General features: G+C 41.7%; 1 protein-coding gene across 3 annotated transcripts; it reads left to right on the forward strand.

Moving 5' to 3' along the window:
* The first annotated feature begins 4,939 nt into the window (after positions 1-4,939).
* LOC111140235 (dishevelled associated activator of morphogenesis 1) lies at positions 4,940-101,681 on the forward strand. 3 transcript variants are annotated; one of them, XM_022492561.1, is made up of 25 exons: positions 4,940-5,137; positions 23,806-23,895; positions 48,173-48,244; positions 53,663-53,757; positions 56,033-56,366; positions 56,955-57,065; positions 57,183-57,286; positions 58,691-58,757; positions 58,956-59,073; positions 59,533-59,671; positions 59,977-60,035; positions 63,029-63,216; positions 63,737-64,036; positions 64,350-64,457; positions 70,828-70,857; positions 71,973-72,079; positions 79,578-79,662; positions 84,459-84,565; positions 86,349-86,437; positions 87,306-87,474; positions 91,229-91,336; positions 92,870-92,930; positions 95,794-95,925; positions 99,823-99,993; positions 101,092-101,681. In XM_022492561.1, exons 1-25 carry the CDS (start codon positions 4,955-4,957, stop codon positions 101,299-101,301), a joined length of 3,237 nt encoding a protein of 1,078 aa, XP_022348269.1. In that variant the 5' UTR covers positions 4,940-4,954; the 3' UTR covers positions 101,302-101,681. The 3 variants fall into 3 exon arrangements, with proteins under 3 accessions (XP_022348269.1, XP_022348272.1, XP_022348276.1); XM_022492564.1 differs by lacking the exon at positions 70,828-70,857 and having other exon boundaries at positions 63,029-63,220; positions 63,762-64,036; XM_022492568.1 differs by lacking the exon at positions 70,828-70,857 and having other exon boundaries at positions 63,029-63,220; positions 63,762-64,036; positions 95,797-95,925.
* The last annotated feature ends 42,498 nt before the right edge of the window (positions 101,682-144,179 follow it).

Genomic DNA, 144,179 nt, shown 5'->3' on the forward strand with positions numbered 1-144,179 from the left:
TTTAGTAATCGCTATCACCCATTGTAGGACCTGAATTTATGACCTTGAGATCAAGAGTCTCATGCTCTTTGACTGAGCCAACCAGGTACCCTAGGACTCAACACACTTTTGACTTAGTGAATTAAATGATTAATATGATGAACTAGGGCATCTACTGGTGACTTTCAGCCCATGGACCTTCATGGGCACACCACCTATTTTTGTATGTATGGTCCATGAGCTAAGAATGGTTTTCACATTTTTAAATAATAAAACAAATTTTAAAAAATATTTTATGATGTGAGAAAGTCCTATGAAATTCAGATTTCAGTGTCCACAGTAAAAGTCTTACTGGCACGTGGACATGCCCATTTTTTACAGATGCCTGTCGCTGCTTTCATAATAAAATGGCAGGTTTAACTAGTTGTGATAGAAGCTTAAGGGCCCACAAAGCCTAAAATATTTACTATTTGACCCTTTACAGAAAAGGTTTGTCAACCCCTATACTGGGGAACCATGGGCCAAGGAGGAGAATTGAAAACTGTTGTAGTCATTTTGATGAGAGATAAGGGGAGGCTGAACAAAGGTCATGGCCTTGAGGTTGGAGAGGGTGGGGATTGGATTCCAGTTGGATTAAGCATGCAGGTTCCCTGACTTCTGCCAGGCTTCCCTGCCCACACCTAACCACTTGGTCTTCTCTAATCAACGTCTCCTTATGTTTCCCAGCAAAGTAAGTTGCTAATTTCTTTCTTTCTAACTGCCCCACAATCTCCCAAGTCACTCCTTAGGTCCAATATGTGAAAAGAGGATGATGGAATGAAGTGATGGGTATGAATGTGTTTAGTAAAAATCACAAACACACAGAGGCAGCTGTTGGGGTTACTTGCTCATTAGTGACATGTTAGAGAGTTAAGGAGGGCTGGCCAGAAGTGTCTACTGCCAATGATGGGTCATGGAATGATTATTTTGCTTCCATTTTGGTCTATATCTGGGAGACTATGCTCTGAACAGTAGAATTCCAAATATGTAATAAAATTGGCAGCCTGTTGGAAATCTCAAAGCTTTGCCATCATTTACAGTTTAAAGATGGGTTTAATGGAGAACCTTATATTTGGGGTTACACAGAAGAGCCAGCATAGAAACTTGGCCTTTGGGCTTTACTGAGGCTTTTAAACACAAATCACCTGTCAAAGGCAATATTTTGGTCCTCATTAAAAATGATTTCAATTACGTTCTTAAACGTAATAGGCTCTATATCTTATTACCCATCTTAGAAACTAGCCAAGACCCTCATATTTTTTTGTTTATAGAACTGCTGGCTTTAAAAAAAAAAAAAAGATTTAAGAAATGCTTTGGACTGATTTTTAGATCTCAGTATTTCCTGTGCTCCCCACCTCAGTATAGCCAGAATATAATAAAACTTGGGTTTAAGGGAAACAACCTATAAAGTACAAAAGTAAAGTTGCTCTCTATTTGTTTCCCAAACACTTTGGTCATACTCCTCTGTGTGCAAGGCACTGATACAGGACGTGAGCACTTTTCCTTATGGAGTTGACTCTTCAATAGGGGAAGTAAGACCCAGACCACAAATTACTATAACTGTTGGGTCTGCCTCATAGGGGTCACAAAACGCTAAGAGGGTCCAAACCACATTCAGCAGGGTGGGTTAGCAAGACTGCCTGGAAATGAACTGGAAAGCTGAGCGAGGACCATGTGACCCTCCATGGGCTAGCTTTTGCCTACTTTGGGTTTTTGTTTTTTTTTTTTCCCTCATCTTCCAGTAGACTGAACATTGTCTCCTTCCCCTCATATGGAGGCACTTAATCTTGCAGACCTTAACAGTAGTCCCTGAACAGCCTCTCCTCAGTTTGTTGATTGACAGGGTGTGCGGGACTCTGGCCTGGCTACCAAGGGGGATATGGCTCCTGCCCTGAGGAAATACATTGGAGACCAAGGTTAACAGTTATATTTTAATGAGCTAAGTCTTAACTCCCATCTCCTGGTATATATCAGTTCTATTGCTGCATACCCCATGCTGGTTAACAAAGAATACAAGAATTGCACATGTAGAGAAATTCTTCAAGCAATTTGACATTGCCGAGATATTTGTACTATAGTGTACAAAAATATGTTTCTAACAGATTGGAGGGAAAGCAAGTAGTCCTTCGCCTCAGATAGTTTGAGAAGCTGGTGTATAGATCACCATAACTTGGATATTTTTGAAAAGAACATTTTTGCATACACATTCTCCTCCTTCCATCTGTCATATAAACAATCTAGAGTGTTTTTTTTTTTTTAATCTCCATTTTACTGTGAAAGTAGTGGGTCTTCATTGTGACAACAACTTGGAAAGTATAGAAAAGTTTTTTGTTTTTTATAAAAGTAAGTCATGCATTTGACACAGGCTAACTTGGCTCATATTTTGGTGCATTTCTCTTGTCCTTTTTTTCCTGCTCATACGTGTATACTTTTTCTTACATAAATGGGACATTGTATATCTATTCTTTAGTTTATATTTCCTAAAAATTAATTTGCATATCATTAAATATTCTTTTACAGAGAACTGCTTGGTGGTCTGGCATCTAGTTGTACTATGATTACCCTTTCTGTATAGTCCTCTATTATCAGCACCTATTTTATCCCCTCATTTATTTGTCATAATAGCTAACACTTTAAAAATTTTTGTGACATCTTTGATAGTATCTCTGAATATTTCGGTGGGATATGTTTCTAGAAGTTCAACAGTATGACTATTTCAAGGCTTTGATAAATTGCCCATCAGAAATGTTGAACCACATTTCCATTATCACCAGTGATGGATGGGCTCACAGTACCAAGGGCTGTTGGGATTGGTACTGTCAGGGTGGGAGCATGTTGACAAAGATAAAGGCAGAAGCAGTGAGCAGAATACTGGGGAGGATGTCTATGGGGCATGGAAAATGGTCTGTTGGCTAAAGTGGAGGATACTTTTCAGGAAATAGAGAAGACAGAGAAATTGAATTGGATCCGATTTGGTGGAGCACTGAATGCTAATTATATTGGTATTGGGGAGATTTTGGTGGGTTTGGATCAGGAAAATGAGAGCCCCAGGGCTTTACAATGGGAAGATGGGCTTCTGCAGCACAACCTGTGCCGTGGCACCACTCATTCCCCGTACACGCTGTGCCCCTTCCCACTTCGTGTCTTTGCTTGCACTGTTCCCTCTGCCGAAATGCTCTGCTTTCCATTATCTATCAAAGCTCCACTCGTCCATCGGGGACCATTCTCAGATTCTTCCCTGTGGACTTTCTGCTTGATTACATAACACTTACTGGTATGATATGCGATAGGACTTTAGTTACAACTATTTGGTGTACTACTCTCTCCCACCAGATTATAAGCTCCTAGTGAGTTTATAATTTCATTTCATTTATGTATCTTTAGGTGCTTATAGTGCCTGTTATAGAATAGGTAGTACGCACATTTGCCAGAGGAATCCCAGGTACTGCATATTGCCTCCCATGACCTCGCACAAGTACTCTGTAGGCCAGGAGATGTGTGCTTCAACAGATTGGGGTATTGGATGTCTGAGCTAAGTCTTTATGTCAGAGCCATTTGGATCATCACATAGGGCTACACGAGGGACATGCTGCTCTGAACATTTCCCTCCCTTCCCATCCCAAAGACTTCTAAATGCCACCCTCCGGAGACCACTATCCTTTAAGTAAGCAGAGATCTTGACTCTAGAAGTGTTTGTAAATCATAGTTATTTATGAAAACTTTTACCAGAGTTTATATCATTGTATGAGATTATTTTTAAAAAGCCATATGGCATCATGTTGTACATATCATTCTTTGATTTGCTTTTTTCACTTAACAGTCAGTATAACTTGGGAATTTTCCCCAGGCAATATGTATAATCATAATCTTAAACTATATAATCATTAAAAATGTAATTTTGTAGTAGAAATTCAAATTCAAAAGGGTACAAAATGAAAAAGAACAGTTCTCCAGTCCCCTATTTTTATTTTAGAGGTTGCAGCTACTATTAGCCCTTTCTTATATATATTCATAAGTATGTATATGAATTCTTTAAAATGTAATCTTGTAGTATATATAGCATATGGCATCTTCAACATGTTTCCATATCTACATATACATATGCCTTGTTTTTAAATGAGGGCACAGTATTCTATTATGTGAATATACTGTAACCATCTCCTTATTGGTGAACTCATTTGATCTTTTCTGTTTGAATATCTATGACTCTTCTAGCTCATGTGAGGTTACTCTTCCTTTGTTATGAATTTAAATTATTCAACAAGATAAACAGTAACTGAGTGCCTCCTTCCTCTCTGGCACTGTGCAGGGCATGAGTGCCGACAAGTTGCTTGATGTACACAGTTCCTTCCCTTGACTTGGAGCTCATCGTGGTCTAACAGGAACGTATTCTCTTAAGGAACTTAGAATGTGATATGAGCTGGAATGAATAGGTAGGCCTTAGCATACGTATCACTGATTCTACTTTGGGAAGGTAGAAAAGAAGAAACTGATATCAAGCTTTAAAGGGTAAGAGATCCTTTAGGGGTGTGAGGAAGAGAAGGTCATTCTTGCAGGAGAGTTAAAGAACAAGATGGGTTGGCAAGAAAGAGCATGTGATAGGCAAAGAATGGCCAGTAGCCCAATGCGATTGGGGCATGTGCTGCGGCACGCACAGTAGGGTTGTACTGTTTACTCAGCAGTTGGTCATAGGAAACATTCAACAAGTGAATAGAAGACTGTGCTCTTTGCCCAGCTAGACTCCAGATCCTCCTGGGGTTGTCCTCTCTGTGCCCTATAGGGGCATATCAGCTGTCTCCAGTGCAGAGGTCTCTTTCTTGAATTGGTCTGACTTAAAACAAAAAACAACGTTTTACCCATTTTTTCACCCTTAACCATGTCCTGTCTTCTTTTTTGCAGAGTTTAGTCCCTTCAAGAAATAGAACAGAATTCAGTCATGGCCCCAAGGAAGAGAGGTGGACGGGGGATCTCGTTCATCTTTTGCTGTTTCCGAAATAATGATCACCCAGAAATCACCTATCGGCTGCGAAATGATAGCAACTTTGCGCTTCAGACTATGGAGCCAGCATTGCCCATGCCCCCTGTGGAGGAGCTGGACGTCATGTTTAGTGAACTTGTGGTGAGTCCCCAGCTTCCTTCCTGGCGGTGGTTGGGAGCCAGGAGGGAGAGGAGAGAGATGTTCATGGTTGGTTTGGTTAACCATGGGCTTGCCCTTCTTCAGTGAAATGACCCCTTTATATTGGCACCTCAGCTGTGAGCACGGAGCCTCTAGAGGAAGAGAAAGAAGAGGGTAGCATTGCTACATCAAAGGGCTTTGCTTTAAGTCGAGAGATTTAGACCTTAGGTCTTCAAAATATGTGGCAGAACTGCATCCTAAGTGGCTCTTTCTATTCTTCCCCATTCCAGTCTGAGTCTATATTGTGTGGATAAAGAATTCCCTCGTCTGCTTCACAGCTTCCACAATTCCTTCCTGCTTTCTCTACCCCTACTCTCAGTGTATAGTATTAATGTCTTTTTAAAAATTAGTCATACTCCTCCTCCTGTCCTGGATCCTTTGATGAAAGACATTATTACTTAAGTACAGTGTAATTATTTAGCCTAATGATAGGATTGCAGTAATAACTATTGTGGGAAACTTTTTATAGATCCTGTCATATTTTAGAATCCACTATACTGAAGTGAGAGATGTATCTAGTGTAGGACCCATTCACCAAAAGATATAAGTGCTCTCTTGAGCTTGGCTTTTCAGGCACTTCTGAAGTAGTGTTTCTTTCCATTCTATGTTTTAGGGGATATTATGGCATAGTTTAAAGGGTAGTGGCATGGGGATTAGGAAGACGTTGGTTCAAATTACTGTTCTGACTTTACTATCTGTTTAAGTATGGAAAAAGCATATAAGCCTGTTTTCTGGAATGTGAGAAAAGAAATAATGCCTCCTCCCAGTTTGATGTAGTATCTAAGAAGGATTTACATAGTGGGAGTGGCCCAATGCCTGGTCCTCATTAGGTGCTCAATAAATGTTACATGAGTACTCTATCCTCCCTTCATCACCACTGGCATTTTGTAATGGAGTTAGTTCTCATCAGACCATTTATATCATTCAACAGATATTAGAGAGTGCTACCATATGGCATGATTCTTAGGTCAAGAAAGTAATGTAGGCTTTCTTGCTGCCTTCCAAGGGTGATATCTGAACTGATCAGGTCAAGTTCAGCTCTTCTAGACCAGAATTTACCTGTAAGTTTATCGTATGAGTCAGGCCAATATGAGAGGGTACTGTGAAGCTGATGTTTGAGTTCTTGTCTCCTGAGTGGATTAACAGGCCTATTACCAACCAGAATTGGTTGGGAGAGAGAAGAGCTGGCTCTTGACAGCATGTTTGTATGTTATGATGTTGATGAATATTTTCAGTGTTTAAGGAATCTCTCTCCTCTCCTGACTCTCATGCAGAGACTCTGTTCTGGGTGTTACTCGGGAGGTTCAAAATGGAAAACATTTAGAACCTGCTCCTAAACAGCTGATAGTTCAGTAGCAAAAGGGGACTGATGCAGGCATAAAAGAAGTACAACCCACCTCTACGTAGATTGTGTATAGATGTGTTGTGAGGACACGGTGATGAGGAGGGAATCACAGAAGGCTTTCTGGAGGAGGTGAGCTGTGAGGAGCAGTTGAAGGTGAGAAGTGGGGAGGGTCAGTGTTAATGGCTGTCTCAGTCATCTTAAGCTAGTTCATCCTGTGATAGCAAACCCTAAGTGGTTACAAACGGCAGTGGCTTATCACTTGCTAATGCCGCATGTCTCTTGTGGGTCAGCTGTGATTCTGTTCCTCACCATCTTCCAGCCAAGACCCAAGCCTGGTGGAAGAGGAAGGAGAGATGTGGTAAACTATTAGCAGGCTCTAAGGTCAGGCTTAGAAATGGTACATGTCCCTTCTGCCCACTTTTCTTTGGCCAGTGAAAATCACATGACCACTCCTGAGGCCACTGGGCGGAGGGCGTGGCGGGGGGGGGGGTTTGAGGACACATAATCCTCTTCCAGAGAGAGGCAGTGAGTCATCTACCATGAGGGCTGCAAAGAAGGGCAGTTAACATGTATTCACAGGCTTGGTTTTATTTCCCACTTAAAGTATTTTAAAACCAAAAGTCAGCCTAAGGAGATAGATGTCGCTGATAGATGAAGGCCTTCTTGGTGGTAGTGGAGCTGGAGGGCAGAGCTAGTACCCTTGAAGCACCGACATCCACCGTCTTTTCAGTTGTATTCCATCAGACTCTCCAAACGAGCCTGAAGCCAGAGCCCGGGTGGTGGCAGCTCCACGTACATCTTGAAGACAGCTCATTGTTCTGTATTCATAAGGGAGAAAATTCCACTCTCTGCCTTATTGATGTCTTTATTCTGTGTGAAAATTGCCTGCAGCTGTTAGTTGTTAAAAAGCCAATGCCAAACCAGAACTTTAAGCTGAAACCATTGCAAAACAAATTATGTTGAGGTTTGTATCTGTCCTGGTGAGTGACGGATGGATTTCTATCTATTCCTGACTTCAGGAATTTAGACCACAAATCCATCCAATGGCCAGGGGTGTCCTGGGGCAAGAGAGGTGGGTTCAAAGCCACTGGAAACTTCTGCCCTGGGTTCTCTTGAGTGTTCACAGAAGCACTTCTGCCTCTGCCCATGCACAGGAAAGGAGGGCCACATGGGGAAGGGGGGGAGCGCCTGGCATGTGGGGTCGGACCACCCTGCAACCTGTGGTTACTTCCTATAAGATGGTTTCTTTTTTTTTTTTTTAATATTTTATTTATTTATTGGACAGACAGAGATCACAAGTAGACAGAGAGGCAGGCAGAGAGAGAGGGAAGCAGGCTCCCTGCTGAGCAGAGAGCCCGATGCGGGACTCCATCCCAGGACCCCGAGAACATGACCCGAGCTGAAGGCAGCGGCTTAACCCACTGAGCCACCCAGGCGCCACTATAAGATGGTTTCTGTTGGAGTTTAAGTTTATTGCCTTGCCTAGGAAATGAGGATAGTACTGTATCTCAGAGAGGTTTGGTGTAAAGAAGATAACTTCTTTAAAAAGGCTGCTTCCTGTTAGGTGCTTTACACTCCATATTCTAGTGCAGTGAGAGGGATGGGAAGTCATTCAGGTATTTCCTGGGCACAACACCCTAAGCAGATATGCCAGGTTTTCCTCTTCTTGAAAGCTAATCTGCCTGCTGTGAGTGAGCCAGTGTGGGTCCTAAGTTGCAGGGGAAGCTTCTCATCACAGTTGGTTGTTACAAGCTGGTTTCCTTGGCCTCTTCTGATGACGCAGTCAATTAATGTTTTTAAACGTGGTGCTGAACAGGTAGGTTGCAGAATTGCTTACTGCAACCTTATCATCTCATAAGTAAAGCAGAGCTGAATGGGAGGTCAGCCATGGGAATCTGTAAAGAACGTGGGGTGTGAGGAGCACCGGCTGCCGGCCGTGGAGTCAGACTTGCTCCAATTTCAGGATGTAGTGGTTCCTGGAGGCCCCAGTCCAAAAGCCTGCGTATCTTTTTTTTTTTTTTTTAATAACAGCTTTATTGAGATCTGGTTTACAGACTATATTATTCACCTATTGACAGTGTAGAACTCAGTGGCTGTTAGTATATTCACAGTTGTGTGACAATTACCACAAGACATTTTAGAATGTTTTCATGACATCAAAAAGCAGCTCCCTTCCCTATTAACTGTCAACTTCTCATTTCTCCCCAGCTCAGCCAGGCTACGTCTAATGCACTTCCATTTCTGTGAATTTGCCTCTTCTGGGCATTTCATAGAAATGGAATCACATGATATGTGGTCCTTCAGGACTGGCTTCTTTCGCATAGCATGATCTTTTCCGTTTATCCATGTGGTAGTGTGTATCAGTACTTCATGGCCTTTTGTGGCTGGATAATACTCCACTGTATGGATGTACCACATTTTGTTTATCCATTCATCGTTGATAGACGTTTGGTTGTTGCCAGTCTTTAGCTATTACAAATATTGCTGCTGTAAACTTCATTCATATACAAGTTTTTGCATGGAAATAGATTTTCAGTTCTCATGGGTGTAGACCTAAGTGTGGAATTTCTGGGCCATATGGTAACATAATGTTTAACTTCTGAGGAATTGCCAGGCTGTTTTCCAAACTGGTTACACCATTTCACATTCCTACCTGCAGTGTGTGAGGGTTCCAGTTTGACCCCATCTGTGCCAACACTTGTTATTACTTCCTACAGATTGACCTGCTGATTTTAAAGCTATTTTATAGCTCCTGGAGAACTGAGGGCATGTAACTTGGACATTTTTTAAACTAATTAATTATTTATTTTTGTGAGTAGAAATAGCCTCTGTGCTAACAATTTTTAACTGATTTGGTATATTTTTAAAAATACTCAGTTGAGAGCTTATGTAATCTCTGTTAACTATGTATTTTATGCCTTTCAAGCATCAATCCTTTTTTTCCTGTATTACCTCCCCCACCTTCTCACCCCACTTTTTCTGCTTTGTCCTTTGCTTTAGCCACAAACTGTGAGCATATCCAACCCAAGACTCAATACTGTTCCCATAAGATAAGATTTAGCTATGGTCTTTCCATGGGCTCTTAAAGGTCTTAGATTTTTTTCGTCAACCTATTTGAAGACTCCTAGGCAGTATAACTCTGTAAGTGGTTCTTATTCAAGTAACTTTTTCATTTCAATGTTAGAAGATTTCCTTTGGGATGAAGAGAAAAATGTGTCATTAATTGGTCACTTCTTTTGGGGTGTATGCATGTGATAACTGGTGAACAAAGCAGTCATGGTTCTTCACGAATTTGTGGGACCGAAGGTTTAGTGGGGGAAACTGAACACGTAATCTTACCTTGTGTGCCCGAGGATCATGAGGGGCTTCTCCCCAGTGTATACTTTTGGGGAAGCACGTTCAGTTCCCCTTTTTTCACAAAGAGGGAGTCCCACTCACAGGTTCCCTGTGTATAACCCTAGCTCTCTTGTCCAGGAATTCCTAGCTTCTCTTCCAGCTCCTCTTGGGGATATGCATAGTTGAGTCCCTCTCTCTTCCTCAATTTCTCTACGAATCAACCTGCTTTCCGGAAACACATTTTGTGCCCCTTGGTGCAATGAATTTCCTAGGAGTGAGCCCCCTTGGGAGTTCTGCAGTTGTACTGCTGGTGGGTAAGTGTCTAATTCTGCACTGAAATCTCAGCAAGGCCACTTGTCTGCAGGTGAAAGTTGGGTTCTCCAACCCCACTTGCATTCATGAAAAAGAAGATATTTGATTTCCTTTCTAGCTTGGCTCCTTAGCTTAACTGTCAGTGAATTCCAAACTTGCTATTTGCTGACGCTCCCAAACCCCACAGATTCCTAACCTAGTGGGGAAGGGTCTTGGAAGGCTTTGGGGCAAGTTTCATTTTATGTAAGACAAAAATCAAGTAGGAATATCCAGGCAAAGTGGAGAGAGGAGTGTTACAGACTGTGAGAACAGCATATGTAGGGGGCTGGGAGGTGAGAAAAATCATAGAAGGCTCAAGGAACAGAAAGCTGAGTGTAGATGGAACATGAAATCAGAGGCTTCTGAGAAGAGGTTCTGGAAAAGGAGATGGGAATGATTGTATTATTGATTTAGTTATATATCTTAGATTCTTATTTGAATGAGAGGAAGGTATCTCTGCTTTCTTATAGTTTCCTCAGCAAACCAAACATATTAAAGTACAGCAAAATATTTTGCTGTCTGATTGCATATACAAAATAACCATTGCTCTTGGCAGTCTCGGTGAAGTGTTGGTAAGTTTAGCAAAAGGTGTCCTGTCTTGTTGAATAGATTCTGTTTTCACTTGAGTCCAGTTGTTGAGATGAGATGCTTTCTTGCTGAAACGTATACCTCCTCAGGGTACTTTAGTTTTGAAATGAAAAGGGAAGAGAGAATTAGGAGGAGGCCCCTTCTGCTCTTCTACCCAGTGCATAGACTCCACACACCAGGAACTGGTGGGCTAAGGGTTTCCTACAGACTATTCCACAGCAACAGTGATTTTGGAACTGGTGTCTTCTAACGGGTTCCCTCAGCTCTCTTGCCTTATAGAACATGCAGATGTCCAACTGCTTTGCCTGGCAGAGATTTTAGGTGAGAAACCAGGTTTTGGGCAAACCTGGTTATGGTTTTGAAGTGTTTTGCACCAAATCTCCACTCTTCTAGTACACACATTGTTTTCTGTATTTGGATTTATTAGAGGAAAGCTTTCATTTCTAATACAGTAAGTACATCACTATGAATTTATGACTAGTTGGAAATATGCATCATGGACCCAACTTTTCCTAAATCTGAAATGTGACCAGTTACATTTTACATTTTTCTGGTTAATCTGTTTTCTTTTGAATCCACTCCTTTGTCTTCATTTGTTTGGCCAATCCGTCTAATGTTTTGGGATAATAGAGTGCTGTGCCTTCTAAGAAATGTAAACTATGTTAAAGTAACTTATTAAAAAATTTGTAATTGATCACAAAACTACCATTTATGCTATTGAGCATTGCCAATGAAAATCAAATCTCTGTGGGGAACGTGGCGATGATGGATACCATAGGTTGATGGGAAGATTTGTATCCTCATAAATACAATTACTCACTATAGGTCAGTTTTATTATTACTGATTCCTGGGGACATTAGTAGCCAGCATAGAATTTGAGAAATGAAGATAGCAGGAATGAGAGAATTTAGTTGACATATCAGAGTCAGATGAATTCACAGTCAAGGTAAGCTGTGCCAGCTGAATTCACTTGGGAATCTACATCAGTAATCTTTTCATTTTTCAATATATTCTGAAGTCACTTTGGTATGAAAGGAGCTACAGGAATCCAAATTTGTCTTATAGATTTACCAGTGTACAAATTTTGTTCTTTTCCTAGCTATGTGAAATTTTACTCCTCTTCTCAGCCTGCTAACATAATTTCTTTTATTACTAGGACTATCTTAAGCTCTTTTTAATACAAATTCTTCCATTATCACTAGAATTGATGACAAGTTTCAACACTTTTTATCTCTTTGTTTTTAGAACTTGCCTTTCACACTAAGGCCATGACTAAGAATAGAAAGTTTCTCATAGGAGCTATTCAGTTCCCTGTCTCCAAAAAAAGATGTAAAAATTGGGTAGCAAGAACATTTAATTTTAACCTGATTGAAGGAGGAAAAAAAAAAACTGGTTATAAGGAATCCTAGTTTTAATCTATTGTTTCTTAGAGTCTAAAGGATTGCTTGGTAATTAAGCAGAGAAAATCAGACCGTATAAAGACTTCAAAGAAATGTTAGAATAGTCTCAAAGTGTTCAGTTGTCTGGAAGCCAAAAAGCAGAATCCAGTGAAAAAACTGATATTAAAATTGTTCTATTTCCATGAGGTTAAAATTCTTTTCATTTGACAAACCTATAATGGTCAATGAGAAAATTCTGTTTAGCTAAAGGACATGGTTAGTTGACAATGAAGAAGAAAATATATTGAGCAGATCTTCCCCTGACTCTGTGGCATTTTTGGATACCTTTACTTGATGAGTTTATAGAAAAATGTTTAGAACTGTATGAAAATATGCAATACATCACAGAGGTAAGTGGGAAAGCAGATACGATCTTAAATGTGTTCAGTGCTGAAATTCCTATGTAGTAGATGTGAACGGCTGCCAATACACGGTCAATTTGCAGATGACCCAAAAAAATGATCCCAAACCCAGAACTTTATGAACAAATTATTTTGGCCCTGAAAACAACTAATGATTTGTGATACAGGGTGCTGTTAATGTAGGTGGTTTTGCTTGCTTGTATACTTCTGAACAGAACATTAAATTACTTCTAAGCATCAAAGTAGGGTTGGCAGTAGATCTTCATCCCAATGGATAGTCTACATTTCTTTGTACTGGTTGGAGGCCCTGTTTGGTTAAAGACAGTGAGGTGGACCGCAGGCCTCTTAAGTTCCCTTCTTGTCTTCTAATTTACCACACTAGAACAGTAAAGCTTAAGGTAAAATCACAAAACCATTTTATTCCTTCTAGTACTAAATTTTTGTTTTATCTCACCAAGATCATTCCACGTGTCCTTTTCTATAGGCTATTAAGTATAGATTTTTGACTCCATGTTAGATACTTTGTTATAAGTCAATACACTTATTTCTGGGTGTTTCTTAATTTAGATTATAGGGACTGAAATGGGAAGGGGATTGTGGAGAGATGGAGGAAAGAAACATGAAAACTTACTTTTTCTTTTAATACAAATGGCTGCAAAACCATCTCTGAGCTAATAATGCTAGATAATAGTTACAAGTCGCCTTGGCCTTGATGAATTTCATTACTATGAATTCTAAAGAGACTGAGCAGCATATACCTACTTAGCTTTTGACTACAGTTTAAAATCTGATTATTTAACTTAATCCTCAGGCTACCATGTGCAAATTACGCAAAGTCAGCCTCCAATATTGACTTGCCAACTCTCTACATGTCCCCGTATACATCAGTCCAGGTTTTAGAAGACTGGGAAAATAATTTCATCTCCACAAGTCATGTGGTTTAGTAAGCTTTTGAGTGTAATTTTGAAAATGTGTTTCAGTAATGGCTAGAACAATCTGGTAGTTTGTATAAATAACTGCGCATGAGAATATATATCAATGCATTGGGATTCATCGAAACATCATTTGTTCATATAAAACATATGTCACATGGCCTGTGGGAGGTAAATGCCCAGTATGTGGGTGGTGTATTTCAGTTCTAACTGTTCTCAATTTTATCCACTGTACTTGGAATCCCGCCCCCCATCTTCAATTCCCAGAATTACTCAGGAATTTCAGACACTTTCTTGGTGTGTGTTATAGGAGCCCAGTACCAGTTACATGTTTTAGTTATGATTTTTTGGCTTATGGATAAAGAACCACATCTGTGTATATTTTTTGGAAAACAAGATTTCAAAATGTAGTAGTTTTTCTCCTCTTGTCCAATTTTAAATGAATCCACTGGAAACACCCTACAGCTGCTGTTTCTTTCATTATGCAGTGGAATATTTAAGAATTAAATTAAACCAAATAACTGAAAGCTCACTTAGAATGTATATACAGGTTGTTTATAGGAAAGATGGGCATTTCTTGGATGTAGAAGAAAAAGCCAAGTCCTTTGCCATCTTTTAAACAATCAGATGGTATGAGTTTATTCCCATGTGGACACTTATTATGTTAATCCATCTATGAATAGACACCTCTACATTTTCAGAGAACAGAATGACACACAGGCATTGTAATCTGGCTTTTTCATCCTCAGGAACCCTAGGGCCCAGAGTGGGGTGTGGCCCAGAGTGGGTACTCAGTAAATGCTTGTGGCCTGGATGAGTAACGAATTACTAAAGGTTAATACCTGAGATGCTCAGTAACTATTTTAATGTGTATGTGTGTGCATATGTGCGTGAATTCATGACTGCTGAATCCTCCAGTGGTTGGGTATATATATTCTGAATTATTCTCAAAGTAGAAGTGATAGATTTGGGCTGATCCTTGTGCCCTTCCTGTCCCCCATCCACCTGTTAACCATTCTCTTTAGTCTTATTCTTCATATGGGAGCACCAAAGTGTCTAGCAGCAAGGGTAGCAGCTGGAGAGGACAAGGTTGATAATGTTTGAGAATTATTTCCTGTCCAGTCTCTCTACCATAAGTGACTTGATAAAATAAATAGCCGCAGTGTGGGAAGAGACCTATTCTACTAAATGTCTTTTGACTCAAATAAAACTTAAGTGTCTACTGAGCTGCCAGAAAGTCTCTGAAGAGCTTGCTGAGCCGGTGCAGGAAGGGCCTGGGCTGGCAAGAGCAGTACAGGTGTCACTGAGGGAAGGGGAACTTATTTAAACTCTACGCTGGTTCTTTGTCCCACGAGATGAAGTCCCTCCATGCATTCAGTTAGGGAAACACTGCTTAGAAATTCTCTGTATTAAGCCTTGTCAACAGAAGTTCTACCAGATTATAGATGTAAAAACTGGATATTTAGATATTTAGGTGGCTGGATGGATACTGGGAGATGATTTTAACATATACTTAGAACAGAGTTATTTAAGATTCCTGCAACACTACTGGTGATGTATACTAATTAAAAATTAAAGTTGCTCTAATGAGTTTCCGATTGTAATAACACAGAGAAGCTGAATGAGAAGCCTACAGGTTTAGTAGCAGGTTTAGTCTAGCAAACTGGTTATGGTTTGCATTGCCTACTGTTAAAGAAAGGAAAGGAAATATTATAAAACACTTAACCATTAGTATTAAGAACTAAAAATTATTTCTGTTAGTCAGCCTTTGCTTGTGGGATCTCACTTCTTATTTTTATATATCGAATGAAAACATGTCTATCAGACACAGAGAACATGACTGTGTAGGTGAGTCATATTGTGGTATTTCATGTAATGACTAAGAATGTTGGCAGAAATCTTACCGGCTGAAAACCTTCAAGGTTCTCTTGTGTGTACACATCCATTTTGGGATTTAAAGCACTTTGTTGTTTTCCATTTATCTTTTTCCTGACTGGTTAGGAGCAGGTAATAAGTCACTGAATGTACTTCTCTTTAAAATGACTAATACGGAATGTCATTTTCAGATTTCAAACCACCGCTGGGAAGGTAAAGGACTATTCTCAGGGTCACTGTGGTTAAATTTTAAGAGCTGAATTGGCAATCTGTGACTTAGGGATGTGACGGTCACTTGCTGTGGTGGGGTTAGATGTTCATACATTTGATGAAATGTCTCCGCCTAACAGTACATTTTCTCTCTAGGTTTGTAAAACTAATTTGGCCTTTTTCCCCACGACATTATAGTTATCACTATGTCGTATGACTTAAGGCCTAGTCCCTTGTGCCTCCGAGCATCTGACTTTTTTCTGGTGCTGTTGAGTTATGGGATGGAGGGAGAGGGTTAATGACAGAGAGGGTTAAATCCAGCAAGGGCTAACTTAGGGTGTACGTGAAGTGACCTGGAGCATTGCTGCCTGGGTATGTGGGGAAGTCTGGTGGGTAGGGCCAGGGTGGGTGAATTGGGCCTCCATGCTGTGGGCAAATACCTGAAGTATATGCAGTTTGAAGGAGAAAAGTTAGCTTTGTCTGAGTAAGAATAATTAGAAATTTCGTGAGGTCTGAACATTGAGTCAGATGGCTGGTTACCTGGTCAAGGACCACTAAAAAGCAAAAACAAAAGCATACAAAGCAGTAAGTTGATTGACAGGGTGACCCCAGGACCTGTCTTAGCTTCTTGTCTCCTCGTTATTTTTTATTCTCTCCCTGCCCCGACAGAGCATTAATTGCATGTCCGTCTACCTCCGCATAATGCATTAGTATGTGTGTGAAGAGTTAGCTTGACTCATTAGAAATAGAAATCCAGAATTCCTTTGTTAAAGATTTCTCTTGTAATCTGGAAACGTATTTGTTGGCTCATTGAAATGTATTGATTTGGTGGATTTTCAAAGAGTAAATGCTTTCAATATTGTTTTGGACGTTTTATAAATAACTCCCTATTTCAATTTAGCTAAGTCTCTGAAAAGCGCTCTTTCAACTCATTCAAGACCCTTATTGTATATTTTTTCAAAATTCCTTCCCTTGCTTTATCTAGCAAATCAATCCATTTCCTTAGATTTATTTGTACTGTACCAATTGTTTTATGATTTATATAGATTTCTTCACAGTGCTGCCTGCTTCTGTGGAGTGTAGGACCAGTGAGATTTCTTTGTACAGAACCTTTTAGAAGTGGGTCTTAATAATACGCTTTGTTAGTGATGAAGCCTAGAGTTTTAGTTCCCACAGCTGGGTTTCTCTCAGAGGTACTTTCTTCTTAATAAAAAGTGTATCATTTATACCTTTTTCCAAGATACTATATATCAAATATATATTTTATGAAGATACTAAAAACATGGTATGTTCTCTAAGAAAAGCCTATAGGCTTTTGTTTGCTGGTTTTAGTTTTCAAGAAGCTTGAGTTCAGAGGGGAAGAGGAATGATGCTTTGTGTGAATGTTTCTCCTTTTATCACTGGCTAAATTATTTTCCTTCATTTAACTTAAAACTCTGTCCAACAAGGCATAATATGAAAGAAAATTTTGTGGCCAGTGAAAGTCACTGGGCTATCCAAGTCTGGGGTGTAGGAGTAGGAGCTGAATCTGTTCTGCTTGTATTGGCATTAATTGACAGTCCCCAAAATAATATCTGACTTAGCATGATTTTAAAACAAAACAAAAAGTAAGGTGATCTAGGAGCCTCCAGGATGCTGCCTGGGATTTGGGCTAATTACATTTGTTAATCTCCATGGAAAACTTGCTTATTAATTCACAGAGACACAGAGGAGCCAACACTTTTCTGTAGAGCCACCAGTAGGGAAAAATGAAAAACAAACTGAGAAGGTTCTTGAGGATTTATCATTAAATTTAACTTATCATTTAATTTAATATTAAGGGGCCTTAGGGGAAATACTATCTCTTGGTCTAAATGGAATGCATATTAATAGAATCCGTATATAATTTTCAAGGGAAGTGATCTTTGGTTTCAAACAAAAGCTGTGTCTGAAATTTTAACAGTTCCCAGAGCAAATGACTTATCCTAAAGTGGACCACATTTTTCCTTTTCTTTACATCCCCTCCCCCCCAATCAGGTTCTCTTCTAAGCCATCTCCTTGGTTTATCAGAAATTTGGTTCAGTCAGAAATTTCCTTCCTTATGGTTTACCCAAGGTTATATTTACTCTGAATTTTTTCTTTTCCTTAGGGTTCCAACAACCAAGCTTGATTCTCTTTCTTTAGCAGAGTATTGAGATGTAATTTTACGATCTATAGAATTCACCTATGGTGAGAGTACAGTTCAGTGAGTTTTAGGAAATGGATACAGCTGTGCAGCGATTGCCACCGTCCTGCTCCGGAACCTCTCCAACCACCCTGCCCATTTGCATCAGTCCCGTCTGCCTCTAGCCCCAGACAACCACCTGTTGGCTTTCTGCCCCATAGATGTACTTTTTCTAAAAATCTCATTTAAAGAGGTACTGAGATAAAGTGATCCGGCTTTGTTTTCCAGGATTGCCTTTTTCAATATTTGGATTAAGTGTCAAAATGAAAAATCTCTGTAATCTATAATATTACTTTGAAGTGATGTCAGAGTTTGAAGGACCTGATATGTCAAGGTGGCTTTCAAATTAGTTTGTATGACTTTCTTTTTCCTCCTCTGTCAACTGTGATTTTATTGTCCTCTTTGTCCACAAGTATATCTAAATGAGTGCCAGTAGCTGGAAAAGAGAGAAGGCAAAAGGCATCCAGCCATTCTGTATTTAAAGAAGGACCCCAGGAGTCAGGTCTAGGAGACATGGAGTAAGAGTCAAACACAGAAGCTAAAACTAAAACTAGGCAGCTTCCATAAGAAACTGTAGAATACTTCTTGACCTGCAAGTTACAAAGATCCCTCAGAGAAGACGAAAAGTACTAACTCTAGAAGAAAAGATTAATAAATTAGACATCATTCAAATTAAAATATGTAGTGATCAAAATAGATTATTAACAAAATAAAAAGGCAAGCTATAGCCTAGGAGAAATAGTCTCTATATACCCAAGACCAAGGAGCTGTTTCCAAAATAGGTAACGAATGTCTCTAATGCAATAAAGACAGGTAACTCAATGAAACTGGGCAGAAGACTTGGATAGTTCACAAAAGAACACGTGGGAGTGGCCACATGAGAAGGTATATTCAGCACCAGTTATCAGGGAAATGCAAATTAAAACTACATTGAGATAACTCTTCAAATAAACTAGATGGTTAAAATTAAAAAGACATAGCACCAGATTTTGGTGAAAATGTGGGGTAACTAGAGCTGCCATCTATTGCTAATGGAGAGTGAGATGACACAATCAGTTTCTCAAGTGTAGAGGGCTACAGCCACTTCAGTGCCTACCCTGGCCAAACTGAAGATGTATTAAGATCTGTATGTTTCACTGTATGTACATTTTACTGCCCAGAAAAGGGGAGGGGTTAATCTTCGAAATACGCTGATGATTACTCTATCCTACAATAATCCTCTCCCTTCGTCCCTCCCTTTCTTCCTCCCGGCTTTCCCATGTGCCCTCCCCTTACTTTTTTGTGGGGAGGGGGCAATCCAGCCATGTCACATATTGTTTCAGAACAATAATTAGTCAATTAATGGCAGAGATGAATAGAACAAATTCAGTTCCTGCCCTCTGGGCACGAGTCCAGGACAGGAGTCAGACATGCCAATAATGGGACAGTCGCAATGTGGTAAGTGCTGTAAGCGGAGGCAAGAATAGGGGAGCGGCTCATCCAGGAGAGTGAAGGTGGGCCATCTGGAGGGAAATGCATGCTACCTTGACAGAGCTTGGATGAATGGGACTGATCCTTAGATATGGTGGTAAAGGCTTTCTGAAAAAAGGGAACAGCAGGTGCAAAAGTTTAAAAAGTGGGCAACTTGTGACCAGAAGTGCTAAAAGGTGGCTGGTGGCAGCAGAAAAGGAGAAGGGATAAGTCAGTGCATCACAAAGGACCTCTACCTACCTGCTGAGGAATTTTGGACTTTATCCTGAAAAGAAAGGGAACGACTGAAGCTTTCTATCTATCATCCTGTCTTCCTAACTAGATTCTTAAATTCCATGAAATCAAGGTCTGTTATTCATCTTTGTAATGTCTGGCCAGGGTCCTGGAATGGGTAGGACAGCGAGGAAGCGTTGACTGATCTCTAAGGCCGTGATAGTCTCTTGGAGTCTTGCATGCTTGATTCAGCCGTATTATTAAAATGGAATGAGTCAGAGCAGAGATACTTTTGGAATGGAGGGGTGGGGGTCTTATTACACTCTGGGCCTTGTGCCGGGGCACTCCCAGCCATTATCTAATTTAATCTATGTCATTCTTACTCAGAATCTGCCAGTGACCTCCGGTTGCTCTTAAGAGAAAGACCAAAGTTCATAGTATCCTTCAAAGCTACTGTTCGCTGCCTGCTGTGCTTTTAACCTATTTAGTTCCTATTCATCTCTCAGCTTTCACTTCACTTCCTTGGGGCAGTCTTTATTGCCCTACCTTTCCCCACAACAGGCAGACTGTCAGAGCTCAGCTTCCTGTGTGATCGTATCCTGGTTCATGAGATTATTTGATTTCCCTTATTCTCACTCAAGAATATGAGCTCTGTGATACTTTTTTGTTCCTTGCACCTAGCTCATTGCCTGGCACTTAATAAATACAAAACAAAATTTGGTTGCATGAGCTAATCCTTGAGACAATTCTGTCAGATATATATTATCATTATCATTTTTCAGGTGAAGAAATTGAAGTCCAGAGGTTAAGTCACTTGCACAAGGTTGCATAACCCATGAGAGCCAGACCTGGAACTCAGGGGTGGCTGCTGACAGTATCTTCCTCTTTTTGCTCGTGGACACTCAGTAGGCTTTGAGTGCAGCAGATGGATACATTTTCATACTTGCATCAGTGTTGTGATTTTACCTCCTGCTGAATGATCAACAGAATGGACAGTCTTGTGGTTAAGAATGTGGGCTCTGTAGAATAGTCCCAACCCCAGCTCTTCCTCCACCATTTACTAGCTTAGTTACCTTGAGGAAGCTACTTAATCTTGCTAGGACTCAGTTTCCTGGAAGATGGGGTAACAGTACCCACTTAATAGGATTGTTGTGAAAATAAATTAATTCATATAAAACAGTACTACTGAGCACGCAGAAGGTGCTCAGTAGTTGTGAGCTTTTACTTTTATCAGCATCCATTTAGTTCTTCCCCATTTTCTTTTTCTTTAAATTTCTTAAATTGTAATATTTTTAAAAGATTGATTGATTGATTGATTGATTTGCGGTGGGGGAGAGAGACAGGGAGAGAAAGCATTGTGGCAGTGGGGGGGTTGGAAGAGCAGAGGGAGAGAATCTTAAGCAGGCTCTATGCTCAGGATCATGGAGCTTGATCTCATGGCTCTGAGATCATGACCTGAGCCAAAATCAGGAGTTCTACATTTAACTGACTGAGCCACCCAGGCACTACCCCCTGCCCATTTTCTTACTGTAATTCAAAATTATATCCAACGACCCTGTAGCAATTAAATTTTTTTTTTAAATTTTCTGGAAATTCTCTTTTTCCTTAAAACCATCTGCTTCTAAGTCCTAGTTCAACTGTGAAGCATTATTCTACCTCTAAGAGCAAAATACAATAGTATTAATACTTATTAATACTCTTTGCTGTGAATTTCTAGGTTTTAGGCTTTACCTGTTTATACCTCTGCTCAGTTAGCACAAACAGTGCTGTTACAGGAGTAGTATTGTTTTCTCTCACAAATCCCGGACCTTTTCCCCAAAGTAAGCGCCATATTATTGAGCTGTTTGAATAACTGACCTGAACCTACCCCCCCACCCCCACCCAAAGAAAAGCCTCAGTGGTCCGGAAGAGATTTATGTCACAGTATTTTCCTCATTCATCAATAGGTAAGAGCAAGTATGACTTAACAGGAAATTAAAAAAAGAAGAAAGTAAGAAAAATAATCACTTCACATATATACTAGTGGTATGCAAAAATCTTAACATTTTTAGCATGTTCCCTCACAGTGGGATTTTCTGTAAATATCTTTTGTTCCTTCCCTGATTGTTCATTGTTAAAATTCTTAACTAGTTTCTTGCACTTAGGGTGTCATAGTACATGGGTGTGTGTTTTAGTGACTTAACTATTTACCTTGCTCTTAAAAGAAAATAGCACCTGATCTATGTGTAAATGATGAGAGAAATAACAATACTGCAGCCACCCAGCTACCCGCCCTGTGCCAAGCATTACCCCATACTTAGTCCATGTTGCTCATCTTCACAATAGCCCTGCAAGAGGAATGATATGCCCATCCTGGAGATGAGGAAGTAGAGACTTAAGGAGATGAGCCGCTTCCCCAGGAAGCTCACAGCATATCGGGCTCTGAGTGGCTGGGCCCTACATGTAGGTGGTAACAGAATAAGGGCAGAGGGTTAAATTGTAGCAAGCTTTGCAAAGTGAAGTTGGGGTTTTAAATGGGACACCTCAAAGGCAGGCTGAGGAATACATAATGTATTTTGTCAGTGTGTGGAACTAATGAAGTTTTTTGAACTGGGAGCTCAAAACCGCACAGGAGCTCGATTTTTAAGGCGCGGGTCTTAAAGTGCGCCCAGAGCAGTGGCATCAGCCACACTTGGAAACGTTTTAGATGCTCAGATGTTCACATTCGCTCCCACTGGCTCCATCCTTAACTCTGGGCGATCAATGACTTAAGGGGCCCCCCAGATGATGCTGAGGTTCTCTCCAGCTTAAGTACGGCTGCTTTAATGAATTCTGCGTGTGCGTGGGGAGGGTGGAGAAGGCAAGAAGGAACAGTGGGGAGGCTACTGCCAGGAGCCGACAGAATGGTTATTAGAGCATAAATTTGGGTGGTTTCATTGGGAATCAAAAAAAGGAAAAATCGTGACACTTTTCATGGAAGAAATAATGGGACTCAATGATAAATGGAGGTAGGAGTATGAGGTTTGAAGCCTGTGTCTACAGGCAGCAGAATTACAGGTATATACTGAAGGCATTCAGAGGGGAAACGTGTTTATATTCCTCAGGGATCGAAGCCTCATTGTGCCTTGGTTTACAGCACCTTTTCATCTGTCTCACACCCACCAGTCTGCACCCTCACCTAGAGAACTTTCCCTCTACTAAGAAAAATGTACCAGATGCTCCACACCAGTAATACAGACCAGGGATGATTGAGTTATTAAATGCCAAGAGCTTTTCTCTAAGCACTTTATATTCATTATCCTGTTGTTGTTATTAATTAGTTATGGATGTTTGTAAATTGCCTTCCCTTCGTGTCCAATCCAAGCTGCTCTCCCCTATAAAATTAATGTTTCCAGACACTGATCTGAGAGGCCGAGTCTGGGTTCTGGAGTTTGACAGCTGCGGGCTGAAAACCGGCCCCGTCATTACCAGGTGTGTGGTCTGGAGCAAGTTACTTACCCAATCTCCCACCTAAATTTCCCCCAGCTGAATTACAGCAGGCAGCGTTACTACAATGAGGATGTACTAATGAGTGGACTCAGGGTTGTTGTGGGGACCGAGACAATGCCACATGATGCTTGGTGCATAAAATGCTGAATAAATATTAGTGGGATTTATGATAATGAAGATGCCAGGTGCTTCCTCACAATCTTCCAATGAAGATCCACCTCTCATTGGTCAAGAGAATAAACTCTTCATTCTGGCATTTAAGACTTTTCACAAACTGGTCTCTCCCTGCCTCCCAAACCTTTCATGTGATGACTCTCTGCATCATTCCCGTGCTTCCTCTAAGCCGCTCACTGTCCCCCAAACACACCCCGTCTGTTTTTGCGCCCCGCCTTTAGTTCCCTTGGTCTCCTCCTCTCATGTCCAAGTTCTTCAGGTCTAGCCTGATACTCGGTGTTTGTGGAGCCCCCACCCCTTGCCAGTGAACCCTCATCTATAATATGAGTAATCCAAACTCCGGAGCTCTGATGGCCTTTAATGCTCAACGGGCACTCTCAGGGTACTCTGTCTGTGCTCAGCCCACTTTTCCACACCCTTCAGTAGGTGTAGGGTGAGCCTCATCCTTTCTGTGCTCAGTACTCAGCCCCATGCCAGAGATGTGCTTTCTTAACGGCAGCAACACATACCTTGCCTTCTTGGTCTTTCCCAAGTTCATTGAAATATATGTCATTTTTTTTTCTTTTCTGTAATGATGCTGATAACCTCTCCTATAGGAATAACATTTAATCTATGAAATACTAATTATTATTATTTTTCCTCAGGATGAACTTGACCTGACAGACAAACACAGGGAAGCCATGTTTGCACTTCCAGCTGAGAAAAAATGGCAAATATACTGTAGCAAGAAAAAGGTAAGAGATTCATTGTGTTTATGGTTAACTGGGAAATTATCATTTTTTTTGCCCTTTGCTTTTCCTCTTCACCACTGAAATTCAGGCAGCTCTTTGTAATGTACAAACCAGATCGTGGCCTTGTTGCTACGTGTGCAGCACAGTGCTGACACCTTGGATATTTTTATGGACACTTTGTTGGACACCTCCCCATGTCCTCCACACCTGTAACCATTACTTGTAAGCCTGTGCAACTGAGACCCAAAACCATAGTGGTGTACACAAAAATAAAGTTTCCACCCATTCTTTACATGAAAGTCGGTATCTCGGTGGATTAGGAGTAGTGTTCTGGGACCTCAATCTTCCTTTCCCATCTCCTAGCAACTTTCCATTTCAGTGCTTCTAGGGTGTGGCATTGTCCTCATGGTCCCAGGTATCTCTCTGGCTGTTTCATATTCCAAACTAAGGATGAAGGAAAGGGGAAGAAGGCAATACCCTTCCCTACCTCCCCTCTTATGGACATGTCCTGGGAATCATCCACCTGAATTCCCCTCACATCCTACCTTTAGCTACATGGCCTCCGCCTGCAAGGAAAGCAGCCTTTATTCTAGGTCCTGTTACTGTTGAAGAAGGGGAGGATGGATATCAGCACTCCTGGTGTGGGCATCACCCCATGGACCATATCTCCTCAATAAAGTTCACTCTGCCATCTTTAAACCCTGTGGAAATTCTCAGACTGTGCCCACCCCAGTTTTGGAACCAATCAAGTTCATGGCCATCTTTTGTCACTTTTTCTTCTGTTCTAATAGAAACTTGAATCAAGATGGGGTAAACAGGAAGGGCAGGCTAGCATCTAAGGGAAATGTTACCTGTCTCCAGGGCAGTGGACTCTCTAGTTACTCACCCTTGCCTCAAGGCAAGGAGCAGGAACAAACTATAGCAGTCCAATGTCTTTTCAAGGCACAGTATGAGTCCGAGGACCCTTTTCTTATGCAACTAGTGCATTTGCACATTTGACTTGTCTCTCAGCCCCTCTGCCTCTTTGCTGCCTTGTTTGATTGCCACGCTGACCTTCCAGAAACATCTTGCAATAGCGAGCCTGTGCCCCTTGGCAGTCCATCTCGGTGTCTCTGGGCAAGGCACCATGGTATAACTCCTCTTTGTAACTCCAGCATCAGAACACATTGAAATAAGTGTATGATGACTGAACCACTAATTTGTCATTAGTGTTATACTGAACTGTCAAAATAAATTGAAAGCACAATTAGTTTTCCACCTGAGCAGTTACCGTTGATAAAACTATGTGTGGAGTTTGGTTTTGGGGGGCCTTTGCTGAGAGACGTGTCCAGCTATAACCTCTCTGTATGGTTTCTGAGCTGCTACCAGATCAGACCAAGTTGTAGTTGTAAGGATTCCTAATCTAGTAGTAACCAGGAAAACATGCTTGTGAATGACTGTGTACTCTTTTCTCTTTGTGCATGGTTCTCTTGTTGAACTGATTGTCATGGCTCAGGAAACAGATGTAATACACTGGGAAAGGATTTTAAAATAAAAAGTGTTCAGTTCTGGAAGTGAAGGCATTGTACGGTCGTGGAAAATAAGGGACCTTTTCACGAGGCCATCTTAAAGACCTACGCCCTGGAACTGAAAAGGAAGAATCTTCTAGTGCCTGTATGCACATAGGACATTGAGTGCAGACTTTTTTCTTCAAGTTAGGAAACAATATGAAGTGAGGATTGAGAATATACACTGGAGGAAAGGAAAGGGCAGGAAAATGGGAGCAGCTTACTGAGGGGAAAGTTTTCTTCTTTCCCAGATTTTATTACACCCCTGACAGCAATTGAAAGTTAATCATGGAAACTACTGCCCCTTAGATTAGAAAAGGCAAACCCTGGAGGATAGTAATGACCTTGGACTTGCAGCTGCTGCTCATTTTTCAATTTCCAGGCCTATCAAATCCCCTTGCAAACCCTGTCTCATGTGCTCATGGCGAGGTTGCCCTTTCATAGGAAGATAGATACGGATGTGACCACTGGCCTCAGAATCCCGTTTCTTGCCGGATGGGCCTTTCCTACCACTACCTGGCCAGACTGCACAGATCCCTGAAAGCACAGTCCTCCTGCCAGCTTCATTCTTACAGCCTGGATTCCTTACGTGACAGTCAAGTAGTAGCTGAGTGGGAAAGCCGTTTTAACTCTTTAGGGATTTCCATGGGGTCACAGATCTGCCTCACTTTAAAATGGATGCTAGTGTTGCTGAGTTAAGGATTTTCTTGATTAGAGCTTCTCAAAATGTTAAAACTCTGCTATGTGTTTGGTCTGCAACTGACCTTTTGGGGTGCTGTCATAAATAGGGAAATAATACAATGACTACGAGAACAAAAACTTAAGCATGAAAAGGGCATGATGTTTACCTGTCTTCGTATAATGTGATCTCCTAAGGGACAGGTTGCCTATTCTAGAAATGGAGCCCATGGTGGCCATCTTTATTACTAAGAACAGACTGTTTTTCTTGGACCATATCTTAGGTAGCCTTTTCAAATCAGGCTTGTCACCAGCAAGCCAAACCAAATCCATTTCTCAGGCCAAGGGAAAGCTACAGACTCATGGCTTCTTAGCTTTTTCCATCTTTCAAGATTAGAACCCAGGGCATTACAGACATTCTCACACATAGTGAAGCCATAGAGTCAGGGGCCATGAAAGCCAACAGAAACAGACACATGAGTTGGTGAAAAACAGGCTTTCTGTGTGAAAGTGCATAGTAGTTGTGGAGGCAAATGAGACTGGGAATGGAGGATGGGGCCAGGCCTTTCTCAGCCAAGTGGCTCTTTTCCACCCAATGGTGACTTGAGTCCCAGCAGCGGCTGTCTGCTTATCAAGCCCTGCGCTCATTTCTCACACTTGCCTCTATCTACATCTCTAGTTGAAAATCCATTTCCAGAGCCAAAATGAAAGCAGCAAAAGTATTTCTAGGACTAAAAGAATTGGAAAGAAATTAATTGGCAGCTTGCCTAATTAAGTAATCCGGGGGAGAGTAAGAGATGGATGTTGTGGCCTTGTTGAAAGTCCAAACAAATCTGTAAAAACGACTGGACTGGTTGGTCAGCCATCGTTGGTCCTCTCCACTGTCAAATGTCAAATGTTTTTTAGCATTCATGAAAGGACCACAAAAAGGTCCTGTTGGTGGGGCTGGAGGTATTTTCAAATAGGAAATGTTTGTGGTTCTTATCTTTAAAGGTAATTCCCTTTTTAGCTCCAATCACAACATACTCTTTTGTTTAAGTGAGGTTTTTCCCAGTCTCCAGCCAGAAACTGCATCTGTTAACAATCTTTTGGATTTTAAACTGAAACTTTTTAAACAATGAACCATCTGACCATGAAAGGCATCTGGCTATGCTGTATTTGCTTATTGTTAACATGATTTTTAAACCCTGGGAAAAGTAAGGAGAGGGCTTTGGAGAGAGAGATGAAAATGGTGCGTATACTGTTTCTCGGTGACGACAATCATATGGGCCCTGGCAGAAACCTTTAATTGTGGTTCTTCACAGGAGTGATTTGCACGAATTGTGTCACTAACCTGGTCCTTACAGGCCTCAAGAAAACACTTGCTCCCCCTCCTTGGGCTTCCACGCTTACGGAGTAGGCAAGTGGTGCTGGATACCGTTAGCTGTAGTGTCCTCAGGAATTTGAGGCCAAGATCGGGATTTGAGGAGAGCACCACTTGCCCTCCTCTTATTTCCAATCTCTAAAGCCAAGGGTTCAGTAAATGGCTTTGGATTCTCTGTATTTCATGTCTCTATCTTCTTGGGTCTTCTGCAGAGAAGATGAATTTTTATTCTGCTGATGAGGGTGTGTTTTTCAAATTTCATTAACTCCTTTAAGAACCTTGCCTGACCTGGCTGTGGGGGGAGATGTGGCCACGTGAGCAAAGCGTGGACCTGGTGCTTGGTGCCTTTGAAGACATGCAGGAACAGGGGCTGAAAATGCAGCTGATATTTTTTCATTCACTCTCTTCATTTGGTTTGCATATCTTAATTGGATCACTTCCCCACTCTTCTCCACAAAAAGCAATTCTCCTTTCACCACACACACACAAAGATTAAAGTTGTGTTGTGCACGGTGGTCAGGGTGTGGCTCTTTCAGTTCCTTGAGAGTCAAGGGCCTCCTGTGTTTAAAGGAACATAGGGTAAAGTGGTGGAATTAAGTCAAGAGGAACCATGGGCTTTCTGTACAACTGTCAGACAAGCCAGCTGTAAAACGAGGAGGCGAGATGATACGTTCAACGTCTAGTTGTTTCCAGTATCCTAATGAGAAGCTGCGGTGGGTAGGCTGGGATGAGAAGCAGTAGTTGGGCATTGGAAGACCCGAGAAGGAAGGGAAGCTAGGTATCCTTTCTTTACTGTAATTGTTTAAACACACCGTAGAGTGAGCTTTGGATTTTCAAGTGTTCACTTTGTTAGCTATCAAGATTTGGGAGAGGGAGTCTGTTGACGGGCAAAACCTAGATGTCAGTAATTGTATTTCTAGACCTTTTTAACAAGTACTTGGGTTGGTTTCCTGCCATTGAGTTTTCACCTGACGATGGATTCCAGTTGGCATTTGTACACCCAAGTGCTAAGGGTTTGAAGACAGTGGCAGAAGTAGAAGTGATCAGAGATAAGACTGGGATATATTTTGCCCTTATTCTTTCTCTAAAAGAATAAATGAGGGGAGCACAGTAGCTGGATATTGGGGGGCATCTCCAGGTTCTGCAGGCTCTGAAGCTCTTGGCCTTGTCCGCACCTTCCCTGACTCTGACAGATGACAGTTTGTATATAACTCCATGCTGAACCACTAAGAAACAACTGACTTGGAGTATCTGGGGCTTCATTCCATGAAGTCATGCTCTTGGTGAAGGGCAGGATGGTTTGTGATTCACCAAAGGTGTATTGAGTACTCCTCCAGGGCAGACTTTTGGCTAAATTCTGAAGATGGTTAAACAAATAAATCAAATTTCCTGGAGTGGATGATCCTGATAGGAGAAGCAGATAAGATCAAGTAATTGCCAAGTCTTGTCATAAGCTCCATAATGGGGTAAGCAAACAGGCTCTGGGGCACAGAGGAAGGAGCCACCAATCTTTGGGGGTAGATGTGTGTGACTCAGACAACAACAGTTCCTTCACCACTTTGTTCTATCCAGCAGTTAGAGCAGTGAGAGGGCTGATGTTGTCATGCTTTTATCCCATCATCTAGACGCTGGCTCCTTTTAACAGTTGAGCTATGCTCACGTGCACTGTACTTGGTTTGTACTTTGTTCTTGGTTTGTACTTTGTTCTTTGTCCCTTCCAATATTGAAAAGGTCAACATTAGACTGTTGACCTAATCTGATCTTCACTACACAACACACAAATTTGTAGGGCTTGTTAGGAAATCTGTAGAAAGGCTAAACTTTTGAAAAAAGAAGGCACAGTAGGGGAAGACTGAAATAACTGAGGTTTGTTCAGCCTGGAGAAGAGAAAGTCATGTAGACACTCCAACATAGTTTAAAAAAAGAAAAGAAAAGAAAAGAAACTCCAACATAAGCTGATGTTCACTGGATATACCTCAGTGAAACTATGGTAACTGTCAAAATATTGCCAACTTCCTTGGTAAAAAGCAGCTGCCTCGAACCCTCCTAATAAAAATCTTTGTGACAGTCACCCTTCCCACAAGCGTCCACTACTCCCCCCCCACCCCATGACTCAAGCTTTAACTACTGGCATGGCGCAAAGGGGACTCTAAGACCCTGTTCCCACATTACATCATTGATTCCAATTCATTGATGCCCATGCTATGCTGGTTGATAAGTATTTTGAACGTTGGCCTCAGTATGAGATGCTGATTGACCTGAAGATGGTGATCAGAACCATCTGATAATATGGGTTCACAGCCTGAAACATTCCTCTTCTAGGAATTGATCCCATGGAAGTGATGAGAAATATACCAGGGTGAGGCAGTTCTTGGTAGTGTTGCTCCTAAAAGCCCGTGATTGTAACCAACTTAAAAGAGGATGTTTATATGGTAGTACACAACCCTGAGTATTTTGTAGCCATTGAAAAGTCACATTTTCAAAGAAATTGTAATGACATGGAAAACTGCTCAGCATGTTTTAAAAAAAGAAAAAAGAAAGAAAAGGCATAAAACCGTAAGCAGTACCATCAAAAATTTGCAAAGGAGTAAAGTTAGAGGTAGGCAGACAGAAACAGTTGCTTGGTGGGATTGTGGGTGATTTAATTTTTTTCTTTATACAGATATTTCCCAAATTTTCTACAGTACATTCTGCTCCTTACTTTGGAATATTTTTCCCCTAGTTGTAAAAATAAAATTGCTCTTTTTAAAAGTACATACAGTGTATCTGTATGGTCAGGTTTCAGAGAAGCAGGATTACTGGCAGCAACACAGAGCAGCAGTTCACCCTGACATATGCATGGAAGCTGACTGAGCACTCTCCATAAGGCTGTTGTCTTTATTTCTGTTGCTGGAGCTCCTTGGAGCACACAGTTGGGAAGGAAAGTGGATATAAACTGGAAGAGGGTAGGCTGGAGTCCACAAGGACAGACTGAAGTGCACGTCAGTTCTGTCCGCCTCTGACTTTGGTGTGGGTGTCCTGCAGAAGCCTGAACCATTAGTCATGGAGCTCAGCACATACACACCTGGCCCAGGAGAAGCTGAAGGAGGATCCAGGGGAAGGTGGAGCAGTTACAGACCCGCCAGCTATTCCACACCAACAAAGTGAGCCAGCAGCTAAAGACAACATGTATGAAGTACAAAATGGCTGCTGCTTCACTTCCGCCTTCCACATCTCCTGTGAGAATCTCTCTTGTGGCTCACCATACCCAGAAACCTATAAGAAAACATATTGTTCAGCCTAGCCAACTCGAACATTACAAAGCTACCACATACTTATACTGAAATTGGGAGGAAAAATAAATATTATTTAAAATGCAACCAGTGCTTGGGTTGTCATGGCAACCCTGGCTTCCCTGACCCCTCCTTTGTCTAGCTCGGGGACCTGTTTTTTCCCTTCTGTCTCCTCTCTTTTCACTCTTCTCTGGTGACATTAAAACAAAGGTGAATCTGTAAACCACCCAAGGTTTTTCAGTACCATGTATCTATTAGGCAATAATGTGAAAACATGAGAACCTTGGCCCTGGTGAGATTTCCTCCGTTTTCTGCCCAGAAACCCACTGAAGCCATGTTTCTCATTCCCCTTCCCCCCTCTAAGTAGCATAATCTCAAAGCTAGTGACTCACTTCCTTGCTTTATTTTCTCTTTATTGCAAAAACCAGTACTATCAAAATGAACACCTAGTTTTAGATTTGGGGTAGAAAATTCAAGGATTCCCTGCTTCTGGCAGCCCTTAAATCAATGCTGTATTCCAAAAAGGGTGATCAGTTCATGAATACTTGTGTGCCTCCTTGTCCTATAATCCTTTGTTCAATTACATCAATTTTGGGCATTTTTTTTCCCTCCAGGGCTATTCAGTTCTGTCATTCCAGCTGTGCTAGCTACCACCCCTGTCTTAAAGTGTGCAGAATGGTCCTGAGCTCATAGTTTTGTATTGATACCCAGCAGGCACCCAGCTTCATTAATGAAGAAGCAGTAAACAAACTTGCCTATAGAATGAACCAAATCCTCTCTCTCTTCCTTGGTGTTTGGAGAAGTGAACAAATCTAAAATATTCTGGACAAGTTCTGTAGTCTCCCGTTTGGGTTTTACATTCTGGTTCTTCACAGGCCTCTGTTTTTCAGTCTTGAGATGTTGTCAGTAAAAGGACTTGCCTTGGGACAGATTATCTCCAAAGGCCTTTCAGTCAAGGTTCAGTCAAGCCTGCCAGCTTCCAAAATTATATTTGCTGCTGTCCCCCCATAGTTGTTCTAAACTGTATCGTAATGTGTGTGCAACACCATTTTTTCTAAGATAAACAGAAGGCAAGTAATAGCTATGAGAAAATACTTGGCATAGTTAAAGGCCATTTGAAGGGTGAGCGGGGGGGGGGTGCCATTTACTAGGGCATATTGCCGAACCCCTCTGATTTCTCTCTCCTCCTCTGTAAAATGAGACCAGTGTCACAGAGTGGTTGTACAAAGGGCAATAATGCCACTTCAGAGTTACCAGAGAGCTTGGGGCATGGTTGTGATAGCTGTTGCCACTGTCACCTTCAGTGATGGTGACTGTGATCAAAACAGTAGTGTGGACTCACTTTCTGCTTGTTCCCACTCGTGCTAGTCTGGGATTCATCTCCATATTCTTAAATCCTAATACCTGGTTTTCGTAGAACAGTAGTGAAGATTTCACAAGCCCTCAGAAGCTCTTGGAGGCAGAAATAATAAGTTTGGAGGATACAGTGTAGATAAGGGAAGAGAGCCAGGAAATCTTCGCTGGAAGCACCCGAAATTGGCAAAAGGAGGCTCCCTTTACATCAGAAGTGCTAGGGTAGTGTGATCAACATGCAGTCCCTGAAGTTAGAACACTTGTTAGAAGTTTTTTGTTAGAAGTTAGAAAACTAACAAATTTCTGAAAACTTTCCCTTCCACTCATGGGATAAACTGTTATTTCCTGGTTGGTGATTTTATTTTTGTTGTGAAAATTTAAATATACAAAACAGTACAAAATAGAATGAACACCCATGTTGAACAAATGCTGACACTTTATGATAATCACCATGGATTTTTAAAAAAAGGAATGAAACATAAATATAGTAGTGGAAGCCCAGAGGTGACCTATTCTGGAGGTTTTATGTGTTTTCCTTGCCCACGTATTTATAAGCTTATTCTGCATGGATATATTCATATGGTATTTCATTTTAACTGCACTCCAATGTTCCATTATATGAACACACCACAGTTTAATTATTTTTTACCCTTTTGGGTAATGCTTATTTGCGATTTTTCATTATCTAAAAAGATATGTGGCAAGGAACAACCTTGTGCATGTGTTCAAGAATTTTTCTGGAATAAACACCAAGACATGTAATTACTGGGTTGTTTGCTAAGAACATTTTCACCTTTAATTGCTCTCTGAAGTTGTTGTAACAATTTATACCTGCCGCAGATCAGTTGCCAACCTCTGAGGGGAGGGAACTGGTATCTTGTTGCCCTGGTCAATCACTTCATTGAGGTTTGAATGTTTCTAATACAAGAAGCTGTCGCTCAGGTTCTTCCATTTTCTCCAATATGTCTTAGCAAACTGAAGTAAAAATTACTGGAATAGAAAGTGCTCATTTAAAGAAGAAAAACTTAGGGTTTGGAAAATGAAAAGCATTCCATCCAAATACCCATAAAAAGCCCTACAAAAGTATAAAACGTTAGAAGTATGTAAAAATGGACAATTCACTCAGCAATATGTTTGTTTGGGTTGACTACAAAGGAAACTGCTCCGTGTGTGGTTCACTCTTCCTCTCCTCTAGACCTCTTTACACCCTCAGTCCCAGACCCAGGCAAATTGTGTTTCCATCTTTAGCAAGCTCTTGACTGATGTCTGCCATCACCCCACACAGGAAGTCCCTCTGAGGCACCGGCTGCTTTCCTGAGGGGCAAGTTATTTGCAGGTGCAGAGCCAGCACGTCTGCACCAGTAAGCCGACTGGCCGTGGCTGGAAATGCCACAGTTGGTGTGTCTCTTCCTCTAACCCAAGTGCCTTCATCTCGAGTGCTTGTAAAAATCATGAAAGCCTTTCTCCTTTCTTCCACTCTTCAATTCTTTTGCATGTTAAGAAATGCAGATGTGTAACTGCCATGTGTCTATGCCCCATGCCTAAATTCTGAACGAGTTTCTGCGCACAAGTCATTTCCCGGACTTGGGGATTTGTTGATTGCTCAGTCTGTAAATACTCCAGTTCTTGATAGCGTTGTCAAGCAGCGAGTCTATACCTGCTTTGTGGATATCATCTCTCTCGTGCGCTTCCTCCTACTTGCATTTCTGCAGTAACACCTCTTTCTCAAAGCCCCCGCTTTCCCTGTAAATAGGGAACACCAAGCTGGAAGAGGGTGGGAGAGAATGACCCTGTATTTGCGTTCACATTTAATCATCATTCAAACAACAATAAAAATTAGTAAGTGATACAGAGCTGGAAAAAAGTAGGCTATCTTGGTTTAACAAATCAATGAATGTGGAGTCCTGGGGAGAGTGGGTGTTTTGTGTCCTGTGGTGATCTGTTTTTCCCTCTGGAATGGGGGCTTGAGAAGCAACCCCCCGGCTTTCTTTCTCTGCTTGTCATTCATGCATCCTTTGGTGCTGCGCTATGGAGAGAACACTCCTACTTGAGCTCTAGTCGCTGGAAAAAATTTGTAGTTTTGGGTTTGAATGGAATCCCTGGGAAGGCAGTGGTTCTCAACTGCCATGGAGCAGCTAGTTTTGGCTTCCAAATCTTAATTCTTAAGCAGATTCCTTTTGACAGCTCTAGTACACAACAGATTCCTTCATGTGTTAATTGCAGAATTAGAAGTACAGGACTATCTTGGAGCTCTCAGTCTTTGCCATAGAGTCCTTGTCAAGAGTGCTGTTATGGAACCAAGGCTCAAAATGCAGCTCTGTGAGGCCCTTTGAGCCCCTTGGCTGTGTATGTTGAAGCACGGAGGCACTGCCTTCTTTCACTTCCAAAATTCTGCACCTTGCAGGTGTGGAAATACACACTGAGTGTCTCGGTCATAGCTGTATCTCTGGTGGAAAGGGATATTACTATATCTCACACCAGAGAATCCAGAACTAGCTGCTTATTCTGCTTATCACCAGCTCAGTGGGTCCCTGAGGACCCTACAGCACAGGAGACCCTCCAGATGGATGCACATCCTTGGTTTCAGCATTCTTTAGGACTGTGGCTTCCTTCCCTGGTTGACTGCACTTGTGAATAACTTCAAACAGAGTTGGCAAAGAGGTTTATCTTGATTACCAGCTCTGAATAGTTGGGGGTGAAAGCCTGGAGCACTTTGAGAAACATTGAGAGATTATGAATGGATTCAGTAAGACCAGTGTGGTAATTAATTAGCAATGTCTGCCATGACACATGATGGGAGAATGAGGCATATGTAGCCAATGTTGCCATCCTTGCCTTGGAGTGCTCCTCTTGCTCCTAGATTGTAGTGAGATATAAGTATCATATTTCATGCTCCCCCCTCCCCGCCGCCTTGGTGTCTTCCCTGGTCTTTTGCAGACTCTCTAAATGCTCTGGCACCTACTTTCATAGAATGAATACCCCAAGCCTGCCTGATGTCACCATCTCCTGGAGGTAGGTCTATGCAAGACATCACTGGGAGGAAGTATCTGCTCTAGGAGTGGTATCAAAGAAGAACAAAAGCCCATTTTCCTGAGTTTTTCCTATATACATATTTATTTTATTCTTTTCACTAATAGCACCAGCACTCCTAGTATTTGTGAATCCGTATTCTTTCTGCTTAGTGCATTTCAGAGCTTCACCCCCTCAGAAGTGGGAAGGAACGTTGAGCTTCCGGTGTAACTTAGAATATGCTGCTAATACTTCTAATTTGGGGTTCTCCAAATTCCTTATACTCCAGGAACCTAGTAATTTGTGGAGCTAGAAATGGGTTACAGTAAGAAAGTCTACCAAAGAATACCAACTTTAAATTACAGTGTCTTAAATTCTCTTGTTCTTCAATGCAGTATGGGAACAACATTTGTCTTAAGCAGTCTTAAGATAGTATCCTTTTATCTGTCCTCCCATGTAAGGGAAGACACACTATGTTTCCTCAGTTTCTAGGATGCACTTCCCGACGTCCTCACATTTAGGCATTTCTGAGATGGTGGTATCTTCTAACGGATGCTTTTCTGTTTTATTTTTTCTGCCACCAGTGCTGTCGTTAATTCAGTGGTATGCCGAGAGTAAGTGATAACTTAAAATCAGAAGTATGGTTATGACCCTTCTTGGGAACAATTAATCCTGTCCTAGCATTTTTCACAGTCATCCTGAGAATGGCTCTCTGAATGGAATATGTCTTTACCGGCTTACTGATTCTCTGCTTAGTTTAATTACTGTTTTCCAAAGCCCTCTCTTTATAGCCTTGTGTTAAGCATTATATTGCAAATCATAAACACACTTTGATTGTTTTCCCAAGAGCAGGTTACAGAACATCAAAACCTGCTTTACGACATTCTGAAAGGCTGGCCTGGTAGCTGCAAATCTGGTAGCAAGATGTGAGGCAACAAAGGCCATTGACACCACTGATTGGATTTCCACACTGCATATGGGTTTAGTGATGTGTGTCCAAACATGTTAATTTACCAGCCAGCTGGACTGAATTGTACCTGGGTCTGTGGCACTCCATCGTGGCATGTGGGTCAAAGACTCGACTTTTAACAAGCCACACAGAAGTGATTTGTTTTATGTCATTGTATACCTTTGTATCATAGGCAACAGGGGAATGTGGGCGTGTATCATTTCTGAAAATAATAATTGGAGAATGTTTCTTTCTCTTTGCCATGAAAATGAGGGGGAATTGTCATCTAAAATTGGCTTCAGATGTTGAAGTTATACTAATGGAGATTTTTAGGCTCCAGTCATATTCCATGCTGTGAAGTGCTTTGCCAAAGAAATGACTTGTTAAAATAAATAAAATAAATGCCTCATAGTTTAGGAAGTGGACTGTAAAGTCTCCGCTTTTAGCTCTAGGTAAAGACTGTGGCTCTTTTCTTAGATATATCAGCACATGAAATGCATTTTCCCCCAGGATCCTGTAGCATATGACTTTTAAGATTTTGGTTCTGGAAAGTCAGCCAAGGCTTTTTCAGGAAAGAACAGGGTGTTGGAACAGACTGAGCCCCTGAGCTGTTTCAGAAATGCCATTTGTCTCTATGCTCTTGAAGTCCTATTGTTGCTCTTCTCTTTGTTCCATTGCTGCTGTCCTCATAGGAAGACCAGATCTCTTTCAAGCGGCACTCTTTACTGGGGTTTGTGATCTGGGGGGAGAACAAAAATGAGAGTTGGCTGAGAGGTAGCACAAGCCTAATTTTTAATATGCAGTGTTTCATTTAGCTCACTCAGAAATATTAGATCATTTTTACCAGTGTAAATAAAGCTTGGGACAGATAAAGAACACTAATGTAACGTTTTGTGCTATCAAGAAATGTCTCAAGCCATTTTTCCCAGTTGAGCTTAGGAATGCTTACATTTGATTTTTATTTTGAAGTTAGAAGATACATTGATAGAGACTGGAGATTAGTAAAAATGCAGGAGCATTAACAATACTTGGCTGTTTCTTTTTATCATGATGAAAAGAGGGAGTAAATTCTACAGATGAGTATAGTTCTTTGTAACTATATTTGTAATAACTGAGAACGTACTGTCAGAAGTTTGTGATATTCTAAGAAACTCTCAAATCTAACGTTTGAAATCGTATTCTCCTCAGTCTCCTGTGTCCTGTTTTCATGCCTCACTAACAAGGAAAGCAGAAGCTTTGTTCTTTTATTCATGGGTTCTAATACCTAGTACAGTGCCTAGGCCTTTATAAAACTCAATGACTATTTATTGGGTGGGTAAATGAATGAGAAGGAAAGCAGATGCCTCTTCAGTTTCAGTTCAGCACTGATTTTTTGGGCATGATAAGCAGAGGGATTCTGCTGCTGTCATGCCCTTGAGAAGTCTGCATTCAGCAGTATAGTGTTCCTGCTGCTCTCCGTGTAGGCTATGTGTTACTCCTAAAGGGTGTTGGGCTCCTGACCAAACTATTAGGCTACCATGGTCGAGTATTACAGCTTTTTTTCTGGCTGGGAAGTGGGAGGGATGAGAAGCAGGTCTAAGTTCACTTGAGCTCACAGCTCCCTGCCCCCGCCTCAGATGAGCTGGGCAAGAATTCTTAGAAATACCCCAACTACTCGCCCAACAAATTTCTGGGAAGGATAGAGAACCAGGTGTAACTGGTTATAAGGCGGACAGGGTAGAGTGGTCTCAGTGGTTTCAAGTCAGAAACTCAGTGATGTACAAGTAGAAACCGTGCCACACAGCCATGGCAAGGCAGCGGAAACCAGCAGTTTGAGGTGAAGTGGTCAGGACACGGTAGGTGTTCTTGAGCAAGAGCTTTGGACATGCCTGAGCATCTGGGTAATTTAGGTGTGAGGAGCCTAGAGCAGTGTTAGTCATACAGTGTGGCTTCCACATTACATGTTTATAGATTGTGTCCTCTTCAACCAGGAAGTACTAGTCATGCATCTGTTATTCGGCTACAGTGTAGTTATATTGAAATGGGAAAAAATGTAGTGAAAATTTCTGTCTATAGCACTCCTCAGAGTGTTCTTCACTTTTACATTATTCGAACTATTTAAGAAATCTGAAAAATGTAAAAAAAAAAAAAAAGAACAGTAGCAGTATAATTGATTATGTTCTGATGACCATTTTTGCATTTATTTACACCTACATAATTATATACGCCTTTGCCTGTAGATTTGCTTTTGAACCTGTTGTAACATCTTATTTGTTCCCTCATTTATTATTAATGAGTTCAGCAAAATCTTTGACATCAGTTCATGCCATGCTTTTACCTTTTAAAAATTATCCTCTATGAATATCAATATAGAATTGTAAACTTCAAGAATTGTTAGAGAAGGGCCTAACTTATTTTAAATGATCCGAGATCTTGAATAATATTGTAGACTGGAACACATGATATGATAGAAGGAGGCTCTGTGGGAAAATGTGCATCGTATATGGATTCTAGTGAGCCTTTTTATATCTGGAAAGAGCAGAGCTCAGGGGTCAGAAGAGGTGTTCAACTTCACACACATACAAGGAAGAAATTCCTATGATGTTTGAAAGGATGATGTACAAGAAAGAAGCAAAGGCCGTGTAAGTGGAATCCAAACACTTGAAAAGCAATGATCTAATAAATGAAGCTTGAACTTCCCAGAAAGTTTCTCAGCAGCTAGTGAGCCTAGGTCCTATTCACCCTTTTTAAATTCTGCTAATTTATATTTGTGTTTTAGAGATGAAGTGTCCTCCATCTTATAAGACCTGTTTTATTACTGAGTTTACGGCCAATGATGTTACAATATGTATACTTAATAAAACATGAACCACACATATTTTACTGTGCTTCATGAGACATGTATCTTTTATTCTAAATCATAAATGTTATTTGTTGTAAACCATCAAGAAAGCAAGAACTTGGGGCTCCTGGGTGGCTCAGTGGGTTAAAGCCTCTGCCTTGGCTCAGGTCATGATCCCAGGGTCCTGGGATCAAGCCCCGCATCAGGTGCTCTGTTCAGCAGGGAACCTGCTTCCCCCTCTCTCTCTGCCTGCCTCTCTGCCTACTTGTGATCTCTGTCAAATAAATAAATAAAATATTAAAAAAAAAAAAAAAAGAAAGCAAGAACTTGTGTTTCTTGGGTAGATATTTTGGTCAGAAATCTTCCAGATGCCCTCTTAAAGACTGTCTAGAGTTATGCATCATTGACATGTGAGCAGATCCCTTTCAGAGGAATTTAAATATATTTGTTGGAGTTATTTTTGCAAAAAGGAGACATAAGGGTGTGATAAACTGATGGAAAATTTGAGATTTACTTATGAATTGAGGAGGATAAACTTTTGCTATATAGCCAGTGGAGAATTTTTGGCTTGGTAAAGAGAAGACTGTGGGAGGACATAATAGCTTTATTCAAATTGTTTAAATATTTGCAGGGTTATTGTTCACAGGAGAAATTAGACTTATTCCATGCAGTTCCCAAGGGCAAAACTAAGGCCAGCAAGTCCCTGAAGTTACAAGGAGACATCTGTCAATTCAGTCTAAGGTGAATTTTCTAACAGTCAGTGAGGGTGCTGGTTCCAAACATTGGTGGACTCTTTGAAGCCTTCTCTCGGAGAACATAGGATCGATCACCTGCTGGTGACCTTATATGAGGGACCCCTGTGAGGGGTAACTTGGACTAGGGTGTCTCTGGGGTCAGAGACCTTGCTATATAATTATGTGACGGCTCTCCTTAAAAACATACAGATGTTCTGCAGCACCGGGAAAAATGGGGAAGGAGACTTGCTCCTCTGACATGGTTCTAGGTGCTAAATATGAAAGCCTTTGTTACTGCAAGTCAGCCTCCAGTCTTTCCAGAAACTGACTGACATTCTGAGGCTTAGGAGGAGGTGTTGGGTTTCCTGGCAGATGCAGAATCTGCTGTTCTGTAATCATTCTTTGTGTGGGCCCAGCCGGATTTGGGCAGTAGATCTACTTGATGTGTAATTGTGACAGTGGCCAAGCAGTGTAACCAGATGGGCTGTCCCTGGGACCACATGACTGTCTTGAAATGTGACAACACAGGAATTCATTTTTGAAAGCAACTGCCTCCCTCTGGCAAGCGTCAAATGTAGGGTATAGTTTTAGCCCACTGCAAGGGGCTGGAGGGAAGGCTGTGGGAAGGACTAAGCAAGCAGTGGTCCCGGGAATCCAGATCCGTGGGCCTGCTGCTGTTTCTCTTCCCAGGGAAAGAACAACAAGACAAAGATTTGGAGGCAAAAATCAGGGTTTAAAAGACCAAAGGATGCTATGCTATTTTAAAGATTTTGTTTATTTATTTATTTGAGAAAGAGCGCATGCAAGGGGAGACCCAGAGGAGGAGGGAGAGAGAGAGAATCCCAAGCAGACTTCGCTGAGTGCGGAGCTTGAGACCGGGCTCGATCTCACGACCCTGAAATCATGACCTGAGCCAAAACCAAATGCCTGACTCTTAACTGACTGAGCCACCCAGGTGCCCCTACCCTATTTGAAAAAGTAGGATTACACTGCTCTTGAAGGAGCGGTGAGTTTGGGAAGATGGTGGATTTTTCAGGCATGGTACATCCTACTTCTCTAGAAAACAACACAGGTAACCAGGCAAATTCCACATACTCTGCGAACTGATCCTAACTTACGGATGGGCTTTCCTGGAAAGGGAGTGGCTTCCAGGAGCGGAGATAACCTGGAAAAAAATTGATGCCCAGGTTCGAACTTTGATGCATTCTTGCCTTCTTGAGAGCCAAGCTTGTTCTAGCACAGGGCGTGACAGCAATCCAGCCACTTAAATGTTTTTTGGCAAATAAAGTGTTACTGAAACATGGCAGTGCTTCTTCATGGAAGTGTTAGCTGTAGCTGCTTTCACGCTGGACCAGGGCAGAGTTGAGTCATTGCAAAAGACTGTGTGGCCAGACAAAGTCTAAGACACTTACCTGGCCCCACACAGAAGAAGTTTGCCGACCCCTGGTCTGTCAGGCTACTCCCTGCTTCACCATGACTGTCCTTTGAGAAGATGCTGATCACACTATTATTGAGCCAGAAGGGAAAGTCAGCAGAAGTAATCAGCAAGGACTTCCACAAAATACTTTTCCATCTTCCATCTTACCTGCTCTTCCTTCCCTGTTCCTTCGACCTGTTCCTCGGCACCTATTTCCCATCATGCACTTGAGTTTAGTAGATGACACGCCCATCAGGGAGTCATACCTAATAGAATAAAATATTTTGGCCAGTCTGTCCCCTTTGTCTTTCGTATTCTGTAAAAATTCTAGGAACAAAGTAAATTCAGTTAACATCTGTTGCATTCATTAGTATGTGGGGCTGGGTCCATGAAAAACAAGATAGCAATGACCATTTAATGCCACAGGTAACTATTTTGATCATTAACAAGGGATGGGATTCCTTGATCCTATGTATGATCACAGTTAACATGTGTTCTAGTACCATTTTCTTCATAAATGGGACAGCTTTTTGTTAGTATTTAGTTACCTTTGTCCTATAATAATAATTACCAAAATGAATTTTACTTTGTATTATACTGAAACAGTGCCTTTCTACTGTTGAAATTTATTTAGTTAAACCTTAGTATGTCTCTACTATTTGAGTTGGAGTTCCCCTTATACTTCGTTAGAGGGTTTTTAGCCAATCTAGACAGTGAAAGGATATGTCTTCCATAAGTACTATCTAAGAACCTCATAGGTTTGTAACAGTGAATGTGGAAATTTATGGCTTTAGTTGGCCAAGTGCATATTGCTTCAGCCTGTGATTTATGGTCTAGTGAACAACCACAGAACGTGTCCTTTGCAATTAATTGACCTTTGTACAGCCTGTTTGGGGTCTTACTAACAGCATCTGAAATGAAAGAAAAACTCTACCAGTTCTTACATATTATTACTTGGGAAATGATCCTATTAAAAATTTGCCCTGTGGTAATTTCAAAAGAAGTTATACTTAAAGACTTAATTTTTTAAACTGTGCTTTGAGTCTCACTGAAAGTCTTTAGCTGTTACTAAGAAGTTGTTTGCCACACAGATATGTAGGGGTAGAAATTTAAAAAATTTTAGCATCCTTCAGGTACATAAATCTTTGTCCAAATCATAAAATTCCTTTACATGAACATTTGATGTTAGGGTTGTAGTGTGTTATAGAAATAGAAAATCCAATGAGGAAGACAACATCGAAATGTTTTTACCTTTTTGCTGTGGGGAACAGAGGGGTGCCCCCGGTGTAGAGAACAGAGACATCCCAAATGTTGCCAGGATCTTGTTGACCTGATGCATTTTGTGTTACACAGAACATCTGAAAAAGTAAGGCATTTGTCCTAACAGAATATACTGTGCTTTAGAACTTCTGTTTTAACTATGAAAATAGTGAATGTTTGTGGCAAAATAAAAGTTCGAATTATACAAAAGTTAGTAAGTAAAAGACCTACCCAGAGGTAGCCATTGTTCAATTTACTTGTGTTTATTTCCAGAAATGTTTGTATGTTATGTGTACATTTTTTTCCTACAGATGAGAAATGGTTTTCGGAGGCATTCCTCCCTGCCCTGCCCCCTCCATACTATATTTGGTCATTTTGAATGCGATTACATAATTCCCCTTCATTTTGTGTTACTGCTACAAAGTAATTTATTAGGCCATCTCCCTTGCCATATTTTTGTTCACTTTATTTGCTGACTCAAAACAGCACTGTGGTGAAAAAAGTGTAAATATGTAATTGTGGGCTAAATATATAATTGTGTGAGTGTATCATTGTGAAAGTAGACTTAAAGGAAGGACACAGGCTGTGTGGGTGTGTTTTAAATTTGAACAATCACTGCCAAATGTACCTCCAAATTTTTAGTCCTAGCATAATAAGGACTTATAATATCCATAGCTGGAAATTCTGGAATATTATCCTTATCATCCTAGCTAACATGTATCAAGCATGTTCTGTGTGTACTGTTCTCAGTGCCTTCTTTACTTGTAATAACCTTTTAAATCCTCACAATGACTAGTGAAGTAGGCACCCATTTTACAGATAAGGAGATTAAAACTGAGTCACATAGTGAGGTCACTTAACTTGCCCGCCTATAAGTTACCATAAGTAGTGAGTGGTTGAGGATTCAAATATGTGTCTGTCGATCGTGATAGAAGGGGAACACAGCCAGCTTGGCTTGGTAGAGAGAGATGATCATGACATGAGAGAAGAAAGTCTGGGATATAGCTGTGAATGTTTACCTCGGAAAGAGTACAAAGAAATAGTACAAAATTTATTCTTATGGGCAAGGTGATGTTGAGAAAAATAAATGCGCTGTAGCACATAAAGAGAGTCGGGGAGGATCTCTTGGAATTTTTTCACTAGCCACTGACTAGAGATCTGGAATGAAAAATATGCCAGTTAAAAATGAGGCCAAGTTAAAAAAAAAAACTATTGTTTCTTTATCTTCTAAATAAGTTGGTTAATTAAAGCCTGATTTAAAGGAAAAGAAAGTAAATGTTCTTGAAGGTCCCTTATGCTGTACCACTTTTCTTTTCTAGCAAAGGGGGTTTTGTTTTGTTTTGTTGTTTCTTCAGAATGTGAGATAATGGGAACAAAGTAGATAACAAGAGAAGAGCTTCAAACTAGTTAGTGTAGGTTGAAAGCAAAGTGAAGTGTCAGAGCCTCCATCCAGTGGGAAGTTTTGTCCATCAGTATTATCTTATGCTTGACTATCGACCTACCAAGGAAATAGGATGAGTTGGATTAGAGAAATAGTAAAATTAATGTTTTTCCCCCTTTCTAATTACCTTATAAAAGAAGTAGCTGTTGAAAGTTAAGTACTTTGTAATTGAGTCACTGAACAACATAAATTAAAAAAAAAAATCATTGGTTTTAGAAATTGGGCCCTCAAACTAAGGAGAGTACACACTGGTTTTCCATAAAACCTCACTATCAGAGTTCTATAGAATCTTAGAACTTCTAGGGACTTTAGAAACAGTCTGGCCTTACCCTCTCAATTTGGAGAAAAAAAAATGAGGCCCAGAGATACTCAAACTTACCAAGAAATCCTGATTGAGTAAACCAAAAAGTTAAATTCTGGAATCTCATCTTCAGATGGCCAATCTAGTCATCACTCCACCATCCCATCGCTCTGAAAATACAAGTGATATTTGCAAATATTATCTAAAAACAGTAATCAGAAAATTTAGCAATATAAAATGTTTGTATCAGTTCAGTGCTAATTATTTAATAGACCTAAAAATGGGCATACAAACATAAATGTTTATAACACTTTTAAAAGAAATCAAAACTAGATTTTAATATGAATTAGCCATTTTGTAGGTAGAATGTAAAAGGATCTAATGTGATTGCTAGAATTTGTATTCTCATAGGGCAAAACCTTCTCTAGGGGTCGTTTGGTGTTACCCACAATCTGTTTTAAAAGAAGGAAAAGTAGCTTTTTTAAAGAATAGAATGAGGCTAATATTCTTTCTTATTAGAGAAAGTTGTAATGGAATCGGTCAAGGCAGTGGTCAAAAGCAGGGTTAGGTGTGTATAATTTAGGGAGGGATTTGTTTGCAATTCCAGGGTCCTGAACTGCTCAATGCTGTTAGCTCATGTTGAAGCACACTTGAGAAATCCCTATGAAGATGGTTATTAGACTGGTGTGTAACAGAACAGGAGAACAGGTTAGGGAAAAGCTTCATAAGTGCTGTCTGTATGCACACACATTATATATAGATAAGGCATTGATAAGGGGGTAGAAGAGTTCCCACAGAAAAAGTCTAGAGAAAAGGGATCAGAGGTCATCCAAGTAAGACATCAGGTCTTAGAACAATATTGAGAATTAGAATAATATTCAGAAATGTTGAATGTAGCTAAAATAGCAATAAAGGATTAGGGAAAAGCAAACTCATTTTTGGCCACTAACCACATCTGAGTTTCTTATACAGTTAAGTGGTTAAGAGTGAAAGGCCAGCTTTGTACTTACTGCATATTGCTTGTGATTAATATGAGGTCTAATTTTAGGAAAGAGGTTGCCCTGATTCTTTCCCACTGCCTCTGAATTTCCAACGGGATGACCTTTGGCGGCTTACCGGTCTTCTCTTTGCTCTTTTTCTTCCTCACTAACATGAGTGAAACAGCGGCTCCCCCATCCAGTAGATTATGTGAAGAGCATAGTGCTTAGAACAATGTTTGACCCACAGTAAGCTCTGAATGTGTTAGATTTGCTGTTGCTTTCATTACAACTAATGCCCTCTATACAATCTTACTTATTTTTCCACTTGTTTCTCTGTAACAAAGAAACTAGAGGGGTGGCAGATGGCTCAAAGAATAACACGTTAGAGGCTGGTAACACATAGGACCCAGGTGCTTTCCAGGAATATCAGACATCTCGACTTGCATCAGCAATTTCTTTCGTGGACTTCTTAGGGGAGACTCTTCCCCTCAGCATGTCTCCGTGTCCAGTGCTCTTGAGGGGACCCCCGCTCCCTGACAGCAATTGCATTCATCTGTTTCTGGTCCGTGGCTCTGCATAACTACAGACTGTAGCAGCCGCACAAAGTAGGAGCAGAGAGCTGATTCACAGATGTGTTTCACTTGGCTACTGGAGGGCACATCTGTATCGAAGGACCAGGGCTGCACAGAGGAAGCTGGAGACACATTGCCAAGATGAAGAACTCTGAGGATCGCCCCCAGGAATATAGTGATAACAGTACTTTTATGAGAAGCTTTTACATACGTTAGCTCATATGATTTTCTCAACTCTGAGGCATGTGAAGTAAAAATGAAGTGTTCTTTCCTCTGTTTTGACTACAGTATCTAGGTCTACTCTTAATATGTTTACATTACTAAAGCATTTCCAAAGTGTAAAGATTTCTCTCTTTATATTCATCTTCAGCTTCTAAAATGATCTCCTGTTCTGTTAACCATGACTATTAAGCTTGCCATAGACAGGCTCTCAGGGGACCCGAGACACAGGACAGGATTTTGTTGTAGTTTTGGAAACTTGCCCTAGTTTGAGGGACTAAAAAGATCTGGCACCTTCTATTAGATTTTATAGGTTCAAATACCGTTGGCTAGTTGGCTATCGCTGTGGGTCTTGGCTTGCTGGATACATTGGTAACAGCGGGGTTTTGCTAACTTTAATACTCCATTTTAGGAGAGAAGGGTTCAGCATTTACACTGCCATTGTAGCTACTTTATTAACATGTTAAATAGTAACCAAGGACTGTTCTAAAAACTCATCAGATTTCCTAAGCTTTTTAAAACCATGCAAGTGTAATGCAGTCCGACTTCAAAGCTGCTGCTCTAGCCGTTGTCCCCATCATCTGGCTGGTTCAGTCTCCAGATGAAATTCATGCAACTGCTCGAGTTCAGATATCTGTTACTGCCGGCTTTTAAGGCACCGTAAGCACTAGTTACTTTGCCTGCTTTTTGTGACTACTTAGCGAATAGTTTTGAAATTACATTTCTTTTATCTCACCGCAGTAGACCCACCTAGAAAGATTTGCTTCGAAAAGTGTTTTTGAGGTAAAGTATAGGGCTGAAATTAAAAGCCCCACCTTGAAACTGCTATCCCAAAGACTGAGATTCTGACCTTAGTAAATAGGTAGTAACTACTTCATTGTCCCCCAGCAGCTCTATGTACCTGGCCCAGCATCTCTTCCAAGGGGACAGGGGGTAGTTGTACTAAGGTGCTCTCTGAATGTGAAGTTAGAGAATTCTGAAATTTTCCTCTTCGAGTCTATTAGGTCACACAAATGACTTCTAGCCACATAGGTGTGCAGACATGCCTGCGAAGTTCCAACTACAGTGCCATCTTCTGACGGACTTGTGTTCGTGTGGAGCAGAAGCCACAGCCTCCTGATTTTGCGGGGAGGTGAGGGTTCAGGCTGGGGGCTACTATCCACAGAGGCCCTGAGGGCCCTGGTGCTGGCTTCAGGTCACCCTGTTTTGTAAGACAAAAGACTGGCCAGAGTAACCTTTAAAAGGGGGTTCCTGCATTCCTTGGGTTCCAGTTCCCGTCAGCTCAGATGCATTTCTCAAACTCGCAAGCTGTCACAGCAAGAGGGCTGGGCCTGTGGATAGTGTGTGCTCGTTTTACTTCTATCCATCCAGGGTCAGGCTTTATTCTACCTTTTCATCTGAAGCAGTACCTAGTTTTGGTTACATCAAATGAAACCCTTCAAAATTGTTACTGTTTTCTGGAGTCTGAATAAACTAACTGAAATAGTCTAATTAACAACTGGCCAGATCCTGTGGTCATTCTTAAAGACACTTTTCCTCCTTTTGTGGATTTAATCCAGACGTATAATTGAGCAATGCTGTCCTCAGTGCTCATAGGAGCTAGACATCCTTTGTCCTCCCAACAAACACTGTGCCCTTCCCAATGTTATTGTGCCCTGGAAGGAAAACAGTATCATACCATGGTGTGGCTAAGTTCCCATTTCAATTCCCCTTTATAGTCAACAATACTGTACAAACTTTTTTTTTCTTTCTTTAAGAGAGCGAGCAAGTGGGCAGGCGGGTGAGCCAGGGTGTGGGGGTCGGGGGCAGAGGGAGAGGGAGGGAGAGAATCTTAAGCAGGCTCCATGCCCAGGCTGCAGCCCGACCAAGGCTTGATCTCACGACGTGACCTGAAATCAAGAGTTGGACACTTAGCCAGCTGAGCCACCCAGACGCCTCTACTGTACCAACTTTTATGGTGACAGATGGTAGCTAGATTTATTGTGGTTGCCGTTTCACATCATGTATAAATGCTGCATCACCATGTTGTACCCCTGAAACTAATACAATATTTTACGTACATTGTTTTTTAATTTTTTAAAAAATACAAATTTAAAAAGTGATTAAAATAATAAATTCCCCTTGATTCATGGTTCAAAAAATGTCCCCTTTGTCACACCTAAGTCTGTCTGTAGCACCGTCTTGTCCCTTGGTGAGGGAACAGTCTGATGATTAGAGGCAACATTTGAAGACCAACATCTTCTATCTCATTGTCTTCTAATGGCTTATCTAGGCCATTGTCTAGATGCTCTGAAAGTCAGATGTGCTTATGGCCGTTGTGCATATATATCTGGTGGTATATTATGTTTTTTGCTTTCTATTTAGGACCAGGAAGAAAACAAGGGAGCGACAAGTTGGCCTGAATTCTACATCGATCAGCTCAATTCCATGGCTGCTGTAGGTATACTTTCTGTTCAATGGCACACAGTTTTTAAAAGGCAAATTTAGCACACAATTGGACAATAAATTCACTTGAGTAAGAACTACCAAATGTCATTATCTTTCCAAACTCCATTCCAAACACTCAGTGTTGCGGGGGTAGGGGGGAGTTGAAAAGAAGGGCAGGAGTTGTACTTGGCGAAATTATTTTTTCCAGTATGTTTTACATAAAATCAGCACACACTAAAATATACGTGAGTTTAATATTATAAGAGGAAATGTAATCTTAAATCTGGCTTATGTTCAACTTTAACTTGCAGTTGCTCTTATCAGTCGTTTGGAGCGTTGTTACGGCAGTAGTAGTCTACACGTTAATAGCATTTTACAATAATACAATGGAACTGTTCCTTCACTGTTCTCCTCCCATTCTCCTTTCCACCTGCTTAGCTCCTGGATTCTTGATGTTACAGGGCAGCCAGGTGCTCCTTCACTCTTGTGAATAACAAAGGGAGTTTATGGAATAAGTGGTGAATAAAAGACATAAAAATTATGCTGAGATGTCCTTGGGAAATCTTTGGTTAAGTAATTGCTTAAGATGCATTTTTCAGGGGCGCCTGGGTGGCTCAGTGGGTTAAGCCTCTGCCTTCAGCTCAGGTCATGATCCCAGGGTCCTGGGATCGAGCCCCGCATCGGGCTCTCTGCTCCGCAGGGAGCCTGCCTCCACCTCTCTCTCTCTCTACCTGCCTCCCTGCCTACTTGTGATCTCTGTCTGTCAAATAAATAAATAAAATCTTAAAAAAAAAAAAAAAAAGATGCATTTTTCAGTGCCTAAAATACACCTCTGATCACATGGATGGCTGTGTAATGTCAGCATTCTGAGCACCCTTCAGGGCACGTATTGATCCCAGCTAAAATATGCAGCAGAAAACAGGTCCTCAATCTTTGAGCCTTAATAACTCAAATCCTATTCATGTCGATAAAAATCGGTGATTGCCCATGGTGCACCAGTGTTCACTTGTGTGGGTACACTCAGGATTTTAAGATCACTCTGTTAGATTCAACTTTGAGTTTATAATATCCATGCAAGATGATAGCTTCCATAATAAATATTTTTCTCTACCTCTTCCTCTTCTTCCTTTCCTAGGGTCCTTTTGGATAATTAGGGGCCTCATACTTAGGCAAACATTTTAAAAAAAATTGTCTAATATTTTGCTGCTGCTGCAAAAGCTAAAAACTGATTAGAATATGTGAATCACACTTTCATTAAATTTTCAGAGACATTGACTTTTAGTAGCCTCCTCTTTTCTAGCTTTTTCTTTGAAGATGCTTCTTTTGCTGTTGCACAATGAATAATAAACAGCCTAGTAAATGTGGACAGGGCTGTATAAATTATAGAAGAAACTGCATAAGCTTTTGCCCCGAGGATTTCTAGTTTAAAAGCACTGCAGAAAATAACACCCAACGCCTCCTTGTCCAAGGCATCCTACATAATGGCAAAGATGAGAAAAGAGTGATCTCAGCATTTGTATGAATACGTTAGCAAAGTGTGGGGCTTGTGACGACCATCAGGGATTTTTCTGTGCACAGCCTGAGCAGTAATAACTTAGAGCCATTTACATTTCCTGCGTTTGAAGGTTAAGTTCTAAATTCTTGTTCCTGGCTGGTAGGGAAAAAAAGAGCTGTGGGGCAGAAAGTCTTGCTTTCTAATTAAGTCAGCATTGTTTGATGTAATAAGGGAAGTTGCTTCTTCGTTAATGAATTCACTTCTATAAATGGAGAAGTGCTAAATACTATGGCATTTTTTTTTCTTCACACTTTGGGGGCAATTAGGTTAATTTGTCCTGTAGTGACTTAACCCATGCCTTGTATGGAGTCACCCTGGCTCCTTTCCTGCACTAGGTCTGTGATGTGCCAGTATGAAGCACTTCTTTAAGAGCCTTCTTTCTCCTTCGGCCAGCTCCTTGGACAACCCTGTGCTGCATTCATGAGTCATCTACATTTTAATTATATTTGCTTCCTATTCTAAAATCCTTTCCAAGAGTATCTCAAGGCAATTAAATTGTCAGTCACTTTGCTATTCTTTACGTGCTTAACACCTAACAAAGCTTTCTAATGCTCCTGGAAGGACAGAGGTGGTGTCTTTCTAGGGTTAAAGGTAAAAGGCAGTAACAACTCCTGAGTTAGTGAGCCTGCAGAACTCCTGTGTATGTAACGAACAAGGAGGTCTGGTGAGACCAAAAACCCTATGCTGAATTTTCTGTTTTTCTCACCTTATTTGTTGCTACCGCCTCCTACTGTGGCTCTGGCTGGTCTCTCTGCTAACCGTATTGGAGATTTCCCAACAGTATACAGCAGAGAGCCTGAGACATTGTCCCTGGGGACTAGAAAGACCTACAGTTCCTCCAAATCCTTTCACAGCCTGGCAGCTCAACTTGAGCTCTCTAGCTTAGGGATTTGTTGAAGGGGATTGATCCACGCTGTTACCGTCCTTTGTCTTCAGCATCCCTACCTCTCTGGAGCGTGCAGCGTGGGACAGCAGCATAACAGGCACTTTACTGGTTGTTTTAAATCCTTATAAGCGCGGGTGCTGGAAGTGCTGTTTATAGATAAGGAGTCTAGGACTTGGAGAAAGGTTACCTTGCCCAAGGTCATCTAATTAGGAACAGGAGAGCTGGAATGTAAACCTATCAGACTGAGCTCAAAGATTCCATTCTAATTTGCCTCTCACAGGGTTTTTTAAAACCCTTTGGCAAGTAAAAGAGGCCTGGTAATCCCACCTCCACCTCCCCCGACTTTTCCAAGGTGGGGCAGGCATCTGTTTTCTTTAATGCCTCCAGAGTCTGATGAACAGCCCGAGTCCAGAACTGCAGCACTCAACTGGTCTGCAGAACAAGTTCAGTGACTGCGTAAGCTTCTTGACAAGAATGCTTTGTTCTTTAGAGGACCCCAGAGTGATCTGTTGGCTTTTAAAGAGTGAAAAACAGTATCATAAAAGCACAGCCCAATAGGTTTGAGAAGGACCTGGGCTTCCTTTGGATGGGGTTCTCCGTGCCCTCCCAGGGAGGAAGGATGCAAGGTGAAGTTCAGCGTGCTGAGCAGACTGGCTTGTTGATTTCACACCATTGAAATGTTTCCAATAGGTGCTTAGTACCAGACAGCTAGACAGGAATGATTTCTGTGCCTACTTTGTATCTCTCAGAACTGGATGTTCCAGTGCACACCTTAGTAGCTTTCATCAGATCCTCTACCAGGAGGCGCTTTGCCCTTTGCCCACTTCCAGGCGAAGGGGATTGAATAAGTGCAGAGAGCACCCAGGGAGGCCGCCATAAGCCTGACCTGCGTATGCCAAGGGGCATACTAGATGGTTGGCCTAGCAGCTCTCTTTAGAAAGTAGGGATGTCTCCTTTATCTGTGAAAAGCTGCAAATCAAGCCTTCTTCCTAAATGTGAAGCTTGAAAACTTTAGACTTCATATAATATATTTTATTTTGAAAAGTCGTATTAGAATATCATGTTCATCTGCATACCCTCAGTTTTCTTAGTATAACAAACACAATTTTTTATTCAAGTCTAATTGTATCACATACAGAAAAGAGTGTGTTGCCTCTGTTTTAAAAGGAAGGTAATGGTCCTTACACTGGGAAAGGAAATTCTAATTCAGTTTTCTCGACTTTTCATAAATCTCCCAGCTCTCCTAGCAAAAGACCTACTATAGTCTGTTTTTATGCAGATGTTCCATCCTCTCCAACATTGTTAAAATAATAATTACGTGAATCTTTCTTTGGTATTAGTGAACCATAATAAGAAATGTGTGTCTTCAATTTGGGTATAGTTTTGTGTGATTAAGCTTAGGAACAAGCGGTGATGTTCATAAACAGCTTGATTCTGAGCTGCAGATTCAAAGTGATTGCTTCAGAGTCTAAACGAGTTCAGCTGTGTCATAGGAGATTAAACATACTTGGCTGGATTCGGGCTGAATTTTCCAGGGAATGGGTCTCACAGAGCCGTGAAGAAATTTATTGGCCATTTCTGCACACAGCTTCCTCCCCTGCCGTCCCCTGGTCACAGCTGTCCAGGCACATCACCAGCAAGAGGACAGTGTCCGCAGAAGCAGTAACACATTTGAAAACGAGACTTTACTGATTTTTATTTCGGTTGCCTTAAACGATACTGATATATTTCTTTGGAGCTTTAACCCTCCTAATTGTGAAGTCAAATTTAGGTTTTAGTTCCCATTTAGTTACTTAATACTGATACTGTTAACTTGAACAAATGAAGTCAAGTCACGCTCTGATGATCTGTAGTCCTGAAAGAAAGGGAGCGACCAGATCATGGAGACACAGGGATAAGAGCCAAACCTCCCTTCCCCGCTGCCCCACAATACCCCAGGCTGTTTCCCAGCCATGCATTCTATCAGAAGTGGTAGCAGGAAGGGAGACTGAGACTAGAATAGCACATGTTCAGAACAGGATGATGGCAAGGGACCAGCAGCCCTGAGGCCATTAAGACTGGAGGATACTTTTAGTACAACTAGGTGATCATGGGCTCAAAGGAATGGAATAGACTTTCTCACAAAGATAAACCTTACTAGCACTCATGACTGTAATGTCAACTGAGATCTTCCTGAGAGCCTTGCTCTACGGAGTGCGGCCTGTAGACCTGTAGCATCGGCACTGCACGGGAACTAGTCAGAAGTGCAGTGTCTTGGGCTTCCCTGCAGACAGACCAAATCAGAGCCCTCGTTTTAGCAAGAGCCCCAGGACATCCATGTCCGCATTAAAGTTTGGGAAGCTCTGCTCAACAGATCCCAGGTAGGGAGGGTGTAAGCCTCCCACCCGCTCCCTCAAGCACACACTCCACAGCCTCATTTCCAAGTGATGTTGAATCATTTTTAGAACTTAAGTATTTACTCTGAAACAGTTGTTCATCTTAGTATCGGGTCTGATTTGATTGTTCCTATTAAATGATTTGGCATAACAAAAAGTGTAGAAGATTCTACTTTTCGGCTTGAGGATTACACAAACTGCCGTGGTTTCATAGTGTCATATTGTCACTAACTTGAGTTGCCAGAATGTGTATTTAACTGCAGATCCAAGCTTCTTTCTATCAAATATAAATAGTAATGTTTTCATCAGAGTGCAGTTATAGTTACATAACTGTAGTTGAACAAGTTAATCTCTACCGAAGATTTCTAAACATTTCTTAAAGCTTTATCTAAATTTTGGAAGAACATTCAGTAGAGGTAGCTATTCAGTAGAGGTAAGAATTCTTAGTACTTTTGCTCTATATTTTGGTTTTATAGTAATCCCAGTAATAGATTTATTAGTTGTTTATTTGTATTAAAAGTGATAGTAGCCTGTAATCTGTGGACTTGTCTTGCTTGTATCCTAATTAAATCATAGAATTTGAAGAGGTAACTTCAGTTTTCTTTGCATAGAGAAAATCTCTCCTGGCTTTAGAGAAGGAAGAGGAAGAAGAGAGAAGTAAAACTATAGAAAGTTTGAAGACCGCACTAAGGACAAAGCCAATGAGGTAATTCTTTCCTGGATAGCATGTATTACTTCTCTCTCTCTCTCTCTCTTTTTCTTCTTCTGCCCTTTCTTTCTCCCTTCTTTCCTACCCTCCTTTTTTCTTTTTTCTGCAATAGCCAAACTTTCAAGGAAGTCTTAAAAACCTTCGGTTGAATCATGGGTGAAATATTTTAATCATGGAACATTCAATACATGATTTTCTTCAATTAAAAGATATGCAGACAGCTGTTAAGATGACATAAATTTAAAAAGACAGAGACTAGCAAGTGTTGGTGCAGATGTGAAGAAATCACAGCCCTTGTACATTGCTGGTGGGAATGTAAAATGGTGCAGCCACTTCAGAAAACAGTTGGACAGTTTCTCAGAATGTTAAACATAGTGTTGCCCTATCACCTGTCAATTCTACTCCTCGATATATAGCTGAGGGAACAGGAATGTTCATGTTAACAGTATTCATAATGACCAAAAAGTAGAAACAACCCAAATTCTATCAGCTGATGAATGGGTAAATAGAAGGTGATATATCCATACAATGAATTATTATTCAGCTGTAGAAAGGAATAGACTATTGATACATGCTACAACATGGACGAGCCTTGAAGTTATTTATGCAGAGTGAAAGAAGCCAGATGAAAAAGGAAAGCATATTACATGATTCCATTTCTGTGAAACGTCCAGAAGACACCAATCCATACAGAAAGAAAGACCAAACCATTCAGAGAGAAAAATTAGTGGTTTCTTAGGGTTGGGGAGAAGGGGAGATGCTCCTTCGGGGATGACTAGAGTGTTCTGAAGTCAGATGATGTCAGTGGTTGCACAGCTCTGTGAATATCACTGAATTATACATTTGAAAGTATGAATTTTATGGCATGTGAGTTATGTCTCAATGAAACTATTACTTAAAAATATGGGCAGTCAGCCTCCACTTGTGTATCTCTCACATCTTCATTTTCCATTAGTCTTTAAGGTTTGGTGGAATGTTGGATTCCTTATAGGTACATTTCATTACCATGCGAGCTGTGAATGAAGCCACTTGATTTAACCAGCTGGGCTATATCTGCGTTGTGTCACTGCATGAGATGGCTGGAAAATAAAGATTTCCTTTTCTTTATTTGACTGTAAAATGCTAACTAAGAAAAATATATTGATTTATCAAAAATCCTATGCAGTTGTATGATAAAGGTTTTGTACCAATCCTAACTACATCAGTATTTTCCTATTTGTGTGTGTGTTTGCATTCTCAGATGTTAATAGGTATCCAAAACTAAGTAAGTTTGGAAATTTCTGGAGTAGTCATATAAACAAGTTATGTTATTTCGAAAATTTTCAGAGTTTCACGTGTATGTGTGCATCGTGAATTTTTCTCATCAGCTTACAGTAAATAAATGCCATGGGTATCAATTAATGTGCAGTAACAAAGGCTCACTTTTGTTTTATTTTAGCAGTTTATTTATTTAGTTTTTTAAGTAGGCTCCAGGCTCATCATGGGGCTTAAACTCATGACACTAAAATCAAAAGTCACATGCTCTGTGGACTGAGCCAGCCAGCTGCCCTTTATTTGTTTTATATATAGGCATTCCCATAGCATGTCCTACAAAAGAAGGGTTTTGCTACAAAATGTTAGTAATATAGATTATCATTTGACAAGCAAATATCCTGGAGCTTAAGGATGTTCTTTGACTTTCATTGATATGGGTCACTGGTTAACATAAAGGTGTTTAAGAAGTTATAATAACACAGGACTTTTTTTTTTTAAAGATTTTATTTATTCACTTGACAGACAGAGGTCACAAGTAGGCAGAGAGGCAGGCAGAGAGAGAGAGAGAGGAGAAAGCAGGCTCCCCGCTGAGCGGATAGCCCAATGCGGGGCTCGATCCCAGGTCCCTGGGATCATGACCTGAGCCAAAGGCAGAGGCTTTAACCTCCTGAGCTACCCAAGCGCCCCTTAACACAGGACTTTAAGACCACATATTCTGAGTGTCTTCTTGTTCTTGATTTACTGTGGCTCTATGATCCATTCATTGGTTTTGTTTCTTGTATCGGTTGAGATCTGTTTATCTCAAACAGAGATTATTTCACATATCTGGTAGAGCTGACCATTGGGTTTGTGCTGAGGAAGGGGTCAGGAATTCAGAAGACTTTATTCATGAGGTCTTTGATACTGCAGGAACTACATCTTCCTTTCTCCCGTCCGGGCAAAACTTTTCCAGTAAGGGCTATTAGAAAATTGCAAAGAGACCTAAGTCTGATCCATTTTAACCTTCTTCTCCTGCCAGGTTTGTAACCAGATTTATCGACTTGGATGGCCTGTCATGTATTCTCAACTTTCTAAAGACCATGGACTACGAGACCTCAGAGTCTCGAATACATACCTCTCTCATTGGATGTATAAAGGCGCTAATGAACAACTCTCAAGGTCGAGCTCATGTCCTGGCCCACTCTGAGAGTATTAATGTGATTGCTCAGAGTCTGAGCACAGAGAACATTAAAACGAAGGTGGCCGTGCTGGAAATCTTGGGCGCCGTGTGCCTGGTTCCTGGGGGCCACAAGAAGGTTCTGCAGGCCATGCTGCACTACCAGAAGTACGCCAGCGAAAGAACCCGCTTTCAGGTGGGCACGCTCGCTCTTCACTTTGTCATCCACCCCGACTGACGGGTGCTTTCCTGGCCCTGAAGGGGATCATCACTTAAGATTCCCCTCTGTGGTGATGACTCAAGTGTTTCCTTCCTCTTGGGTTTTAGTACCAGAGTAGAATATGCTTTCAGCCGTTGATCAGCCTGGGATTTTAGACTTATTGAATTTGAAAATGTGGCCCTGCTTCCTACAACACATCTTTTGAATCCACTAAATGCAGTGTTCCCTGAAATTTCACAGGTTACCATTCCTGATTTAGTATCAGTATAAATAGCGAGATTATGTCACCGTATTTATACTCAAATATAAAAAGCAAGCCAAGTCAAAAGCAGTCTTTTGTACTTTGCGTGCATGTATAAATGGACATAGGTGATGTAGGAATTTTGAAAGTAGAGTGTTTTGAACATATTTTAAGAAAAATAAAAGGTGGCTTTTCTATAGATCCATGTGATTCTGAGTAAACACAAGATTTAAAACATTTACTTCTGAGTATAAAAATCAATAAAATGAGTGTAAGATTAGTAATGATTCCATCCTTTGTTTTTATGTTTGTATTCTTGGTAGACATTAATTAACGACTTGGATAAAAGCACAGGGCGGTATCGAGATGAAGTGAGTCTCAAGACTGCCATCATGTCCTTCATCAATGCAGTGCTGAGCCAAGGTGCAGGAGTGGTAAGAACCTTCCATACTACTCTTGAAAGCATGCATTATTAAAGAATAATCTTCTTAAAAAGGTTTTTGTGAGTCCAAAAAGCATAAATATGTGTTTTATCACCCTTTCACTTTCAGGAAAGTTTGGACTTTAGACTTCATCTGCGCTATGAATTTCTGATGTTAGGAATTCAACCTGTAATAGATAAATTAAGGGAACATGAAAATTCAACATTAGATCGGTAAGTCAGATTGGTATCATCTGCGATAGCTCATGCTTTTTTCCTTGTACGTAGTGCCTGTGACTTGCATGTGGCCTTTCTGTAACATAAGGAGTTGGCTCCCAAATATTAGCTCAATGAACGGTGCTTTTGTGTTAAGACTTTGTCAGTGAAAGAAGTAAGACATTGTATAGAGAACTTAATGCGGGACGTGGCATCAGACTGAATCCACGTCCTCGTCCTACCTCCTAACTTGCTATGTATTCTGGTCAAGGTGGTCAATTTTTCTGAATCTTACTGGTTGGTTCCCCCCCACCAAGAAATAGTGATAATAATGATGACCACTATCTTTTGTGGGCTGTTATGAAGATTGGCTATAAGACATGGAATCTCTTGGCACCATGAGAGGCATTCTGTGAATGTGAATTTTCACTCTCTTGTTCATTTGCTCTTGTTTGTAATCATTTCACTATTTCTAAGCTATCCCACTAGCTAGCTCTCAGACCTTTCTTTCTACTTCCTTCTACTTCCTCATTCATGCACTCTGAACATGCTCTTCTCCTTGGTAGTCTATGACCATGTCAAAATACTTTTGCCTCAGGGCCTTTGCACTTGCTATTTTCTCAGCATTAAAAGATCTTACCACGGATGTCTAAATTGCTTATTCCCTTCTTCCCTTCAGAGAGAGCTTTATCAGCAGTGTGTGTACACAACTCACATCACCTCCCATCATTCTCTTTTCCCTTTACCCTGATGTACTTGTCTTCATAGAACTTATCCTCAGTGTCTAAAATACATAATAGGGGTTCAGTAAATACTTGAATGAATAAGTGAATGGCATGAGTATTTCTTTGATGGTCTTAATTCTTCAGTCAGGCAAGTGTAGATATATGGACTTATTTTTCTTTCTTTCTTTCTTTCTTTGTAAGATTTTATTTATTTATTTGGCAGAGAGAGAGAGACAGAGATCACAAGTAGGCAGGCAGAGAGAGACGGGGAAGCAGGCTCCCCACTGAGCAGAGAGCCTGATGTGGGGCTCGATCCCAGGACCCTGAGATCACGATCAAAGCCGGAGGCAGAGGCTTAACCCACTGAGCCACCCAGGCGCCCCCAGACTTATTTTTCCATAAGGGAGTCTGTGAGCAGAATCTGGACTTGTTTTTGGATTTGATAAATATTTATCGTCTACTATATACCAGCCATTCTAGGTTTTTAGGTTTGTCTCTTATTGTGATCTCATTTCAGTCAGAGTATGTCTTTTTCCTTTTAACAGTTAAGTAAAGGCATCCAAATTTTGTTGTCTTATTTCTTTTAGAGAAATCTATGAATATTCAGGAAAGGCCTTCGTATTAACGTCCTAATTCCCATGTGCTTGTGTTTGTAGGATGTTCTACTTTTAATAGCTTCTCTTTTATTGGATTTCAGACATTTAGATTTTTTTGAAATGCTCCGAAATGAAGATGAACTAGAATTTGCCAAAAGATTTGAACTGGTAGGTATGCTCACGATTATTCTGATTTAATTCATCAGCTCCTAGAATTTCCCTATTGTGTGTTGAGTGGACAAGGACTGGGTATAACCTGCTGCCCACGTGGTAGGATTAGCTGGTTGCCTTGGATTTGCTTACCTTGCTTTGCAGATATTGAGGATATCGGCTATTTGACTTAGATTTCTTTTTCATATGGAATAGGTTCACATAGACACAAAAAGTGCGACTCAGATGTTTGAACTGACCAGGAAGAGGCTGACCCATAGCGAAGCTTACCCTCACTTCATGTCCATCCTGCACCACTGCCTCCAAATGCCTTGTGAGTGTGTTTGCGACTTACATGTGTGTTTTCCGAGTGTTTGGACATCATCCAAAGGGCCCTGTCTTCTGAGCAGTACTGATTAGGTCGGGTGCACACCAGGGATTCCATACCTTGGTTTTGTGACAGTCCAGATGGTTTTGTGACAGTCCAGAGTGTCTCCACACAGCTCCAGTGGTGAGCTGTGTCTTGTGACATTCCAAAACTGAAGGGAATTATAACCTAGTTTGGTTTTAAAAATAAATATATGCCTCACAACACATTTCGAAAAGGCTAGAAAGTGCCTCTCAATCACATAAGTGATTACTGCATGTCAGAATTCCAGAAACTTTGGGAAGTGCTGGTGCAGATGTAAACATCTCTGATTCTGTGGCCCTGGCGAGTGACCACTATTGAAAAATATTCATCCTAATTTAGAAACAACTTGAAGTATTTTTCCACCATTCTTTTCTTTTTTAGATAAGAGAAGTGGCAACACCGTTCAGTACTGGCTACTACTAGATAGAATTATACAGCAAATAGTTATTCAAAATGACAAAGGACAGGACCCCGACACCACACCTTTGGAAAACTTTAACATTAAGAATGTCGTGCGAATGTAAGTTTCTTATTTTGCGGTCTATGAGATAATAGTCACCATGTAAGACATTTATTTTTTCCCTACTTTAAAATAGCAGCTGGGGGAACTGAAATGTTCTAGACGTCAAATATGAGTATATATATCTATATCTATATATACAGATATATATATGTAATATATCTGAGTAACATCCGGGTTTAAATGGGTTTCAAGCATACTGAGGGCTTTCTGTGCAGTGAACTATTTTTGTACCTAGAGAGCATGTATTTTGGCAGTGGCCTTTTATGTTTTTTGTAATGAATACTCCTTTAACTATTATACAGGTTGGTTAATGAAAATGAAGTTAAACAGTGGAAAGAACAAGCAGAAAAGATGAGAAAAGGTAAATAATGAGGCCCCGACAAGAGAAGAGGCCGTGTTACTGGTTAATTGGGCAGCTCTACCCTCTGTATATTTTAGAAATTTGTGTTAATACTTCTTCCTGACTTTAGTGCATCAAACAGTCTTTCCTTTTTCCATGTCTTAGGGGCATTTTTGCCCTGTTTTCTCTTGAATCGAGCTATTTTAGTTGTCATGCTGATTGCCAAGTATTTTATCCTTTTATTATAATTATGTAAATTTTTTTGGAAGAGCTTGTAGCATTTGGTGTTTGGTATTCATTGATTCAAATTTTCTTAGCTACTGCTCCTTCCAGCCCTCCCTGCCCCGCCCCATAACTGTTCGTTAAGTCACACTAGGTTTTAAGAAATGTAATAAAGAACAGCAGGAATGACCCAGAATTTTAAAAGGGAAACCCAGGCCACTTGGTTTCAGCAGCCCCATTCGCCATGTGACCTTAATTTGGTACCAGTTATAAAAAGAAAAATCATGTAGAAAACCACTGACCGTAGTAGATACATACATTATGAGACTTTCACAGACCAGCTCTTGGTGAGTATTTGAATATGTCTTTGGTATTAACACTCAGCATCAAATGCCAGGAGGGTCGTTTGTGCCTATTGCCGTGCCAGCACAGAGAAGGGATATAAGTTGCCCCACTTCCTTCAGAATACAACAACTGAAGTTGGCCCTTTTGTAAAAACAGTCCTGTTCCTGGCCTCTGCTCTTTCACTATGCTGGTTAACTGACTTCCTTTTCCTGGTCCAAGTTATTTAGCCACAGCCAGCAAAACACAATAGCACTCACCCCGATATTTAGTGTGTTGAAAAGAGGGTCCAAGAGATGCCAAAGCATTTCCTTTTCCCTCATCACATTTGTCCTTTTCCATTGAGCAGAAAAGCAGAGCCACCACTGCTAGCAGGAAATACCATGTGTGAAGTACATTTATATTACAGGTTCCTCACGTAAGGAACATTGCTCTCACATAAGCAAGGTTGCCACATACATTTTTTATTAATAGATTCCAGAAACTGTTATAGAAAGAAGAGAAACACTAACTAAGAGGTTGGGGTGAAGAGAGATTATACCAAAGAGAAGATGATCGGTGGGGGGACCTCTAGGGGTGCCCTCTAGAGCATGGGGATTCAAGGGTGCAAGCTGAGGAGAGTATGTAGGACCGAAGCTTTGGAGTCATTCATTTGTTCCGTGGATGCTTGTCTAATGCCTGTATGTATCAGGCACTGCGCTGGGCTCTGGGTGCGTGCGCAGGCAGTGATGTCCTCTTCTCCACTCTTCTTCCTCTGTGAGATGCAGATTACACCCAGCTCACAGAGCTGTTACAAAGATTAAATGACAAAGCAAATAAAGAGGCTCTAATGTAATGCCTGGCACATACAGTTGCACAGTAAACAATAGGGACTGCGGTAGGATTCTCCCCGCTTAGGTGGTACAAGAGATAATGACCAAGGTCAGTGAGGTCACAGGGAGAGTGTTAAAAAAGGAGGTACTGTAGATAAAATTAATTCTTTTCTGAAAGCTTCAGGTAGCAAGGATGTATTAAAGAGGGCATACTTTGATGAATTGGAGGGTGGAGGCTGTGAGGAGACGGGAAGTTCTCTGGACCTGGAAGGTGGAAATAACTTTGTGTCCTTTGTGGAAAGAAGCCTTTTGGCAGCAGCTTCCCAGACATGGTATTATATCCAAGTCATCTGATGGGACTTTGAAAACCAATTCCTAAGCCCTGTCCCCCCAACCATAGAACAGACTCCCAAAACGTTAAAATCTCTCAGGTGGTTCTGACGCACAGCTGGATTTGTCAAAGCTTCATGACCAGTGATCAGAGGCAAGTCTTACAATTGTGGAAGAGGAATGAAGTGGAGGTAGAAGAGGAGACTGGGGTGCAGTGAGGTCATTTTTAGACACATCTCGGAGGAAGTCAGGGGCACACTCCGCAGAGTGGCAGAAGCGGACTGGTGGTTATCTTGACTCCAAGGCTTTCTAGTGGCTTGACCTCTTCTCTGTGAACTGAGTTGGGAGGACTCAGAAAGTAAGAGACAGAGAAAGCAAGAATTTAAATGTGTTACCAGATTCAGAAATAGAGACCAATTCTGTGTAGCTCTGCCCCAGTGGATTATATCTCTAGTGGGTTTACTAAATAAAAGGAGTAGGAATCGGGGCCAAGTATTTGAAATAAAAATCTGCAGCCTAAACTTCATTAGTCTTTCTTCCCAAAGCCCCTCACTCCTTTGAGGGTTGGAGTCAGCAGGCATATTGGCAATGTAAATAAGCATTAGGCTAAATTGGATGCCTTATTCCATTAGAGCAGGATTGGAAGTCAGTAAAACTACAGCGGACACCTAATAGTTCTCTCCCCAGATAATGGTGATTCTCACACTCTGCCCTTCAGGTTTTTAATGCTGAGATGATAACATTCTCTTTCACAAGTTTTAAGAATTATTTGTCAGAAGCATGAAATACTTCAAGTCCAAGTAGCCTTCTGAGAGGAGAACGGGAGAAGGGACTCCGTGTTGGGACAGACATGGTCTGACATCAGCATGTCCTCACAGAGCAAGATCTTCCCTTTCAGCCCTGTGCTCGTTGGACATGAGCCAGCAACCTGGCTAATAAACAGTGGCTTCTCTGGTTCTCATTTCTAATTTGTGAAAAGAGGCCCTTTTAATATTCGTTTTCCCTAGAGTGATTAAAGGGCCATTTTTATGACAGGATCCTGAAGTATGTACCAACCAGGCCCCATTCTCCTCCGCAAATAGGTGCTCACACTTTAGGGTCTCTTCTGTAGCTAATAATGTTTGTCTAAGGACCCCTCCAAGTACTAACACCACTGAGTCTGCGAGCTGCTCCCTTTGATGGAGAAGAGGAATAATATTTACCTAATAAAGAGCCTCAACAATCATCCGCAGCCAATTTTCTGTTTAGAGAAAGCGCTTCCACTTTGAAGAGTCCCCTGTTTTCATGTCCCGTTGTTTTCTGGTGCAGAGCACAATGAATTACAACAGAAATTGGAAAAGAAGGAGCGCGAGTGTGATGCCAAGACCCAAGAGAAGGAAGAGATGATGCAGACCTTAAATAAAATGAAAGAGAAACTTGAAAAGGAGACTAGCGAGCATAAGCAAGTCAAGCAGCAGGTGGCGGATCTCACAGCACAGCTCCATGAGCTCAGCAGGGTGAGTGCAGTGAGGCCGGGCGGTGGGCTGAGGCCGCACTTACCCTGGAGACCCTCACCTTAGGCGGACAGCTTCTGCCTGGAGGATAAATCCCAGTGATTTATCACCGGGGTCGGAAGACTCGCTGCCTCCGCTATCCTGTGGGTTAGGCAGCAGAGGTGACGTGAGGGTGTGCGTTTCTAATACAGGTCCTCTCATCAGAGCAGAGGGACTCACACTGACTTCTCGAAATGAAAACTGATTTTTTGAAAACCATACCATGATGCTACAAGAAGCAAGACGTATGTGAATGAGCGCTTTACAAATTAGCCCTGAGGTTCCAGATACAAAGGGCTGACTCAGTTGTCCCTGAAGAGCCTAACGCCCATTTGATTTACTGCCCCTGCAAACCCATCTTCTCAGAAGTGTGGATTTCTCTATAACATACATTTTAGGCAAAGTTTCAGACTCTCAGAATCACCCGATGAATTTACTTCTTCCGCTGACCTTTTGTCTTTTTTTTTTTTTTTTACCTTTTCAGAGAGCCGTCTGTGCTTCAATCCCAGGCGGACCCTCACCTGGAGCCCCAGGGGGGCCCTTTCCTTCCTCTGTACCAGGGTCCCTCGTTCCGCCCCCACCACCTCCACCCCTGCCAGGTGTAATGCTTCCACCTCCGCCCCCTCCCCTTCCTCCAGGCGGCCCTCCCCCTCCCCCGGGGCCACCTCCCTTAGGAGGGATCCTGCCACCTCCTGGTGCTCCACTGGGGCTGGCACTCAAGAAGAAAAACATTCCGCAGCCCACAAATGCCCTGAAATCCTTCAACTGGTCTAAGCTGCCTGAGGTAAGCCCTCTGTTCTAATTTTCCCTCTAAGGGATAGCATTAGCAGCTCACAGTGTCGTGTCCGCAAAAGGAAACAGTCCTGACCGTTAACTGATTTCATTTTCTAGTATGGACTTGGGTTCTCGCTAGCTCAGATATTTACGTGATAAAACTGGACTAAATGGCATGTTGTCTGAAGCCAGCCCACTTTGAGCATCTGGTAAAATGAGAAATTGGGGATAGTAGCATTTTGAAAAAAAAAAAAAAAAAAACTGTGTCTATTCTTTTTGTGTATTAACTATAACTCTAGCACTTATTAACATGTTGTTTGCAGAATAAACTAGAAGGAACAGTATGGACTGAAATTGATGATACAAAAGTCTTCAAAATTCTAGATCTTGAAGACCTGGAAAGAACATTCTCTGCCTACCAAAGACAGCAGGTAACAACACGTACTCTCCAAGATGCTAAAAGAATAAAAAAAAATCATCCTTGTGCCTGGTCCCTGGGCCATCTGTCACCCCATGATGTAATAGGCATCTTAGTTCTAGGCTGTTGGGTCTACCCTGGTATGTTCCTGCCAAGCAGCATGGTGTGTGTGTGTCCACATATGTGTCTAGGTGCCTGTCAGTTGTGTGTGTGAACATGTTGAAACTCATCCCCTGGTGTGTGTTCAAGACCTTATCTCCTTTGGTGGAGGCAGTTCTTAATACTTGTTATTATTATCACTTGTACTTAGTCCAGAAGGGTCACCAGGAGAAAATAGTACTAGGAGAGCTACCTAACTTGTATTGTCCCCTCACGAGGTGTGTTTCTCAAGCCATTTTAGTATATCTGGCTTTTAAATATATGTATCAAGTGGTTATTATCAGAAGTGGACTGCTCTGAAGTAGGTGGAACTTTTAGAAGTGCAGAAGTTTGTAAATAACTCTAACTTGGCAGCTAGCTAGAACCTTGGAGAAGAATTCTGACTGTATGTCATGAACCAGATAGACTCAGAAGTGGGGCTGGGAAGGTGGAGCTAGTTGGTAGATGGTATTCATAGAGGGGACCAGAGAAGCTTCTGAAACATGAGCAAAGCATTTGTGATACTAGTGAGAATACTAGTGGTACATGGTGCTTGCTGGCTGGCTGTGTCGATGTGACCAGGTAGCAAGCATGATGCCGTAAGCCCCAGTCCCATCTGGTGGTACCTCTTACTCCTAGAGATGGCATCTTAGTAGATCCTCCTAACAGAAGACCAGAAGAGGTCACAGCAAGGTGGCTGGGTACAAAGAATTTCAGAAGAACAAGGAACAAGTGGAGTAGGGTCCCAGTCAGACACCTGGGAAGGGCTACATTGTGTCCTGGAGCATGAGCAGGAAGATTCTTCAGGGTGACCAAAGAGATTCTGCGGAGAGCAGAACAGGTCTTGCTAGGAACGCACAGATGGCAGGCATCTGCACAGGGGCTTTCCTTGGGCTTTGCTGGGAGGTCTTTAATGCCTGTAGGAATCATGCCCAGGCAGGGTGGGGGGCATCCTCAGACAAGCTGTGCACTTCCTAGTCTGCTTAGGCGGGGCCTGGTTCCCACGGAAAAGTGTCTCAGAACAGAACAAGCAAGCATCAGGAGAAGATGGGCTGAGTCTGGGGAGAAGAAAAGCTGACACATTTTTATTTCAAAACCTTTGATGCATCTGAACTTGAAAAGGTAGTGTATGCCTTTTAGTCAGACTATTTCACCGAGAGGGAAAGCTTCTCTGTAGTGCATTTTATGCTATGCCAGTAGAATATAAAAATGCAGATGGTTGTCTGTTATGGTAGCATGACCCTGAAACAGGAGCCCTCAGCTGGGACCTCCCTCCCTCCCCCATAAGTATGAAGCAGTTGTACACACAAAATAAAGGAAAACAAAGAAAAAAACGATAAGACATGCCCAGTAGCTTTCAAAGGACAACCGAAGGGTATGTTTTCGGGCCCTCGTATGGCAGGTGCTTGGATCAGGCTTGTTCCTGATTGGCTGAGATGGGCCTCCTCTCTCTGGCTCTCTCTGCTGACCCAGGAAGGTGTTCTCTGGGTGACATTTTAGCAAATTTCCTGTTAGATTCAAATGATCTTCTGACCCATTGCACATCCAATTGATTTCCCACTTCAGTTTTAGTCAGTATTACTGGCCCATTCTGGATGCCTAAGATGAAGGTTTGGGAATTCAGAAAAGTAAATTAAAGGAAGGGAAAACAGCAGTTATTCCAAATGCTGCTGTTCAAGTCTGAGCATGTAGGCTGCACTTATTATGAGAGCAGGTGGTTAGAAGACCCAAGTTTGCAAGACTTGTCATTAACAGGCTTTCAACAGAAGGTGCAGAAGGATGCCGCCAAAGTGCTCTGGGACAAATACATGGACAGTTCTCAAGAGCTCTGGGAGATGGGGTTGTAGAAAGCCTAGCAGTTGGGTAATTGTCTCCTAGCAACCAGTTGCTGTTTAAGTAATCAGTAGTCATTCCTGTCAGTATAGACCAGAACATTTCAGTTGTACTTAACACTAAGTAGACTGGTAAGTAGAATCATTTGTGACATTTTCAATAGCACTTCCTGGAAAAAAAATTTCAACACACTTGGCTCAGCTTAATTGAAGTATGTTTCCCCTCTTGGTGCAAGAATTTGAGATGAGATTTTTAAACCATAGATATATTTCCCAAATGAAGGTAATTCGAGCCATTTTATTGAGTTTATTACATGTTGAGAGACCAAAAAAAAAATCTAACAATGCAGACATTCTAGTAGAAATATGTAGGACAGAGTAAAGGAAATGGGGTATCTGTCATTGTGTGTTCCCTAGTCTCCTATCTAATGGCAATGTCTAAGACCCGTGGATTTTCATTTTAATCTTGGCAGTGCACTATGTAATTATCATCACACTTGAACTGCTCTCTTTTCCACTCCCAAGTGAATATTGGGAGCCTATTTTTTTCTATGGTATCTCCTCTTTCTTCTCTCCAGTTATAAAACCCTGGTCAGATTGCCTGAACTTCAGCCAGTTGCTTGAGCAAGTCAGTTTCTCAGGCAGAAGAACACTTGAATGCCATTACTTGCATGCCTGTAACAAGAACACTACATAGAGTAAGATTTTGAACAAAATCTCAAATATGAGATTAGTATAATTTAGGTGAACACTGATTTTTGATATTTAGGAGAAATTTTATATATGTACACATACACAAAAAATGCCCAATTGATCTGAGAAATATTTTATCATTAAAATCAAAATGTATTTATAATGTCTGCTTTGTATATGAAATACTTCAAAGGTTACAGATGTATTAAAGTGTTACACAGGTGTATGAAGCAACTTGCCACATAAAAGCAAAGCGGAGGACAATCTGCAAACAACCATAATATAGACTAAAAATGACAATATTAAGTATCTATTACATTTTTGGTTCTGAATACGAAATACATAGTTCCAGTCTCATCAACCCCAAAATTTAATTCTTGAGGCACTCTTATACTTACTTTTTTATTTAACCCTCATGCCAGCTCTATGAGGTATTATTCCTATCTCACCAATAAGTAGAAATAGGGCTTAGTTTATATTCAGTGTCTGAACAGGTGGCACAGCCAGGTTACAAAGTGGCGTAAATTCTCAGTTTCACTTGGTTCTTACTCAGTGCTCTTGTTGGTGATGAAAGTCAGGCTTTGTAAAGGATTGTCTGTAATTGCAGTTTTAAGAATAAGACCATTTCTATTCAGGATTTTTTTTTTTTCCACTGTGGATAGCAAAGGTGTGCAGAGCTGATTATGTAGGCTTATGTGCCCCATGAAATGGAATAGCAGGCAGTTATTCCCCTGCTTACATTCCAGAAGTTCATTTGAAAATCAATTTCTTGAACCTCAGAACCTTATTTTCTCATTGAAACTGTATTATGTGTGATTTCCAGGCCAACCACAAAAGACTTATTTTAATACATAATGTGCATTGCATAGTCGTACTGTTTCAGATAGAGTTAAACAATATTCATTTTGGTTTTGTGGGAAATTTTCCTGTTGAGATGTTATAAATTCATTCTCCCTATCTGTGGAGTTGGGTAGAGGAAAGTGAATGTCCCATTTACCTAAAGGGAGTCATATCTTTGTAGCAATAAATTAACAGCTCGTATCTCCATTCCTTCTCAGTTCTTTGCCTGAGGACACTCCTTTAGCAGCATGTAGTATAACATATGAAAGCCTCTCTGCTCTGATTTAGGGAACAAAGGATAACTATTATCCCAAGCTCCTGAATCTGACCTCTCCTGCTAATATGTAATAGACAAGACATTCTTGGGCTCCCATTTGGAACATTCAATGCTATCTTCTCATTTTTTTAAATATAAATGATCAAAGAATTTTTCTTTCTTTTTACATTTTCATTATTCTGTAGATCTAGATTTTACATTGAAAAATTATGAATTAGGATATTTATTTCAATAATCTTGGCCCTTAGACACAGCACATATAGAAAGAACATTATGAATGATGGTTTTTCTTAAACCCAAGTAAAAGGTAGAGACTCTGTAATTGACTCCATGGTAAGAGTTAATTAAAGGCAAGGTTTTGTACAAATAGTATATATTTCTATGAATAGTTTGCATTTTTCTAGAGAGGGGTCCCTAGCTTTTATCAGATTTACAAAGGGACCTCAACCTCAAAAAGATTAAGAACCATTCAGGTAAGGATTATTATTATCTGTAAAGTGTTGAAGCATCCTGCCATTGCAGAACTTTATCTCTAAGAATCGGTCAGCATTGGTTCCTGAAAATGCAAGTCCCAGCTTTCTGTTTCCCAAAGGCCTACACCAAAAATCATCTGAAAAAATCAGACATCCTGTTAGGTAGAACCAAACATAGGTGATTTTATGGTGTTTGGCCCAAGCCAATTAGGGAATAATTTAGAAGTTTCAAGAAGAATGGTAACTTACTTGAAAGAGGCCTGGAAACATCATTATTTTTAACATACCGTATCTAATAAGCTTTGTGATTTTATTTAAAATGTGTTGGTTAAAGGACCCCTAAAGAAGGGAAATCTTAAGGCTAACAATTAACTAAACTCTCCCATGGCCTTCCTCATCCTCACCTCTGGAAAGATAAGATACCTTACTTAGCTATTAACTGTTACCCTTACTCCTGCTGCTGGTGATAAATGGGAGATCCGGACCAGCTGTTCTTCAACTCTGTGGAAAAAGAGAGCAATAGGAGAAAAAAATGGGCTTGATCATCAGCCTGAAAGATAATTGTATAATAGCTTCCAAGTACCAAGCTCATATGTGTGTGTAGGGTACTGTACAAAATGCTTTCCGTGAATCATCATGTTTAATCATCACAATAATAATCAAGTTGTTAATTCATTTTGCAGATAGTAAGACTGAGCTACAAGCCTCATACCTAGTCAGTGATAGTTGCATAATTCCATAGCGCACTACAGTGAAGGTCAGAAGTCTTAACTTTCTGGTGGTGGGAACTTATGGAGAGTAGTTGCTAGAGAACTTCATAGAAGTTTTTTCTTTGAAGGCCAGACAGTAAGAGCTGGATCTAAATTCAACTTGTCTCTTTAAGAGAGAAAAAGTAGGATAAGATGACCTCATGGAATTCACGTTACCATAGTTTTTTCTGCCCTTGGAAGGAGACAGTGCTTTCACAGGGCAAGTGTCCTAAAGAATTTCAGAGTAGAAAACCTGGTTGTTAAAACCAGGACAAAAGAAAAGTGTGGCATCGGGGAGGCAAGGTTTCTTGTGGTTATCAACTTATTTTTAAATGCCATTCTAGAAAAGCAATCCATCCTTGTATAGGTGGAGCAGAAGAGGGACACGTTGTGCTTCCCACTGGAAGAAAGATGTGGAACGGCTCATCTTAGCTATGCTGCCAGGGCCGGTGCAGCCTTGAGGAATCTGCTGAACAACTGCTGGTTGTGCAAGCCATTGGCCTGAGAGCTGGCGTGTGTTTTGTACACCAAAGCTTCACTCATTCCAGCACAGCAGAAACATGTAAAGAAAACTGGCACTTTCTCTTAACGTGTCAGTTGCTTCTCCCTCTTTCTCTTCTTCGCTCCAAGTCTTGTCTGGAGTATTTAAGGAAGAGGCTGCTGACTTTGTGTGCTTGAACAGCCCTGAGGCAGCTGGGACAGGGCCACCAAGGGCCTGCACACAGCATGATCACGTATTGTCTCTTAATTGCACATTCTGTCTTTTTCCTCATACCTACCCACAGTGTCACCAGGCATTGTTTGGACTCGGGGATCCTGAGGATTAACATTATTGACCTATATTGTTGAATTTGTCTTTTGTATTTTAATCCTTCCTTATGGCACAAGAAGACAGGAGATTATTTCACCACCACCACCACCACCCCCGCCCACCCAAAAAGCATATTTTGCTGGTAGGACATTACCACGGGAGTAGTTTCCTCAAGTTGATGGAATTGATTGATATTTTTCTGCTTCAAGTGAAAATCATCGTGTTGAATAAATGGAGCCCATTTCTCCTTCAAAGAGAATTTGTTCCTTTCTCAACTTGGGTCTTTCTGGGGTGTCTAAGTCCTTCCTTCTCTGAATTTGATTTGCCCGCATTGAAAATGGTGTACTGCGCATGTCGTTTTTCTCTCCCCAGAATGCTTAGTTAGCACTCTTCATCGTATCTCAGTCAGACTCTCCCATCTTCATCAACTCTCATGGCCGGTCCTTGGGGCATAAATCCTCTCTTACCCTGTGTCACTGATTTCCTTGACTGCTTTCTTCCGCTTGTTGCTGTGATTTCTGAACTGCATGTGTCTGATTTGCCTTTTCCATGCCTCTGCCATGGCTGTAGGATTTCTTTGTGAACAGTAACTCCAAGCAGGTAAGTAAGCAACTACCCAAACTTTGCTTACTATAACTTCTTGGCTCAACATAAGCTCAAAATGTCTTAGTTATCCAATTTTTTTTTTCCCGGATAGTGTAACTCAGGGCTTATGTAATTCTGCGTTGGGTTTCAACTCTTAACTGATACGTAGAGGTCTGCCTGAAAATCTCAGCATGACAGAAGACAGTTGACGTTTGATCACATGGTGCCTCTTACTATAAATTTCATATTGTCTTTGTTTTCCCAAACTGTTACACAGTTCCAGAGCTCATTGGTTTTCTTACATTTTAAAAATGCCATGATCCATTTTTAAAATTGATTCTGACCTCTAATAAAATCAAAACTTGCTATTTATCAAGTTAGTCTGGATTTTCACCTTGATGCCCAGTTTACATAAATAGTATTTTATATATAATTGTTTTTTGCCTCTTCCACCATAAATTAGGACGGGCCATCATTGCTTACAGCTTTTTGTACAGCAGCGGAGTACGCAAAGTAGTGTTTTGTTGTTAATTCAAGTAATTGCACTCATGCCTTGAACTGCCCCCTGTCTGTTATCTGTCAGACTCCTGGGTGATGAAAGGTACCATATGGGCTTGGGAGCTTCCTGTTGCACATGAGGACGTTTGGCAGGATTTATTGTTCAGCTTTTTGAGTGCTCAGGATGCAAATGGTTCTGGAGTGAATGGGCCCTGCAAACGGCCAGGACTGGCAATGGCAAGCCTCAGCCGAGCTTGATTCATAGTGACAGTTCTTCTGTCTGCTATCCATAGGGATTTGGGGGACAAAAGGAGGGCACCGCTCACTGATAATTTATGCACGCTTAGCATCTTCAACTTAGAGATGCACTTTGTTCTTCCAAAAATGCTTTTTCAAATGTGGGTGGTCAACTTTTCTTACTACTTCCCTTTGTCAACTCGATTTTAGCCCTTCGTTTCAGTTCCACCACCTCCCTGTACTCCCTCCCTCACCATCTCAGCTTCGCCTGTGTGCGTGCGTGCGTGCGTGTGTGTGTATGTGTGTGTGTAAACAGAAAATATCAAGGAAAATGTGTGTCTGAAGTCGGAATGTCCCTGTGTGACTTTGATGGATTTCTTTCACGCTCTTTACAGAAAGAAGCAGACGCCATTGATGACACCCTGAGTTCCAAACTGAAAGTCAAAGAGCTTTCAGTGATTGATGGTCGGAGAGCTCAGAATTGCAACATCCTTCTCTCGAGGTATTGTTGATATTGAATAAACATTTCTGGTAGGACCAACTTTCCTCTCCCGTGGCTCCCATCCACATGTTTGTACTTGTTCTTTTAATCGGACTCTGCTGAGATTCAGTTCTTTGGATTCTCTCCTGTCTAAGGAGAGGAGAACTCATGGCCCCTACTTCCCTGTGTGGAATATATCAGAGTGGGATGCTTCTTCCTTTCTTAGAGTTTAATTTCCACAGACTCCTGAAGTTAAAGAGTGGAACATCCCAAATCAATGTTTTGTTTTGTTTATTTTTCCAGAGAGCCTGTAAAATGGACTTTATATTTCCTGGCTTTAGAGATATTTTAGCTGTTGAGTAACACTGTCCCAGAATCAGCAGCAACGGTGAAAGCTCTTTGTTTCATTTTGCTTTTCTAAATCACCTTTTTATACTTCAAGTTTATGATTTCCATGTCCTTTCTGAACATTTTTATGACTAAAGAGATGTAAATCTCAAACCCGAGTGAAATGCTAATTTATCCATTCCAGCCGTGTTGAGAATCTTTCACATAATTAGTGCACCATCACGGCCTGGGAACTTGAGAAGAAGAAAGGAAACTTGGGAGGCTGGAATCTGCCCATAGCTTCAGGCACTATGTCTGGTTGTCCTGGGCATTTCGAGTAGCTTTTCTGTATCTAATTTCTTCTTTTCTCTAGAAGGAACTTTTCTGTCAGGCAAAGATACCTAACACGTAAGAGGTAAATGAATATCCTAAATTTGGGGGCATTAAATATAAGCCCCCCTGGTCACATTCTGAAAGAATGTTATATAGGTATTAAAGCTGGTTTAAGGTGGCTTCATTTTCAGAGAGAGTAAAGAGGGAAAGTGGCAGCCTTTATTTTTTATTTATTCAGAAAGTGCAAGCAGGGGGAGGGGCAGAGGCAGAGGGAAAGAATCTCAAGCAGACTCTGCGCTGAGTGCCAAGCCCAATGTGGGGCTCGATCTCATGACCCTGAGATCATGACCCTGAGATCATGACCCGAGCTGCAATCAAGAGTCAGGCATTTCACTGGCTGAGCCACCCAGGCGCCCCGGCGGTCTTTATTTTTAGATGGTCTTACAGTGAATTTCTTTTAACATAAAACACTGCTGCTTGGTTTACAGCATGGAGCTTGATTATTAGCCAGATATATATTACTTTAAGGAGCAAATGTTTCTTTTCATAGAAGAGAAACTGAAGCTTAATGAGATCCCTGAATTTTAATACAACCAGGAAGGTAACGTGAACCATCCTCTTAGCGTTTCATTTCTGCCTCTGGCTGGAAGCTATGTAAATGGCCAGGCCCTGTACTTAGCCCCATTTTTTTCTCCCTGAACACATGCTCAGGAAGATACCAAGGAAATAAACTGAAGGTCTACTTACTTTTCTTCTATAGTATATACAATTCGCTTTGCTGTCATTTCCTTTTACAAGTCACATTCTTAGTAGTGACATTAAATGAAAATTGGGGGGAAGTTTTTTTTTTTCCCCTAAAGCCTAGAATTTCTGCCTCTTTTTGTGCTTTTGCAGTCTAGAGGGACACTTTTAAACAGCTTGACAAAGGGAGCTATCACTCTGAATTTTTATAGTACTTAAGTGCTCATCACAGTAAAATCTGTGACCTAGTTCCTCATAGACAGATTATTCTCGGCGCGAGATGTCAGTGAGGATAATAACACTGACACCGGTTACAGAGAAGGTTACAGCTCTTTCTGGCAAATTTCCCATCTCATTATCGAAGGAATTATTTCTTATTTGTGCTGTGCAGTTTCCTTGTTACCTCAGAAGTGTCAGAGCCTAAGGTGACTTAGAACTTGAGTGTATCTAAACTCTCTCTGGAAGATAATTTTTGAGAAATTGCCTTGTATCTGTAAAAGTAGCTATTAAAATCCAATTTAACGAATGAGTGTTATTACAATGAGCATAATTAAAAAGCAGATTGTACATAACAAGGTAATTTTGAGTCCCAGCTAACCTTACAGTAATTAGACCCTATGGATCAGGTTCTAAAACCTCTTTCCCACTGAGGATTCAGCCCTACAAGCTTTTCTGCTCCATGATCAATAGTTTTACTCCTGTCAGGAAAGCATAGGACTGACCTGTAGTGTGCTGTGTGGTAAAAGTAATAGAAATGAAGCAGATTTAGTTTTAATTTGGGTTGTGTTTAGTTGTTTAGCAGGTCAGCAGTTCACCTTACTTTCATCCCCCACACCCCCCTCATTGGCAGTGCGTTACTACACACGAAAGGAGCTAGGGGCTAGAAGGAAGGAAGAAACCTATGAAAGTGCGTGTGATGCTTTTTTCTTGGAGTTATCACTTTGACGCATTTGTTTGCCTGGCGCTATGCAGGGTGCCACAGAACAGACCGTGACTTTGAAAGCTCATGGCTCACTGGAGAAGGGAAATGACACCGGCAAGGTAGCTTGTGAACAGCTCAGGTCTAGGCTAATGGGACCAGAAGGAGCCGGATGCTCAGCCAAGTGGGAAGGACACTGATGGGGCTCACCAGAGGGAGGGGACCTCACAGAGCGATAACAGTTACACCGCAGGGGTACGGGGGGCAGTTCTGAAGAGGCACTCCGCGGAAGCCAAGGCACCCGAGGGGTCAGCGCATAGCTAAGAAGGAGAGCCCCGCATGGTGGTATCATCAGTCATAAGGAATGAGACTGGGCAAGAGAGCCTGGTGCCTTCGTGAGGGCATCACTCAGCCAGGGGCAAGCCATACCCTCCTCGTCTATAAAATGGAGATGAGGAGGGGACTTGTAGTGGGCTCTCTCAGTGTGGGAGTTTTAGACCCAGGGCATGTGAAGCAGCTGCAGGGACCCCTCCCCTCCAACCCTTCGGTCATCGCCCAGTCCATGGCCTGTGTTCGTGCCCACGCGACCAGGAATCAGTGCAAGTTGTTTATTTTAACAAGGTCTGAAGTCTGCTCTCTGGGGTTTGCAGGAGAGGTTGGAAGGGGTGGAGAGCTGGCCGCGAGAGCAGCCTTTAGATAGCAGGCTCTTCCTTAGGTCCAGGTGAGACCTGATGAGGGACAGAATTGAGAGAGCCTTAACCCTCGGTAGGACCTGGACACCAGTGTCGTGTTTGGGGACAATGAATAGGAGTGTCTCCAAGAGGTGTCAAGATTTCCTTCTTTTCCACACTTACCATCTTTCTTCTTTTCTACTTTTTTCATTCCCTGAGCCTGGAGACCCTCTCTGTTTCCTACCTTGCTGACGAGGAATTTAATTCCCAGCAACATAGTGCTCTCCCCAGAAGCTACCACACTATAAGCCTGTGCTATATTCCGTGGGGCATATTTCAATGAGCACATACGTCTTCAGTGTTCGGTTATCCTTAAAAGCTCATCCTTACCTCCACACTGAAGAAGTTAGTGGACCCTTTGGTCAGGGCACCTGCCACAGTCCTGCCTGGAGTGGAGAAAGGAGTCAGAAGGAAGCCCTTCCTGCCCCACAAGCCAAGCAGGGGAGGGACGCGTAGGCCCTGTACGTGGGACTCGCCGCCTTCGTGGCCAGGACTACCTGCAGCTCCTGGAAAGAGACTGCCTGGAAGGTGACTTTGAAACAGAAGCTCCAGGCCATGAGGGTCCCCGCTTGCCACAGACTTGCGAGTGCAATGAACGTGATGTTCCTCAAACTAAGAATCCCCTCCTCAGGCCTCAGGCAGAGGGAGCACCAACTTACCGGGTTTATCCAGGTGACATGGGGCAATAAAATTCACTCTGCTTTATTCCCTAAAACCGACCTCTCCCTCCCTCCCCCAAAAAAGAAAGAGACTTGGAAGCTGGTTTATATTGCAAAATGAACCCACCTTAAATACACTTTTATGAAGTGTTCTGCCATCCTTTTTTTTTTCCAGATGCTCACTTAAAATGGCGGCCGGGGTGCAGTAAACCACAAAAAGCTACTTTAAAGTGGGGGGATTTGGCTTAAATCCATTGAAGCAGAGCTAAGGCTGACCTAGCCGTCCATCCCTAACTCATGTTCATTATGCCTGGATGTTCCAGTTCTCTTGGCAAATTTTTGAAATACTTGAGGGGCGCAAGGTAGACTTAACTACTGTTTTTAAGTGGCCGGTTTGTTTCCTGCCTTGTAAAGAAAGTTGAGGTGGATGTCTCAGAAGTTGCCACCCTCCAGCACACCAGAACACTGGCAAGCTTTAAAAGCAATTAAAACGTTAGAATTGGTAGGGTCCTTAAATTACAGAGCTTAGCAGCAACTCACTCTATGGATGTCAGATGATACGGACAACCCGGCAACCTGCAACCTACAGACGGGTCCCAGAGGGCGGGGTCCCCTTCTCCTCTTTCCCCGAGGGCGCAGTCTCTTTGTCTGCTCCAGCAGGCCGCGTGTGAGGCAGTATGTTGACAGGTAGATTTTCTTAAGTACTATCCATTAAAGTCTCAAGTCTCTTTGTGAGACACATAAAGAGAAACCAAAATTGTTATGAATTAGAGCTAGTGTTTAGTCCAGACAGCCTCTGGGGGTTGAGAAGCATAAATATATACAATTTCAAAAGCAAGAAGTTCTGCACTCCATATGGGGAGCTAATGAATGCAAATCTGATACTTCAAGTATTGTTCTCACTCCGATTTTCAACTCCTTTTCTTTTAAATGCAAAACAGAAGGGCTCCGCGGAACCACACCATAAAGTAGTTTCTTCAGCTCAGTGTGAAAAGGACACAGAACTAATTTACTTTTTTCTTCTAAGTGGGGCTTTTCTCAGGATGGCTATAGGCGGTTCCACAGCCAGTTGGTTTTTATTAGTGGCCGTTTCAGCCTTCCTTAATGTTCCTCTTCCCTGGCCGTGCTTGGCTGAACTGTGGTGTTTGCTCCTAACAGACTCAAAGCCTTTAGTGTCCTAGAATTGAGGGCTACCCAGAGCCTGCACGGTGAAGCCAGGATAGTTTTTATCCTATCATATGTTTTACCCACACCAGCTCAGCTAAATGGTTCCAGTGAAGTTCGGGGGTTTTCCATCGTGATGTTCTGGTGAAAATGTTTGTGGGGTGATGATTGTCACAAGAAAGAGTAAAACAACCTGAAGAGGTCCTAGCAGGTCCAGGGAATTAGGATGGCGCCATACCTGAGACGAGGTGATAGAATGGGTCTCCTTTTAGAACACAGGCAGTTTCAGGGCGCCTGGGAGACTCAGTCAGTTAAGTGTCCAAGTCTTGATCTTAGGGTCATAAGTTCTAGCCCCGTATCAATCAGCACACACACTCTTTTTCTCCCTCTCTTTAAAAAAAAAAAAAAAGCAGTTTCACATATTGCCTAGATGCTGTGTATTTGGATTTGACAACAGGAGGTAAAAGAGGATGCTACTAGTACAATAAGATGCATGGATTTGTTCCTTCCCTTTCCTACTTACTGGCACATGAAACAACATTCAGTGTACATAGTAAGATGGCTGGTTTTCACAAGATTATGTCAAAGTCTAGCGAAAAGGACAAGCCAGAGCTGTCCAGAGTGGGGTGTGTTTGGACCAGCTCTACCCCAGGGTCCTTTCCTCCTTCCGTGAGCTTTGTGGCCACCCCTGCACTCAGGCTGCCTTCTCGTTTATCTGTGAGAGCACGAGTATTGCAGCTTATCGTTTGATGCACCCAAACACTATAACCACCTTGAAAATAAGAACGCTGTCTTGGAATTCTTGTTTAATACTCCTGGGCCTAATGGATGTTGTGTACAGAGAGGAAACTGATAGAAGTAATGGGTTGTGAGAGTGCTTTGGGTAGTGTTCGTGATAACTCTACTAAGCGCGGTGTAATGATCACGTAACTGCATGTGAATGTTTAGGTTAGGAAAGTACTGCTGCTGCTTGTCCCCTTTGGAGAAAAGTCCGTTGGAGTGTAAGTTTAGTGAGTTTAGTTTAGTGTTTAGTGAGTTTAGTTAGTTAGTTTAGTGAGCCTTAGTTAGTTTAGTGAGCCTTATCCATGGTCAGGCAGAGAGATCAGTGCTTTATGTGCATTATCTGGTGCAGTTTGATGAGAAAATGAAGGCTTAAAAAACACCTCATCCAAGGTCACATTGGCCCAGCACTGTCTGCCAGGACTGGGGCCCAGCCTGATGCCAAAGCCCCTTCCTTCAGATGCTCCCTGTGAAGGCCATATATCTTGCCCTGTATTTGTGTTTATATCTTTATCTCTAGGCCTAATGTGATTTTTCTTGAAGATCATAGACAAGAACAGACCAAATAATGTTAATATGTCACTTTAGTGGTATTTTAATAAGGAAGTATGATTTTTTTTTTTCTTTAAGTAAGTCTGGAGCTGATGCTTACAGTAGAACAAGAGAATGACTCTGTTGTTCTAGCTAATCATCTGATGAAGACCTTTCTCCCTAGTGAACACTATTGGTTGTGTCTGATAGAAACACATTTTTGCAAGTGCATTTTAATTTCATGACTCTTTTTTATAGTCCACACTTTTTTGTGCTGACATAATCAAGATGTAAATCCTTAACTTAATTAGTAAATCATATATATTTATGATAAACAGAAACAGATTTCTGGTTTTACTTAAATTCTTCCCTAAAAGATATTAACTAGATAAGCAGATTCGTAAAAGGAATTTAGGGTTAGGAATCAAGAGTTTCCTGTTTGTGATAGATACTGCCACTTTCCGTATGTTTGACCTTGGGCAATTCACTTAGACATTCTGCACCTCAGTTTCTCCCTCCATTTAAAAAAAAAAAAAAAATGACCATCACAGTTATTTTAAACCTCCAACAAAATAATATATGTGAAAACTCCTCCACCATGAAGTGCCATTTGCATTTTACTCTGAGTATTAACTATTCAGCTTTTTAATAATAACAGATTTCAACCCTTTTAAAATCGATTTTTAATCTGAAAACAAACTTTAAACAATCCTGATGAATTATCAAGTTCAGAATTTAGTTTTTTGGGGTGCTAGGTGGCTCAGTCGGTTAAGCATCTGACTCTCAATTTTGGCTCCGGTCATGATCCCAAGGTTGTGAGGTCAGACTCTGTGCTGCATGTGGAGCCTGCTGGAAGTTCTCTCTCCTTCTCCCCCTATGCCTCTGCTTGCCTGCACACTCTCTCACTCTAAAATAAAATAAATAAATCTTAAAAATCTTTAAAAAAAAAAAAAAGGAATTTCGTTTTCCTTTCTCATCTACAATACATGGCTACTATATGTAAAGCAAATGGTGGGTATAGATGTCTTACCTTTTCCTCATCCTCCAACCCCTTACTTAAGGAAACTAAACAATAGAACAATAGAAACTAAACAATAAAACAGATATGTTCTCTGTGTCAGCAGAGCATTACAAAGTCCTGAAAGAATGTTAAAACGGTTTCAAAATACTATTTTTAGGTGCAATATTTTCAGGAAATAAGCTTTCACTAAGAGATTTTGAGGAAAACAGTCCGTGAAAATCAGCAGCTGGAGTAGCAGAATGAATTATCTTGCATTAAGTTTTAATACTCAAGCCAATATTGTTAACAACAAAATAAAATATTCTTTATCCAGGTTGAAATTGTCCAATGATGAAATCAAACGGGCAATTCTAACAATGGACGAGCAGGAAGATCTGCCCAAGGACATGTTGGAACAGGTGAGCTGCCAGACAGACATATCTCAGAGCACAAGTGACAACTGGCTTCCAGCAGGGAGTGGGATATTGAGAAAATCTGGTTGTTGCTGGTGGGTAATTTCCTCATCTCTGAACCAACGTTGAATGTGGCTCTCTTAAGAGACTTTATTCTCTCATTGCTCCTCAAAATGTTGGGTGAAAAGGAAGGTCACAAGTTTGTCAGATGCCTGGGACCCACAAGGCCAGATTCTGTTCTTCATGCTGCAGTTAATACGCCTTCATAGGTCATACAAATCTGTCAACTCTAGGGAAGTCTGTTGGACAGGCTTATGGAGAATCTCACCAGCACCATGAGATCACCGGCTACTACATAAACTGATTCATTACTGAATCCTTAATAAAGTTTGTGTCTTGGCCTTGATGCACCATTCCTACACCCCAGTAGTTACCATTAAACCCCTTAGCTCTGTCATCTGCATCGAAGTAATTCATATTAACTGTGGCCAGCCAAGCTGGATGGAGTGACTTAGCCTCTCTTTGTGCAGTATTCCTTTAACACGTTCTGTGGAGCCATTCCACCTCTGTTATGTGTGTCTCAGCAGCTTTGTGCAGTTGTCCCCCAAATGACAATGTTCTTGAACTAGAAGATGTTTCAGGGATTATTACCTCTCAATCTGGCCCTGAATATTTCCGTGCTTTGTGGATATCGTCTCCATGCTCTGAGACTATTCTGTCTGCTTGTCTCATTGTCCTTGGTACGAAATCCTATTTTGCGTGACTTTGGTCTAGAGGTCCATGTTAGTGCCAGGTCCACTGAAGGTTAACTGTGGACAATCGTGGTGCCGGGCTGAACTTGAGATCTTGGTTGCGGGGATGCTCAGCTCCCAGAAGCAGAGTAAAGGCTGTTTTGCACTGTTAACAGTGATCTTGGAGGGTGTGGCTGCTCCAGGGGGAGTGTCTGTGTGCTTATGCATTTTCCACAGTGTTCTGGCTGATGTCGGAAAAGGCCTCCAACACAGAGCAGGGAAGAGTGAAGCGTGAGGTGTCACCACACCACAGTGCACCTGCTCCACCTGAAACCTGCAGCTGCAATCATCCTGGGAAAGCCCTCACACTTAGCAATAGAATAAGTTGTCAGACTGTGCTTTTTGATGTTTGACTTAGTTACCAGTAGCCCATGACTGTGCGTCCAAGCCTGTCAGGATCCTTTGTGTACAAATAGTTTAAACATAATTCCTAAACTGAAAATTAATTGTTTAGAGCATTTTACAGCTTCTCTGCACACTCTTCTCTCTCCGTCTGCAACCAGTCCTAACAAGGGTCTCTGCCCAGAAGTGTGGCCCAGCTTCCCTCTGCCCCCCTCTGGCCCCCAGCTGACCCTGCACTTGGGTTGCCTGCATCAGAAGCTGCTCACACAGAGGGAGGAACTATGCAGAAAGCTGCTTTGGTCCTTAGGTCTTCAGCCCCTATTGACAAAGTCATATGTTTAAAATTCCACAAGATCTGTTTACTGTGAAATTGCATGCAGCAAAATTCCTCCTTGAGGGAAGGGATTTCAAGATCTTGCCAAAAGGGCTTCTCATGCAAATAGAATGTACTTCAAATAAATACATAAGAAAATCAATCTACTGAAGCAGAATCTGGCCAAGTGGGATACTTTTGACCTGGTCTACCTTGATAATTCTGTGGGTCTTACTCTCTGGTCACCTACCATACTCTTTCTTTTCCTCCTTATTCTCTTCTTCCTCTGCTTCCTCTTCTTTCACACAGCACTTCTTCCAGAGAAACTTTGAACTAGTATCTCTTTACTCCTAGTTATGATTTGCATTTGAATCAGATTCCTTCCCTCCTCTCCTGCTTTTAGCTGCTGAGCTCAGAACTCAGAGGAGATTGATACCCTCCTCTTTCTTGGAACCTATAGTTTTCTCCTCATTACCAGGTATTTGTCTAAGTCTTCATTCCTCTCCTAAAACCATCCATACACAGTCTGTCACTTGACTCTGCTTTGGGAAGGACTGAACCTTAGCATGTGCCTCTCACAGCATTCTGTACAAAAGAGCTAGTGTTGTCCTGAACAGGGGCCTGTGGCTTAGTGCACACAAACCAGTGTGTGTGTCATGGGGGGAGGAGGAATCCCTAAGACTCGAAATGAAGTTCCTTGCCCAGTAGATAAAAATCCAAACTAAGAGGAAAAAACAAGTCTTTTTCTCTCTCTTGCTTCTCCCTTCTCCTTACCTTATTACCTTCCTCCCTGAACTGAGGAACAGCAAGAAGATACTGGTCCTGTCCACTGGTACCATTTGAACACAGGAACATAAATGCCTAGAACCGGTCAGGCTACCAGACCAGTGAACCCACTGGCATCCACATCCATGACATCCCATCAGGAAAGAGGGGTGGCTCTGGCCTCTGCTCTGGCCCAGCCCTTCCTTCTGCTCAGGAACCCAGCTGGATCAGAGTATCCTGCCTGCACCCCATCATATACCTTTTCCTCTTCACTCTTAACTTGTTCAAGTCTCAGCCTTTCACAAAACACCTTTTCATACTACACATGCCCATCTAGCTACTGTCCTCTCTCTCTTTTGATACAAGCAGAGTTATTGAAAGCTTGTCCACACTTACCTCCTGTTCACTCTTCCTCACCTCCCTAAAGCTGTTCTCACTAAGGACTCACCACCTCCCTGTTGCCAAAGCTAGGGGGCACTTTGCAGTCCTTATCTTCCTTGATTTGCTGCTGGTATGTGACACCGATGGCCACTTGCTCCATGGTGAAATGTGTTTCTTTGGCATTTCATTGTCTCCTCTAAAGGTTACTCCTCTTGTCCTCATTCCTCAGACACTGGCTTCTCTCCAGCCCTGCTTTGTTTCCCTTGACGGTTCCCCTAGTTACCTCACTCATATCCTTGCATGTTATAGTCAGTATCAATGCTCTGTCTTCCAAACAGCTCTGTATAGCATGTCAGACCCATTTGTCCACCTACCAACTAGGAATCTCTACTTGGTTCTCTTGCCAGTATTTCAAACACTAAACACTCTCTCCCCACCCACTCTCCTCCATTTCTTCCTGGGTTTCTTCCTATTACACTCTGTATACATTGTATACAATGTATACATTGTTGCCTAAGCTAGAAGCCTGGACGCATCCTTTTGACCCTCTACCACAACCCATCATCCATCAACAAGTCAGGCCAGTTCTATTCAACCCCCTAAATAGCTCTAGAATCTACCTACGACCCAACCCAGGTCACCATCCTCTCTCACCTGGATTACTGTACCAACAGTCTAATCACAACCCCCTAATACTTTTGATCCTTTCTAATTCTTTCTCCATTCTGTGAGCGTAGTGGTCTTTTAAAAATGTAAATTCATCCCCCTACTTAATATTTTAAGTCCTATCCCAGAGCCCGCAAAATAAAGACTGAAATTCTTTCAAGGTCCTTGCTACTCCCTGACCTTGACCACTGCTGCCCTCCCCCACTGCCATTACAGCTGTTCTACTGGCATAAATGCTGTGCCACCCTTTCCAGACCCTGGCACGTGATGTGCACTCTGCCTGGAATATATTTCCATTCACCTGTAGTTCTAATTCCCTTTCCCTGCCGGTGGCACAGACTGCCTTTTCTGAGGTCCCATCATTAAATCCAACAAACTTTGGAAACCTACTAAATGAATCATCCGAATGCCAGCTTCAAATTATAGGGAGGATCTTGGGGTCTAGAGGGTCAGTATCAGTAAAAAATGTATATATATCCAAGGGCATCTGATCCAGAAAATCGCACATTTGGACAGGGCTGTGGGTATATATACACATATTTGTGATTTGAAATAAGATACAGAATACTTTTTCAACTTTAAATATTGCTGTTTCTCCCACATTCCACGCTTATTTCTTCTGCCAAAATAAAAAATAGAATCAAAAACCAAATCCTACCATGTTCTTCTCATCCATCATGACATGGAGCAAAAAATGAGATGGAAATACATAAGCCAGAGAAATAAACAAGTTGAATGGAAAATACACATAGAATTACTCATCCCAGCATGATGTAATAGAAAAAAAGCATTGAGCTGGGAGTCAAGAGACCTCCTAAGTTCTATTTCTGATGATTACATGAACTTTCTCTGTAATTCTGGGTAAGTGGCTTTGTCTCTCTGGACCTCCATTGCATCACCTTCTAATGAGAGTGTTGAATCTCCCAAGTCCCCCTAAGGGTCTATGCAAAATGGATCCTGGTAAAGAGCTTCCACAATCTGATTTGAGAGACAATATAGAGTAGAAAGTTGCCAGGAATGAATCTTATATCAATTTAACTACTTGTAAGTAAAAAAGAAAAGATTTTTTCTCCAGTTTCATTGAAATATCATTGACCTACATATTGACCTATAAATTTAAAGCATACAGCATAGTAGTTTGACTTACAGATGTGAAATGATAAGGCAATAAGTTTCATTAGCAGCATCCATCACGTCCTGTAGATACAATAAAAAAGGAAAAGAAATTCTTCCTCGTGATGACAATTCTTAGAATCGACCTCCTTAACAACTGTCCTGTACATTATACAGCAGCGTTAACTCTAGTCCTCACACTGTGTGTTACCTCCCTAGAACTTATGTTGTAACTAGAAGTTGGTATCTTTGACCAACTAACTGCAAAGATTTAGTCATTTGTATTGTATCTTAACAATGACCTGTAGCAGAGTTTATAAATTAAACAAAAGATACAGTCTCATTTGGGGACAGATTAACTGAAAGAGTGAAATTTTACTGCAAGAATTTAGTTATAAACCTCAGTTTTAATATTTGCATGTGCTTCTTAGCTCTTGAAATTTGTTCCCGAAAAAAGTGACATTGACCTGTTGGAGGAACATAAGCATGAACTGGATCGGATGGCCAAGGCTGATAGATTCCTTTTCGAAATGAGCCGGTGAGTTTGAAAATGCCTAAGACATGAACATGCCCTTTACCTCTCTCAGGAAGATAAACTTTTGATTCTGGTTGAATTAATTGGGCCAGTAACCTGGCTTCACTTAAAGCCTTTTTAAATTACAAAATCTTCTTAAGTCAGAACTATGTGGAATTTGTTTTGTTTATGGGAGTTCTTGCCTATGGGTGAGCCAGGGCTATTTTTCTTCATAATTACCTTTGGTTCTGGACCTAAACAAGTCATAACTTTTCCTGGTTCCAGTCAGTGTCTCCCTTCACCCCTCACCCCCGCACACTTTGACTGCTATGGGATTATATCTCCCTTCTCTCTGTAGCCCAGCATTTCAGAAAATGGGCAGACCCAGCAGTGTCGACCTGGAGCCCACATGAATGAACAACTAGGGTCTGGATGTCAAATCATGACACATGCAGACATCTCTAATCAGTCATGGCACACTTCCCACAGAGTCTTGGCAAGCATTCTCAACCCTTCTCCAGAAAACCCAGAGGCAGCCACTGCTTCATAATTTTGTTTGGCATGTAAGCTTGAGTCTGTTTGCCATCCCAGGCCTGAAAAAATTGATTCTGCATTAGAAAAGGATCAGTGGTGCCGAGACTCTCCTTCGACCCCAGGGCAGAGCTCTTCCCCTAAGTACCAAAGGCCTATGAGTGTAGCCAAGGTGAACATGGCTCTCACTCTACATTTCTGCCATATCTAGACTTATTTTTGTTGTTCCATCTCACCTTGCTGTGGGGAAGAATACCGCTATAGGACAAAGGATGGTTTTGGAATTTTGACTGGTGTGCCCAGCAAGCCTGTGTGTGGATAAATAGATGGTCACCCACATTGGCCGCCATTTTGTAATTGTCTAGACCTGTGCATGCATCACCCCCCTTGATCCTTCTATCAGTGCCGCCAGGAGGGCTGTTGGGTAGGGAGGTATTCTCTTCCATCTAATGGAGGAATTTAGTTACCTGTTGAAGGTCACCTACCAAGAGGAGAACCTAGGCTGCAAATGCAGGTCTGTTTGATTGGATGGGGCTACTGGACTGAAGTTTCCCACAGAGAGCAGCTAAGGCAGTGATTTGAGTTCAGAAGGTCTTGGCAAGAGTGCCTGCGCTCCCCCTCTCAGCAGCAGCAACTTATCTTAGTGGTGACCAGAGGCCAGTTTGCATCCTCTTATCGCTGGTCACTAGTTGCTATCTTGAAAGGCAGAGCCTGCCAGCCCTGAGGAGAGCAGAAAGGGAGCTAGCTGTAAAGAAGGGATCATTTGGGGACATGAGTGGGAAGAGGATGATATGAGGAGAGGTTGATGGACACGAGTTTTACTCTGTAGCTTTGCTGGAGGCAAACTTTGTGGAAAGTTAAGCATGGGAGAAACATAAGAAACAGCCCCTCACTTGCCCAGAACAGGGGGTAGGCTTTACATTTTCATTCCTTTTTATCTCCTCTGTTCACAAGAGTTCCTGGGACTCTGAGGAAGGGGAGGGGACAACTTTCCTTTTCTTTCAGCAGTTGCCTGATCTGTTTAGAGCTAAGGACCCTATGGCCATTGCCCAAATACTCCGGCGGGTCAGAGGGAAGTAGGCTCTCCAGACAAAGTGGCCTCATTTCCTGTGCTCCTGTCCAGACGAGGAACAAGGAATTGTGTGTGCGTGTGTATGTGTATGTGTGTGTGTATTGGGGGGTGTGTACTCTAAGGTACCTCCGCCTCCATGTCCACTAAGTGAACATAGACGTCATAAGTAAATAAATGTTCATCAGTCCGTGCTTGCTCTTACAGAATTAACCATTATCAGCAAAGACTCCAATCACTGTACTTCAAAAAGAAGTTTGCAGAGCGTGTGGCTGAAGTGAAACCTAAAGTAGAAGGTAAAGTCAGGCCTCCAGATTGAAGATGATGTTCATCATAAGTGCCTGTTTGCAAGTACAGTCCAAGTGCAGATAGTAAACAGGATCCCCTGGGTGATTTTTTTTTTTTTTCCTTAAAATCTTCTGGACTTGTGGTGGCTAATTACATAAGGTCCATACCTAGCCCTCTGACCTAGCCTGGCTTCTGGAGCTCACAGCACACCTCCTGGGCTCTTCTGGAGAAGTGGGCTTTTAACTTCCTGGGTGTTGGTAAGACACATATTTGACCACCACTAGCCAGGAGTCTGTAACTAGCTTTATCACAGTGGTGCTATACTGGTATTTCTAAGGGAACATTTCAGGCTGTTAAATTTTTAAGTGTTTGAAACATGGGCAGCTGCAGAGCACAGCCACAGAATGCGGGCTGGACTCAGGACCCTGCTCAAGCCCCAGTCCCTGGTCATACCCGCAAGCTGCTACATGAAACACATTTGGCCGGGGGGGGGGGGGGGGGGGGGGGGGGGTTGTCACTGGAATTGCTCAGTAATCCTGTTGATCTGAGTCGTACCAGGCAAGAAAGTGTTTGCAGCGGAATGTGGGAAATGCAGTCCCTTTCTATGTATTCTTAACTGCATACAGTTTAGTGAATCAGCCAGGAAAAGGACTAGGAAAGCAGAGGATTGTGCAGCTACCGTGGGTCTGTTGAACAACATCACTGGCTCTCCCCTCGCTCTCTGCTGCTAGTTGAGGTGTTTTGTAAGTGCTCCCTGGTCGTCCAGCGACCCAGGCTTACCTCTTCAGTATCTGCTGTCAGGTGTGTGGGTTAGGATGGGTGTCACTGAGGCGTCTCGCTGGTGGTAGTTGTGGTTACGTGTGCTTTATTTTGAAGCAATCCGTTCTGGCTCAGAAGAGTTGTTCAGGAGCAGCGCCTTGAAGCAGCTGCTAGAAGTGGTTTTGGCATTTGGAAATTACATGAATAAAGGCCAAAGAGGCAATGCGTACGGATTCAAGATATCCAGCCTAAACAAGATTGCTGACACAAAATCCAGTATTGACAAGTAAGTACGGATTCTTCCAACACTTGGAGGCCCCCGGAGCTGAAGTCAGGACCCCTCCGGGCCTCCTGAGTCTCCCTAATGCTGCAGCCTCTGGTGTGCTTGACTCTCGCGCATGCTCCTTCCCTCTCCAGCATTGACTTCTCTCTTCTCTCCTAATTACAAATAACCCAGAATTCCCATCGGGCTTATTATCCTTCATCCATTTTCAGTCCCCAGGCAGATAGCATCTAGTCTAAGTTTTGGGGTTTTTTGGATAAACTTTGTATTATAGTGTAATACACTAAAAACAAGGTCATCAGTCAGAAATGCACCGCCGGATGAGTTTTCACACACTGAACCTCTGTATGACTAGTGCCCAGATCCAGAAACAGACTGTGACCCGCATGCTAATGGTCTCCTCGTGACCTTTCCCAGGCATGACCCCCTCCACAGAGAACTGCGTTCCAGGGAAAAGAAAAAAACTGAAAGCTGATGATAGAATGTGAAGTTTGTTGGGGTTTTAGGTATGCCTTCCATCCTTTATACATTGACGCTAGCAGCTGTAAAAAATTATGAGGTATAAATGCAGTTTGGCTGTTGGTATTAAACTGCTCCTTCCAAGACTCCTCTAAATGTTTCCTAGAGAGTGTTTTAGGTGAATGGATTCTTGTTAGAAACACCGAGGTGAAAAGTGCTCTGCTGTCATTAACAGGTAGGCTCATTAGGCATAAAACACTAGTTTCCCGGGGAGCTCTGTTCCGCCAAGGCTCTTCCTGACTTCAGAGCAATTTGCACAATTGTTTCTAAGGTGAACTTCCCTGCGTCCAAATTCTTCTTGGAAATATGGGCTGTTCGCCCTAATTATTCCCCACTAGTAAGGCTCTTTACTCTGTGTTTTCTGTGAGATTAGTGACGCAGAGCATTATGGCCACCCTGAATCGATCCTATAAGAAATAAGCAATATGTTAAGTTGTAGGGCTAATTTGCATTCTGTAGAGATAGATTAACAAAGGGCAGCTGTGCCATCACCACCTTATTTTTAACGTAAGCCCTTGATCCTTCCAGAGCACTTTTGTATTGATAGTGCGGAGTACACAGGCCAAAGGGCTGTAGCACCTGTTGTCAGATAAAGAAACTGAGGCAGTGTCAAGTGGCTCCTTTAGCTTGCCTAAGATCGCAAGCAAGGTATTTGCCTCACGGGTATTTGACACCTGTTCTCTTATCCTCAGCTCCACTCCGGCAACACATGGACCTTATTTGGAAGGTGTAGTAGATAGCTGCAATGTCTTACTTGCATATGAAGGGCAGTCACCTTTTTAAGGGTGTTCTCTTCAACTCGGCTTGCAAGTTAAAGAGGAAGGAGACCCTCACCAGTTAGTCCTCTCTCTCTCCCTCCCTCCCTCCCTCCCTCCTTGCCCCTCCCTCTCCCCCTCCCCTTCCCTTTCTCCCTCTCTCCCCCTCCCTCCCCTCTCTCTCTCCCCGCCACCTTTCCCCCCTACCCCTTCCCTTTCTCCCTCTCCTCCCTCCTCCTTCTCTGCCTTCTCTCTCTCTCTCTTTCTCTCTCTCTCCCTCTCTCTCCCCCTCCCTTTCTACATTCTCTGTCTCTCTCTCTTTCCCTTGATACCCTCTGCCCCCTCATTATGATAACCTGGCACTTACTCTGAGATTATCTGCTTGTTGAAGTTACCGTAGAATTTAATATGCAGGCCTTTTCAAAATAATAAATTAAAACATTTCTGATCTCTTTTTCCTCTTCTTCCTGTGAATGTTTTGTCCCTGGAAATAGTACCCCGGTGTCTTGTAAACCCATAGTGCCTAGCAGAGTGCCTTGTTTATAAGCAGTCACTCAGGAACTACTCAGTTGACGCTAATCAAACTGCGCAAGGGTGGGACAGTTAGCCATGAAGGGTGCATTCACTCTGCTTCCCTTGTTTCCCGTCATACCGATGAGTAATCACGTGTGTGGCTGTTGGCTGGTTTTTCATTCTTCAAGAATTTATATTCAATCCAACAAGGTATTATTTGGATAGCAAACAAATGTGAATGTTCTGATCTAGCATGAAGTCTTTCTACACTAAGAAAAGTATATGTGGTTACTTGGATTTAGTTTCTCTAAATAACAAAGCATCTCTGTGAAAGAGTGAAGAAAATGGCTCTACCTTTTCTTGTAATGGCCACTGGGGTTTGGCTCCCTTGGGTGGACACCGAGATTCTGTGAACAGCAAAATTGAAATGGAAGGCTAACAGCTCGATATCTACAAAGTAAACGGCCAGAATCACTAGCCACTACTTTACTTTGCTGCGCTATTGTTTTCTAATTACTAATTGAGAGCAAGAAAAATGAAGGAAAAGTTTTTCTCACATGTGGGCCAGTTGACTCAGAGGAATGGGATCGCACTGACTTCCGTGAAGATGCAGGGACAACCAGAAATGAAAACCATTTCGTTATTATGGGAAAGGAAATTATTTGCCAAGTCTGCTTCATTCGAGGTGGGGATGGGTGAGGCTGTTGTGATTTAGCATCGTAAATTAGCAGCCTGCCTAAAAATTATGACCGTGTCTTTAAAGAAATACATTTATGTCCTCTTGATTATGGTAACTTTTCAGTAGACCAGCGGTTCGTGATCCTGGCTCTTAGAATTCCTGGGGAGTTTTTAAAAATACCCGTGCCTGGCCCCACCCCCATCTCAGGCCCCGGCATCTGGGACCAGGTGACTGTAATGTGCGTTGGAGTCGGGGACAACGGGACCAGACCACCACAGCTTGGCCTAACAGGCAGTGTTATCAGGCATCCACTGTTTCAATCCAGGTCAGTCAGGGTTCAGGCCTGTCACCACCAAAGAGGGAGCTGGGTTGTAGAGGTAGGAGCTGAAGTGTTGCTAACATTAGGAAATGGATTCTTGGCTGCAAAGATGTCATTGCCGTGACGGCACAGTCCTGGTCCACGTCCAGACCCAGCCCTAAAGCAGGTGACCTTCTAGCTTTCTGACCACCCTTTGCTACACCAGCAAAACAGATGAGTCCGAGGGGACAAAAGCTAGCAAAATAAGTGAGTCAGGGGAGAAAAGTTATCATAGAGTTGAAAAAGCTTAAATGAGAATTATCAATAAATTCTTCTTTTTTTTTTAAAGATTTTTATTTATTTATTTGACAGACAGAGATCACAAGTAGGCAGAGAGGCAGGCAGAGAGAGAGGGAGAAGCAGGCTCCCTGCCGAGCAGAGAGCCCAATGTGGGGCTCGATCCCAGGACCCCGGGATCATGACCTGAGCCGAAGGCAGAGGCTTTAACCCACTGAGCCACCCAGGCGCCCCTATCAATAAATTCTTATCAGTGAGTCACTGCCCTGTACTTTTATATTTAAAAAATAGCTGTACTTTTTAGTAAATTAAGCACCCCTCAGTTCCTACCGCCCTACCCCCACCCCGGCTTATTGTGAGCCTCTGAGCACACCTTGTCTTTGGTAGGTATGTCCCTGTTGACAAGGGTTCCTATTCATTTCCATCATCCACATTTTGAAAGATGCTCTTTATGAGCTAAAGTAGTAAATCTTGTCCCCTTCCTTTTTGAAGATACTGGCTTCCTTTTACATAAAGTTGTGTAAATCTTATGTAGGCTCTCCCCTGTTCCCTTCTCTTGAGGATCCCTGTTAAAAGAGTCTCCAAATCCTGAAGTAAACACAGGAATATGGCATTCTTGCAGGTTCAGCCACTTGCACAGGCAAACCAGGTACAGATATTAAGCATGCCTAATACTTTTCCTTTTTTTAATTGTAGGAACATCACACTTTTGCACTATCTCATAACTATTGTGGAAAATAAATACCCCAAGGTCCTCAATCTGAATGAAGAACTACGGGACATTCCTCACGCAGCAAAAGTAAAGTGAGTCCTTCCAGGGAATTGTCTTAGTTTTTTGTTGTTTTTTTTTTTTAATCACTCGGACTGTGCTTTAGCCATTGAGGCAGTTAGCTGGCATTGCATGAAGAGGCTCCTTCTGTTTGCTTTCCCCTGAATAGCATATGAAGTAAAGCTTGAATCCTATCCAAGTCACTGAAATATGCTACATGGTTTTGAACATATATATCTGTATATATATGTTTTTCTAGCTTCTTTGGACTACTCCTGCATGTAATTTTTAACTTCCAGAAAACCTTATTTTCTGAGTTATTAAGACGAGTATAAAGGAATGTGGTTTCGCTCGTGTTTTTAAAAGGTCCTTCTGTTCAATACAGGTAGGAACACCCTTAGTTAACCTTAGTTAAAGGATACATAGCTAAGCAAATAGAACCTAAATGTCAGGGCATTGCTAGTAATTTTCACATGTGCACACACACTCAGAAACCAAGGCAGCCTTTTAATGGAAAGCAGTCTTTATGTAAATGAAGGAACTAAAAATAAAATGGAAAGTTGCCAAACTTTCACCACAGACTTCACACCACTTTTCAGAGACTGAAGAGCAGGCAGTTTTCCTTGTTGTTCTTCCCTCCTCCTTTTGGCCCTTTAAAAATATACATGTGTATTTAAAACTGCATCTTTTTTGCAGTGAATTTGAAAAGAATGATGATGAGCAGGCTAGTTTTTTCCCTCTTTTTGTAGAATTTGGTAGAAATATGAGCTATGAAATGAAAAGGTTAAATGAAACATTGATGAATTTGTTTACATCTGATTTATCTAAGACGATTGTGTTACAATCTCTGAGGTTTTAAAAGCCATCAAATAGAAAGTTTTATAGGAGAAACCCAGAAAACTTTCTCTCTACAAAAAGATAATGAAATCTAGTTAGTATAACTTTAAGAAATATCATTGTGATTGAAATTTAAGCCATCCCCGGGTGCCCGGCTGTGTCAGCACAGTCAGCCACTTCTGATATCGGGGTTGAGTTCGCGCCCCATGATGGGTATAGAGAGTACTTAAAAATAAATCCTTTTTTAAAAAAAAAAGTTTAAGCCATCACCTTGTAATATTCATATGACCAGAACTTTAGTGAAAAGCAATGCACTCTAATTACAAAGAGTACAATATGAGCATGAATGCGGATAAGACAGCTTCTTTTATTTGTTCAAGAGGAGCCATGTATGGCAAAAAATTCATTTCCACGTAGAATAATTTGCTTTAAGTGAGATTTTCTTGTGAGATTGAAAAATACATGAAGTATTTTTGTATAGATGGGAGACATTTCTACTCTGCTCTTTTTAATCTATAAAATACACCTGCTGTCCATGGAAAACAGAAACCATAATTCCGTATCTAAATTCCCTAAGCTTAAAATGTCACCTTTCTGTGAGATCAGAGCAGGAAGGGAATTTTAAACACTTAAACTAGTGTGGACTTCCAGGCATGAGATATGTAAACCCACCATCTGTTCAATATGTGTAAGTCACATGTTGGTCACTAAAATGTTACTATTTGCAACAGCATGACTGAGCTGGACAAAGAAATAAGTACCCTGAGAAGTGGCCTGAAAGCAGTAGAGCTGGTAAGTATGTGTTTCTTCTTACTCCCAATCTCTTCACTATCTCTGGTGCTGATGGTGTCCAGCAAGGCGGGATGCCCGGGATAAATGTGGCGTAGATCAAAATATTGATTAAAAAAATAACAAAGTAGGAAAACAAGAGCAGTGAAGAAGCAAAGGTGGGTTGTGTCACCCTAGTGACTCAGCTCCAGGACGTCGTGGGGGTCTCGCGGGAGCAGGAACTGGGGAGCTGGACCTAGGGTTACACTGGTTTCCTGCCTGTAAGGCAGGGCTCATTAAAGTGTGTTGGGCTAGATAATCCTCAAGGATCCTCTCTGTGTCCAGGTTCTGTTAATAAGCGATGTTCTTTCTTAGAGCAGTGGAATACCTCTGTTGTCTCGGAGTTGGTCCTCTGGGGAGGATTTATTGAACAGACTTTTGGGTGTACGGTCCATTCTCAAGGCCAGGGGTCATGATGATTCAGAATCCTTGTGTGGCATTGGTGTGGCAGTGGCCAAGAGCACTCGTTCTGCTCTTGAGAACACATCCAGATAAGCACAGTGATTACAGAGGTGCCTTGAGGAAGAAGGGCGGATTTAAGTTAGTCCAAAGCTTATGGAATGACTGGCATTTATTAGAGGAAGCTTCTCTTCTGGAGGAGATAAACTTTGAGTTGTGACTTAGGGGGGTGGGGTGAACTCACGGACACAGCAATGAGGTTGTCCCTGGGGCCAGGCCTCCGTGGAAGGAAAGCAGGCCGTGCCACTGGGCTTACTGGTGACCGCGGCACCCGAGCGCCACGTGGGCCCCACCCAGTGTGGCCTTGAGCCAGGAGGCGGGTCAGGACCAGAAGCCTGCTCAAGAGAGTGGTGGGAGATCCAGCCTGGCACTCGACAAAGGACACTGCTCCACGGCAGCTTGGAAGGGTGCTCCTCTCTTAAGTCTCTTTCAGATCACTTCTCAGCAGTGCCATGAGGACCCTCCTCTTTTTTTATAGTAAAACTGTGCCGTAGAAAGCAGCTGACTTCATTAAAGACATAACTCTAATAAAAGTTATGTCTGATATTTTTCTGCTTGTTTTTAATAAATTAGGGAGCATAGAAGGCTTCTTCTTCTTCTTCTTTTTTTTTTTTCCTTTTTGGGGGTTGGGGAATGCTCTTTCAAAAGTAAAGGAGATGAACTGAATGAAAGAAATCTTTTTCTGCCAACCCCAGTGGGCCAAGGCACTGAGTGAGCAAGTGGGATGGTCTTTCTCAGATTACAGAGGCCTGCTGGTTAAGGGCGGTTGGGGATGAGACTTGTTTTATAGCCTTCACTTCGTTCCCATTTCCTCCCACTGGAAGGCTCTCTTGAGACGAGGTCACAGTTACGACAGTCTTAAAGCCTGGTAATGGATGCTCTGACCTTTGCATCTCAGCTAGTTAAAGCAAGGCATGGGGAGGGGTCCTGGTGGGGAGGAAGTTTTGGGTTTGGGGTCTATTAAAAGTAGTTTTGCTGAATTCTCTCCAGCACTTGGGTCATGGACACTGTAACACTCTTTAACACAGAAACCTTTCCTGCCCCCCAGCAGCATACATGTCACAATGTAGCACCAGAAGGAAATACTGGGAGGCAGACCTTGGCCTGTTTAAATATTCATGAATCCTAATTGTGCTGGACACAAATGGATTATATAGTTTGAAGATATCAAAGATGAAATTCTTAATTCAGTCTTTGAATGAAATGAGATTATACATGAATGAAATACTTCAAAATTGCTTTTCTATCTCTGTATCTCACATGCATACTTGCTGACTTTCAAGGCCAAAGTACTGGAATTGGGGCAATTTATTCCAATCAGAGCAGATTCCATATTTTATCTTTCCACTTATTTTGTTGGTTCTCATGATGACATGGATATTGCCTGCTTTTTACAAGTGAAGAAACTGAGACCCAGGCCACTTGTCACAGATAAGAACCAAATCAGTGATGGAGCAGAATCAGAACCCACATCCTGTGACTTCTACACTCCTGCTCGTTAGTGCCTCTGCCAAAGCAGTTACAGAAGAAAATAGATTCAGATCAAGTCAGTTGGTGCCCAGTGTGGTGGTGCTGAGACTGTGGAGTCAAATAGGCCTGAGTTCAAATTCTGGCTCTATCACAGATCAGCTTTGAGCTAATAATTTAATCCCTCTATACCTCAAGTTATGTATCTGTATAAGGAGGATAATAACCCCTCACTCACAGAGGGTGGGATTAAGAAAGTGCATCTGGCAATGGTTGAAATTAATTACTAACATTAGATTTGAATAATCTGTGTGTTCATCACCCTGGTCATGGAGAATATGGGTAATTAATAATACACTAATACTCCTACCTGCCTGTTCACGGAAACAAAACAGATGGTAGACAATTAGGGTGCCTGTAGTTGACATTCCACTGACCCAGATACCCTCATGTAGAAAGTCATTAGACTGGGCCAGAGGGAAAGAAGGAAAAATCAAGGAACCAGGATTCCCAGAATTCTGAGCACAGAATATCAACAATTAAACTCCCTTGCTTTCCGTCACTCACCTTGGGAATCCAATTTGCTCTCCTTATTTAACTTCTGTTAATTTTATCTAAATGCTCATGTACTTACATCCTAAAGCTAGTATAAGAAATCACACTGTTAAAGTACTCAGGTGATCGGCTAAATGGCTATTTGCAAATAATGTGGGTGCATGTGGGCTTGGCTCAGGTGTGGTAGACGGAAGAGCCGGGGGAGCTAGGCTGCCACAAGGTGTTTCAGAGTAGGTGTTGATGTGTTTGCCATTCTGACTTGTTAAATTCGAGGTATATGGAAAATGAGGCAAGGTGTGTCTGCATTTGAAGGCTTCCTTGACATTGTCCACTTCCTGTGTTTAAGGAGCTAGAATATCAGAAATCTCAGCCCCCACAGCCCGGGGACAAGTTTGTGTCTGTTGTCAGCCAGTTCATCACAGTAGCCAGCTTCAGCTTCTCTGATGTGGAAGACCTTCTCGCAGAAGCTAAAGACCTGGTAAGTGTCCCCTTGTGTACTGAGTGTTGTTCAATAGGGCTGATACCTGCAGATATTCAACATCTTTGTATCTAGGACTGTGATCAATTGAAACACACCCTTTTTGTCTAACTGGCCTGTGTTGCCTTTAGGTTAGCAAGACCTCAGGGTATCTGGATGGTGTAAGACCAGTAAATATTTTGCAATTTTTTCATGGTTGATACTGGATTAAAGTACTTACCTCTGGGAACCAGAAAAGAGTAGATCAGGCATTACCAAGGCCACGGTGTCCCAGTACCTATAAATTATATGCTGTCCTGAGACAGACTTAGGGCAGGAGATTCCCTCTGAAAATATCCAGCAGAACTTATTAAAGGAGATACATTTTAATTCAGAGCCTCATGACAAGAGGCATATGTTTTTTGTTTTTTTTAAGATTTTATTTATTTATTTGACAGATAGAGATCACAAGTAGGCAGAGAGGCAGGCAGAGAGAGAGGAGGAAGCAGGCTCCCTGCTGAGCAGAGAGCCTGATGCGGGACTCGATCCCACGACCCTGGGATCATGACCCGAGCCGAAGGCAGAGGCTTTAACCCACTGAGCCACCCAGGCGCCTGAGGCATATGTTTTAATAATACAGTGCTTTAGGTTATTAGATTCTTGCTATTTCAAAATTTTGATTTCCTCTAAAGGAAAAGTTTTCATTGGCTAATAACTAGGACTTCAGCTCCTCCCCACCCCCCATTTCCTCCTCCAAAGTGAATACACATTTATATACATATGCATGTACACATCTTTTCTCTTACGCCCCCCCCATTGTTAATAAGTTATCTTAAACCCCTACCCCGTCCTGTCAAGCTCTTCCACACTGCTCATTTCTCAGTTGCCACAATAGCCTTTTGCTTTAACTTTCTTTTGCTAACTTGAGTAATGGAAGTCATTTCACTGTAGTCGTCTGTTTAGTTAATAGATATGGATGTTTGCTTATGTGTAGTGTACATAAACAACTGCTTACAGTTCAGAAGAAGACTGTATTAGGATACATTAGCTAGTCTCAACTGTAAACCACACCTCCAACACAATTAAGTAAATGGAAAGATAATGTATGGTCAGAGGACTGCTGTTAGAAGTCCAGCTTCTGCTGTCCCATGATTGATGTCAGCAGCCTCTGTGATAACCCCCGCCCCCACCCGTGTCTTATATATGCCTCACCACTTTGGATGATAGAGATCTATAAAGGAAGGAACTCCCCAACCCCACCCTAACCAGGCAGTATAGAATCTACTTCCTTGAGGGCTCAAACATTTTTATAAGAATCAACCCTACAGTTAATTTGTGGTATAAAAACACTCGCTCATGCACAACCTACTATTTTTTTTTTTTTTTTAATTTTAGTGTGGGAACTTTAGTCTGGGACTAGTTTTCTTAGACCAAAATATACATGACTTCATCATCACTAGAATTCCTAGATAAAAAGATCATTCAGGATGGCTTGGAGTGCATGAACTTAAATGCTTTAGAGACTCAGGCCATCTAATGCCATTTTGTTCATACCAGAACTTTTAGAAATTAGCTTATAAAGCCATGAAGGCAAGCTAGAGCTTTGTGTGTGGAGTATAAACAGAATATTTTTCCCTAAAGAACTCTGATTTCTGGGGTGCCTGGGTAGCTCAGTGGGTTAAAGCCTCTGCCTTTGGCTCAGGTCATGATCCCAGGGTCCTGGGATCGAGCCCCACATCAGGCTCTCTGCTCAGCAGGGAGCCTGCTTCCCTTCCTCTCTCTCTGCCTGCCTCTCTTTCTGCTTGTGATCTCTGTCTGTCAAATAAATAAAATCTTAAAAAAAAAAAAAAACAAAAAACTCTGATTTCTTTTCTTTTCTTTTTTTTTTTTTTTTAATAAAAATTTTCTGTGTTCATTTGACAGAGACACAGCAAGAGGGAACACAAGCAGGGGGAATGGGAGAGGGAGGAGCCCTATTTCTTATACTAGGGAGCCTGACATGGGGCTTAATCCCAGGACCCTGGCATCATGACCTGAGCTGAAGGCAGACGCTTAACCAACTGAGCACACAGGCACCCCAGAACTCTGGTTTCTAATAGAATATTTCCAAATAAATAAAACATTGAGAACAACTCCTCAGTGAAGAGAGAAATGGCAAAAGAACATTTTTATTACAAATTTAAAGATATAACATGACAACTATAAGATGTCATATGCACACACATATAACTTTATAATTGTTTTATCTCAGAATAAATATTGATGGGGAATTGGAAGAAGGTAGCCAAAAGGTGCTAAGATAAGTATAGGGGTTGTAATGGACAATATCATGATTGTAGTTAACACTGCTGCATGCTGTGTTTGAAAGTTACTAGGAAAGTAGACCCTTTTGTGTGTATCTGTATGGGGTGATGGATGTTAACCAAACTTGTTGTGGTGATCATTCACAATATACTGAAGTCAAGATATTATGCTGTACGCCTTAATTTTATACAGTGCTATATGTCCATTATATTTCAGTAAAACTAGGGGGGAAAAAAGAATAAATACTAAAACCATTTCCTATAGGGAGATAGTGTTACCGAAATATCAGAAAAAAATACAATAAAGGCAGATAATGCAAGAAAAATAAAAGCAACTATAAATTCTTGGGTTGGGGGCACTGCACCAATACTTCATAGTCTAAATGAAGAAAATTAGAAAAAAAGAAAAGAAAATTAGAGATCTGGAAAATGTTAAGTAGTTGATTAGGCATAGAAAATGAGAATTCATTTGACTCCGAAGCTGGAAACACCTTCCTTAGTAGCTTAGGAGTAACAGCATTAGATCTTTACAGAGGGAAGAAAATTTCTAACAAACATTATGACTGGCATTGAACATTTTTTGGATAGTCATGATACTGCTAAGACTCCTAAAGTCATGCAGTCTTGAGTTATGAAGATAACTACCAGGAGAACTAAAACTAGGAGAGTACAGCATAGGAAATATAATCAGGAAAATTGTAATAACATTTGGTGACAGATGGGGACTGCACTTTTCCTGGTGGGCACTGAATACTGTATAGAATTGGTGAAACATTATGTTGTACACCTGAAACTAATATAACACTGTATGTTAATTATACTTCAGTTTAAAGAATTAAAATCTTAAATAAACTGACACATTGACCAACTCAAAGGAGGAAAAAATACTGAGGAGACTGGAAATAACTATTTTGTTATAAGAGACATATATTTGTATTAATTTTTTTTATCTCTACCTTAATATTTTGCATTTTAGCTGTTTTGAGAGGATTTGCACCAAAAGGGATTCTCTCTAACAAAGAATTTGGAATAAATTTGTATTCTCAGTCATAAATTCGGTGTTGCATTAATGATTCTGTAGTCCGTGACTGTTTTCTAACTGAGGCTCAGGATATATCACAATGCTAGCGTTATTTAGGATTAGAAAAAGCAGCTAAGAAGCACTGGATCCCATTTGTTTTTGATATTAACCATATGGCACCAATAAATGATATTAAACTGCTTCAAAGAAAAGTTAAAAGTACAAGTTTCCCTACCCCTGCCGAGTTTGCTATTAGTTTTACGTCTTGAGTGCTCTGCCCTGTGATATTTTGCTTTCTCGTTTTTACTACTGTTTAGTTAATAAAAAGTCAGAGTAGGTAATCATTGGTGTTAAGCTGAAATGAGGTGGAAAAGAATAAATAGTTTCAAAAGCCGAGGAGTATTAAATTTTTTACTTCAGCACTGATTGATGGGCCTGTTCAGCAGCCACAGATAAATACAGGCTCATTGAACTCCAGCGAGTTATATTTGAGTCTTTCTGAATGTCACTGCTTCTAGAGAGATTTCTGTTTGATCACAGAATTCCTTTGGAACCCTGACCTTCTTAAACCTCCCCCGCCTTTTTTTCTTCCAGTTTACTAAAGCAGTGAAACACTTTGGGGAGGAGGCTGGCAAAATCCAGCCGGATGAGTTCTTTGGCATTTTTGATCAGTTTCTTCAAGCTGTGTCAGAAGCCAAACAAGAGAATGAAAACATGAGAAAGAAGAAGGAGGAGGAGGAACGCCGTGCTCGCATGGAAGCTCAGGTAAGATAATGAGGATCTCAGCTGTTTCCACCTCCTGGAAATCCCAGAGCGGCTGCTGCTTGGTGTGTAGACGGCGCTGTGATGTGCCAACAGGAAGGAGGGCATCGAAGTACTATCTAGAATGCTGCTCTGAGTTTGAGTCACTGTAAGTTTCTCTCAGGCAGTCAGGCAGTGTATGTCCAAAGACTGAAAAGATATATTTCTACATCTTCTGATCTGGAGTTTCATTTCCCAGAAATTATTATAAAGAAATAATCCTAAATTTGCCCAAAGAGAACCAACCACAATCTTTATAATAGCCCTCACATGGAAACAACCTGAATGTTTACCAACCAGGCATTAGCTTTAAATGGTGTAATAGCTACCTAATGGAATATGCAGTCCTTGGAAGTCATGTTTTCAAAGAATATTTAATGATAAAAGAAAGTTTACAAAATTATTTCTGTGTAAATCTTTTTTTTTTTTTTTTTTTTTTGGTAAGGTAAGTGTTAATAAGGAAAGTGATAGTGGTGGGGTATACCCCCAGCAAGCTCACAATGGTTAGCTCTTAATAGTAGGATTAAGGATGATTTTCCCACCTTTGTTTATATGAATTGTGTAAATTTTCTATAATGCATGTATAATTTGGTTTTTAATAATAATAACGCATGTGTAGCCAGCTCCAGGCATCCACAGGAGATAGAAGCTAAGCCTTTGATGTGAGGAAAGTGGCCCTATGAGTGTTTGCTTTAGTCTCTCTATACTATCAAGTAAATAAAATATTTTCAAAAAAATCAAATATTTGGGGTCTATTCAGTGATAACTTCCTGGTTCCATGATAGGCATAGGAATTATTCTAGTTGCTCTTGTTTTAACTAGAATATCATGAGGTTTACCTAGATTCTAGATGGTTAGTGTCTAATCTTCATTATTCATTGCTTCTACAATAAGACCTCACGTCCCAGTTCCCCGTCTCTTGTGAGGTCCAAGGGCGTTAGCAGCTGTTGGATGCACACGGGTTGATGTGACTGGAGTATGGCCATATTTCAAGGACTTCATCTCCACTGAAAACAAAACAACACTTTGACACTTTTGTAAAAGGTTGCTTTCTATTTACAGCTCAAAGAACAACGTGAAAGGGAACGTAAAATGAGGAAGGCAAAAGAGAATAGTGAAGAGGGTGGAGAGTTCGATGACCTGGTTTCAGCTCTACGCTCAGGAGAAGTATTTGACAAAGACCTTTCTAAGCTGAAACGGAATCGCAAGCGTATTACCAACCAGATGACAGACAGCAGCCGAGAGAGACCAGTCACAAAACTTAATTTCTAATTTTCCTTGGATACTTTTTTTAGAAAGCTCATTAGCAGCCCTTTGAAGTGACTAGAACTTTTCATAACACTGCCTTGCAATCCAAACAGTGGCAATTTCTTCTTTCATCTGTGAGTGAATGTGTGAATGTGTGTGTATGTAAATGTATGTGTACATATATATTAAAAAAATGTATATAGAAGTCTGAGTGTTGTCTGGAGACCTATATGTATGGTTAAAAAAAATCTATGTTAATGTATGTGCTCAGAAACCCTTTGTGTATGCATTTGTATTGAATATGGCTCATTTTCTTCCCCTGAACACCATGGCTGTTCAGAAGCACAATACAATCTCCTGAAAGAGGTGACAGAGACATTCCCTAGAGTAAAAAGGAAAAACAAAAGCAAAAAAAAAAAAAAAAAGGCTTGAGAAATATTTTATGGTTTCCAAGCTTGGTATACTTTGAAATTATTTTCTTTGGTAAAACTAGTGTTGGAAAAATACAGATTTAAAACGGTTTTTGATAGGTGACAATGTGACACTGGTGTACTGCATCAGTAATTGATAGGACCAGCTTAGAATTGCCGACGTTGGTGTGGGGCCGCACTCTGTAAATGTTCCTTGAGAACATCTTGCACACAATCTGAATTATGTAGAATGTCAGTCAGACTTTTTTTATATATTTAAAACTTGGGCATCAATTTTTTCCCCTAATTTCATCAAGTTCTCTGCCAAGCACTCTTGAAGATTTATTTACATTGCTTTTGAAAAGAAAACTATTTATCTAAATGCAATTCACGCTCTTGTTAAAGAACAAGATTGCCAGAATGTGCTTGTTGTTCTAACAATATAGATATATAAACTTTAAAAATAAAATTTCCCACCCAAGACCTAAAAGGAGGAATTCTCTGACGGGATAAAAGTTATTTAAAATTTTTTATGGGGTGCCTTTTTTTTTTTCCTTTTTTTTTTTTTTTTTTTTTTCCTATTTTCTAGGACAAGCTGCATCTTCTGTCAATATGGTCTGGACTAAAGGACACTTAGTGGATGCACAAAATGTCAACATCGACAGAGATGCCAAGATCTATTTATCTCTAAGTATGTTTGAAGTGGTTTGTTGTTTATATGTTGTCATTTTAAATTGTGTGTCAATAAAGCTACCTGTAAAATTTCAGTCCAAAAGATGAAGCTCTCAGGGAGAAATGAATAAAAACAATGAACATTAGAAAATAAAATATAGATGCTTACCATTAACCTACCAACTCTTAATATCCTTAAATTATATATAAAGAGGACTGTTACTTTTTTTTTTTTTTTTTGCTTTGCTTTATTTATTTGTAGTGGGGGAGGGGGCTAAGATTCTCTCTTTTCTTTCTATCATTCGTGTTGTGGTTGGGTTTCCTGTGGAGAGAATAGTTTGTCCTGTTGCACTAGAACATTATTTACTCACTAAATTGAGTTTTTCAGTCAATTAACAAATATTTATTAAACACCTACTATGTGCCAGGCTTAGTAGGGCTACAGTGAGAAGCAAGACAAAGTCCCTGCCCCAAGGAGCTTATGTTCTAATGGGGATAAAGGGGTGAATAGAATACCAATATGCACTGTACAGGAATCATGCTATTTAAAAATGATTTGTAGAAACTATAATGCTTAGTGCAGATGGGAAGGTCTCTGCACTATCTGAAAGCTGTGAAATAGTGCTCTAAGGGTGGTCAAGAGCAGTGGTTTTTACATTTTCCCCCCTCATTGCAAACTTAGAGACTTTGTACCCATTTTATGGAAGTGAATGACTAGCAAATAAGGTCATAAACTCACAGCAGAGGTTGTGCTCCCCAGCCCCCAGTAACCAAGGTCTGCAAATCCACCGGGTTAAAGGTGCAGACAGAGACTTTGCTCCAAGAGGCTTGGAGATGAGGAATGGGAGACGATGATGGATGTGTCTATTCCTTAACAAAAGTGCCTCTATCTTCTTTTCTATTTATAGTAAGAGAAATTTGGTCTGGCTCAATTTTGGAATTGTATTTTGAAAATGGCTTTGTTTTACAATTTAAGGAATGGACAAGTGGATGGAGAGTCACATAGAGGAGCAAGCCCCTAGCGTGTCCCTCTTGCCCTTTGTAATCATCCTCATTTTGATTCGGCCATCCTGGTAGGCCTCCTTTACCGTTTCCATTTTGGTTTCTTTCCCCAAAAGCTTTGTGCAGGTAATTCCATGTGCCATTGTTGAAAAAAATCTACTTTTTAGATTGGTGCTGGTGTAAGTAGCCACTTTTCTCTCTTGGGTGTGTATTTTAAAGTTTTTTGTTTGTTTTTTTAAATTAATGCCAAAAAGAAAGCATTATAATTTGTAAACTTAATTATATGTCTTGTATCTTATTAGCTTAGTAGTTGGAACCTCTTAGTCTCTAGGTGCAAGACTGTTGTTATAGTACCAAGAAAAAAAATGTTGTATGTGTTATGAGATTGTACATTTTTTTAAAAAAACAATATGCAATAAAGAGATGAATTCATTGGGTGTATGTATATGCTTTCTATGAGTTACTAAAACAGCATTATCAAACTTCTTTGTACTATTAAATTTAAATATTGCCAATTGTTTCCTAAGTCAAGAACACATACATATTTTTTAGCTTGTATGTACCAGACCTAGAATGGTAGTTTTCTGCTTTGGTAATATTCAATATGTTCACAGACTACTATATGCTACCTCTTTCTGTCACTTTTCTATAACCTCTTTAGTGTGACTCCATAGAGTTACGGTTTCTCAGTATAGCTACTGGGGAAATTGTTCAGCTGGCAATACAGAAAAGAATGTCTCGAGAATGAAAATCTATTTCATTTTGAAGCATTTCCTTTATTTATTTATTTATTTGTTTTTTGGGAAAGATTTTATTTGAGATAGAGAGCATGAGAGCGGGGAGGGTTAAAGGGAGAAGCAGACTCCCTGCTGAGCAGGGAGCCCAGTGCGGCAGTCTATCCTGGGACTCCAGGATCATGGCCTGAGCCAAAGGCAGTCACTCAACCAACTGAGCCACCCAGGCACTCAGAAGCATTTCCTTTTTTTTTTTTTTTTTTAAGATTTTATTTATTTATTTGACAGAGAAATCACAAGTAGGCAGAGCGGGGAGGGAAGCAGGCCCCCCCGTTGAGCAGAGAGCCCAACACAGGTCTCAATCCCAGGACCCTGGTCATGTCCTTAACCCAGCCTGGGAGCCACCCAGGTGCCCAGCATTTCCTTTTTTAAAATTAATTTATGATATAGGTCAATATGAGAAGTGTCACCTATACAGAGCAAGGGATGTGTATTATATCCTTTGAAAATTGGGGCTTTTTCTTGGCCCCACATTGCCTGGCCATCCTCAGCCCAGTTTGAAGTCAAGCTGAAAACAGATTGTCCTGTGGTGAATAGCAGACTTAAGCACTTCTGATCTTTGGAATGGACTCATGATAGTCTTAAAATCGTCAACCATCTAATATTTCATCTAGTCCATGGATACTGCATGGTATCCAAAGACGACTGCTTTTCTCTTGCGCAGGGCATTCTGATGGAAGAGAGCCTTCTGCGTTGTAGACAGTTTTTTCATTCCGTCCCACAAACTGAACATACAATTAACAGTTTGTACATTTGAGTGTGGAGCTGTGTATAAAACCACCCAGACACTCCGTTGTTCATGGAGTATTGATAGAAGTAGAGAAAAATATGAAACTTTCAGATCATTATGTTTCCTTTTATGTTTTCATTTTCCCTTAAAAAAATCATCGCTGGGGGAAAATGTGCTTCTGTTAAAGGGATGAAGCTATTTGAACCCTCCAGGGTTTCTGTAATCTAACATGGGCTTATGTGAGGCAAAAGGATAGTCTTAAATAAACTAGTTTAGACACAGTTATTCAAAAGATCAAGTTCTGAGTTTTCTGAATTTTTCTTCTTGTTCCTTTTTTTTTTTTTAAAGATTTTATTTATTTATTTGACAGACAGAGATCACAAGCAGGAAGAGAGGCAGGCAGAGAGAGAGGAGGAAGCAGGCTCCCTGCTGAGCAGAGAGCCCGATGCGGGGCTCGATCCCAAGACCCTTGAGATCATGACCTGAGCCGAAGGCAGCGCCTTACCCCACTGAGCCACCCAGGCCCCCCCCTTTTTTTTTTTTTTTTTTTTTTTTAATAACATCAGCTGTTTCCTACCAAGTAGTAAACCTAAAACAAGAACTCCCAAGCTTTAATGGCTGCCTGATACCATTCAGTTCCGAATCACTAGCTAGCTTCAAGAACCACTGGACTGTGTGTACATCTGAAGTCAGGGTTCTAGGGCTTTCATTTATAGACCATCACCAAGTTGGGGTTGGTGCTCATTTTCTCAAAAGTGATGTGTATACTGGTTTGTCTCTACATCCCTGTGCCCCTATTAATATGAACTCTACTGAAGTCCAAAAACCTGCTGAGTCTACCATGAAGAGATGGTTTAAAATCTATAATTTGCTTTATCTTGGAGAAAGTTTGGAAGCCCTGGAGGAAGGAGTTTCCTGTTTATAAGGATTTTCATGTTTTCCATAGCAAAGACCAATCAGGATTATTTTTCACTGGTCTTGGGGGGAAAACCTTGATCTAACCTTTGGCCTTTTCCCTGACATGCTTTTGTCTACTGCAATCAGCTATGTTTCCATGGTGTCAAACAAACAACATGTACATAGGATTGCACACTAGGGGTTTTTGACAAAGGAGATCTTTATTTTTATCAAAGCCTTGGTATGTTTTTTTCTTCCCCCATGGGAAAAAGAGAGGTCCCCAAGTAAAATTCTCTCATGTCATTTACATAAAGTATTTGTTTTTTATGCTTCTATGCCTACAGTTTCTTTTACTGGAAGGAGGAAGAAACAGTTCTGTATTGACCTTCGGTACCATTGCTCATTTCATTTACACCCATCATGGTCAAGTGGGGACATAGCTAAGGCAAAGGAACCTGCAGGCCCCCATGGGATGGTGAGCATCTCTTGTTAGTGTCCTCACTCCATTCCCCCACCCCCACCTCCAGTGTGGAGAAACCTTCCTGAGTCCAATCAGATTTAGGAACCTCCCTGACTTTCCTGGGATGGGAAAGGTGCACAGAGAGGAAGTGATCATAATGCTGAGCCGTGACTCAGGAAGACAGGCACAGGGGGAGAAGGAAGTGTCTCCACCAGTTGCTTAAAAAGAGAAAAGCCCGTATGTGGATGACCAAGACTCTTTCCAACCAAATCAAGTTGTCCTACTCCCTTTCACATACCCCCTAAGCTAAATTCATTTCGATGACTTACTATGCCCTTTGACTTCCCTAGCTCACGCACATCCGTGTGTATCACCCTGTGTGTAAAGCCCAACAGGCTCGCTTCTCATACTTCCTTGAAATTCTGTTCAGACCAGGACCCTTTGCGGCTTTAGCCCGTCTCTAAAACCTCCAGATTATCTCTTACACCCAAGGGATCTTGCTATCCATTCCTTAACTCTTCAGAAGCAGGAGAGTAGGGGTGGGGGTGCGGTCAGAAAATCACTAGTAAGCTAATTCACGCTCAGGCAGTTCAGAGATAAGCCTTTAGGTTTTCCAGTTTAAGATAGTTTCTGCAAGTTGACTGTCATCTGAAGGCTCACAAGAAGAGCCTGTCCTTTTTCTCTCCCTGTCTTTCTTCCCTCAAACCTCCACCATAATAAAAGCTTCATTACTAAGAACTCTCATAAAATGCGTTTTTGCAGAAAACAGCTCTTCTACTGCCTTGAATGTGAGCTAGTTCACCCTGAAAAGCAACAGCTGTTTAGTGACCTGACATTTTTACAGCTGGTGAGTTCACACTAAAAGGTAGGCTGGAGGCACCGGTAGGAGTGAGGTCCCCGCTGAAGGACTAATGCCCTTAGGAAAGGAGATTCTCTCACACGATCTGGGGAAATAATGCTTCGAGGGCAATTAGCATTGACTTTCTTCAAAAAAACATGCCAAAGGTGACCCTCATCATGGACTTTCCCCCACAAGAATGTGGCAAAGATGAGCCTAATCGATCCTGGAACTAGGTACAGTCCTTAAAGGATTCCCCTAGGAAGACGGCTCCCAAGGTCCCTTGCACTGATTTCTGAGCAGCACCAGACTCTAAGAACTCACTTCCAGAGTTTGTCTGCTGCCATCAGAAGTGAGCTATAACCTAGGCAAGTCTCCCAAACACCTTTTTTGGGAAGTTCCAAAACTTGCACTCTAGGATGTTGTCCTCTGGCCTCTAAAGCTCCAAGTCCCCAGGAGCTAGGGCTTTGCTGCAGCCAACTCCCTCCCTAAAATTAAACACACTCTCCCAATTGCACGGTTTACCAGCCCCAGCCAGAGAAGCCTGGTCTCCGCCCTGGCTGTGTGGGAAGGGAAGGTGGAACAAGCTCACGGGAGGGTTTCCTTTTGTTTTACCAGGTACCTGAGGTAGGAGTCCCACTGGGGCTGCCCCAGCACCGCTTATGTGCACTGATTTCGTCCAAAAATCAATGTCTGTCCTTAACAGGGCTTTTCCCTGCAGAGGTTGTGGTAACCCAGGATGAGTGTGGTTGGAAGAGGAAGGAAAAAATCAAACTGAGTGGATGGGCCCAACTGGAGTGCTGTGTTCTCACGGACGCTGCATTTTAAGAGCAACTCTGACAAAAGAAAATGCATCCCTGTGAGGAGGTTTAGAAAGAGACTCAGAAGCAGCCACTGACAAGAAACTTGAAGCCTGCAAAACATTACTCAGGCGATTTGACAGCTTGCCTCATATCTGAAGATGAGAAGACTTAGTCTGTTTACACCAGATGGCAGAGCTACAACCAACTGGTGAAAGTCACCAGCAAATTGAGTTCACTTTTTCTTTTTTTTTTTTTTTAAAGTAGTCTTCATGCCCAACATGGAGCCCAATGCGGGGCTTGAACCCACAACCCTGAGATCAAGACTTGAGCTCAGATTAAGAGTCAGACGCTTAATTGACTGAGCCACCCAAGTGCCCCTAGAGTTCATCTTGTAGAGAATTTCAAACTCTTTGAATTGACCAGCATTGATCAGGCTGCCTCCTATACTGAATTCACCCATCCTTAGAGGCCTTCAAACCTGTAAACTCAGAAGTTTGGGGCTAAGTAACAGGTTAGATCGATGATTTTTTTTTTTTTAAAGCTCTTTACTTGGAAATAATTTCAAGCTTAGGAAAAATTGCAAAAGTTAATATAGAGCAAGGAATACCTTATGCCCTTTTTCTCAGGTTCGTTATTGGTAACATTTTGCCCCCTTCGCTTCATCATTTCTCTCGTTCTCCGTTTGTGTGTTTGTGTACACATAATGACTTTTTCTGAACCATGTGAGAGCAAGTTGCTTACATCATGGTCCTTAAAATTCCTGAGTATTCCAGTGTGCCTTTCCTAAGAGTAGGGAGTGTGCTCTTACCGAGCCTCAGTACATTAACTGACTTTGTGAATTTATATTGATACTTTCATCTAACCAACGACCCAAGTTCCAATTTTGTCAGTTGATAGAAAAACGAATATCCTGGAGCCTTTCCTCCAAAAAAGGGATCTAGTTCAAGATCAGGTAGTGCTGTAGTTGTCCTATCTCCCAGCTTCTGACACTCTCTGATCTTGCTGTGCTATGATAGTGACGTTTTTGAACAATAGTCCTCTGGGAGGCAGAATGTCCTATGTCCTAATCCCCAGAACCTGTGAACACATCCCCTTACGTGGCAAAGAGGACATTGCATGTGTCCTCTTTGGTAGGTAAGTAAGGATTTTGACACACATGATCCTGGATCAGCCAGGCAGGCCCAGCGTAATCACAAGTGTCCTTCAAGGAGGGAGGCAGGAGGCTCAGAGACAGAGAAGGAGATGTGAGGACAGAAGCAGAGGTAGGAATACTGGGATTCCTGGCTTTGAAGATGGAAGGGCACTCAAGACAGGGAATACAAGCCCACCTCCCCTTTTCTGAACTCTGTCTTGTCTTGTGTGTGTCTGATGTTTCTTTTTTGTTATGTTGAGGTTTTTTCATCATCTGCTGGAATGCACCATTGGTCCTATCAGAATCCCAACCAGAGGCACAAAATGTTGTTTCAAAATTGCCTCTTACATAGCATGACAAAAAACTAACCTACTGGAGAGTACAGAAGCGACCTCTGCCCTCTTCTGCTTCCCCTCCCCACATCCTTCTCTGTTCCAGACTCAAGATGTAGAACCAAACACTGTGCTCATAAATTACAAGGATGGGTTCATTCTTTTTTTCCTCTGCCTTTGGTTGTTATGGTTACAGTAATCATTTAAAATACACTCTGATTTATTTGTGTCCATTTTCTTTCAGTGTTACTTGGGTTTTGTCTCCTTCTTATTTAATTTTTATTTACTTGTAAATAAAACATGTAGGCACTAACAATTTCAAAGCCAGAACTGTATGAAAAGGTATATTCCAAGAAGTGTCACCCTCCTATATCCTTTTACCCGACTCCGTATCCCCACCCTTCCTTGCAGGTATCCAAATAAGTGTTTTCTGGTTTATCTTTCCTTTGTTTCTTTTGTAATGATAAACAGATATGTGTGTGTTTACTTATTTTTCCTTTTTTTTGCACAAAAAATAGCATGCCATGTGTGCTTTTTTACAGTGAGTCTTTTACACTTAATACCTGCTGGGGATCACCCTCCCTGTCAACTCATACAGATCTTCAACCTCGCTCTTTTTTTTTACTCTCTTGTGTGCAGGTAACTGCTTATTCAACCGACCTCCAATATTTCCCAATTATATATGATGTTGCAGTGAATAACCTTGTGCTTCTTTATTTGTTATTATTGAAGGTGTATTTCTAGCTTAAATTCCTAGAAGTGGGATTGTTGGGTCAAAGAATAGACAAGTAAGTCTTTTCGTTCAAGGTTGCTAAATTCCCCTCATAGGGATTGAACCATTTTGTATTTCTACCAGCAGTGTGTACGTGTGCCTGATGAATTCAATCCAGTCTCACAGTCTCCACTGTTACCATCCAGACACAGCACCATCCTCTCCCTTCTGGGTTATAGCAATGGTCTCCTAACTGGTCTCTTTGCTTCAGCCTTTCCCCCACCTCCCCGTCCCCCTGTGGTTTGTTTTCAACCGAACAGCCAAAGGGATGCTTTCCAAATGTATGTAAAATCTTATCACTCTACTTAAACTCTCCAGGGGCTTTCTATCTCACTTAGAGGTCAATGTGGCCGTTCTCACAATGGCTTCCTACACCCTAAATGATCTGGATGCTTGCCAGCGCCATTACCCCTCTGACCCCATTCATCCTCGCTACTTTCCCTCTTCCTCCCTTTGCTCCAGCGGCACTGGCTTCCTCTTCTTCCTTGATCATATACTAAGCAGCGACCTACAGCAGAGCCGCTGCGTTTCTGTTTCCTTTGCCTAAACCACTCCTCCCCCAGATATCACATCACTTTCTCTGTCACCTCCTCCCCACCTTTCTTCCAACATAAACTTCTGGGTGTGAGGCAAACGTGATAACCACTACACTACGGAAACCAACATAAACTTCTTGGTAATGACTTCCTTGCCGCTCATTTTACAGCTTTAACCTATACCCTTCCCAGTACCTATTCCTACTCTCTGATCTATTTTCTTCATAAGATATATGTATACATATATATATGTGTGTGTGTGTGTATACTATATATATTATATATATATATAATATATATAGTATCATTTGTTTAATATGTCACCTAATCTCGCTCAACCCAGTAGAATTAAAGCTCCATAAAATCAGAGAAATTTGTTGTGTTTACCAAAGGTTTGCAGCAGCAGGAACAAGGTCTAACATACTGGAGGATGTCAATAAAAGATCACTCTCTTTCTCTGAGAGATTGAATATACGAACAGAGATGATGTGAATAATACATTTGATGAAACTGATCAATAGACATATCTTAAGAAATGATAGACCCCTTTTCAAGTGTTTATGGTAATGTTTCTCAACAGTAGCTATTATATTTTATGCTAAATTAAATTCTTTATTTTGAGGGTTGTTTTGTGTATTGTAGGATATTAAGCAGCAGCCCTGTCCTCTACCCATTAACACACCTCCTCGAGTTATAACCAAAAATTTCTCTAGACCTTGTCAGATGTGACCCTGGGGAGTGAAACTGTCCCTCTTTGGGACCCACTCACCTATGGTTACATTCCCATAAATGAACCACACATACACAAAAAGAAAAGAATTTAACATTAAAGGTTTAAGCAAAAAACATCATAATCATTTGAGAGGAACATCTTCCAAAAAATACTGGGTCACAGTGAACCCAAATGACATCTGAGATCTATTTATAATAGGGTTGCCAGATAAAAATACAGGACACCCAGTTAACTTGTAATATCAGATAATCCTTTTTTTTTTAGTATAAGTACATTTTGTACAATATTTGGGACATACACTAAAAAATTTATTGTTTGAAATTAAAATTTAACTGGAGATCTTATATTTTTATTTGCTAAATCTGTCAAGTCTTATTTATAAAATTATGAATATAACATCATTACATATAAAAATAGAGCCACTACCCACAGAGTATAGCAAAAACTGTACTCAAAGGCAAAGACAAGTTTGTGAGTGCCTTCATTTCTTAAAAAGAGAAATGACTAAAAATGAACTAAAAGTTTAACTTACAAATGAGAAAACAACCAAAATAAAACAAAAGGGGGGGGAAAAAAAAACAAGTACAGGACTATCTCACAGCTAAGTTAGATTGAAGGCAGAATCTTGCCTGTTCTAGCCTTGCCAACAGGACAGTAATACTCTCAGCCTGGCAACTCCTGGACAGGGCTGGATTCTCTCTTTTTTCCTTTTCTTTTTCTTTCTTTTTTTTTTTTTTTTAAAGATTTTATTTATTTATTTGACAGAGAGAGATCACAAGCAGGCAGAGTAGCAGGCGGGGGCGGGGCGGGGTGGGGGGGAAGCAGGCTCCCTGCTGAGCAGAGAGCCTGATGCGGGACTCGATCCCAGGACCTTGAGATCATGACCTGAGCCAAAGGCAGAGGCTTAACCCACTGAGCCACCCAGGTGCCCCAGGGCTGGACACTTTCTAACGACGCTCTCCATCTGCTCATCCTTCTTCTAGTGCTCTATCAATATCTTCTATTGCTGTCCTTTTTTTTTTTTTTTTTTGATTTTTTTTTTTTATTTCTTTATTTGACAGATTACAAGCAGGCAGAGAGTGGGGGAGGGGAGCAGGCCCCCCGCAGAGCAGAGAGCCCGATGCCGGGCTCCATCCCAGGACCCTGGGATCATGACCTGAGCCGAAGGCAGAGGCTTTAACCACTGAGCCACCCGGGCGCCCCTATTGCTGTCTTTTTCCTTAAAACATATTACTTCATCTTTTCATCACATTATGTAATGTCCATCAGATTTTGTTTATAGCTCCCTGACCTTTTGGCTGGAGGAAGCTCTTTAGTCACAAGCACAGATATTATTGTTTAAGCTGATGACTTCGAAAGGGAATGATTTCATTCCCCTTTAGATGATTTAGGTTAACTGAGCCCTAGAGGATCTTCCTGTCCCTCTTATACATGATCCCCCAGCATCTTTACAGATGAGTCCGGTATTTTCCAGACATTTCCCTCACCCATCCTTTCAGACATTTACAGGGAGATGGTAATGCCTCTCGAAAGGCATGAGCACCCAAGAGACATGAACCTGTGAGTGACTGGACTCCCTGAAGGAAGTGATTCTATCAAGCAATTTTGAGAACCAGGTTGGAAACAAAGAAGTAAGACCTATTGTGTACAGTTGGCTATCACCGTATTGTCATTTCCTGACCAATGTTCTTCTTATCAGCCGTGGCTCTGTTGCTGAATTTCAAGTGGAAAGAGCATTACAAGGGGAAAAATATCCCAATCTTTATGTAGTATTTCCTAGGTAGTAAACACAGGATTTCCTGCATCTGAAATGACTTCAACAAGTTGCCTGGTGACAAATGTGGACGCTATTTCGTCAAGCAGAGATAAGCTCGCTGATCGAAATCTCCCCCAGCTGAGCAAGGGGTTTTGCCAAGTGTGCATCCGGGTTCACAGAGCTGTCCAGCCCCACCAGGCCTGTGAGCCACAAAAATGAGTGCGTGTGTCACACAGCTTTCTACTCGGTCTTAGTATTCCGTGTGTTCGTGTGTCTCCCCAGGCAGAGTCTAGAAGTACTGGATCACCCTTCTCTTCTGAGAGCGCCAGTGGGCAGCGCAGTGAAGAATCAAAAGGTAAACAAATGCTTTGGGTTCATCGGTTTTAGAAATAATAAGATGGGGGAATTCAGCAGAATTGGCATGGAGTTTTCTGAACAACTGGCATTTGCAGCTCCCGACCCCCAGAGGAAGGAAGTGTGTTCCGTCAATGGGAGGGCAGGAATCTCTCCCTCTCAGACATAACTCCCGTCACACCAGCCTAATTTGTAAATCTGCTTTAGAAGCAGTTCCTTTCCCCATTTCCCATTCCTAATAAGGTGCTTATGATGAACTAAGTGAGTGGAATTCTCTCCCCAGACTTCAGTACCTCTTTGTTTTAAAATCCTTTAGTGAGTTGCTTCCGGAAGCCTGGGTTTCATAATTCCCAGGAGACACTGTTGGCCTAAAATCATCTGTACTTGAGTCATCACGATGATGAAACCAAGAGTCATAGCAATCCCGCCCTTTTGTCAAAGGGCGGAGGATATACAGATTTGATTACATCACAATCCTACAGAAATATGGACTCGGTGCCGTTTTGAGGAAGTCACTGGGCAGGAAACTGTTTCAGGAAAAGGCAGGGTAAATCTCTGAAGTAAGCATGTGTAATATTCTTCCCGCAGCATAGCCCCAGCTGTTGGCAAATGCTAATACCAGCTGTGTACCTCGGCACAACCCCTGTGACATGTCTGTGTTCACAGAATACACATTGGCGCCTTCAGGGAGTTACCACCATTCACTTTCTTAGTCCCCTGGCTTGGTTGTTAAGAAGCTGAGAATATCTATCTGTTCACTCTGTCTCCAGGCTTTAATGAATTTATGAAAATGAACTCAATAAAATGTGACTATAAATATTCATGATTAATGTTTGAGATAAAATTCCCTTTTCGGATAATAACAATAACTACGTTTATGAAGGCAGGGCACTGTAAAAAGCATTTCCCAGAAAACAACCCAATGAAAACCCAATGACTCCCATTTTACAGATAAGGAAACTGAGGCTTGGGAAGATTAAGAAATGTACCCAGTGTCACACAATTTCAAGCAAAATCGGACCAAAAAAATCCGAGCCTTTAACACATATTCAATAAACAAGCAATTGCAAAAGACATTGCTCTTATCCCCCCAATTTTGTTTTCATTTCTGTATTAGTGCTACTCTTTTCTGAGATTAAAATTTAAAATTTGAACAAAGCCTACAGTTAACTCACTGAAGTCACTTTGGATTGCTGTTGCGTGGAAATTATCTTTTTCTTTTTAGGCAGGGGAAAGATGGGTCAAATTTTTTCCCATCTTTATCACTATCTTAGTACAGATTTTTAATTTTAAGAAACATTTTCTTTTTTTTTCATTATTTATTGAGATCTATTTGACATAAAATATTATGTAAGCTTCAGGTGTACAATATAACGATCCAATGTTTGTGTGCATTGCAAAATGACCACCACAATAAGTCTAGTCAACACCCACCACAAACATAGTTACAGAAATTTTTACTTGTGATAAGAGCAAGCGGGAAGAGTAATAATAACAGAAGTCCTAGAATCCTGGGTCCTGGGGTTGGAAGGGACCTTGAAGGACCGTACTGGACACATGTTTTAGTTTCCTGTGATCAAATCGCCCCTCCTGCTAACCATCCTCTCCTACCCAAAGATGTCCCCATGCCTCTAGATCAAGGGATGGACATGTGACCCAACCAAGGGGACCAGAGCTGAGGAGCACAAGTCTGGTTCCAGCGACAATCGTTGAAGAGGCTGCCCTTTCGTTCTGGCTACCCACAATTCCAGAGCTCTCCTGGTTCCAGGCTTTTCTGAACCTTAGTTCATTTGTTCCCCCAGCAGTCTGAAAACTGGCCCAAGTCAGAATCTGTTGCTTGGAATTAAAGAATCCTGATGGATGGAAGTGTCTGATCCGTTGTGGTGAAGGGACTGAGGGGCCAGGCCAGCAAGGCACCAGGCTTCTACTTCTGCTTCAGCAAAGGACTCTGTTTGAACCAAGGGTTTTATCGCTCAAACTGGAATCATCACGCATCTAGCCCGAACACCCTCAGTCCTCAGCAGCTCAAACTGACCATCCAGCTCAGGGCCTTTCATTTGGGCCTTTATATTCCTTTTGGAAATGAATTAAAATGTGAGGACAGGGTGGTGCTTTAGGAACCTATTTCTGTATTGGTTTATTTGGATACTTCATTTGGATCCTGTCCCCATTTGTACCCAACTGACACAGACATGGAAACCACCACCATCCCAACTCACCTCCTGTGGACAACATTTTCAAACTTGGTTCCAGCTCACATCTGAACTTCCTTTTAAACAGCGTATCATCGTCCTCAAATTGCAAATGTGCAGCAGCACATCTGTGTACATACTCAGCATGGGCACCGTTCATTATCTCCTCCTCCTCGCTTGCCAAAAGAGATTTGTTGAAGTGTTTATTCTTTAGAGTTACTGAATTTGAAATGTATAGAATTTTAAGGGACTGTTCCAGGTTCAAAACTAAATCTAAGGAAGTTGAACAGAAGGTTTAAGCTATATCCCTCATTCCTCATGCAATCGTTCCCCCAAAGCAGTGGGTATCCACAGCTCTTCGTAAAGCACAAGGAGGCTCAAATCTGATTTGTAGTCGTTTGTTTTTTTTTTTTAAAGATTTTTATTTATTTGACAGACACAGATCACAAGTAGGCAGAGAGGCAGGCAGAGAGAGGGGGGAAGCAGGCTCCCCGCTGAGCAGAGAGCCCGATGCAGGGCTCAATCCCAGGACCCCGGGATCATGACCTGAGCCGAAGGCAGAGGCTTTAACCCACTGAGCCACCCAGGTGCCCCTGTAGTTGTTTTTAAGTTGAGATTGGGTGTAATCTTCTATTTGATAGTGGGTATCTGTCTTTTGCCTCAAAATGAAGTTTATCTTTTTTCTTCTTCCTATTTTGATAAATGAGCCAAAGTCATTGTGAAAAATTGAAGGACCTCTAAATTGTTACATCAGGGTTGGGGTGGTTTTCCAAACTCTAGTTGGAACCCTGTGGTGTGGAAGTTGTAACAGACAAGTTGCCTGTATAGGAACAAATTGAATCCTTAAAGTTCAGATGGGAATTAGTCATTTAAAACTTGAAACATATTTTCCACTGGAAATCATGGTTAAGTGATAGCCATGTTCTCATGTTCAGCCTACAAAGGGCTTTCAGACTGTTCAGTAGTCCTGATATTATAGTAAATAGTACTAGTTTATATGGAAAGTACGGGAACAATATTAATGTTTGACACCTCCTTCTTTGACCTTCCCCCTAGCTTCCCAGTGCTTTTTGCTTCCCTAGGTCTCCCCTGGGGTTCTCTCTCCAGCTTGTACGACCCCTACCCCCAGATGCTCCTACTGCTGGTCACCTGCAAAACTATATTGGGGGATTACTAAAATGAAGTTATTAAGCCCCATCTCTTACATAGACATTTCTAAAAGTGGGGCCAAGGAATCTGCATTTTAGTCAGCTCCCCAGATGATCCTTCTGCATGCTGAGGCTTGAGAGCCACTGCCCTACGTGTTCCCGACTTCCACCTGACCACGAAACCAAATTTCTATTCACTCAAGCTGGCTGATCTCCACTGGAGTGAAGATGAAGGCAATAAATTAATGTGAATTTGCTGAAGATTTAGGTTACATCGTCCTCAGGGTTCCTGCTCTTTTCTCTGCCTGTGGAGGCTCCCGAGAAGATAATTAACTTTTCTGCAGATAGAAATTGAGAGATTTGCGGGGAGAAAATTAGAATTATTCTATAGAGAGATTTTCATCTTCAAAAAAAAAAAAATAGGTTAAAGAACTTTTTAACCTGGTAGGTGTTTTGTGACGGCAGACTATTTAGTGACTACCTCACATTTTAATTTTATGAATTTGAGAAGTTCTCTACCTGTTAAATATTTATCAGTATTATAAACAAGGCTCTGATGACTAATATTCTTCAATATAAGCCTTTGCCAGCATCTCTCATTTTCCCTGGGGGTTCATTTCTGGAAATAGAAGTCATGGTCTCAGTGCAGCTTTGCCAGAATTCCCTCTGAGACAGGTTGCAGCAGTTTGCTCTCGGTGTGAGTGTCCCTTCTACTCACCACACCGTCATCACCGCTGTGCAACATCTGGATTAGAAAACTTTTTTTTTTTTTTTTTAGTTAGGGGTGATCCAAGCTGTGACTTCAAAGAACAAAGGGACAGGGAGGAGAGAGAAATTAGAGCTGTGGGCAGAGCCCTAGAGAGGGTGAATCAGAGCTGGGTGCGTGGTCCCTGGACTTGGTGACCTCCGTCCTTCTGGGTCTCGGTGAAGCACGCCCATGGGAAGTCTGCGTGGATTGTGGGACCACAGTTCCACACAGAGCCACACACTTGGCAGTGCCTGTCCTCCGTTTCCAGGCAGAGTTACTAAACAGTGGTGTGCCTGTGTCAATTTGGAAAAAATTACACAAGGCAAGATCAAAACTCAAGATTCCTAGGTCCACCCAAAGATTCTGACTCAGCATGAGGCAGCACAGAAGAACTTACATTTTTATTAAGAACCCTGTGTGAGGGGCACCTGGGTGGCTCAGTCATTAAGCGTCTGGCTTCGGCTCAGGCCATGATCTCAGCATCCTGGGATGGAGCCCCACGTGGGGCTCCTTGCTCGGCAGGGAGCCTGCTTCTCCCTCTGCCTCTCCTTGCTGCTCCCCCTTCTTGAGCTCTCTCTCTCAAATAAATAAATAGTCTTAAAAAAAAATAAATAAAAACCACGTGAGTCCAACATAGGTGGCCAGGGACCTCACTTGAAGAAATATTAAACTGAAGAAAGAACATCTCTGGAGTGCCGCCCCATAAACCCAAACTTATTTTATCTCAGCAAATTACTCCAGTACTGCTCTTTCCAGGAGGAGTCTGCTCTGAACAGTCTCCCAGTGTGGTAGTGATCATTTTGTACTATTTTGAAGTGGACACCTGCGCTCGGAGGTGGGACTCCTCGAATGGTGCACGGTACCAGCCCAGCTATCCATCCAGCATGGGGGCTGGATTAGAGCTGGACACAGTCCTCGTGTGTAAACCTGGGCTGGTCTTCTTTTCCGCTCGAGGCTCACACACGAGCCCTAACCTGGTTTGGTGTTAGGTTGACCCTAACCAGAGAGCAGCTACGGCAAATGCGGGCAGAGACTTCCAATGGCACACTCATTTGTGGTACAAGAATAGTCTGTGAACGTAGGCTGTGGCGTGTAGACTCAGGGACCATGGACCTTCTGACAGCCTAGGAAAGGGGCCCCAGGCTCGGTGTTTGCAGCCCGTGCAGCGCTGGGAAGACGGAGAAGGGAATCTTCCTTAACATCCAGGCTCCACACGTGCCAGTTTCAATTACCATCTCAGGGTACACTTCAAGGGGCTCTGTCAACATTGCTTAGATGTGAAGATCAGTTCAAAGAGGCTTAAAAGAGTTCGCAGAACTGATGTACAAGAAAAGCCTTAACCTCAGGCAAAGTAGGTAGTTACCCACTGTTATGGGCTGAATTGCATCTCCTCAAAATTTGTATGTTGAAGACCTAAACCCCAGTACCTCAGAAAGTGACTGTATTTGGAGACACTTAATTAAGGTTAAATGAGGTCACTATGGTGGGTCCTAATTCAGCATGATTGGTGTTCCTATTAAAAGAGATTAGGACACAGATGCACACAGGAAAGACCACATGGAGATGGACAGAGTTGATGGCCATTCCCAAGAGGCCAAGAAGAGAAGCCTCAGAAGAAACAACCCTGATGAAACCTCAACTGTCAACTTCTCACCACCAGAATCATGAGATAATTCTGTTGAAGCTACTCAGTAAGTACTTTGTTATGGCAGCAGAGCAAACAAATACACCCACTAGAGTATGGTTTCAACAAATCTTTCTCCCTTTGGTCAAGCCTGGAATACCTCCATCAGAAACAGTTGGTCCTTTGGCTTTTGCTGTTCTGTTTAATAATTTCTTACTTAATATTCATCTCTCTCTCTTTCTCACACACACAGACACACACACACGCACACACGCGTTGCTCCTTCTAGACCAGGAAGTTGGCTTCCTCATCTCTATATTCTCAGGCAACCTATCAGGATCTCAATCTGGTGGAATTCAACAAATATTATTAAGTACTTATATATGCCAGATACGCTAAGTGATAGTGATATAAAAATAGATGTAATCCTTATATCTGAGATACTATCTGGAGAGGGAGAGCCACGCATGGTTTCCCAGCTATAACGGAGCTGGCTTTAGGAGGCTAGAGATGGAAATGACCAATTTTGCCTGGGGCCACTCAGTGGGTTGGTGGGGGCTCCACAGAAAAGATAAAATTAAAAGGATGAGTAAAAGGTGTCAGATTCTGACTAAAAGGAATAATAGGTACCAAACACAACAGTATCAAACAGAATATGTTTGAAAATGAGAACTCCCATGAGGCTCAAGGGTAGGGCTTTTAGGAGAAAGTCAAGTAGGCCACTCAGGATGATGGGGCAGGACAAAACCACTCTGCTTAGCACACAGTGGTCGGGAGGGTTCTCCTCAGACTCCTTCAACATCTCTGGAACAAGTAGACTGTCCCCACCAACCAGACCCAGCCAACCCTACTCCTATGTGTTGGCTCTTAAGCACACGGAGAGCCCCGCAAAAAAGCAAAGTCCTACATCTTACGCCCGAACAATCAGGGTTCCCAGGTCCCAATTTCCCCTTTGGGAGAGCTGGAAAGCAACCAAAATTGGAGAACCTTTAAGCTAGCCCCTAACATCTGCTCAGGAGAACATAATGTCTTTTTTGCTGTCCTTGTGTCCAAGGATCATTCAAATCGTCAGAGAGCCTGATGGCGTTCCTCTTCCTTTCTGTGTGGTCACACCAGAATCTGTGTGTTTTGGCAAATAACTGATATTCTTCCTATTTATAGACTGTTTCCCATGTTATTCACTTGCGGGGTTTCTGTGGTCCAGCGTTCTGTCAAGTCCCAGCTGGCAGGGAGTGCATAATAGTCATTAATGTTACAGCTGCTCGTTTTATGGTCTCGGTGGACAGCCCATTGTGAAATGCGCCTAGATAAGTTTACAACTGCTTGTGTGAAAACATATATGGCCAGCTGGGCCAGAAAGCTCATTTGTGTTAAGTGCCTTTCAAAATTAATATCAAAGCCAAAAACAAACGTCCCTCCATTATCCAAATAATAGACTATTCATTTTTACCTTTTCAAGATACAGAAGAGTAAAAATAAAACAACAACAACAAAAAAACCCTTAAAGTATCTCCTGAATGAACTACGCCCAAGTATAATCTTTGATCAAAGCAAAATTGTACCAGGGGACTGAGCCAATCACCAAATGCCTTTTCCTTTTTTATCTCTTCTTTCTCCTTGTAATCTATTTGGAGAAAGAGAAAGTTTGGTGGGAGTCTCTTCAAATGTTGAATTTCCCCTTTCAGACAGAATTTTTAGCAGCTTATGTAGCCATTGACTAACATATCTCCTCATCCCATAATAGTCCTTGATATCATTTTGACTATTTCTTAAAAGAACAGCTTTCTTGAGATATCACTCACATACCATACAGTTCCCTTGCTTGAAGGGTGCCTTTCAATGCCTTTTGGTATATTCACCAAACTGTGCAGTCATCACCACAATCACCTTTAAAACATTTTCATCACATGTCCACAGAGAAACTCCGTGCCCGTTGGCGGTTACTTCTCATTTCTCCCCACTTCCTTCCCCCACCTGCCGCAGACAACCACTGCCTTCTGTGTCTATAGATTTGCCACGTTGGACATTTCATAGAAATGGAATTATATAATACATGTTCTTTTGTGTCTGGCTTCTAGCATGTCCTCCCAGTTCATCCATGTTGGAGAATGCGTTAGTATTTCATTCCTTTTTATTGCTAATTTTCTTGCTGAATACTCCATTATACAGACGTACCACTTTTGTTTACCCATTCATAAGTTGATGAACAGGTTGTTTCCATTTTTTGGCTTCTATGATTAACGTACAAGTATTTGTGTGGACATGTGTTTTCATATATTTCTTTTTTTTTTTTTAAGATTTTATTTCTTTATTTGACAGACAAAGATCACAAGTAGGCAGAGAGGCAGGCAGAGAGAGAGAGAGAGGAGGAAGCAGGCTTCCTGCTAAGCAGAGAGCCCGACGTGGGGCTTGATTCTAGGACCCTGGGATCATGACCTGAGCTGAAGGCAGAGGCTTTAACCCACTGAGCCATCCAGGCACCCCGTTTTCATATATTTCATATGAAGTGGAATTGCGGGGTCCTATCAATTTGACTGCTTTCCAGGGTTAAATGAGGACACCTCCAGATTTCATAACTGATGAACACAGGGGAAAGTATTGGTTAGTGTTGCTCTCATGGACAAAGCAAAGAGTACATTTTGTTTCCAACATAGCTACATAATTCTCTGGACAAAACAAGAACTGGGGGACGCCTGGGTGGCTCAGTTGGTTAAGCAGCTGCCTTCGGCTCAGGTCATGATCCCATGTCCTATTTCTTAAAAGAACAGCTTTCTTGAGATATCACTCACATACCATACAGTTCCCTTGCTTGAAGGGTGTCCTGGGATCGAGTCCCACATCGGGCTCCTTGCTCAGCAGGGAGCCTGCTTCTCCCTCTTCCTCTGCCTGCCATTCTGTCTGCCTGTGCTTGCTCTCTCTCCCTCTCTCTCTCTCTGACAAATAAATAAATAAAATCTTTAAAAAAAAAAAAACAAGAATTGGGTAATAACTCAGCTCTGACTTAAAGAAGACAAATCAGCTGGTCGGTAACCATGTCTACTGATTAAGAAAGTGTCTATGTTATTCAGACATACAAACCACACAAACCAGATGTTCAATGTCAACAGTCAAGCTTTCAGTAAGATACCTTCTCCTCCTTTGTGTCATACTTAATTGCTCAGTTGCTAGAAAGAACATGATGATTTCCAGAGAAGACATAGGGACTATAACGTAGGGATGTTTTGCCATTATCGTCCTGACACTAGTGTGACATCTTTTCTGTTTATCTGTGAGACAATTCAATTCCCACCCTGAATACCTAGAATATGCCAGGATTTATGTTCAGTGCAGCATGGGGCAGGCGAGGGGGGATGTTTGTGGTAAAAATACGATGAAGACTTGCCCACTGTCCTCACAAAGCCAACAGCACCAGAGATGAGCTCACCAGTCACTGAAGCCAGGTCTGTATTCCTGCATGACTATGCAGATGCGTGACAAAGTACCACTAGCTCAGACGTCAGGAGAGACCTCAAGGAAGAGGTGGCATTTGCCATCTGTCTTAGAGGATGAATAAGTTTTTGACACACAAATGTTAACGTGCAGAAGACATTGCAGAAATTCACATGAAGGAAAATGCATGAATAGAGGCAGATAAGCAAAAAATTTAAGGTATATCTAGAGAGTTGAGATTTAAATTTCCTCACTGTTCCCTACTAACCATAACACTTTGGACAATTTACCTGAATTTCCCAAGCCTTGGTTTCTTCATTTGCAAAATGGGCAAGCAATATCATTATATATACCTATTTTTAAATATTTATTTATTTACTTGAGAGAGAGAGTGGGGGAAGGGGCAAAGAGAGAGGGAGAGAGAAAGAATCTCAAGCAAACACCCCGCTGAGCATGGGGCCTGACGTGGGGCTTGATCTTACAACCCTGAGATCAAGATCTGAGCCAAAACCAAGTATCAGATCCTTAACTGACTGAGACTTTTTTTTTTTTTAAGTAACCTCCATGCCCGTTGTAGAGCTTGAACTCATGACCCTGAGATCAACACCTGAGCTAAGATCAAGAGTCAGACGCTTAACTGTCTGAGCCACCCAGGCATCCCTACCATTACATGTTTTAAGGATTAAACAACATAATGCATTTTCAATGTTCATCACAGTGTCTAAAACAGAAGCGTTCAATAAAATGTTGGTTTCAAGTGCTTTGGATGGAATATAGGTAGGTAGAGAGGAGCAGAAAGAAAGTTGGATCCATAATGCGGTAAGCTTTGATATGGGATGAACTTAGAATTTAGATCGCTAAGCAAAAAGAAATTGCAAAGATTTTGGAGTAGGGAAGCACCATCATTGGACCTGGGCTTGCTCAGGAGCATGTAGAATGGGATAAAATTGGGCTACTCTTCAGATCACTGTTGCTGCTGTCCTAGAGAAAGGTAAAGATGACCTGAGGTAAGGCAGGAGGTATAGAAATTTAAATGAGTTAATTAGAGGGACTCCTGGGTGGCTCAGTGGGTTAAGCCTCTGCCTTCGGCTCAGGTCATGATCCTCTCCGCCTACTTGTGATCTCTTTCTGTCAAATAAATAAATAAAATCTTTTTTAAAAAATGAGTTAATTAAAAAGGTTATATATGGCCAACTATATAGAATATAGCAACTGCTTACATTTTGGAGGCAAAAGAGAAGCCAGTATTTTTGAGCCTGTGTCCCTGAGTCAGTAGTAACGCTGTTCACCACGAAGAGGGCGTTCAGTGGAAAGCTCTGAGGAGTTCCAGGAACCTTTGAGACACTGATGCGAAGGTGCCTAACAGACAAGTGGAACAGGGACTGGAGTGTGAAAGAGAAATCCAAGCTAGAGCTCCCGGAGCTACCTGCCAAGGACGACGGATGGAAGGGAGCGTGTGGGTGACACACATCTTCACAGAAGAGTCACGATTGCCATAAAGAAGAGAAAGCAGAGCTGAGGAGAGACTGATGAAACCAGTCCTGCGTGCCTGAAGAGGTGACCCACAGGCAAATCCTTCACAAGCTGTCAAGTACTGCAAAGACTCAAACTGGTGAGAAGCAGAGGAATGCACAGCTGCCATGGAGACAGTCGCAGGAGTCCTTTCATGAACCGGCGGTACAACTGTGATTTTTTTTTTTGATAGTTCTGATAAACAGTCAAATGAAATAATCACACTGCCAGTGCTTGGATCGGATGGGATAGCAAAGGATTCCTTAAACCAAGCTTTTTTTTTTTTTTTCTTTTTCTTTTTTGACAAAAGAATTGTTCCTGTATGCTTCCAATAACTGTGTTGGTCATTCTAACTGCTTTTGAGTCTACGGTTGTAGCCATGTGTCCAAATGAAGTCATGATGCTTGCTGGCTTTTTTTTTTTTTTTAAGATTTTATTTATTTATTTAAGAATGAGAGAGAGAGCGAGAGCACGAGAGGTGGAATGGTCAGAGGGAGAAGCAGGCTCCCCATTGAACAGGGAGCCCAATGCGGGACTCGATCCCAGGACTCTAGGATCATGGCCTGAGTCAAAGGCAGTCACCTAACCACTGAACCACCCAGGTGCTCCCTGCTTGGTGGCTTTTTTTTTTTTTTTAAGACTTTATTTATTTATTTGACAGAGAGAGATCACAAGTAGGCAGAGAGGCAGGAAGAGAGAGAGAGGAGGAAGCAGGCTCCCTGCTGAGCAGAGAGCCTGATGCAGGACTCGATCCCAGGACCCTGGGATCATGACCTGAGCTGAAGGCAGAGGCTTAACCCACTGAGCCACCCAGGCGCCCTGCTTGGTGGCTTTTATGACAAGGCACTAGTATAGACCCAGTGGTTTCATCCACTGTCCCTTTCTTTGTTGGAGAAAAGTTCCAGAATAAACTCATTTTTTTCCTATCATACGTTTTGCATCAGGTCATCAAAGGATACACAGTTCCACATTTTCAAGTTTATAATCAGTCAAGGGATGATGGCTTATTGGGGGCATCCACCTCTTAAGCTGTAGTGAAATCTTACTTATGTCTCCCCAGATGTTCGTTTGGAAGGTCAGACCCTGAGGCTGGAGGAAGTCAGGGACCATAACGACAGGAGGTCAAGCACTCAACACCTGGAATCACAGTGGTTTCTCCCAAGGACCTTGAGAGGTAATTACTCTTATCTCTAATTTTCAGACAAGGAAACTGACTATGAAAAGTTAAAGTTGACTGAGGCCAATATCTAGTAAGTGACCAAGCTGGAAATCGAACCTCTGTCTAGCTCGAGTGTTTTTTCTACTAAATAACTTCTGTCAGACGTGTTGAAGATTCCTGCAATGTTTGTTAGGGTCCCTGAGGCAGCAACACTCAGGTTCTTCTGCTGATGGGGTAGTTGCAATTCATGGATATTGAATTGTTTTCCCCTGAAATCATTCAGCATTTTACCATTTTATGCTACATTCACCATTTCATATATTCTTCTGGATACATATCCTTTTCAAAAGCCTCTGTAGTTGAGTTAAATCTATACCTATTTCAGTTTAGTTTTCTTTTCTGTGCCTTTCTTAGATAAATCTGTAATGAGAGAAGGGTCAAAATAAGTCTCATCAGTGGAAAAATGAGTCTTAGATATAACTTATTATATAAATACCTTTGATAATCCAGGATTGCAGAAATGAAAAAGATAAATTTGAAAATATTTAGCCGCAATAAAGCTCTATTCTAAACATAGGAGAATTACTAATAGTTGTATATTTTAGTTTCTTATGAATATAAGAACCATTTTGTTCAAAATATATGATCAGAGCATACTAAGAATTCATGTGTTAATTAAATTAGTAATTTAATACCTTTTATGCTTCCCCCAAACAATATGCTAAAAAAGTTTCACTTGCCCAAGGGAAGTACATACACAATAAAGCAGGCTTAGTGAGGTCTGCAGTTTTACTAAAATAAATCACTACTTGCCAACATTAAGGGGAAACAGTAATTTATAGGGCTGTAGTAAATACAAGTTTTTAAAATTATGGTCTGTCCTAGGGGAAAACTACCCCCCTACAAATGCATTTACAAGGAAAAAAAATCGGAAAGGTTCAGAAGCCTGGGCACTTAGCATATTTTGCAGTGGCATAATATTTTATTACCATCATTATTTGCCTAAGTTAAAGTGCTTATCAGACTTGATCTCAGCCCTAAGAAAATGTAAAGTAGTAAAAAAAAAAAAATGGCATTCAAAGGAGATCTACCTCATTAAAACAATATCCCTGATCTTCACGTTTGAGGTGTTCTAAAGTTTTCTAAGCTCTTTATCACACTTCTCAAAACACAGTTCCTTGCCTGAAATAAAAAAATTAAACCATACAGATTTGTAAGCCATTTGACAAAGGTAATTGGTAAATTAGGTTAGGCCTAAAGATGGACCATCGTGTTTCATTAAGATTAAAACTAGTGTCCAGTCCCTGTGGGGGATTTTCTTCTCTCTGGCCCGAGCATATTTGAAAATGTTTCCTGTTATGGCTTTAGTTACAGACAGTTAAATACAGAGCAGCCCCATGTGCTCACACATAGTCGTGTGTTTCTGTACGTCGCCCCCGCATGAGCCTCACTCCATTTTCTTACCAACCTAGTCCAGGGTCATCCACGTTAAACCCCTCTTGCTGATACCCACATCTGTCTTGAGCTCCAGGCAAACTTCTTCCTTGGATTAATCCCATTGTCTGACTTTTCAATGCCCTACAAAATGTTGCTGTGCCCTAATGGTATAAAACAAATGAAGAACACACCCAGTCATGTGGATCGGAGTCACCTCAAATTCCAGTTCCCTGGGTGCCCCCCTACCTTCCCTCACCCTCAGCTCTGTCCCACAGGTTGCCCCTGGCCAGCCATCTCTTCCCTCCTCCTCAGAGGCTATTGCAAACCTCTTTCTCCTCCTCCCTCAGACCCCATCAATTCCCCGCATCCTGGACTCTCACAACCCCCGGACTCAAAAGCTTTACTCCTTACCCATCTTCATTCCTTTCCTTTAGTTTATTTTTTTTTTCTTTTTAAGGTTTTATTTTTATTTATTTGACAGAAAGAGATACCGTGAGAGAGGAAACACAAGTAGGGGGAGTGGGAGAGGGAGAAGCAGGCCTCCCACTGAGCAGGGAGCCCAATGCAGGGCTCCATCCCAGGACCCCAGGATCATGACCTGAACCCAAGGCAGACGCTTAACGACTGAACCACCCAGGTGCCCTCTTTCCTTTCATCTCAAGAAACAACTCCTTTCTCGGGAATCTTGCTGCATTACTATTGCTTTGGTCTGGAGTTCTCTCTCTCCTTCTTGGTTGAGCCTTTTCCTTAGCAGACATGGATTCTTCTGGATTCCCCAACATCTCCCTGGTCCACTCCTTGGGCTGAAAGCCCTTTAAATGCAGGTGGTTTCAGGTTCTTTCCAAAGCTGTCTTCTTCAGGACTCTTTATACTTTCCTTGGGTATCCATAGTCACCCTACAACCATCAGGGTCCAGTCAGGAGGTGGAAACACACCAGTTATTTTAATGATGAGAAATTAATATAAAGAATTGTTAACTAGGCATAAAGTTGTTAACTAGGAAACTGAAAGGGTAGAAAGAGAATCCTAAGATATGGCAGAGATATGGCACCCAAAGGAAGCAACTCCACCTCTGGGCAGAAGAAACAAAGGAAGATGCTGGATTTATTAAAACTAAGAAAAATTTCCTGTGGGTGGGGGGGGGGGATGCAGACCTGGGGCAGGTTGGGAAAGGGGGGTAGCTGGGAGGCTGGAGGGTATAGCTGGGTGTTGGAGTGTCTCTAAGTAGAGACAAGAAGAAGGTGGACAAGCTGCATATCGGATCCTGAAATGAGCAGTTGCGGAGTGAAGAAGTGAGGTCAAGGGCACTCATAACTCCTCCCTCCTCCAGTTCAGAGCCTCCCTCTATTGGCAGAGATTAAGAAGGAGGCAATGAGCAAAGCAGAAATGTGGTTTTCCCAGGCCCAGCTCTAGCATCTGAACATGATCACAGAGAGTGAATTTGGATGGAGAGATAGAAATTGGCACAACCCGTAGCCTCAAAAGCTACAGTAGGATTCAAAAAGCTATTTCCCTCGTCCAAGCCTCTCCCTTGTGCCCCAGACTCATTCAACCAACACCCTTCTGGAGTATTTACTTGGACGCCTCATAATTACTTCAAACTCACCATTTAATTGCTCTCATTCTCCTTCTCCTCCCCAGGTCTGTCCCCTTTTTCCACCCCGCCTTCTTCAGCTGAACAAATACCACCATCATGTATATGTGGATTACACAAATGTTACTTCACCATTGACCCCCTCCCCCACCCCACCCCATCCTGTACCTTCCACACTGAATCAGTCATCAGAGTCCTCCCACTTCCCTTCACATTTCTCTGGGCCATCCCTTCCTTCCTCCCCATCGCCACTCTCTTCGTCCGTCCGTACCTTCATCATCTCTTACGGGATTAAGGCATCGTCTTTTAACTAGTCTTGCTATTAAAATTCTTTTTGGCCTGACTGAGAAAGCTCTCCAGTCTTAATTCCTATTTCTGCTTCAACCACCCCCTGCCCCGCACTCCCTTGCTCAGTTCAAGCAAAATGCAATGACCTGAGCACCCCGCCCCATTTAGTTTTCCTTGACCTTGCAATACTCTCCCTTGCTTCCGTATATTCACACATCCATTGCCCGTTCTGGGTTAACCTCTCCACTTCCTGCCTCTGGCTCTTCTTCCCCTTTCCAAATCCTTCCCATCCTCCAGGACGGAGCACAAGCTTCGACTTCTAGGGGAATTCTCTCCACCGCAGCCCCCACACCTAGCCCATCTGTGAATGTCACTCCCATGGGCCCCCATAGCCCTTTTCAGGGTTCTTCTTGGTGGTGTTGCGGCGTGGTTTCACACGGAGCCAAACCCTATGTTCAATTCCCAGCACTCCAGCTTGCTGTCTGTGCAACTTTGAGAACATTATTTAACCTTTACCGCCCCTCAGTTCTCGAGTATGTCAGGTAGGGCTCGTAATGGTCTTCTCCGGAATCGGTGGTTCTGCAGACTGACTGAGAGAGTATTTGTTAAAGCCGCATCCAAGTTTGTAATCAGTCTTTTCAAGGTGTCTCTCGCATGTCTCTGGCTGTTGGTACATGTAGGTTATTTTGAAACCAGGACACAAATTGAGAGGATGCTGCTTTAGAAGAACACTGCTCTTCTGCGGAAACTCGTAGCCACATTTATTTTGGAACAGCCTAGACCAGATGGATATGATAATTGCCTTGATTCCATAATTATCCGGGGATGGGCTCAAGTCTCACATTTTCTGAGGCACCGAAGCCTTCTACTTCCTCTAGGAAAAAGAGGGGATGCTTTGCCAGCCCCGGATCTTCTGGCTGGTGTTAAAATGAGTTTGGTGGGAATGACATTAACGTCTTCATGGGAACGATGGAATTGGCCACCACCCTGTTTCTGCCTTCCAGTTTTGCTGGGGTACCGACTGGGCCTGGGGAGGGGAATCCAATGAAGCATGAGTGAAGGCAGTAAAGCTCTTCCCTGGGGTCCAGTCAGCCAGCAGGCCCCTGCTCTACCTTGCTGCAAACACTCCTCCTAAACATTTACTTGTGTTTTCAAACCCAAGGTCCAATGGGAACATAAAACATATTATTCCAAAAGAGACCCCCCCCCCAACTAATTCCTTCTACCACACACGGAGAGAAAGAAAACCACACATGAGCCAGCAGCATGGAACTTCTCCAGAGAGCCTTCTGACCACCATGTTGGAAGCCCTCAGATATAGCCGTGGGGATCACAATATTCAGGGAGGTATATGTGCAGAACGAAGACACATGAATCTGTTTTGTTTTGATTTTCTTCTCACCAGACCTATCCTTGACTTTTCACAGATTTCCCAGCAGAAGAACTGAGATGGATGATACTATGGGAGAAAAATGTTCCAGTGTGGCCAGCTTGCGTTCCTCCGGAGAGCTGTTTGCGTACACGTGGATAGGCAGCCCGGAGCCCCGGTTGGCTCACACGGTGGGTGGGGAGGTCACGCTGCTCCCTGGGAGCTGGGATGGGGTGACCTCTGTCTTTTGATCCCCCGGGGAGGATGTGGCTTACGCTGGCTCAGTTCCTGCCTCAGGCTGTCACCTCAGATGGCCTCACTGAGGCAAACAGCAGTTACGGGCAAGTTCGCCTCAGCCTGGCTCCATAATGGCCTCTTGTGTCTCCCTGCCAGGGGTGCTGACTCTGCCACTGCCATCACAGGGCTGTGGAAACTACTAGGAGGAGGGTAGTAGAGATAGCTGGGGTTTGGGGTTTTTTTTAATATCTTTTAATTTTTTTTACATGACACTGTTTTTTGACCTAGCTCACTAAGTCTCTCCTTAATGAAAAAGCGAGAGGGCCTGAGTTTGGGAAGAAAAGGCTAAAATACTAGTGTCTCCAGGGGATTTTCCTGCACAGGAATACAAGATTACGTCGGGCCTCATGCTCCCTGGGAACAGTTTATTTTCTAATAAGCTATAGAATCACAAAATCAGGCCACATATAAGCATTTTGCCTGTATTTGTCATCACTCCTGGATGTTACAGGTATATTATATTTACATCTAAGGTATTACAACCAAGTAATGAGAGGCTCTCCTTCTTTTTGCTTCTTGTTCTTCCACAGCAGAGCCCCTCCTGCCTGACGTGGAGAAGGATAATGGACATGCTGGTCCTATGTGAAAGGAAACTGTGGTCCAGACTGTAGGTGAGAGATGTTTTAAGTTAGTAAGAGATAATTCTCATTTTAAAAAATTAGAGTCTGCTTGCATTCATTCACTGTAAAGAAGTAACACCGTTAAAAAACACACACATCGAGGGGCACCTGAGTGGCTCAGTGGGTTAAATCCTCTGCCTTCAGCTCAGATCATGATCCCAGGGTCCTGGGATCGAGCTCCGCATCTGGCTCTCTGCTCAGCAGGGAGCCTACTTCCCCCCTCTCTCTGCCTGCCTCTCTGCCTACTTGTGATCTCTCTCTGTCAAAAAAAAAAATTAAAAAACACACACTGACCTTGGCATACGTTTTTATGTAAACATACCTGAGTCATTTATTTTTAATTCTGAATTTAGTTTTTGTCTAGGATTTTGGGTAGTCAAATCATTCCCATACAAAATAATCTGCAAATTAGATGAAGTTGACTTCATTTTTTTTTTTTTTAGGCAAAGAAAACCTTTTTAAAATGAGCTCTTGTGGGATGCCTGCGTGGTTCAGTCTGTTAAGGGACTGCCTTCAGCTCAGGTCCTGATGCCGGGGTCCTGGGATTGAGCCCCGCATACATCTCCCTGCTTGGCAGGAAGCCTGCTTCTCCCTCTCCTTCTGCTGCTTATGCTCACTTTCTCTCTGTCTCTCAAATAAATCTTGAAAAAGAAAATAAAATGAAATCTTGCTTAAAAGCCTAATATGTGAAATAGATTTAAAATCAACAGAATGGCTTTGGCAGTAGCAGAGTTTACAGCCGCTGAGCCTGGCTCTCTCAACTGTCCTGTCCACCTCATAGTGACACCAAGGACACATGGGAGATAGCAGCTGAAATAAACAAATGGGCACATGGGAAGATGTTCACCATCAGTAAAAGCCATTAGGGAAATTCAAATTAAAACCACAATGAGGTATCAGTGCACACCTATCAGAATCACTAAAATAAGAGAAGAGTGACAATACCAAATATTGGCAAGGGTAGAAAGAAACCAGATCACTCCTGCCTTCCTGCTGGGAGTAGAAAATGATACAGCTACTCTGGGAAGTAACTTGGCAGTTTCTTTAAAAAAAAGTAAACATACAACTACTGTACAACCTAACAGCTGCCCTCCTGGGCATTTATCCCAGGGAAATGGCAACTTGTGTTCGCAAAAAAGCCTGCTCACAAATGTTCCTATGAGCGTTATTTGGAATAGCCCCCAAATAGAAACAACCCAAGTGTCTTTCTACAGATGAACGGGTAACCAAACTGTGGTACATCCTTACTAGAGAATACTACTCATCAGTCAAAAGGAAGCAATTATTAATTTATGCAACAACCTGGAGCAAGCTCCAGAAAATTGTGCTGTGTAGAGAAAGGCAATCCCAAAAGGTTACATACTGTATGACTCCACTTATGTAATAGTCTTAAAATGACAGAATTATAAAAATGGAGAATGGTTAGTAGTTGCCAGAGGTTAAGGATGTAGGAGGAAAGTGGATATAGCTATAGAACATGGGAGCGCCTGGGTGGCTCAGCTGGTTCAGGGTCTAACTCTTGATTTGGATTCAGGTCACAATCTCTGGGTGGTGAGATCGAGCCCTACATTGGGCTCCGCGCTCAGGGTGGGGTCTGCTAGCAGTTCTCTCTCTCCTCCTCTGCCTCTCCTCCTGCTCTCTTTCTCTCTCTCTAAAATAAATAAATAAATAAAATCTTCAAAAAAAAAAGAAGAAGAAGGGCAACATGAAGGAATCTGATGGTGATAAAATGTTCTGTATCTTGTCTGTGTCAGCATCAGTGTCCCAACTGTAATATGGTACTATAGTTTTGCAAGATGTTGCTCTAGAAAAAACTGGGTAAACTGGGTAAAAGAGATATGGAATCTGTCTATTCTTTCTTACAACTGCAAGGGAATCTACACTTTCCTTAGAATTAAAAGTTTAATAGTAATAACTACCAAAAAGTTTGATCTCTCTAAATATTGTATCAATGATTCTGAGTTACTACATACAACCATGACTTGGATGTCCCTGGCCATGGATTTACCCTGTTCAGAACTGATGCAGATGTCACTCTGGAGGGTGTCATGATGCCCTCTCGGGCAAATGCCTTCTGACCACCATGTTGGAAGCCCTCAAATATAGCCATTGAGTTGAACTTTCCTCTTTTCCAGTTGAGTCAAAAGCACTCACTTGAGTAGATATCATGAATCAGCACAGGATTCATTGTTAAAAAGGAACCAGCTATTTTTGAAACCCATATCTTCTCTTAACCGTGTAGTTATTCAGATGCAAAGGCAATGAAGGTAAACAAGATAAATAATATCAAGGAGCGATGATTTGTTGGTTGGCTGGTTGCTGGCATGTACCCACCTAACTCCAAAATACATATTATATATGTGCAAGGCTGCCTTATGGTCCTCAAATTGGTCCATATCCTAATTGCTGGAACCTATGACGATGTTAACCTTACATGGCAAAGTGACTTTGCAGATACGATTAACATAAGGCTTTTGAGATGAGGAGGAGATGCTGGGTTATCGGGGTTGGTCCAGATAAGACTCACAAGAGTCTTTACATAAGGGAGGAAAGAGGTCAGAGAGAAGGCAAAGTGATGTTGGAAGCAGAGATTGGAATCATGTGGCCCTAACCCAAGAAATGCTAGAAGCTTCAAAATGCTAGAAAAGGCAAGGGGTGGATTCTTTTCTGAAGCTTCCAGAAGGAAGCAGCCTGCAGACACTTTGGTTTTAGCCCTCTAAGACCCACCTTTAGTCTTTTGACTTCCAAACTCTAAGAAAAGTATAAATGTGTGTTGTATTGAGCCACTAAATTTGTGGTGGTTTGTTAAAAACAGCAACAGGAAATTAGTACACATACCATAAAGCTGTTAGAGAGGAGAAAATAAGGGTACCTGCTGGCTCAGTCAGCAGAGCGTGCAATTCTTGATTTCAGGGTTGTGAGTTTGAGCCCCATGTTGGGTAGAGAGATTATTTAAAAATAAGGAACCTTGGGAGCACCTGGGTGGTTCAGTTGGTTAAGCAGCTGCCTTCAGCTCAGGTTGTGGTCTCAGGGTCCTAGGATTGATTCCCGCATTGGGCTCCCTGCTCAGCAGGGAGCCTGCTTCTCTATATCCCTCTGTTGCTCCCCCTCTTTGTGCTCTCACTCTCTCTCTCAAATAAATAAATAAAAATAATAAATCTTTAAAGGAGAGAGAGGAGAAAATAGAAAAATCAAGAGTTTATCATCTTCTCCATTTAATTTTATTGAAATATTAATCTGTAGGCAAGATTTACTTTATATAAATTACACATAGACTGTATACTTGAAAATTTACAAAACAAAGCATCAGTCAATTCCCACAGCAAGACATTGGATCATCACTAACAATAAGCTTTTTTGAACTCTGCTAGTAAACAAGCCCATATTAGGAATTTTCTTAAAAATTGTGTTTAGCATTTCTATCACTTGTCTTAGCCTCAGTAAGAGCTGAGCTCAATAGACTCCCTGTTTTTGTGTCCATTTTGGAAAACCAGAAGTCATGTAAGTTATAGTAAAGTTATTTAGGACTGTCCATGCATTTCTCTGTTCTTCCCCTGTTTTATATTTTAGAGGCAACTTTATGTTCTTTAGCATCACTCTTTTTATCATTAAATCACCATCATTCATTTATTCATTCATGGGATAATTACTGACATAAGACACACACACACACACACACACACACACATACATACACACATATAAGTATACATACATATCATTTATATAGAGAGAGAATTAAATTATTCCTTTTATTTATAGTAGATATGTTAAAACAGTGAAGATTGTCCAAAAAATGACTCTCAGAACACGATCTCGTGCCCTAGAAAGATCCTCTAGAACATTACTTTTTTTTTTTCCTTTAAGATTTTATTTATTTATTTGTCAGAGAGATTGGGAGTGTAAGCAGGGCGGCAGCAGGCAGAGGGAGAAGCTGGCTCCTCGCCGAGCAGGGAGCCCAGTGTAGGACTCCGTTGATCCCAGGACCCTGGGATCACTACCTGAGCCAAAGGCAGACACTTAACCATCTGAGCCTCCCAGGCACCCCTTTTTAGGACATTACCAAATAGTGGTTTGGGAGCATTTAGAAAAGACTCTAATCCAGGAGTCAGCAAAATGTTTTTCTGGTGGCTTCTAGTGTGACTGATCTAGATGGAGTAGGCATTCGCCTAACATAGGAGCTTCCAAAAAGTGCTGTTGTCCTAATATACTCCAGACCCCACAGGCTCCAACTGGTATGAGACTCAGTTTCCCATAGAGTACTTAGTAATATGTGAATCCCTTGCTTAGAAAAAAAATGCCCTTGCCAAGTTTATATATGTATGACTTAAAAATTAAAACAGTATACTTGTAAATTTGCCACACTGGTTTATAAACTTCAGCATAGCAAGGATAGCCCTACAGAATCCTTCTAGAGCATCTACTGAAATATTCCCAGGAAATGGGACCCTCTCTCTCTCTCTTCAACCTATCCATTAGACATTTCATTTACATAGAGCTAAGTTCTGCCTCTGTTTAACATCAACTCTTTGTTCATCTGTAAATAACAAATAAGGTTCTCTCTCTTCTAAGACTTAAAGATAGCTGTCAGCTCCTCCTGCCTCAATCTTCCTTTTTTCCAAGTTAAATATCCGGGTTTGGGTTTGGGATTTGTTTTGTTTTGTTTTTTCCATTATTCAGTATTCACTGGACAGTTACCAGTCATTAGGGAGATGTAAATCAAAACTACCACGAGATACCACTTCATACCTATTACAAAGGCTAATATTAAAAACAAAACAAACCAATAATCTGTAACAAGCATTGGTGAGAATGTGGAAAGTCCTCATGCATTGCTGGTAGGAATGTAAAATTGCAGCCAACTCAGGAGGCAGTTCCTCAAAACGTTAAACATTGTCTTACCATTTTTTTTTTAAGATTTTATGTATTTATTCGACACAGAGAGAGCAAGGGAGGGAACACAAACAGGGGGAGTGGGAGAAGGAGAAGCAGTCTTCCTGCTGAGCAGAGAGCCCGATGTGGGCCTCAAACCCAGTACCTGAGCCCAAGGCAGATGCTTAATGACTGAGCCACCCAGGTGCCCCATAGACTTACCCTTTAGCCTGACATTTCACTACAAGGTATATACCCATGAGAAAGGAAAACATATGTCCACACAAGACCTATGCATAATGTTCATAGCGGCATTCATTGTTCATAATAGCAAAAAAAAAAAAAAAAACCCCAACACATTCATTTATTGATGAATGAATAAACAAAATATAGTATATCCATCCATACAGTGGAATATCATATCAACAAAGAGAATAAAACAATAAAAAGAATGAAATGCTGATACATCCTACAACATGGATGAACTTTGAAAACAAGGTTCATTAATTCACAGGAAAGAAGCCAATCACAAAAACCCTGTATTGTGTGATTCCGTTAATACAGAATGTCCACAAGAGGCCAACCCAGAGAGACAGAAAGTAGATTCCTGGTTGCCGGGGGCTGGGAGGAGAGGAAAAGGGGAAGCAACTGCAGAAGCACATGGGGATTTTTTTTTGGGTGATGAAAACATTCTAAAGTCAGATGTGATAATGGCTAACAAGTCTGTGAATACACTAGAACCCACTGAATTACATACTTTGAAGGGGGAGTCGTATACATGTGAATGATATCTCAATTAAGCTGAGATAAAACCCACAGATTCTCAACAGCTTTAACAATTTTGCTTTATCGTTTACTAGGTCTCAGGCCTCACTGACGTCAATATAGCTGTGAAATGAACTTTTCAAGACGTCGAATGTAGACTCTCCCATTTAGGGAAATAAAATTTCAACAAAATAATTTTTAATAAATTCTGAAATTTGTCATATTAGACGAATTATACCAAACTATTGAAAGCATGAGTTTGAACAATAATAAACTTAAGGCTTAAAAATGTGTGTCATGACTACAAAGCACAGTTGAAACATTTTTTTGATATATTAAAAATGTGAAAAAGTAAAAGTATATCATCATTGGTGTTTATTTAATTAACCTCAGATGTTATGAAAAGCACTAAAGCAGTTTGTTTGAGTTGGCTGAACATACATTAATTACTTAAAAATAAAACATAGCCTTTAAAATAATATGTTTAGAATGCCTGTCCAGTAATTTAGAATTACCAAATATTATTCTGTTGCTAAATCTTTATTTTTGTTTTACTGAGGTTGGCTAAATTAGTTACCATAAACTCAGACACAGCATCTTTCCAGCATACTTCCAATAAAATGTGTCACGAATGTATACTTTTCTACATATGTTTAAAATAGCTCTCTTACATTGTATTTCCCAGGAAAAAGATACACTCACAGAAATTTGCATACGGGAAGTTTATTGTAAAGTGGTCTCAGGAATAATAATTGTGAGGAGTTAAGGAAGCAGGATTGGGAAGGAGAAGTTGAACTATGGGGAAATTGCAAGAAAGTCTTCAGCAGATCCCATAGAAGCTCAGGAGCTGGGGTAGACCTTCAGAGCTGTCCCAAATTAAGATTTGGACTGGATTTTTGTACTCCCACATTGACTGGGCACTGACTCTGGGTTGCCTCTGGAGAGTAGGCATAACCTGAGGTAGAACCATTCCTTTCCCCTGAGGGCAATTCCTAGAGAGGGATTAGCTATGAGCCATCAACAGGTAATACTTCTGCAAGCTGGGGAGGTGATTACCAGGCTCCAGAAGGGGGTATCCAGACAAAACACCACAGTTCACCCTTTGCATTGCTTGGATTCACTTGTTTTGTATAAGCCATTGATTCCATCTGAGTACAGTTTCTTCAGGATTCTGGTTGGTTTCTTTGCCTCAGGAAACTTACAAAGGAAAAGTTAACGGGATGGAGTAGGGTCCTCACCGTGACAGTTAATCTCAGGGCGGCAACTAATAATCAGTTTCTCCCTTCCCTTTCACCCAGCTTAAACTCTCCTCATCCTTGGCTGGAACTTCTCCTAGCCTCATTGGCTTACCTGCTTCGGTGACCCAGACCCTCATTACTGTGTGATCCAAACTCCTTCTCACTATGCCCTCACCAAGGTCAAGTTGTGCACTTGTCCTTTTACTGTCAGGCAGGCAGGAGAATACTACAAAAGACCCCAGCGATCACCTAGAACTGAACCTATTCTTTCCTTTCTCGTTGTGGAACGCAGTGTTGCCTCGCACAGAGTTTGTTTGCAAGGCAGTCTGAAGACACAGCTCCCTTCTCCCATCTGGGACACTTAAAGTCTCCAGCCTTTGACCTCTTTCTCTCTGTGTCTCACAGTAAGGTGACTGGTATCTCAATGTGTACTAAACAAACATCTATTTTCCACTCGAACCCTCTGTATCTTTTCAACGTAGTGTCGACAACCAGAATGCCAGCACTTTATTTTAGAAACGTTGAGAAGTAGAGAATTTGGGGCACCTGGGGAGCTCAGTTGATTAAGCATCCCACTCTTGGCTCGGCTCAGGTCATGATCTCGGGGTCGTGAGATGGAGCCATGCATCAGGCTCCATGCTCAGCGGGGAGTCTGCCTGACATTCTCTGCCTCCCTCACCCTTTGCCCCTCCCCACCCCACTCATGCATGCTCTCTGTCTCTGTTTCTGTCTCTCTCTCAAATAAATAAATCTTAGAAAAAGTGGAGAACCTACTCAGGAATGGACTCTCCCTCTTTCCCATGTTAGCTATCTCATTTGAGGATGAATTTGGTCATATTAACTCTTTCTTCCAAAGGAGTAGCCTAATTTTTAATGGGGGGGGGGATTTCATTGCATGCTAACTATCTACTAGGTTCCTCACAATTAAGATGGATATTTATTTAGGCAAGATGTATCCAAAAAGGACAGTTATACAGACATCATCTGTGCCCATTCTATACTGGTTTTTAAATATTTTGTCTATCACAACTGCAGTTTGATCATTCAAAGGTAAAATGTAGATACATAAAGTTGATTAATCTTTTTGGCAGCAAAGACAAAGAGTCAGTCTGGAATCTATTTAGAACTTATTTGACAGCAGTGACCTCAAGTTCACCTCTGCTATCAACTTAAATGCTTTGGTACACAAGAGTATTTGACTTTTTTTTTTTTTTTTTTTTGATAGGCTGTCAGGTTACTCATTTCATGTTAAGCCCACCATTCTGTGTTTAATTTCAAATTATATTTGTCCTGTGTCTATCCCCATACTGATTTTTTGAAAAGCCACTCTTGACTGACTTGTTTCCTCTATACATTTCTCAGGAAAATTTTGCAAATTTGCTGAGAAAGTAGACTACATGGAAATGAACAAATGTATTTTATCAGCTCCTTTAAAATATGTAGACATGCAGTAATACAAAAACATTGCCCCAATTAAGAAAGCAAAAGGAAAAATAAAGTTAAATTGGAACATGTTTTTTTTGAACCAATGTTATATTTTAATAGTCCAGAGTAGTTCACTTCTATTTACTTGGGTTTGATGGATAAACTTAGAGAGGATGAGAGAAATAGTTTAGAAATAGAAGGAACTAAGAATTTATCAGCAATCTTACTTTATTTAATAAACAGTCTTCCCTCAATCTACATGCTCCACAAGACAAAACAACCGTTTCCCTGCTCTCCATTAGGGTCTGAGAGCCTGGCACATGGCAGAGGCTCGATATATAGATGTTAAACTAATAAATGCATAAAGTTTTTATCACTTGTCAGATGCCCCATGATTGCGGCCAACTCCTCTCCTCCCCCTTTTTTATCTTTTAAAAAAGGCTCTCTCTCTCCTCTGCCTCCCCGTCAGTCCTCTTCTCTGCCTTTGCTCTCACTCATCCCCTCCCCTCCCTCCTTCTCCCTTCAAAGTAGGTCACAGTAAGAAATCTAGGAGACAGTCAGGAGGGAATGTTCAGTAGAGAACAGAAAGTTTACACATGATCGCATAGACTCCTCCTCCACTGTTTTTGCTTTTTACCAAATTCAGAGAAGCTGAATTTACATAATTTTTTGAAGATTTTGTTTATTTATTTGACAGATAGAGATCACAAGTAGGCAGAGAAGCAGACAGAGAGAGAGGAGGAAGCAAGCTCCCCGCTAAGCAGAAAGCCCTGGGATCATGACCTGAGCCGAAGGCAGAGGCTTTAACCCATTGAGCCACCCAGGTGCCCGTGAATTTACATAATTTTATTTAGTATTTAAAAGAGGTGTTCAGACAAGAAATCCACAACTGAAAAACACTCCCATCCAGCCTTTGCCTCATTGTGCCTGATTTCTGAAAGGACCCGATTGCTCCCATCTCCCAGAGACAGTCTTCGTGGGACAGTCTGTGTTAGCCTTAATGTAGGACTCTAAGACTACCATCCCATTTCCAAAATCAAAACTAGGAGAATCTTCTCTTTTCTCTAAAGAAATGGGTCTGTATACAAGTTAAGAGCAATCACAGCAACTTTGACTTTGACAGAGTCTCCTGTCCTTTCTCTGGGAAAGATAGGAGAGGCCCCCCCAGCCCAGCAAGGGAATAGAGGTTGCAGGTTTCCCCCACCAAGCAGGCATGGAGGGTGACAGCGGGAAGGGAGTGGAGTTGCTAGGGCAACCTGAGCATCCCCAAGGAAACCAGTTTCCTCCGTGCGCACAGGGGACATCTGTGAGTCTCAGTGAGTTCCTGACCACTTGGCTCAGGCTGACCTACCAGCTAGGTGTGGCCATGACCTTTAGGAAGAGCAGACATTCAGAAGCTGGTTGCGTGGGCACCCAGTAGTCACTGAAAATTTATCACAGGAAGCCAATTTCACTCTTAAACGTTTCAAAGATGATATTGATGCTTAAATTCAACTGACTGGGAAAACAGACCCATCTGGCAGCAGAGGGGCTGTAGAGGACAAGGAAGACAGGCTAATGTACATAAATCACTCGTTTTGTGAGCTCCCAGGTACCAGTCTTCTCCCTACACTTCCTCTCACTTCTTGCTTCCTCCCAGACTCCCAAACCTTCACCCCTATTCGCCTCTCTCTCCACCCACCTTGGCTCTGGCTTCCATACCAGGTTTCCAAGTGGCTCAGCTAGAAATTAGTGAAATACCATACACCAGTGATCTAACAAAGCACTCAAATGCTAGCTACGTCCGAAATCCCACTCTCTAAAGAAGAGAAGAGTAAAATCTTAGAAGACTACGACTCCTAAGTTACAAGCCTACTTCCATTTTCCATGTAAGGAAATTTGCCTTATTTCTCAGTTGCCCTGACATAGTTTATGTTATAAATGATTTAGTTTATATACTTCATATGTTATAAATGATTTAAACACAAAGCTAATTGAACATGTATAGCACTCATCATATTCTCAGGTTTTTTTCAGAGAATTAAGGAGGCAAAAGAAAAGGTTTTAATATCATACAATGTTACATCTCTTAATTGTATAAATTATTTGTCATTTAGTCAAATACTTATGCTCATTTAGAAATGTTGCTACCAATATTTTAAGATATTACAACATCCAGTAAGAAGTATTCACTACTTTAATTATAAAGAGTGATAGTAAAACAATGCCATGGCCATATGTGTTATTAAGAAAAGAGCTACTAAACCGGTAATAATGAATGGTTCGTCTTCCAGAGGAAATAATCTTAGCCAGTTTTTCTTATTTGACTTGGAAAGCCAAAGTTAGAACCTATGTGACAACTGTTGGATCAAAGAACTAACTGAAGCTTAAGGAAATTTTTTTTTTTTAAAGATCTATCTATTTATTTATTTATTTGAGAGAGAGAGATAGAGAGAATGGGGGGCGGGGCAGAGGGAGATGCAGGCTCCCTGCTAAGCAGGGAGCCTGACCTGGGGCTCAATCCCAGGACCCTGGGATCATGACCTAAACCGAAGGCAGGTGCTTAACTGACTGAGCCACCCAGGCACCCCTTAAATTTCTTTTTATTATAATTACCAATCTTCACCTTCTCCTGTCTTACGCTGTATACTCAGCTTAATTTAAATTATGGACTTAACATGTGATACTAACTTTGCATAGCATTACGATGACATGACTTTTTTATACGAGAATGAGAACCAAACTGTAATCAATAAGAATGTTAATGCATGTAGAGATTATGGGAGTTTAATGCACCATGATGGGCTGCTTTTGAAATGGGTGTACTTTTCCCTCTTTTGAAAACTGTTGTACTTGATAATGGAGCCTCCTTGTGGGGAATTAAGAGTATTTCAGGCTTCCTAATCACAGCTGAAATGCCGTTTACCATCCCCTCCCCGCTTCACAATGGGAGTGTGTGTCCTTGTGCTGTCAAGAAATTAGATATTTGTGCGATTCCTGGGGGGCTCAGCCGGTTAGACATCTTTCTTCAGCCCAGGTCATGATCCCAGAGTCCTGATATCGAGCCCCCCATGGGGGTCCTTGTTCAGCAGGGAGCCTACTTCTCCCTCTGGCTGCTGTTCCCCCTGCTTGTGCGCTCTCTCTCTCTCTCTCTGACAAGTAAATATATAAATGCTTTTAAAAATTAAAAAAAAAAAAAAAGAAACCAGGTACTTGACTTGGACCCCTGACATCCAGAAATGGGCAGAAGCTTAATGACCCCAGGGAGGGGCGAACTCTGCCATCTCTCCTTTAGTTTGTCTCTCGTTCCTGCAGCCACAGGTAAATACGCAGGGTTAAAAATGTGTTCAGTGTCACTGACTGTTAGGTTCCTTGAGAGAGAACAAGAAGACGTTGTCTCCTTTAAGCTGGCGCATGTACTGGGCCCTTTGAGAACATATGAGGCAGACTTTTCTCTTGGCCAAATGTCTAGCATCTATCCATGTTATAGTGACTAGTATTTTGTTCCTGCAGACCCCACAAGCGAGGGAGCTGGATGCTTCTGCCGAAATGCCGAATCACAGTGATAGCAAGAGTTAACAAATGTAGACCCGTACTAGTGTGCTCTTCACAATCCGTCACCTCAAGAAGTATGGCGAGTTAAGCTGTAGCTTCTCAAACGATGACTATTGCTTCCTCAAAACCTAAATAGAGCAAATATAATAAATTCTCTGTTTCCAAAAACAGTTGCACTTCAAGAAACTTTTCGGTACACTTTAGAACCATGTTTAAAATGCTGTGTTTCTATGCAGCATGGATTGAAGGTGTAGAATTATGTAATGATCCGTAGATTATCAGCTGTTTCAGCCTCTGGGGGGACGTTGCCAAATGGTCTGGAATGCAGGACAGCTCTTTATGGGACAGTATTCTGTTATGCTTTGCGGGACATCTGACATTCCTAGATAGCACTCACTATGTGCCAGTGACATTGTGACATGAAAAATGCTCCCACAAATTTCCAAAATGCCCCTTAGGGAGGAGTAAGACTCATTGATAAGAACAACTCTGTCTTTTCAGAATGCTCTTCACTGTCAGATTCATGTTTTGTTTTGTTTATGTTGAAAAGGTCAAGATACTGAGAAGACAAGTCATAGACTGGGGAAAATATTTGCAAAAGATAAAGGACTTAAAAAAAAAAAAAAAGATAAAGGACTGTTATCCAAAACAGACAAAGGACTTTGAAAACTCAACTGTAATGCAAGGCTTTTCTTAGCTATTTCTTTCCCTGATTCTCTCTGGTTAACCAGCTGGCAAATGTTTTAGCTTATATCTCTCATGAAGCTATTAGTCTCCTCCAAATTTTTTTATCACCCAAACTCCATTGTTTTGAGAATGCCCTTAGACATAAACTTCTCCACTCTCTGTTTCAAATAAAGTTAGTTGTTTTGGGGAGAGCTTCAGCACTCTCTGTTTAAAGTCCTGTCTATACCCCTGGCCAAAATATCTGAGCCAGACCTCTGAAGCTGGGGGCAGGAGAGTGGCCTGCTTCTTTTGGGGTGACACCATGCTTTACGACCAGGGCACTGCATGTGGGCAGTAGCCTCTGGTCTTCTCAGCTTATGTCTCCCAAGATGGAGTCTCCATCCTACATACCAGCTGGGTTGAGGACAATCACGCCGCCAGTATTCCCAGCATGCCATCCCTGAGGTCAAGCATCTGCCCTATGGATGGGGGCTCGGTGGGCTACACTCACCTGGAATTTAGCCTCTGCCACATGCAGGTGACAAGACGAGACATTCTCATGGCCGGTTCATCCCAGGGAGACACCACGGTCCTCAGCTGGAAAGAGGGAGCTTTGCATTCTTGGCTGTCCTCACCTAAAGTGGAGTTTCTGTCACACTGAGCTGGGGGGGGGGGCGGTATAATTCAAATGCCACCAACTCTTGCTCTTCTTAATGAATTACAGTAAATTTTCTTGAATAGGCCTTTCCTCATTTGCTGTCTGC

Source organism: Enhydra lutris, unplaced genomic scaffold, assembly GCF_002288905.1.
Source record: "Enhydra lutris kenyoni isolate GAN:26980312 unplaced genomic scaffold, ASM228890v2 scaffoldscaffold4, whole genome shotgun sequence".
Lineage (NCBI taxonomy): Eukaryota > Metazoa > Chordata > Mammalia > Carnivora > Mustelidae > Enhydra > Enhydra lutris.

Bases quoted from the DNA above. Each gene is read 5' to 3' on its own strand.
- LOC111140235 (XM_022492561.1), top strand. From the start codon at position 4,955: ATGGCCCCAAGGAAGAGAGGTGGACGGGGGATCTCGTTCATCTTTTGC. The intron at 64,458-70,827 runs GTAACAACACGT...CCATGGCTGTAG, and splicing joins CTGCCTACCAAAGACAGCAG to GATTTCTTTGTGAACAGTAA. The intron at 95,926-99,822 runs GTAAGTGTCCCC...TTTTTCTTCCAG, and splicing joins TCGCAGAAGCTAAAGACCTG to TTTACTAAAGCAGTGAAACA.